Consider the following 111,306-nt stretch of genomic DNA (forward strand, 5'->3'; position numbering starts at 1 on the left):
CCGGGGCTAAAATCCAAGATGTAACTGAACGACTGCAAGGAATCATAAAACCCACTGACAAATACCCCTTCCTCTTGGTTCATGTGGGAACCAATGACACTGCAAGCAATAGCCTCCAGAAGATCAAAAGAGACTACGAGGCTCTGGGCAGGAAATTGAAGCAATTAAATGCACAAATTGTGATCTCATCTGTCCTCCCAGTTGAACAACGTGGCCCAGGGAGAGAGGGGAAAATAGTGGAAGTGAACAGCTGGCTTCGCAAATGGTGTAAACAGGAACGGTTTGGATTCTTAGATCACGGAATGCAGTTTCTTGAAGATGGACTTCTGGCAAGCGATGGGCTGCACCTCACAACGGTTGGGAGAAATGTTTTTGCCCAAAATCTCAGAAACCTCATCAGGAGGGCTTTAAACTGACTAATGTGGGGGAGGGAGACAGTGCTCCTGAAGGTAGGAGTCTATCAATTGATGAAGATGATCATCCAAATGTCATAGACCAAATGGAGCAAACAGCACACAGACCTAGTGGTCGGAGGAAAAAATCCTTAAATAAGAGTCATGGGGGAATGATTAATTGACTTCAATGTCTGTACACTAATGCGCAGAGCATGGGAAATAAACAAGATGAGCTTGAGCTCTTGGTACAGCAAACTAAATATGACATAATAGGCATCACTGAAACCTGGTGGGATAAGTCCCACGATTGGAATGTAATAATGGGGGGATACAATCTATTTCAGAGAAACAGACCAGACAAGAAAGGAGGAGGAGTGGCGTTATATGTCAGGGATGTGTATACCTGTGAAGAGATCCAAGATTTAGAACCTCAAAGCCAAAGTGAGAGCATTTGGGTCAAAATTAAGGGAGAGAAGAATAACAGTGACCTCATTGTGGGAGTTTACTATAGATCCCCAAGCCAAACGGAGGACATAGATGATGCCTTCCTGGAACAGATGGCCAAGCATGCAAAATGAAGGGAGATAGTAGTAATGGGGGACTTCAATTACCCGGATATTTGTTGGATGTCAAACTCAGCCAAGAGCATAAGGTCAAACAGATTCCTCACTGGCCTTGCAGACAACTTCATTGTCCAGAAAGTGGGAGAAGCAACAAGAGGAACAGCCATTTTAGATCTGGTCCTAACCAATGTTGATGACCTGATTAGTGGGGTAGAAGTGGAAGGATCATTAGGCGCGAGTGATCATGCTCTTCTGAAGTTTACTATACAGCGGAAAGGAGCAGCCAAGCATACTAGGACTCAATTTCTTGACTTTAAGAAAGCCGACTTCATAAAACTTAGGGAAGTGCTGGGTGAGATCCCATGGACAGTAATACTAAAAGAAAAGGGAGTTCATGATGGCTGGGAGTTTGTTAAGAGGGAGATAGTAAAAGCACAACTTCAGGCAATACCAATGAGATGGAAACATGGAAGGTGCCTAAAGAAGCCAGGGTGGCTATCTAAAGAACTTTTAACTGAGTTAAGATTAAAAAGGGATGTGTACAAAAAATGGAAAAGGGGGGAAACCACCAAAGAGGAATTCAAACAAATAGCCAGCACGTGTAGACACAAAGTCAGAAAAGCTAAAGCACAGAATGAACTCAGGCTTGCTAGAGAGGTTAAAAGCAACAAAAAAGGCTTTTATGGGTATGTCCGTAGCAAAAGGAAGAACAAAGAAACAGTGGGGTCACTCAGAGGAGAAGATGGTGAAATGCAAACAGGGGACACAGAAAGAGCTGAACTCCTCAATGCCTTCTTTGCCTCAGTCTTCTCCGATAAAGAAAACAATGCCCGACCTGAAGAATTTGGAGCAAATGATTCAGCAAAGGAAACACAGCCCAGAATAACTAAGGAGATAGTACAAGAATACTTGGCTAGTTTAGATGTATTCAAGTCTCCAGGGCCAGATGAACTGCGTCCAAGAGTATTAAAAGAACTGGCAGATGTGATCTCAGAACCACTGGCAGTCATCTTTGAGAATTCCTGGAGAACAGGCGAAGTCCCGGCAGACTGGAGGAGGGCAAATGTTGTCCCTATTTTCAAAAAGGGGAAAAGAGAGGACCCAAATAATTACCGCCCAGTCAGTCTGACATCAATACCAGGGAAGATTCTGGAGCAGATCATTAAGCAAACAGTCTGTGAGCACCTAGAAAGGAATGCTGTGATCACCAATAGTCAGCATGGATTTCTGAAAAATAAGTCATGTCAGACTAACCTGATCTCGTTTTTTGACAGAATTACAAGCCTGGTAGATGAAGGGAACGCAGTGGATGTAGCCTACCTTGATTTCAGCAAGGCATTTGACAAGGTGCCTCATGATATTCTTGTAAAGAAGCTGGTAAAATGTGGTCTTGACTATGCTACCACTCAGTGGATTTGTAACTGGCTGACTGACCGAACCCAAAGGGTGCTCATCAATGGTTCCTCTTCATCCTGGAGAAGAGTGACTAGTTGGGTGCCACAGGGTTCTGTCTTGGGCCCGGTCTTATTCAACATCTTTATCAACGACTTGGATGATGGACTCAAGGGCATCCTGATCAAATTTGCAGATGACACCAAATTGGGAGGGGTGGCTAACACCCCAGAGGACAGGATCACACTTCAAAACGACCTTGACAGATTAGAGAACTGGGCCAAAACAAACTAGATGAACTTTAACAGGGAGAAATGTAAAGTATTGCACTTGGGCAAAAAAAATGAGAGGCACAAATACAAGATGGGTGACACCTGGCTTGAGAGCAGTACATGTGAAAAGGATCTAGGAGTCTTGGTTGACCACAAACTTGACATGAGCCAACAGTGTGACGCGGCAGCTAAAAAAGCCAATGCAATTCTGGGCTGCATCAATAGGAGTATAGCATCTAGATCAAGGGAAGTAATAGTGCCACTGTATTCTGCTCTGGTCAGACCTCACCTGGAGTACTGTGTCCAGTTCTGGGCACCACAGTTCAGGAAGGACACTGACAAACTGGAACGTGTCCAGAGGAGGGCAACCAAAATGGTCAAAGGCCTGGAAACAATGCCTTATGAGGAACGGCTAAGGGAGCTGGGCATGTTTAGCCTGGAGAAGAGGAGGTTAAGGGGTGATATGATAGCCATGTTCAAATATATAAAAGGATGTCACATAGAGGAGGGAGAAAGGTTGTTTTCTGCTGCTCCAGAGAAGCGGACACGGAGCAATGGATCCAAACTACAAGAAAGAAGATTCCACCTCAACATTAGGAAGAACTTCCTGACAGTAAGAGCTGTTCGACAGTGGAATTTGCTGCCAAGGAGTGTGGCGGAGTCTCCTTCTTTGGAGGTCTTTAAGCAGAGGCTTGACAACCATATGTCAGGAGTGCTCTGATGGTGTTTCCTGCTTGGCAGGGGGTTGGACTCGATGGCCCTTGTGGTCTCTTCCAACTCTGATTCTATGATTCTATGATTCTATGATTCTATGATTCTATGATTCTATGGTCACGCTCTGAAAAATCCAGCCCTCATCCGACTAATGTGGGTCACAAGTGTCATACCTATGGCAACTGCAAAGGAGGAGCATGAAGTGCAGTTGGTGGTGCCCATTGCTCAGCCATAGCAGGCCAGGTTCAAGGTTCTTGTATTAATTTACAAGGCCCTTTACAACTTGGGTCCAGGATAAGTCAGGGGCCACTTTATGCCCTATATCTCTGTCCAATCACTGAGGTTTTTAGGGGGCTGACTATTAGCGGTTTTCCATGGCTTGGATACACAGCTCGTATCCAACAGCCAACATACATTTAGTACTGTAGGCCCAGTCTTGTGGATCATGGTGCCCACTGAAGATTTTTTTGCTCCAGCAATCATTTTAATTGACACCTGCTTTTATTTTTTTAAGTGCCTGTAGCACTTCCCGTCACCTTTGCTAGCTGCAAGTATTCTATCATTAATGTTGGCCAGTCTGCTATATTAGGTGTTTTTGCATTTTTTCAATTTCTTGCCACTAAAATTCTGGCCACCATTACCCCATACATGAACAATGGTCTTTTCAATTTTCCTATTTCAGTTGGCAATATACTTAAAAGAAATATTTCTGGTCTTTTTTCAAATGTTATTTTAAATGGTTTTTTTTAATTCTTCATATACATTACTCCAAAATTCTTGAATTTCCACACAGTTCCACCACATGTGTAAATAAGACCCATTTTCCTTATTGCATCTCCAACATATAGATGACCTGTTTTTATACATTTTGGCAAGTTGTACTGGTGTTTGATGCCACCTGTGGTATCTTCAGTTTATTTTCTGTTAACAGATGTTAGTATGTGGCCCAATTTTCTTTCTCTCTCTCTCTCTCTCTCTCTCTCTCTCTCTCTCACACACACACACACACACATATATATATATATATATGGAAATTGAGTGGGTTTCTAAAACCTCTGACTGCCTCCTATTATTTATTAATCTTTGGTTTCTTGAGATCCTGAGTGTTTTATCCTGAACTTCCAGATCCTGGATATTTTTCAAAAGTTTTCTTTTAACGGGTGCCCCCCCCCAATATTCTGTATTGCATTTATTGTACACCACTTAGAGATGATTGCAGTTAGGTGGCATATAAATCAGTCAAGTAAAAATAAATAAAAACATGAATAGCATACAGATTACTTGGTCTAGAGAACGGCGATGGAAAATCCAGATATGTACAGAGTTTCAAAGGAGGGCTGTGTTTTAGTTTGTGCATCATTTCAGAAAGTGTGGGTTTCATAGCTATGCCTTTAAATGCAACCTGAATTCAATTGCTCCCTCTAGGGGCAGACAGAGAAGCAGGGCTTGATGCCATCCATCAGCAAAGCCAGGCATCAAGAAATGGCCATGTGAAGAAAAACAGGCCTAGCACAACAAACACACACACCTGGAGTTGCTGCAGTTCCAGTTTGCTAGCTGGTGAGTGGCTGGAGCTGATGCAGCTCAGAACTGCCAACAAACCTCTACCTTGCTGAAAATGAGAGAGCCAGAATCAGCTTCTGCCAAGTGCAGCTGTGGAGATGGCTTTGCTCAACAAGCTCTGGCTGCCCAGATCAAGTTTCTCTGCCCAGCGACAAGCGATTACCCAGTTCCACACTGGATTGAAATTTGGACTCTGGCCTATGAGGCCATAATTAACAAGAGAACTGTGTCTTCAGAGATACTTGCACCACTCCAAAGACTGGAACACAGAGTTGCAGATGGTGTGTAATCAGGTTATCAACCAGGTGGCTGCCTAGGACAGGGCAAGATAGTCAGCAGCCAGAAGGACATGGACAGGACAGATCAGAGTGGTGTATGCTCTCCTGAGGTGTGGGGGGCGTTAGGAGAGGGATGGTACCTCTGGTGAGGGACATGGTGTACTCCTTCTGAGGTAGCTTGTCCACCTTTGGTCCCCACTCAGCTCTTACCTGCAGCTCCTAGAAGCCGTCAGCATTTGACAGTAGTCACAATCCTGGGAACAGCTTTGACTGGCCAGCTGAACCAGGTGAGTGTAGCCGATGGGTCTCAAACCCTCAATGAGTTAGAGACTTCTAAAAGACAGGCTGTGTCAGATTGAGCAGACGAGACTAAGGGTGGGCCCCACAGTCAGGAAGGTGGTTTCTGCATGTGCTGTAGAGGAAAATGAGGGGCCGATGGGCCTGGTCAACCTGGGAAGGCACCCCATCTAGGAGAAGGAAGACTCTGACCGTAAACCTCTGCTGCCTTGCATGATATATTCAGGAGAAGAGAAGACTAAGGAGTGAATCCTACACAAATCCAGAGTGGAGTCCCTAAGATGGTTGGGTGGCGCCTTGTATGCCTCCTTCTGGCAACTCCTGCAGCCAAGCTGGTGCCAAACAAATTGTTCTGCTTTCCTTTGGGCCACATCAGTGAGAGCGAGTCTTGACATCTGGACAGCCCAGGACCTCCAGACCCAGTGCCCAGCTAGTGCCCAAGGGAGATCAGTTTGGTGCTGCTAAAGCAACAAGTCTGGCTTCATCTTCAGAGGCACTCTTGAAACAGACAGATGCCGACAACAGCATCCTGGATTTCTTATAATTTGTAACTGGTTTAAACATTAAAAGGGGCAGGCAGGGGGAGAATCAGAATTTGAAATGAAGGCGTTTTTTAAAATAGCTTGCAGAATTAAGAGCTCACCTCTGCTCTCTTTTTAGGATTAATGATGTGGCAACAACAGAGCAGCAGACGGTTCAGTGGCTGAGCATCTGCTCTGCTCAAAGCAGGGCCCAGGTTCAATCCTCAGCAGCACCAGGTAGGGCTGGAGATGTCCCCTCCCTGAAACCCTGGTGAGCCACTGCCAGTCAGTGCGGACAATACTGGGCTTGATGGATCTCTGTATAAGGCAGGGGTCAGCAACCTTTTTCAGCCATGAGCTGGCCCACTGTCCCTCAGACCATGTGAGGGGCCAGACTATATCTGGGGGGGGGGGGGGGATGAATGAATTCCTAGGCCCCACAAATAACCCAGAGATGCATTATAAATAAAAGGACACATTCTACTCGTGTAAAAACACACTGATTCCCGGACCGTCCGTGGGCCGGACTGAGAAGGTGATTGGGCCACATCCGGCCCGTGGGCCTTAGGTTGCCTAGCCCTGGTATAAGGCAACTTCCTCTGGCCCAGACCTCTCCAATGAGCAACAAACAGCTCTTCAGAAGCAGGGATGCCCACTTTGCACAGCACTGCTGTAGCCATCCTGAAGATAAAAAGATATCTATGTTAGGCCTGTATGAAATTCCAAAACTTACAAACTTCCTTTGTAAGCCAGAACGCTCTCAAAAGCTGTGCTGCTTCCTCTTTGAAGTGAGCAGTGATCTCTACCTGTTCTGCAGCCAGGTAGGAATCCCTGACCAAGTTTAAAATCAGACTTGAACTTTCTGTATTCCTGCTTAATGTGCTTTTGACTTCAGAACATTGAACGAATGATAGAGGGATTGCTTCTTCTGTTCCATTTGGAATCTGATCTGACACCATGCGGCAGAAAACCTTTGCAGTTAAAAAGAGCAGGATATGAGACACTGAAGAGCAGTGCAAATTACAGAACCATAGAATTGTAAGGTTGGAAGGGGACCATGGAGGTCACACATTCCAATCCCCTGCAGTGCAGCCAAACATCAAGAAGAATTTCCTGACAGCAAGAGCTTTTAAGACAGTGGAACCGACTCTCTCGGGAGGTTCTGGACTCTTCTTCCTCGGAGGTTTTTAAGCAGAGGTTGGATTCCCTTCTGTCATGGATGCTTTAGCTGAGATCAGCGGCATAGGAAGGGGGCGGGGCGTGACAAAGGGGGGGTGACAAAATGGTGGCTGGCTGAGGGCTACACTCATTGTAGGGCGGCCGAGGGCACACGCGCACCATCGTTATAGGCGCCACTCGCGCACCATCCGTATGGGCACCACTCAAGTGCTGTCCGTATCGGCACCGCACATGCCCCGCCCCTCAACTCCCAGCACCAGGAGAGCCTTCCTTCGCCATTGGCTGAGATTCCTGCATTGCAGGGAGTTGGACTAGATGATTCTTGGGGTCCCTTCTATGATTCTATGCTCTACCGACTGAGCTATCCCTTCATCTAAGTTATTCTAGATAAGGAACCACAGCCCAGAGGCCAAATGTGCTGCCCCAAGCCTCTCTATTTACCTTTGGAGCACACCACAGACTGCACCTCTCCCTGGTCTTCCACAAACTGCAGAGCTGTGCCAGAAAGAGAGTTCCTGGGCTGGCTTATGCAAACCAGCCTGGCCAAGCAAGCGTTAAGAGAACAACAGAAGGCCATTGAGGCAATGCAAGAGAACGTTCCCCTGCCCTGAGGTGTGAAGAGAGAAAGGGGTTTGAAGGGTTGCCAAGGAGGTGGGGTGTGTTTTTCAAGCAAGGGGTTTCTGGGAGATAAAAGGAGAAGGAAGGGCAGTAATCCATCTTAGAGAGGGAGACGAAAGGTTCCCTGCAATGCTTTGGGTCATGCTGTGGGATCTGGACTCCTTCCATGCAGACTGAAGGTGTAAATAGGTGAATAAACCCTATGTCTTAAAGCACGACAGTCTCTGCCGTGTCTTCTGTTCTCCAAAGGGACACAGGCCCGTTGTGTGTTCCTGGGACCCCAGGGGCTATTGCCACCACTTGGCAGAGAGAGGGGCAGGCACCCAGTTTTTGTAAAAAGTCTTGTGCATTGCTTTCATTAGTTCAGAGTGTGATAAGCCAGTCCTGCCACATTCAGATCCTTCCTGCAGAGTGGAGTCCTGGACACGGCCCTGAGTCCTGCCCTGGCAGAACCACTGAGAGAGGGGCTGGAGTGGGGGCAGGCTCTGTTGAGTGTGGGAGCTGAATCACCATCTCAACACATGTGCAGGCTGGTGAGGAGACAAGGGCTGGAGTGTGGTGCTAACTTCACCCTTCTGTTTTCATCATGCCAGAAACAGCAACTGGCTTCTGGTCAACAGTTGGTCGACAGGGAGGTGCTGGTGCTTCTTCTTCTTTTGAGGTACCGTAAATCAGAGCAGCCTATGCACAAGCAGTGATTACCCACGTTGCCTTAGCTGCTGCCACAACTAGGGTCTCCCTGTTAAAACCTGTCATTTGTTGCAAACTGTTTTTAATGCCACATTCGTAAATTTTCGATGGCTGCAAACAGCCCCAGGACATGGTGGTGAGCAGATGGTTTTTAAAAAAAGGAAAAAATCAAAGCACTAGCAGCAAAGTTGTGTCTCTTGGCCAATTTGGAAGGCAAACACTAGCCAGCAGAAGGGAGGAAGACACAGTGTATAGACTCCCACAGGAAGTTGTGGTGGCCACCAACTTGGATTGCTTGAAGACAAGCTTGGGCAAGGGCATGGAAGATAAAGCTCTCAATGGCTATTAGCCACCAGGCAAATGCTTCCAAACAGCAGTTGCTGGAGCCATGGAAGGAGAATGTTGCTCTGGTGCTCAGATCCTGTTTGCAGGTCTCCCACAGGCTTCTGGCTGACCCATGTGAGAACACAATGCTGGACTAGGTGGGTCACTGGCTTGATCTAGCAGCACTCTTCTTAGGTTCTCAATACATCCCCCTCTCAGACACCAGAACATTTACTTGAGGTCGGGTATCCTCTGCTGTTAGGATCTGCCTTGGCACCAAGGCTTAATGTGCTTAATGTGCTTGCTGCATTAACCTGCAGCTTCCTGGTACAACCAGGCAGTTCTTTAGCTGGGGAATACAATACTGTGGTGTTTCTTTCTCCTTGGCAGCAAGCGGTTGCTTCCTTTTTGTGGGAGGAAGGCTGTTCCCAAGGGGAGAGGGAGGGAGGGAGAAAAGTGGAAATTCAGCTTTGCCTTGCTCGGTGGAATAAAGCGCTTCCTGTTTCTTTGGGGACATGGCAAGCTGGGAGTGGGAAATCAGCAGCGGCTGCAGCATACCAGGGGTGGGTACAAATCAATGTAGCAGCCAGCCATGCTTTGCCTCCACAGTCAAAGGTAGCAATGCTTCTCAGTGCCAGTTGCTGGGAACCACAGGAGGAGAGGCTGCAAGTATTGCGCTTGAATCCTGCTTCCAGGTTTCTCACAAACATCTGGTAGGCCACTCTGAGAACGGGATGCTAGACTTAGATGGGCCAGTGGCCTCTTCTTCTGCTCTTTCCTTTGGTCCTCCAAAAGTTGTTTGACTCCAGATTCCATCAGTCCCAGGCTGCAGGCCCAAAGCTCAGTGCTGATGGGAGGAGGAGCCCAGCAACATCTAAAGCCACATCTTCCCCACCCCTGAAGAATACCTCTCAAATATGGTGCCACTTACAAGCCACAATAGGGCTGCATCCACAGCATGTATTTAAAGCACATCCCCCCCCCAAAAAAAGAATCTGGGGAACTGCAGTTTAAGGGTGGAGGGAAATGCAGCTCTGGATTCTTTTTTGGGAGGTGGAGAGAGATGCTTTAAATATTCTTTAAATGTATGCAGTCTAGAATCCCAGCTAAGGGCAAAGGTTGAGGGCTCCATCCAGCGAAATAAGCAGGAAGCCCCTGTCCCAGGCTATCCCGTTGTGCGCCACAAGTTGAGGTCATTTAGAGGAAGTCGGCACATGCCTACAGGGCCAGATCTATGGAGGTGTGCAGCATTTTAAAATTTGGCAGTCAAATTGCACACCGAGGGAAGTTAAATTGGTGACCCTGCCTAAATTATGCTTGCTACCATCTCATACTGGGAAGCGGGTGGCGCTGTGGGTAAAACCTCAGCACCTAGGACTTGCCGATCGCATGGTCGGCGGTTCGAATCCCCGCGGCGGGGTGAGCTCCCGTCGTTCAGTCCCAGCTCCTGCCCAACTAGCAGTTCGAAAGCACCCTTAAGTGCAAGTAGATAAATAGTTACCGCTTTCTAGCGGGAAGGTAAACGGCGTTTCCGTGTGCTGTGCTGGTGCAGGCTCGCCAGAGCAGCTTCGTCACGCTGGCCACGTGACCCAGAAGTGTCTTCGGATAGCGCTGGCCCCCGGCCTCTTAAGCGAGATGGGCGCGCAACCCCAGAGTCGGTCACGACTGGCCCTGACGGGCAGGGGTACCTTTACCTTTAACTTACCATCTCATAAACCAGAGGGGGGGCTGAGCAAGACTGAAGGCCATGGGCATTTGCATCCCCTCCCCCACACCTAGCAAAACCAGAATGAATTGTGCAAATCTTAGGAATCTTGAAGGAAATCCACTCCGCTTACATAGTCCAAACGGTTTCAAGAATCCCTTTTTGTTGTTTTAAAAGGTGGAAGCTGAAATTCTCAGGAAGCTGGATCCTGTGCTATTGCTACTTAGACAGAAGCATTCACACAAACATCAGAAGCCTGGGCTGACCACCAGAAGTTGCTGGATCCCAGCTCCCTTCATCCCTGACCCAGGGCCAGAACAGCCTGTCACAAACAGCCCTCGTTTGGATGTTCACCATGCTTTTAGTTTCTGTTGCAAGCTGCCTTGAATTACCCGTTAAAAAAACGAATGGCATTTGTCAGAACTTGGAGCAAACACTCCCCAGTTGTGCCAAAAGCACCAAAATGGAAGTATGGCCTAGTAGCTCAATATACCCAAAATTCATTTATTTGCATCACCTGCTCAGAATTCTAAAATATTTTCTTGCTCAGAAAAGTAGAAAGGGGCTTGGAAAGCACTAAAGATCAAGCGGCGTCATCATCACAGAACAGTGCTTCTTGGATGACAGCCCAGATAATAAAACTGGAAGATGAGCTGTGCACCCACCCACAGAGGCTTCCAGTATGTTTCAAGAGACTATTCTCGTCAAAAGCATGCATCAGTAGAGAAGCCATCAGCTGGGGTTGTTATGGATACGGACATCAAGGCCAATCTGAACAATAGGCCAAATGTTGTTTATTTATTGCAGCATTAAATCAGATTTCACTTGTCAAAGACTTTTCCAAGAAAGAAACAATCGCTAACGGGGGGGGGGGGGGATATTCCACACATGCTTTTGAGGAATAGGTGGGGAACCTGATATTGCGACTCCAGAGGATGCTATGCATCTTTCTCCTAATAGGCTCATTTGATCTTTCAGCATGTGAAAGGGAAGCGTGCACCTCGTGGTACCATCTGACATAGAAACACTGCTTTATACCAAGTCAGCTCATTGGTGCACCTGGCTCAGCGCTGACCTTCTGCTGCCTGGGAGTTGCTCTCTGGGGTTTCATGGAAGGTTGTCTCCTGGCCCCAACCAGAGATGGCAAGGATTGAACATGGGACCTTCTGGGTGCAAAGCAGGGCCTCTGCCACTGCAAATCAGGATTCATAAACAGGATAAAAATGTTTTCAAAAAAATAAAATTGAAGAACAAACTCTTTGTTCTGCACCAAGGCAAACCAATACTTAGTCAAAATAATGATTTCATTTGCAAATTAATTAGTTAACTACCTCTGCTTATGCTTCTACGAATAAGTGGGAAGAGAAAGAGTTGCAGAGCAATCGCCCCTGGATCTGCATTCCGGTGGTGCTCCTTAGCATTCCCAAGGGTTCTAGAGCCAGGTGAATAAAGGTGTAGCCAAGGATACAAGTGACATGGGTGATGTTATGGCTCATAGGAGGCTATGCATTCTCCATCTTGGCTGATCTACTCAGCTTGGAGAAGTACTAGCAAACTTTTCAGCCTGTTTGAGGGCCCACCACACCAAATGTTTTGCCGCCGCTTGTCTACGGGGGGGGGGGGCAGAACCTGTAGCCCTGCATGGTAATTTTATTCTTTTTTATTTAGCTCCATACATGACACAGCATTGTTTCTTATTTCCCTATAATAGTGAAATCCAGATTAGACTACTGAAATGTGCTTTAAAGACAGTTTGCAAAATGCAGCCACTTGGCTCCTGGCTGGAATAAGGATAGCTGAGCATATTACACCAATATTCTATATTGTATGAGTTCCAGTGGTTGCCCGTCTACTTCCAGACCCAATTTCAAGTGGTTACCCTTTAAACCCAAAATGGTTTTTAAAAACCACCTACAACTGTGTAAGCCAATCTCTGTCTGTTGAGATGCCCATCAGGCACACATGCCGGGACTTTTTCAGTCATGGCCTGATTGTGGAATATGATCACTCACATACACACACACACACACACACACACACACGGTCTGATATATGTCGTGCCTTTGCATTTCTCAAAACATTTTTTTAAAAACCTAAGCTTCATTCTTCCCACTATCTGTCTCATTTATGAATTGCTTCTCGTGAAACATCCCAAAGTGATTTGCAGAACTGTATCATTTATTTTAAAAAACAGTTGCACATTTTATATATGTTATTATTCTGCAAATCGCTTTGGGGGAATTTCACAGGAAACAATTTATAAATGATAGAAAACAGGGGAGGAATAAAGCCTAGTTTTTCACAAGTGGGATACAGCTTCAGAGCCACACACCCCACAAGCTGAATCAGAGTCTCCAGAGTGGGCTGCTTTCTCCAGGCATCAACTTGGGATCTGAACTGAATCTTGTGGTTATTGTCCCCAATGGAGTAGCTGTGGCACTCCAGTTGCTGTAGACCAGGCTTCCTCAACCTCGGTCCTCCAGATGTTTTGAGACTACAATTCCCATCATCCCTGACCACTGGTCCTGCTAGCTTGGGATCATGGGAGTTGTAGGCCGAAAACATCTGGAGGGCCGAGGTTGAGGAAGCCTGCTATAGACCCACTGCTCCCGCTATCTTGACCACTGACTGCACAGCTGGTGGGAGTTGGGATCTAGGGACCCCTGGAAAGCCACTGCTTCCTCGCCCCTAATGTGTGGGGTGGTGCATGCCACAATACAAGGAGAGAATTTGGGTAGCCACTATGAGGACAGATGATGGACTAGAAGCACCACTGGTTTGATCTATCAGGCTCTTCTGATGTCCTTAGCTACAATCCCATGAAGGATTGGGAACAGGGAGCTGAGAAAGGGGGCACCATTGCACACAGCAGGGCAAGAGCAACCTAATGGCTGCTGCCAAGAATGAGATCTGCAAACCTAAACAGAAAGTAGGCGGGCATACCAGAGGAAGAGCAAATTCTAATTCGGACAATTGGCATTAATCAAGAGGCACTCCTAGACCAACATATGCTAATGAGCTGCAATCAGTCAGATGCCGAAAGGACTGGACTTGGCTCTTTGAAGGTATCTGAATGTTTTCTTTGAAGCTTGAGAATCCTTACAACTGGGAAAGGAAGAGGGAGGGCAACGTGCTTTGTGGTTTATGGTTTATGTGCTTTATGGTTTTCAGATGGTATCCTTTCCCCCTGTCTTCCCCTGCATAATGAAAAAGACGTGTGTAGCTGCTGCTATGTTATTTTGTTTGTTACTTCGGAAAAAAGGCGGGAAGCTTTTAAGTTATGCTCAGCAAGGAATTTAACAAGGTTTTACTATGCCCTCCCCCCGACTGAGGCTGAATGGACTTTATTTAAAATTATTCCTGGACTGCCATTGGAGGAATGCAGTGGGGGGGGGGAGAATGAACTGCTGCCAGGCACATGTGGTGAAGAGGCTGAATTAGAGAAAAGATATTGCTTTTAACTGTGTGCTGTGGAAGAAATCCACAGTAGAATATAAATGGCGGAGTTTGGATATGCACTCTGAGCTATTTATGGCTGCAGCTCATACGCTAGTCTGTAAACAGAAGGAGGAATGGAATGTGACCTTACACCATCCAGATAAACACTGCAAAAGTGTTAACTCTCTCAGCACACCAGGTCCGCAATAATGTAGTACAGTCATACCTTGGGTTAAAGTCGCTTCAGGTTGAGCGTTTTCAGATTACGCTCTGCGGTGACCGGGAAGTAATGGAACGCATTACTTCCGGGTTTCACCACTCACGCATGTGCAGACGCTCAAAATGATGTCACACGCATGCGCAGAAGTGGCAAATCATGACCCACACAGACATGGGTCGCGTTCTGCTCTGGATGCAAATAGGGCTCCAGAACAGATCCCGTTCGCATCTAGAGGTACCACTGTATATGAAGGGCTATACCCGTGAAATAGATTATTTATAAGATGTAACGGAGGTGCTGTTTGCAAGGTGAAAAAAGAGGCCAGATGGAAGAATGGTTTAACGGCAAGTGAAGGATGTCAACTGGACTCTAAATAAAGAAATGATGCGACTATGCAAGGAAATGATGATCATATGTTTGGAGCAGGAGCGGGAAACCTGATTTTAAGAAATTATATTAAATTAAATTAATTTGGTTTGATTTGATTTGTAATAATTTGGAAAATTCTCTTTCCCTCTACTTCATCCTTCATCAGCTCCAGAAGATCCGGTGTCAACAGCTGCTCAAGCTGCTTCCTGCAGCTGTACTCAGCACCACGCATGAAACAGCTGCAACTTTAAACATTGCGTGTACAGGGTCAGAGAAGCCTCCTCCCCAGTAGAGCACGCTTCCAGAACAGCTGGGTATGCAAGAAATGATTGTGTGAGTTGGCAGGGGAGAGAGAGGGGACAGCATTCAAGTTTAAATTGGAACAACAGAGCAGAGCAACGGCTGAAGTCCTGAAGCCTGTGATAACCTTGCCAAGTGCAGGAGAAAGATGTTCTAGCCTATCTTTTGTGAGCACATAGCTTAAAGGGGTTAGGGTCAAGACAGGGAGCAGTCCACTGGTGGACAATGCATGTGTCCAGTGGGCCACCTCCTGTTCACTAAGGTTCTTAGAAAGGCTGCTAGACTAGAATAATCTTGCCCTGATCCTGCAGGGCACTTGCACCCTCGAGTGAAAAGTGAAGAAGCCACTCCTGGCAAAACAAAACCGCTCAGTTACACCCTTGAAGATGGGGTAGGGGAGCTGCAGCCTCCCAGGTGTTGCTGGGCTGCAGCTGGTCCACCATCTCTGACACCTGGCTGGAGATGAGGGAAGATAACAGCCTAACAACATCACCAAATGGATGCCAGCTCTGCTGTCTGAGATCCCAATTATGCATACTCTTGCTTTTAAATTTAGCATACATATACAATGGAAATTTCTAAGGAAGCCAGAAACCCACCACACAGCTCCCTTACAAAGGAATAAAAAATGCACAACCAATAAATGATCACTGAAGTCTTGCATTTGCCAATGAGATAACAAGGCAGCCTTTGACACTGGTCTCCACTACAAAAGGTTCTCCTGGAATCCAGTTTGACATTTCTTCAGCCAGTTTCTCCCTACAGTTTCTCCCTACAGTTTCTCCCTACAGTTTCTCCAGGCTTTTTAGATCTAATTTTGGTTCTGTTACTGTCATGTCAAGAAGCCTTATAAACCACACATATATACAAAAATACCAGTAAATCCATAAAGCATATATTGCTACTGAATCCTCACCGCAAATAATTCAGATCTAATTTCTGCGACTGATCGTTAACTGATTTTCAAGATCACGTTGCTTTTAATTCTCATGATTATTATGACAATTTGAATTGCACTCTCTGCAATTGCTTTCCATCTGTAAGCCACCTTAGGAAATTTTGGGGAACAGCAGGATTAAAATATCTGTAGAAAACAATAAAATGGGGGGAAATGCAATATACAAAGCAGCACTGGCCTGCCTTCAAACCTTCAGAATTCTGCCAGTTGAACCACACTTAAAAAAAAAAAAGAACGTAGAAGCACAGAGACAAACTTTTAGAGTAGGGGGCTGTAAACACAGAGGATGGCTATGCTTTGTCCTGTCATTGTTCTTGGTCTGCCTCCTCACTGATAAACCTAGAGCAGTTACACAAGCAGACACAGACTTTGGATTCACATACTTTATTTAATGCTTATATGCCAGCAGTGGTATTCGTGTTTCCTGGGACCACCATTGAGAATTACAGCTCCAGCAAATCCATTTTGGCATTGCCCTTATAAAATGCAGGAAGATGCACCTACCTCAATGGGCGAGGGAGGGAGTATTTGCAGTGCAAAGTGCCTTCAGGCAACTTGTCCTGAATGGACAGCAGGGAACGGGTCTCCACTATCCCAGATGTCAAAAGCAGGAGTGCCAAGGGGCTTAGAGAACAGAAGAGCCTGCGGGACCAGGCCACTGGGTCCATCTGGCCCAGAATCCTGTTCCCATAGTGGCCCACCAGATGGAAAACCCACAAGCAGGATCTGAGTGAAGCAACACTCTCCTCTCTAACAACTGGCATTCAGAAGCATGCTGCCTCTAACGGTGGAGGCAGAACATGTCTATCAGGGTTAGTGGCCAATTTTATCCCCCATGCTTTTGTCTGGTCATTTTAAAGCCAGCAAAGTCTGTGGCTACCGCTGCCTCTTGTGGGAGTGATTTCCATAGTTTTAACTCACCACCTCTTGATGAAGCATGGCTCTTTCCTTTTTGAGAAGAGCCATTCAGGATGACATTGAATGTTCTGGGAACACTGCAACCCTAGCAAAAAGAGTTTTGGCTGCCCCTGCAGATACGCTTGTGCTGGGCTCTCCCAGAGAACTGCTTACGAAGTAGATCTATTTGTTTTCTGCAGACTTTTTGGCCTTCTGTGCAGAATCCTGCCAATGCCTCGCTTCTGAGAAATCCACTCTGCCTCTGAACCTTGAGAGCAATCCAAACCCACTGTTCAGAAATGCTGCATTCCTGCAACCTGCAAACATTATGCAGTGAGAAAATGGGCATTGCTGATGCTTAATCTGGTAGACATAGATTTCCAATCTTTGAAAAAACTTAAATCACCCCTCTCGTCCCTCAGAAAAGAGCAGGCTTTCAAACACATATTTGCACCCATACGAACCACTTTATTTAATGAAAAAAGGTTCTCAGAAAGCTCAGTTATGTAACCAATGCTTTTTCAATAGCAGTGCTTTTTCTCTGCTGCTGCAGAAGTCTATTAATTTGTTGATTTTAATTTTATTACTTCTTGTCTCACCTTTCCTCCAAGACCAGGATCCCCTCAAACCTTTTATCCTCACAACCCTGTGAGGTAGGCTGGGGTTAGGCAGGTAATACCCCCTCAGGTATTATTGGACTACTATACCCATCAATCATGACAATTAACTCTGCTGGCTGGGGCTGATTGGTGTTGGTAGCCCAACAACAGCCTCTGGAGAGCATCCCACTGGCTGCCTCTGGATGAGCCTAGAGATTGGCCCAAGGTCCCCTAGAGAGCTACGTGCTGCATCAGATCTAAACCCGTCTGCCTTGTCCAACTCTGCAAACCACATTCCTTCACTACACTGCCCATAGGAACTCAGGAAGCTGCCATGTACCAGTCAAATATCTCAAGGGCTGTCCCATGGAGGATGGAGCAAGCTTCTTTTCTCCTGCTCCAGAGGGTAGGACATGAACCAGTGGCTTCAAGTTACAAGGAGGGAGATTCCAACTAAACATCAGAAAGAACTTTAAGAGCTGTTCGACTGTGGGATGGAAAGGTGGAGGACTCTTCTTCTTTGGAGGTTTTAAAGCAGAGGTTGGATGGCCACCTGTCATGGATGTTTTAGGCGTTATACCTGTATTGTAGAGGGTTGGGAGAGATGACCCTTGGGGTCCCTTCCAACAGGATCCATCTAGCTGTTTTGACTGCACTGGCTGGCAGTGGCTCTCCAGTGTTGCAGACGGGGCTCCCTCCTAGCCCACAACCTGGAGGTGCCCCCCGCCACTGAACTCTAGCCTTTCCACTTGAGAGCCCTGTGTGTGTCTCAAAGCCACAGCTGACAAACCTCTTCCAAGCATGCCCCAGAAATTCTGCTCCACCTTGTGGGGTGGTTTATTAAGCTCAGCCAAACCGGCTTTCTGCGAATAACTTTTCAGCCCCAGTGCCCACCCCACCCCCTTGCAGACACAGAATTCACAATGGGTTCAGCCTGGGCTTCCCAGGGGAGCTGCTGGAAAAGTAGGTCAAGCATTGCTCTCCCCCCCAAAATTTGGAAGCTCTTACAAAACTGGCTTCCCAGCAGGTTGTGCTACCCACACACAAAGATACATACAGACGTTTCCTGGCAACAGGGAAGTGGGAGAAGGGAGAGAAGGTTAATGAGCCCTTTAAAACAATTAAAAATTAAAAAACCACCCAACTAATTGCCGTTAAAGATTTTATTGAACAAAAGAAACAGGGTAGTCTGAATTCTCTGAGCAAAAGCAGCTCTCTGTAAAAGCTGCATTTTGTGCTAAACAACCGTATATTAACTGAGATTTTATACAGAGGTGTAAGAAGCAAGTTCTCTTAACCAACAAAAAGGTATTTGGATGGGGGTTGTGGAGGGAGGAGGGAGGAGGAGGGGAAAGTGGGGAACCATTTGCTCAAAATTTTAGTGGCTTCAAATTAAGAGATTCTAGCCCTTGTTTACCCCAAAATCTAGTACAGGCACCCCACTGGGTTGCGCAATTGAACCAAACCCCCTCCCTCCAATGTATGAATTGCTCAGGCTCCCATGATGAATCAGAGCTTTTATTTCGGGGCAGAGGAAAGGAAAGGAGGAAGAGAACAGAAAGTAAAAACACAATTACAAATCTCCAGCACATTTCACTTTGCATGTGGAGGTTCAGAAACGAAAAGAAAAAGAAAACCCCTTAATATGTTATTTAGAAAAACAACAACCCTGGTTTATAGATTCAGGGTCTGCTTATTGTATATCTATTAATGGTCTCAAAAAGGCTGTGTTTCTCTTGTCTGCCATATCCTCTGAAAAGCACCTCCAGTGTCAGGTCAGTAAACAGGTCTGAAATACTCCATTAGAAGAGGGAGGTAGCTGAGGCCAGATAGCTGCTAAAAGTTGTGTGCATCAGGGGCTCCCCCTCTCTCCAGAGGTGCAGCGAGGAAAGATGGTCCTCCAGCAACAGGGCTTAGCAAACAAGGTTCCCCATTCATTGCACACACCCCGCCCCCCACTGGCTCAACTTACACGGCTTCTTGATCTATGTGACCCGTGCACCCAGTACAGAACATCTATGCGCCTGATGCAAAGGTTTTTCTTTTCCTAAGACAATACCTCATTTTTTAAGCGTTTGGCTCAAAAAACAAAATGAAACAATAAAACCTCACTTTGCTTGGCACTTGGCTGTCCACTCGATAAAACTTTCTAGACCAAACCCCACAAGTGACGCCCATCTTCTTGTTACATCCCACCCCCAACTGTGTTACTGTGCCAGCTGCTTCAGGGTAAGCCTTGTAAGATACTATTGAAGACAAACAGGCGAATCCCTGATGCAGTGCAGTGGTATTGGAGCGACAACATGGTAAGTCCAGCGATGCCACGTCTCAAGGGGCCGAAAGGGGCGATTCTCTGGACGGTGAGCCTGTGTTCTCCTCGGGAGGGAAGACTGTCAGAGTGCAAGCACGGATGCCCCCAAGGGATTCTGGGAGGTCAAAGACTTTGTGCCACTCATCCTTTTCTGGGTCATACTTCTGGACTATTTCCACCATACAACGGTTATTCCACGAATATCCTCCCACAACGTATATTTTATTTTCGAACACAGCCACCCCGACATCACTCTGACCGCGCAGCATAGCAGCGATTGGTGTCCACTGGTCTAGGCTTGGCGAGTAATATTCACAGCTTAGAACATCATCGTAATCACTGGTTCCTCTAAAATGGTTTCCACCAATGACGTAAAGCTTGTCACCGACAGTACACATGCAGTGAAGGCCCCTAACTGTGGTCATCGGAGCCTTCTGAATCCATTTGTCTGTGTCAGGGTCAAAGCACATTAGTTCCTTCTGGAAAGTGTCATGGGTGATGCCTCCTAGGACAGGGGAGAAAAAGCAAACACCTCATGTAAGAGGAATGCTAGTGAGATCAACAGTTAGAAGAACAGAAAGCTGCCTTACAGAGTCAGACAACTGGTCCATCTTGCTCAGTATTGTCCACACTGACTGGTAGCAGCTATTCCCAGTCTTTCAGGGGAAAATAAATAAATAAATAAATAAATAATACCCCGCCCATCTGGCTGGGTTTCCCCAGCCACTCTGGGCGGCTTCCAACCAAATATTAAAAACACAATACAGCATTAAACATTAAAAACTTCCCTAAACAGGGCTGCCTTCAGATGTCTTCTAAAAGTCAGATAGTTGTTTTTCTCTTTGACATCTGGTAGGGGGGCGTTCCACAGGGCAGGCACCAATACCGAGAAGGCCCTCTGCCTGGTTCCCTGTAACCTCACTTCTCGCAGGGAGGGAACCACCAGAAGGCCCTCAGTGCTCAATCTCAGTGTCTGGGCAGAAGGATGGGGGTGGAGACGCTCCTTCAGGTCTACTGGGCCAGGGCCGTTTAGGGCTTTAAAGGTCAACACCAACACTTTGAATTGTGCTTGGAAACGTACTAGGAGCCAATGCAGATCTTTCAGAACCGGTGTTATATGGTCTCGACGGCCACTCCCAGTCACTAGTCTAGCTGCCGCATTCTGGATTAGTTGTAGTTTCTGAGAAACCTTCAAAAGTACCCCCACATAGAGCGCACTGCAGTAGTCCAAGCGAGAGATAACTAGAGCATGCACCACTCTGGCAAGACAGTCTGCGAGCAGGTAGGGTCTCATCCTGCATACCAGATGGAGCTGGTAGACAGCTGCCCTGGACACAGAATTGACATGCGCCTCCATGGGCAGCTGTGAGTCCAGAATGACTCCCAGGCTGCGCATCTGGTCCTTCAGGGGCACAGTTACCCCATTCAGGACCATGGAGGGGCATGTTTGAATAGGTGAGATCAGACATATGGACACTAAAGGCAGTGATTTGGAATGTCCTCCTCATGGAGATCTGCTGGGCCCCTTCTACTTTAATCTTCAGGAATTTGCCAGAGTTTTACTTACAGGCAATGACCGATAAATGCACGACTGAATGATGTGTGATCGCGCATATGCGCACATCACTGAACCCGGAAGTGACCAAAATGTCATTAAACACATCACTAAAACAGCAGAACAGGGCAGGGATGCGTTTATGTATGCTTTGCTGATGCAAAGAGGGGCCAGGAACAGAACCCCCCATGAAATGGATGCCAACTGTATTTATTTCTGCGTGCTTTAAAAATGTTTACCATTTCATCCTTGAATAGGTTCTTTCCTTTTAAAAAAATTGTTTGCTGGGTTCTGCTCCTAACACTTTGGTGATTAGTTTGTTTTGTACACAAAAAAGTATTTGATGATCTATTATACATCAACATTGTAAGCAGCTTTAAACACACTGCAATTTTTCCAGCATTAAGGCAAAACTATTTTCATTCACCCAGTCATTTTGAGCTTTCAGTATATCTTAAGTTTTGTTTGTCTACTTTTATTACTGCTTATTTGTACTGTGATATAAACTGGTTGTACACCACTCTAAAATACAAACAGGATGAAGGGCTACATATAAAAGTTTCTAATAAATACGCAAATAGCAATAAATGCATTAAATAACTACCTATCAAAACACACACAAAAAATAATGCAGACACACTTGAAGATGGCACAAGTGCTAAAAACATGCCTCTGTCAACCTGTTGTCAACTCCCTACAATGAAGTGCAAGACTAAAAACATAAGATGATACTGGATGATGCCAGTGGCCTGTCTAGCCCATCATCTTGTTCTAACGGTGGTCACCCAGATTCCTGTGGGAAACCAAGAAGCAGGATTTGAGTACAACAGCACTTCCTCCTCCTGTGGTTTCCAGAAACTGGTATTCAGAAGCAATGCTGTCTCCAACCACGTAGGCAGCGCATGGCCATCCTGGCTAGCAGCCACTGACAACTTCACCCTTCATGAATTTGGTACAATCCTCTTTTAAAGCCATCCAAGTTGGATGCCCATGAGTTCTAGGTGTCAAGTGAGAGGGAGAAAAACTTTTCTCTGTCCATACTGTGCATTATTTTACAAACTTATTATGTTACGTCTTACTCACTTTTCCTCCTTCCCCAAAATGCAGCAACCTTTCCTCATATGGGTGTTACTTCATTCCCTTTATCATGCTGTTGCCCTTTTCCAACTCCACAATATCCTTTTTGAGGTGAGGCCACCAGAACCATACACAGTATTCCAAATGTGGTCGCACAATCGATTTGTATTATATCATTACGATATTGGTAGTTTTCTCTTCAGTTCTTTTCCCTAACATGGAATCTGCCTTTTTAACAGCTGCCACACACCTGGTTGACATCTCCATCACGCTATCCACTATGACCCCAAGCTCTCATTTATGGTCAGACACTGCCAGTTCTGACCCTAGGAGCATATATGTGAAATTAATATTTTATGCCAGATGAAAAGGGCTTTGCATAGACCTTGAGTGCTGTGAGCACCATTCGCCACCATAGTTATAAAGGGTTCTGTGGCACATTTTATGCTGTTATGGCATTCTCTGTAGAAGATGCTGCTAAAAACAAAAGAGTAGGATTCCTAATTCTGTCCAAAAACACCCACAGCCAGAGTAGGTTGCTAGAACCAGAGGTAGATACAAACTCATTTGAAACAACACAGACTTCTATAGGATCAGCCCAGAGTTGATTGGCAGCTGCCCTCCAGGGTCTAAGGCTGGGAAGGGGGGTCTCGCTGCACCTGCCACCCATGTCTTTTAGCTTTGAGATGCCAAGGACTGAAGCAAGGGCTTTCTGAATGCAAAGTACGTGTGCCATCAACTCGACCCCGCTTGGAAGCAGTACAGTACTCATGATTGCAGCCTGCTATGGGAGGGAGACATTTCTTTCATGGAAAAACTGATCCAAGAACAAGGCAGCTGAAAGGATTTGGGGCCCCCACCCTAGGCATTCCACTCTGACACAGGTGCATGTGGCAGACGGGAGGCATATGCTCCTCTGGCTTCCAGCCCTCTCTGGGGGAGACAATTGTTCAGAGAATTGATAACACTGAGAGAATAAGCTAACTGCTGCACTGCTGCCAACTAAAATAGGTTTTTAAAATCACAGCGTTTTGATGTGAATCAGGCAAAACAGACTCTGTAGGTTGCTCTCTCCCTCTGATGACGTGTTTGAAGAATGCAATGATTTACATACGCTGGCTAGACTTCAAAGTTCTTGATGTTTATCCCAAAGATGCAGTATTTATCTTAACATGCATTGGATTTGCTAGGCCTCCCTGAGGTACAACTTATCCCAGTCAAAATGAGTCAGTTCTTACAATAGAGACACCTGTAGGATTAGAGACAGCATGGTGGCTGAGTTTGTGATTTCCTAATAAACCCTTTTTTGAAGGTTTAAGAAGAAGAAACACAAATAAGTTATTAAGGAGGTTGTTTCAGAAAATAATCACCTGCCAGCTGAGATAACTGTATCTAAAATGAAATCTGAAGATGTCATAGCATGTCCTGTTTGGAACAGTTTTGAAGGAAATTAGGATTTGTGTGGGGCATTAGAAACCACTGCTTGGAAAGAGCAAACGATCTTGATACAGGTTACTGGAATTACATTTTTTAAAAACTATGGGAGTAGTGGGGAGCAATCTCACTCAGAAGTAATAAGTTTTATAATAAAATGTTTTTAAACGGTTTTTAACTTGTGGGTTTCTTAATTTGGGTTTTTTGTTGAGGCATAGGATGTGCTTGCAAAGAGAAGAGTTGGGAAGAGCAGGGGAGGCTCTCCTTGCCATGATTCAGGGCAGGGGGAGGGAAGGTGTGGGAGGCGGGGCAGGCCAGGTAAGGGGCACAGGGCACAGGCTGTTGGTGACTGTGCCATGTGCTAGCCCCTCCTCCAACCTGGGGAATTATGGTTGCCAGACCATGGGTCTGTGGATGCTGTTGCCGAATGCTAGGTTGGCTTGGAGTAAGATCTGCTTCATCCACCAGTATATTAACTCTGCTGTTGTAGCAGATGAATCTCAAGAGATGTCCAGAGTACTCCAGAGTTTTGGAGTACAGTGGTACCTCGGGTTACGTACTTAATTCGTTCTGGAGGTCCGTTCTTAACCTGAAACTGTTCTTAACCTGAAGCACCACTTTAGCTAATGGGGCCTCCCGCTGCTGCCAGAGCACGATTTCTGTTCTCATCCTGAATCAAAGTTCTTAACCTGAAGCACGATTTCTGGGTTAGCGGAGTCTGTAACCTGAAGTGTATGTAACCTGAAGCGTATGTAACCCGAGGTACCACTGTACATTGTCAGCAATATGCTGATGACACAAAACTCTATTTCTCCTTTACATCTGCAGGTGAGGCAGTGGGTGTGCTGGACCGTTGTCTCGTCTTAGTAATGGACTGGAAGAGTGCCAACAAATTGAAGTTCAATTTAGATAAGACTGAGGCACTGTTAGTGGGAGGTAGCCTGCTCCTGATGGGGTTACACTCCCTCTGAAGGAGCAGGCACATAGCTCAGGGGCACTCCTGGATCCATTACTGTTGCTTCAGGTTCAGCTGGCCTCAGCAGAGTGCCTTCCATCAGTTTCAGCTGGTGTCCCAGCTACGCCCCTATCAGGACAGGGATAGCCTAACAACTGTTGTCTATGCTCCGGTAAGCTCTAGGTTAGATTACTGCAACATGTTATACGTAGGGCTGCCTCTGAAGAGTTTGGAAACCTCTGCTGGTGCAGAATTCAGCAGTCTTGTTGCTCACTGGGTCAAGGCCATTTGAGCATATTACACTGACCCTGGCTTGACTGGACTGGCTGCCAATTAGGTTCTGGGTCCAATTCATAGTGCTGGTTTTAACCTATAAAGCCTTAAATGGCTCAGGACCACAATATCCCAAAGACCGCCTCCCCCCAATTTATTGCTGGGATCATCGTTGGAGGCCCTTCTTTGTGTGCTTTCTCCATGAGAGGTCCAGAGGGTACCAGCACAATAACAGGCCATTTGTGGAGTGTTCTCCCCATGGAATCTTGCCTGGCACTTTCATTATGCACCATTACATGACAGGCAAAAACACTGCTTTTCAACAAAGCCTTTGGCTGATTTACATCCTGTATGCTTTAAAATGTTTTGTGGGAGGGAGGGATTATTGGTTTCTTTTGTTCTTGTTTTTATTATGTGTTTTACCTTGTATTTTTATGCTGTGAACCACTCTGAGATCGTTGGATGATGGGCAGTATACAAATTTAGAAGAAGAAGAAGAAGAAGAAGAAGAAGAAGAAGAAGAAGAAGAAGAAGGAGAAGAAGGAGAAGAAGAAATAGGAAGGCTTACCTGAAATATACATCAGCCCCCCATACACTGTTCCGGCATGGCCATAGTGAGGCTCGTTCATTTTTGCTACGTAGCTCCATTCGTTCATCCTTGGGTTGTAGCACTCCACTGTGGCTATGTAGAAGCAACAACAAATGAGCAGAGTGAGACATTTTAAAAGCAAAACAAAACCCATTGGGTTATGATTTCTCCCTTTCTTTCCCCCCAGATTACCCTCCACTCTACTTAGATCTAGCATGAAGGCAGTCTAAACTCTAATCATACCTGGAAGGGGAGTGCTGTTCAAATCCTGAAATTATTATCATTGGAACAAATGTTTCACAGACCTATGCATCAGACCAACCCAGGTGGGAGGTGGAACCAGAGCAGGGGGGAGGTATTGGGGGAGGGGGAATAATGCTGGTTGTCAACAGTACGGATCACAAGTGGATGACTAAAAGGAAGGTCACTGGGGGCTTAGGCAAGAACCATTGCAGTTGGACTGTACCATAACAATGTTTGGAAACACAAGGTTCCTGCTATGTATAAGCATCTAATTATCTTTTGTAAGGCATCTTGCTAGGGCTTTGCCTTGAAAGATAGCATGTAAGCACTTTAAATAAAATATTACATGTGACGCATTTTTAAGAGGTGTTCCCCTAACACCTACTTCAGTGTCTTTTTAGCTCCAGAAGCAGACCTTTCTATTATTCCAGGCCTTCTGATATTAAACATTAATATCTGTCAACTCTTTTCATGTGCTAAATTATCTATTGCTGGCAGCCAGTATCAGCCTTCCTTTTAGGCTGGGTTTGGGTCTTGGTACTGAAATTGATTGTATTCTTGAGTTTTTAATCTAGATAATGCATTTTATTATTGTTGTTGTTGTCGTTATTTATTAAATTTCTATATCACCTTTCATCAGAGGATAACGGAGGTACATTACATTACATACTGAGGATCTGGGAAGAGGAGGCGGAAAGCACAAATAGGCACCACAATTTTGCAAAAATATGCTCAAAAAATAATTCCAATTAGCAGCTGACAAAAAAAATTACCAGTAGCTTTACCAGAAGCACAATCTCGTCCAGGTTTTTAGTGGGGGGAGGAGAAAACGAAGAGATCTAATATGAGGCTTTAACAGAGTAGGGTGTTTTTTGTTGTTGTTTGTTTTCTTTTAGCAATAAGGAACATCCTGTACAGAACAAGGCAGATGGTTACGCAGGTGCTAGATAGCTATGAAGCAGTTCTTCAGCACCAGCCATTTTGTCTTGCTCAGGGAAGAACGACTCAGCCCTCCGCACAACAAGGCGCATTAAGTGACCCTGTGATTTGGTGTTTCTACTTCAAACTGCTGAATGGTATTTCAATATGGGAAATGCAATCACTCACGGCCTTTCAGAACCACCATTATTTTATACTTCTAATTCTTTCTGCTACTGACATGAATGCAGACATACAGAAACCTTCCTTTTATGTTTGCTTCTGACTAATGAACACACGCCTAGTGTGTGACCTCCTTAGCTTCAACACAGTTGTACCCGCTTAACAGAGGGCAAAAATCAAAACTTCAAAAGCAAGTCACGTGCAATCACATTGGCCTTTGCATACACCACTGTGAGGGCTAGGGCATTCAAATATAAATATGTCTCATGGGATATCATAGCAGAAAGCATCAGAATTCTATGGTGTCAGATGCTACCCACTGGTAAAACAAAAAAATAAATAAATCCTGCACTCAGAAAAAGTGCAGACAAGGTTCTAGACAAGCCTTTTTCCTTATATGCTACTATTCTAAATGCTGAGAATTTCTTTAAAAAGAAAAAAAAGGTCGTGGCCTTTCAACCACATACCTGTAATTTAAAACGATACAATCCAAACCATATTCTACAGCTAATTTGAAGCATCATCCACAGTCATTCACTGTGACTCCTCCCCTCACAAATTTCTATGGAGGGAGACATAGAGGAATATAGACTCACACATGCACTTCACCAAACCTGCAAGAGGAGCAAAGAAGGGAATGTGCACTGTCATCCGAAGGACAACAACTTCACGTTATGTGGCTTGCATCATAGAATGCTCCACAGAACACATGTTTGCTCCACGTCTGTGAGAAACATATTTTTAGTGCTTAATTATTAATATTACGGAGGCACTTTTCTTCCACAGTTTTAAGTGCCTGCTAAAAGCTTTGTTTCAGCTAGGCTATCTGGAAAAATAAGACAAAATATGATATTTTGCTAGGAGCCATGTGTAAAGGCAGATAATATATTCAAACAGAAATTCCCACTTTTCCTTTTAAGCAAAGACCTATTCTCAGACTCTAGCTTGGACATAAAAACTTTATTTTTCATATCCCCCTCCCTGCTGGATCACATTTTTAGCACCCTTGGCCAGAGATCATTTCTATTTCACAACTGTGAATGCCAAATAGATTTTGATGTTCAAAAACCAAACCCAGCAAGCCTCCTCTGGCTTCCCTCTGTTAATAGGTAGCAGTGGAGCAATTAGTGGTCCTGGTTTGGTTTTCATTTTTTAAGGATTTCAAGATGGCTCATTTTGTGCCTCCTTTGGTTCTCTCTCCTTTTGTAGAATACACAAGCATTATAATCTTTGTGTGTCGACTCTCTATATTATAGCAATTTGATATCTACACTTAATGAACAATTTGGAGGAGGGCAACCTGCACTGACAGTGCCCTGGAAAAATACCAGGGAGCTAAGATTACATTTATCCGAAATATCTCATTCTCTCTATCGGTCCCACTTCGTTTTCAAAAGGTAAAATAGTTGCTAGTCACTTGGAATACGTCTCCACATCTGGTGCTCACAGGTCTACCAGACCACAATAATTTCAACTCCATTCCAACCCAAACCCTAGATCAGTTCACACAGCTGATGCATTTTCTGCAAGGACACAGATGGTGTAGCTCTGCAAGGACTGTTTTAAACACACACACCCCTTGCGCAGGAAACCCACTTACCACCCATCCCCATTTTCTGTGACTTCACACAACCCACCATGTGCAGCCAATGCTTACAATACAAATCTGCTCTAAGCCCTCAGATAGGAATACACAGCCAAAGGATTTATCACAGGAACTCTTGGCGCTAAGCCACCTTCCAAAAAGAAAAAGAGCAGACTGACAATACCATACCGATACCGAGGGATGGCTCCAACTATGATAGCTGCTCAGAAGAAATGCAATCAGAACACCTAGTGCAGAGACCATGGGGTCTCTGCAGAGGTTAGTGATCTACAGCCTAAAGAACACAGTCTCTTCATACAGGCTTTGGGAAAACCTTACCCTCCAACTTGAAACATCTATCTATCTATTTATTTATTTATTTATTTATTTATTTATTTAAGGGATTATGTATCACTTTTCAGCTAGCACAAGAAAGCAGTGTGAATTATAATAGAACAAGAAAAAATGTAAAAGCACAAAATCATATAGGAAAGTAAGTGAGCTAGTGATCAACAGCTAGTGAAAATTTGATCACTTTCTTGACTGGGAGACTCCTAAAATATAGAAGTAACACACAGAACCTAGTGTATGTGCATTCATCAGGTCACCATGCTTCTGCAAAACACCTTTAGTGGACAGACAAAATGCAAAATTGAAGTTGACAACACATTTGCAGAGGGGTAGCTGAGAAAATTATGGCATAAACTTTCGTGGACTATACTTACAGCATCATGTTATCCTTTAAGGCTGCATAAGACTGCCGTTTTCACAACATGACGACACTTAGTTCTTCATTTGAATAAGAACTAAGGGTGGTTTATCCATTAAAACTAATAACAATTGCACTAGTGGTAAGGTGCCTTTTGACAGCGATGAGCAAGTCAATTTTACACAATTCCCGTTTGCTAAGACACATTCTTTAACTTTTAAGGTCACTTTGTAACATTCCCACAGTAACATTCTGAACATGTGTATACTGCATGTATCACTAAGCTGCTTTACATATAAGCATGTGCACAAAAACCTATTCTGCAGTTAGTTAGTCTTTTAGGGAGTCAGTAGATTTAACTGCCCCAATTCACACCCTTACCAAGCTGGCAATTCCTTTTTAATATGAGGGAGCTGGCACTATCCTCCCACCCACTATGTACAAATCTCAGCATGTAATAAAGGGACTCTGCACGCAAATCCCATGCATGTATCAACCCAGTTCACATAATCTTCCCACTATCATCGTGTGTGTGTGTGTGTGTGTGTGTGTAAATAACTGCAGATATTGGGCCACAATGCAGAACCATCATCTGTGCATGGTCTAAGACAAAAACCTAGGTCTGTTCTTCCATGTCATAAAGGTGGCAAGTGTATGAACCAGTTCTTTGATCACCCTGTTGAAGAGAGAAACACCATGCACTCACTATCAGAGGCTGGTTGTTTCTACAAGCTTTGCCACACTCTTCAACCTTAAAGGTAAAGGGACCCCTGACCATTAGGTACAGTCGTGACCAACTCTGGGGTTGCGGCGCTCATCTCACTTTATTGGCCGAGGGAGCTGGCGTACAGCTTCCGGGTCATGTGGCCAGCATGACTAAGCCGCTTCTGGCGAACCAGAGCAGCGCACGGAAACGCCGTTTACCTTCCCGCCGGAGCGGTACCTATTTATCTACTTGCGCTTTGACGTGCTTTCGAACTGCTAGGTTGGCAGGAGCAGGGACCAAGCAACGGGAGCTCACCCCGTCGCAGGGATTCGAACCACCGACCTTCTGATCAGCAAGTCCTAGGCTCTGTGGTTTAACCCACAGCGCCACCTGCATCCCAGTTCTTCAGCCTTAGGGGCCTTCAAAAATGTTTTCAGGCTGTTTGGGTCCAGGTATAAAAGTTTATGAGGGGAGCTACTAGGCACTAAGGCTACCAGCTTTGGGATGCAAGAGGACTGGATATTGTTAACTAACCTATTTATGCTCACTGAGATTTGCTATATTTAAAATGATTTGTTAAGGGTTGAATTGTGTGTTACAGAGCTAAAAATATTGGATGTGCGTCGAATATTACAGCAGACAATGCAGTTAGCTTGTTGTAATCATATTTTGAGAGGTTTTCCACTTTCCACGGCGTTATTCTATGTATGACTAGTGATGGCCTTTGGCTACGCAATAAAGAGCTGCAATTCACTATAGTGAGATTATACCTTTTATTTATTATGACTTTTTTTATCTAGACTGATTATTTTCTGCAAACCATTCTGAGCACAAAGGTATCTCTGGAAAACATGATATATAAATAAACTAGTTCCAGCTATGTTGCAACCGACCAGCACAGACGAATGTTCTGCAGTGTTCCTGGGACTCCAGATACACACACCTGCTGCCCTTAACACATCTTGCCTGAAACCCCCCGGCTTAGTTTAGCTGGACAAGGCATGCCCATAGTCAGGGGACTCACTCCTCAAGTGACAACATAGCCCTCAAATCATCTAACCATCCTAGATTATACTCGTGGCTGAACCCAAATATATTTATTTTCCAAGAATGTGTTCAAAACCAGCTTTCTACAGCTTGGTGCCCTCCAGATGTTATGGACTACAACTCTCAACAGCACCAGTCAGCATGGCCAGGGCAGATGGCAATAACTGGCTATTAGTCATGGTGGCTCGGCTCGGCCTCTGTATATGGAGGTATTAATACTTCTGAATACCAGCTTATGGAAACCATAAGAAAAGAAAGTTTTCTTCTGCTTGAATCCTATTTGCTGGTTCCCCATGAGCATCTGGTTGGCCACTGTGAGAACAGGATGCTAGACTAGATGGACCACAGGCCTGATCCAGCAGGGCTCTTCTTATATTCTTATGCTAATTGTAGTCCAAAATATCTGGAGGGTATCCAACTGGGGAAGGCTTCTCCCATCCAAAGTGGGGTCCATCTGAACAGCTTCTGTTGGAAAGAGGACTCAAGACTTCGAAGCTGTGAAAACCCCAAAGGTCAGCACTGACAATGAGCATATTATCTTTCACTAATGAAAAGTGATAAAATAGGATTAGTTCAAAGTTGCACTCTTGTAGGTCGAGGTCAGTCCCACATGTGTTTGCTTGCTATGCTTTTGCACCAAAAAAGTGAACTCCAAATCCATTGTTCTCCTGCCATGTAATGTAATGAAAATGTACCCCTGTCCCTTCTGCTTATTTCTTTTATGACAGCAAGAGAAAGATCATGCCAATTCTCCACCCTTTTGCAGCAAATATATATGAAAGCAGCAATAAAAGTGAAAAATAACTTGTGATGCAATTAAATGAGAAGGGGGAGCATTTCAGCCACAAAATCAAAAGCGCAGTCAGCCAAACACTGATTTTCATACAAATGGATCTGGCTCCTTACAGAAAATCGGTGCGGTTACTTGGCAATCCATAGAACATCCAAGGTAACTGTTTACGACAAGAACTCCGTGTCAGGACATATCAAGTAAGAATAAATTAAATGAGGAACATCATCAAGTGATATAGAATACGTGGGTGGTTTCACCTGCACAATTTCATTATATACATAGCTGTCTGCATTCTGCACTTATCAAGGAGATGCCAAGTGAGCAGAAACAGGAATCTTGGGCTACAATCTTTTACTCATACATCTGGGAGTAAGGGCCACTGAACTCACTAGGACTCACTTCTGGGTAGACAGCCACAGGATTGTGCAATTTGCACAATTACTTCCACTGTCTCACAGAAACCAACACAATTCCACAAGCAGAATTTCACAATGTCACCTCATTGTCCTTACAAATCAGATGGCGAATGTAGAGGTGAACACATGGGTTATATTTTGGCATGGTGGATTTGGTAATTCAATAATAATCTCCTGATACACACTTCTTAACACATTACAACCAAAAACATTAAAAAATAAAAACAAGGTGCCAGTGTGGTATACTGGTAGAGGGCCAGACTTGGACCAGGGAGACTGGAGTTCAAATCTCCCACTGAGCCATGAAACTCATTGGGCGATCTTGTACCAGTCACTGCTTCTCAACCTAACCTAGCTCACAGGGTTATTGTTGGGGGGGGGGCAAAATAAGGAATGGGACAACCATGTTTGCCATCTTAAGCTGCTTGGAGAAAAAGAGTGGGATACAAATACAGAAAGTAAGTAAGTAAGTAAATAAATAAATAAATAAATAACGAATTAGTTCTTATTTGCATACAACAGTAAATAATTATTGCTGTACAAGTCAGGAAAGGGGGATTTTTTGGACCAAGGTGAAGACTTACCTAACTCACCAGCTGCGTTTCGACCACCAACAGCATACAGATGTCCTTTGAGGGCACTTAGGTGGAAGAAGGTTCTCTTTTCGTTCAAAGAAGCCACCTGCATCCACTTATTATACCGAGGGTCAAACCTAAACACTGTGTCAACCGCTGTCTTTCCTTTCGTGTCATAATTGCTCTGTCCGCCAACAACATAGAGAAAGTTCCCAATAACAGCGATGCCATGCTGGTAGCGGGGAGCGTCCATAGGTGCCAGAGACCTCCACTCGTGTGCTTTTTCATCGTACATCCGCAGCTCCTTGCTGACAACCAGCTGCTGCCGGAGCACTCCGCCTAGCGTGACCAGGTGAGTGCTGTCCGAACGGATGGCCGTCCTTTCCGACTGCATCACTGGCTGCATGTAGGGCATCATTTGGTAATTGCTGGCTTCCAAGAGCAAATTGACGCAAGTGTTGTCAGTCCTCATGAAATCCACAGTTTGGACGTAGTTGATAAGATCCTGCGGAGTCATCAGAGGGAACCGGATGTTTTTCATGAGTTTTGCTGCGCATTCCATCCGTGGCTCCTCGTACCGCAGCCAGCGGCAGGCAGCCTTGAAAAGCTCCAGCTCCGTGCAATGCTTAAGGCTATTACTTGAAAGGACAAAGGCAAGGCGCTCAAAGGGGAGTTTCACAAACTCACCAGTACTTAACAGTGCTGGGAAGTTCTTGAGGATGAAGTTGTTCACATATTTATCCACTTCTGTGAGGTTGTACGTGTTGGCAATCCGCCCCACTTCGACACAGTTCTCTAAGGAAACCTATGATAGGAAGAGAAAAGTCACTTCCTCCATTTTAATCTCTGGCTTTATGTTCACCTGCACATTACAGTAACACAAGGGTTGCTAATGTAGACATACCACCACACTCAGTGTGTTTTACACAAACTGTACATTTCTTTGGATTGGTGTGTGCAAGTGTGGACCTAGCTAGACTGTGGAGAGATGTGCAAAGAGACTGTCCACATAAAGTATAAATAGACATTATTGTGGGAAGATGGGAGGTTGCCTTATGCCAAGCCACACCATTAGCCCATCCAATTCACTGCTGTCTACACTAACAGCAGCTCTCCGGGGTTTCAGAAACAAGTCTTTTCTTGCTGTACCTGGAGATGCCAGGGGTTGAACCAAAGATCTTCCTCTGTCAGGAGCACCTTGTGGCACAATGGGTCAGCATGTCTGGCTGAATGAGAAGGTTAGTGGTTCAAGCCCAGCCAGGGACAGATGTGGGCAGGATTTCTGTATTGAACGGGGTAGAAATAGATGACCCTCAGGGTCCCTTCCAACTCTACAGTTCTGTGATTCCTCTTCTGCCCTCCCAGGACAAAGTCCTGCATTTGGTTCCTGGGGCTGCAGCCATGACAGTCTTAAGAGCCTTCAAGATGAGCCAGTCATTTCTTATTGCTTTGTAAAAAATTTTTAATGCATTTAAGTTCTTTTGTACTTTTGCTATACACTGCCTTGATGTTTTATATGAGAGGGTGAGCTATAAACAGTTTTATAAATAAAGCAAGTCATTAAAGGCCACACATCCTCCACAGCTCACACCTCACACTTACTCCTTCCTGCTGCAGGAAGCCACCCTACCTGGCAGCTCTTCAGCTGTTGGGATCAGGGGTCCTTCTGGTTCTGGGACTGATGGCTCAGCTACCCCTCTAAAACCTATAACTGGCACTTTTTACTTGCGCTGAAGAACTGGCTCTCCTCCAATTTTTTCTCCCTCCAGCCCCCGCTTTTATGAGTTGCAACTCTCTTGAGTGCAAGAGATTTAATTTTGTTGTTTTCTTAAAATCCAATATGCTTTAGGAACCACTTCTCTGAGCCCAAGGAAGTATGTTATGGTGGATTTTATTCAACTATACAGTGGTACCTCGGGTTAAGTACTTAATTCGTTCTGGAGGTCCGTACCTAACCTGAAACTGTTCTTAACCTGAATCACCACTTTAGCTAATGGGGCCTCCTGCTGCCACCGTGCTGCCGGAGCACAATTTCTGTTCTCATCCTGAAGCAAAGTTCTTAACCTGAAGCACTATTTCTGGGTTAGTGGAGTCTGTAACCTGAAGCGTATGTAACCTGAGGCGTATGTAAGCCGAGCTACCACTGTATTCCTGCATTACAGCATGCTATTAGCTTTCTCATTCCCAACTGACAGATTCCCAGTAAATTACCAAATTACTATTGGCCATTGCTCACAAGGCCCACAGAACAGAAGAGTATAACTGATTGGGTTCTCCTTAATTATTTGAATTATCTTATTAGATTAGCTTGCTACATGGCCTCATGTTTCTTCTAGGAAGCTCTTGAGACTGAGCAAAAATCTGAAACATGCATGCTTAAGAAGTCTTCAATTTCCATACAACTTTATTACAAGTAATTACTTATGCAGCTGTAATAGTCTAACTATGCACTGGACGGAAGGCGAAACAGCAATAATATAGTGCAGCTTGAGAAATACCATCAAATTATCAGAGTACACTTTAAAGTTTTAACAAGAACGCCAAGCAAGGCATTAGAATGCTGGACATGAATATAACCAACATCTCAGAATCCAGTTCATGTCCAGCACTTCGGGCAAAATTATATTTGCAGAATTCAACAACACACACTAGGTGGCTGCATGTGGGGCTGGGGGAAGGCACTCAACCTCAGCAGCCTGCTTTTAAAACTAAGAAGAGGATGAGCAACCTTTCATGATTGGCTGTTTGGAGGACAATTGTTTTTAAAGGGATTTTAACATCCCAAGAGCTGGTGAAATGATGTTTCACACCACTGCTTTATACAGAAAAACATGAGCTGAACGGATAAGTAATTATTCCATGAGAGGATGATGGAGCAGTTCAGCACTGCTAGAACCAATCACAACACCCCAAACAAAAACCCAGCAAAGGACAGGAGGGCACCACCCAAATCACTGAAAGCCATTCTGAGTCACTCAGGTGGGCACTAAGCCACTAAGTGTGGCATGTTAACTCCTCCTGTTTAACTTATTCTCCATTAACTTTCCCCTCTCTCTGCACCCCACTGAACACTATGCACAGCTGTGCCTCCATCTTTGTTAGCTCTCCTTCTGAGCATCTCTTCTCTTCAAACACAGAGCTCTCTTTTCTGCACCCCAGGCTACTTCTACCCATAGGCATCTCTGCACTCTTTGCTCTGCTACAGGTTGCTGCATCCTACGTCCTCCACCCATGTCTCTGCACCCCTTACTCTTCTTCCCAAAGCTTTACTACTACTACTACTACTACTGCTACTACTACTGTCAAGTCTGCCAGCCAGAGGACACAAAGCATTTGCTCTCCTGGAGATTTCTACAGATGCAGGCAGGCTAGCCAGCAAAGGTGAAAAATGGGTGAAAACTCCAGCATGTGCTTTGAGTCCAAGGAGAGAAGCAACGTCCTCCCATCCCTATTGCCAAGAAACCTAGAAGGCCAGAGAGAGGGTGATCACAGAACTCCCCCACCCATGGGTCCAAATACTGTTTGTGGGGGGCTGCAACCTTTTGCAACTTTAGGGCCTTCATTCTGTTATTACTGAAGAACTAGCAAAGAGGGGGAAAGGAAAATTGAATATAGTTTTTCCTGTAACGTGGCAGAATCCTCTCTGCTGCAGAGCTTAGATGCACAGGGAAGGGTGGCAAAGAGCGTCAGATACAACAACTGCAGCTAAAATGAAAAGCTAGAGAGATAGGATAACTAATGACAGCAGTCCCATATAAACAGAGCTGCAGTTGGGAAATTTTGAGAAAGAAATTGAAAAAGGAAGAGATGCCAGCAGTTAATGGGCTTGCAAGCGTAACCAACGCACAGATAATCCTGTATCCTCACTGCTAAACCCAGGGATAAAATGTGTGGTTTGTTCTTTACCTCTTGGCTGTCCTCTGGACCCCACTGTCCAGGCGACCAGAATTTATATTTCGTTTTCTTCATCTGAGATTTCAGACTGCCTTCAGAATTGGAATCCTAAGTGACTGACCTCTAATGGGAAATTTGAGGACTTAAACACATTAAGTTCCACTCAGTTAGTATAGGTAACCTAAGTTAGTTGTGTCCATTAGATTGAGTAAGTCTACTCTGAGTAGAACTAGCACTGGATACAATGCAGGATCTAGGATTACATAACTCTTAACAGAAGACCATATAACCCTCAGCACGAAAAGTGCTTCACAATCCTTTTTCTCCTTATACAGCTTTGGGGCCATTTGAAACAGCCTGCTTTCTCTCACATTGATTCTAAGACGCATGTCTTAAAAATCCATGAGTGCCATTTTTTAATAGTTGTACATTAAGTCAATGTCATTCCACACACACACCATCTCCCAGCACTTTGCAAGCAATATGCAAAATGGCACAGAAGTCACTGGCTTTTTAAGCACAACTCATTTAATAGTAATGAGGACTCTAGGCCCATGTGCAACTAAATCAGAGATAACGGACCTTACGTAAGTGCAAAATGCTCTCACCCAAACAACAGGAGACACAAAACCTGCATAGCACCTCTCAGTGTGACAAACCCCAGCTGTTCCAGACATAGAAAATGCCTGTCTTGGCACAAGAGGACATTTCACAACCTGGACTTTCAGATCTCTCTCAGCTGAAATCCTGACAAATGCCTTAAACATTCAGCCAGCCCAACAATACAGCAAAGCCCCAAGGGTTGGAATCCTGAATGATAAAAACATGAGGCAAATTACTGGGCATCAATACGTTTCACACGATACTCATGGAAAACCTGCTCTCATCCATCTCTCTATGAAAGGCAAATCATTACCTGATGGAATTGTGCTTTAATTTAAGGGGCAGGTTATAAGTTTTTGTTCCTCAAGAGCTTGAAAGGTGGTGAACTCTCATTTGCTATAAGTTTTTAAATCAAGGTCACATATCAGGGGTGCTACAGAACTACTGAATTTCCTGCGTTGGTCCCAACTGTATCAATCTTTCAGGCTGACAAACTTACTGTGATTTTAACAGAGAAAATAAAAAAGAGGCAAACCGAGCAATAACCTAAGATATCTTACCCCAGATATAAGAAAAACTTTACAGAAGTCCAACACAGGCAATATCTGTAAAAAGCTGGCAGCTTCTAGAGTATCCTGAAGATTGTCCATGTTGAGAGAAAGTTTTGCAGTATAAATAAAATCAATGATCTTCTTTAAACCTATTTTGTTCACGCCATGGAGCTTAATGCACATTAAGTCTTGTTCTTTCATCCCACCTGAGAACAAAATTTAGATAAGATATAGTTAAAGCTTGAAAGAACTTCCCCTATAAAATTTCTTGTTCCAGAGACAAAGCCACTTCACACATAACCATTAGCTGGACAGGATAAACACACACCACAAGAATAATTCATGCCAAACACACTCTTACGGGGCAGAACTTTTTTTTAAATGCAGAATGCACCTTATCACTGCTATCCACTGTACCTGTGAACATGGCCTTGAAGTAATCACTAGCAGATGCCATCATTGCCCTATGAACAGGAAACACTTCGTCACCATCGCCTGGCACAAGTGTCACATCACAAAGCAAACCTTCTATTCGCAGCTGGTCAAAACCCTACAAGAGAAAATATGGCATCAACAGCTCCACCCAGCTGCAAGAACGAGCTCTCTGGGCTGCAAAATAGAAAAACCACTCCACAATGGTTCAAATAAGTCCCACACTATTTTCTTTTTTACTTTAATCTATTTTATTTTTTTTAATCTAAATATTTATAAAATCAACAAAAAAGAGAAAGAAAAATACAAAGTCCTCTATTGGGGTAGATCCTTACCCCTGTCTCACATGAAAAGGGGATGAACCCTCCCCAGTTCTCACCTAGACGGTTTCCTTTCTTCTCCCAGCCTCCCACCCTGGGAGACCTTCCCTTCCCTGACTCTCACACAGGGTCTTTCACCTTCTATCCATTACCTTCCTGTGCAATACCCAGAGTAGAGGACCTCAAAAAGGAAAGCCAAGCATAAGCAAATGTAAGGTGGATAGGAGAAAAAGAAAGCACAAGAAATAAAGCTCATGAGAGAGAGAGAGAGAGAGAGAGAGAGAGAGAGAGAGAGAGAGAGGGAACAGATAAAGAAATAAATAGAACTTCCAGTTCTCAGTCTGTCAAATGTGTGTGTCTGCGCGTGCGCACACATAGGATGATATCCAGCTGTATTCCAGGATAATATCCAGCTGTTCCTCAATCTGCTAGGTGGCCTTTTCCCAATCTTCAACCCCAGGCATCTCAAGTCCATTCATTTTCCTTTCCACACAAAAAGTCCAAAAGGAGCTCTTCAATTGTTACTATCGCTAAATGTCAAGAACAGCCTTCCACCAGCCCCATATAACAGTTATATCTCCAATAAATTCTATTATCCATTATTAGAATAATAATCCATAGTTATTTACTTGTTGTATATTCATTAAATAGTACCCAGTTCCATATCTTCCAATCCCATTTCCTGCTGGCCATGATTTCCCACCCTAATTTGGAAATAAAGTTCCTTCCATTTCTGCTTCTTCCACTCTTCTTCCATAAGGATCGCCGGATGCCATTTTCCTCTGAATTCACTCCAACTTGCACACAGGATCCTTTCTCTCTCAGCTCTATCTCTGCCATATCAGGATGTTTCTTAATGTTTCTGTCCATGGTTTCATTCTGCGCCCCAGCATCACAACTCTGTCTTTTGCCTGTTTCACTCCTCCAGGCAACTGTGTGGAGGTCTTCTCCATTCCATCATCTACTACCATTCCATTCTCATGTCCCAGCAGATCTTAATCAGTATTTTTTCCGAAGTTGCAGTGTTTTTTTTGGTCTGATCTTTCTCTGATCCATTTCCATTCACCATTTTATGCATCTCAGCTCTGAGCTCTTTCATTTTTTTTTTTTATAAATATTTATTAGGGTTTAAAATACAAATAGATATAATAAACAATGTAGCATATGTCTTGACATAATTTCACATCTTCTTTGGACTCCCTCACATCTCCCGCTCCCACTTTCATCGTTATAAATTTTTACCAGCAATTTATCATCTTGTTTGCATTCTTATGTCCCATCTATTTATTTATAATCTTGTAATTCTCGAAAAAGTTTGTGTTTTCTCAATCTCACTTATCATCCTGAATCATCTAATTTAGTGGTGCTCAATTATTTATGATCTAGCATCCTGCTTAACATTCACTCAAATTACAATATTTTTGTAGATAAATCTTGAATTTCTTCCAGTCCTCCTCCATCCTCTCCTCTCCCAGGTCAGCTCTGAGCTCTTTCAGTTGCTCATTCAATAATTGCCAAATCACACCAACAATCTTTGCCGTATTGGGTTCTGTTAGTTTCCACCTTAACAGTCTGGGCCTTGAAAAGCTTCTCTCTTTAAGAGAAAAGTGCTTTCCCATGCTCAGGAATGTAGTTTGTCGTCTGCCACCAGCACCCCACAGAAATGACAGAGAGTTAAAAGTAATATAAAGTAACGATTCTTAACCAGCAGAGCAACCTTATCCGTTTGTTAACTTTCTTAATCTCAAATAGATATACTTTTTGTATTATTTTTTCAGTCTGTTTGTTAATGTTAATTAATGTCTCTTCTAATGCCAACATTCAATTCATGTTCCAGGTGAAAATTAACTGGCAGACAGATTACAATTTGGGTAATTCATCCCAATCTCAGAAGTAGTTGAAAGTGAGGTTTCGCTGACCTGATGCCCTGAGGGCTAGCCTTGAGGGCTATTATGTGGTGTCTGGCAGTTCCTCACTCTAAGACAGGAGCCAGCAAACTTTTTCAGCAGGGGGCCGGTCCACTGTCCCTCAGACCTTGTGGGGGGCCGGACTATATTTTGGGGGGGAAATGAACGAATTCCTATGCCCCACAAATAACCCAGAGATGCATTTTAAATAAAAGGACACATTCTACTCATGTAAAAACATGCTAATTCCTGGACCGTCCACGGGCCAGATTTAGAAGGCGATTGGGACGGATTCGGCCCCCGGACCTTAGTTTGTCTACCCATGCTCTAAGACATTCCCCACATCCAAAAACCTCTTGTCTCCACTGTGACGAACAGCTTTCTTCAGTAAATGTGAACTTAATCCCTTGTTTTCCTCTCTCGAAAGAGAAGGCATGACAACCAAGATTTATGTCTTGGCTATCACCAATCACCACATAATTATTTCTGCCAATCAATCACTAGTTAGCTATATTTCCTCCAGAAGTCTCTCTTGCCTCACACTATTTGATAATCACTGCAACCCAAAGGAATGTCCCTGGTACTCAGTCCCTTAGAATTAGCTTTTACTCAGTATAACCAAAATAATCACTCAAAAGCTGTTGATTTGAAGGAGACTAGGGTGGGGGAATGGTTTCGCTAGTTGCAAAGTAAAATTGAAGATGCTGCAGAATTGTTTGTCCGCTAAGAAAAGGATTCAGGTTGGAACAAGTTGCCAGAATGCAGACATTCTTACACAGGGCACAAACTCAATTTCTTCATATAATTAGGAAGACTTATTTTGGTCCCTAGCAGAATGTGAGCCCAACAGCACTTTCCAAGTCCACTCTACAGGTCCACAACTTATGATAATCCAAGGTTGGACAAGAGAGACATCTTCTAGCTCTGGTGGTATGTGTGTTACAAATCCAAGCTATGAACAGAAAACCCCTGGTCTAAAACCCACTTTCACCATGAACTCACTAGAAAAGACTTAAGCAGGCCATTCTCTCTTAGCCTCATCTTACCTATCTTCAATATGAGGGAAATAATAATGCAAACCCACCCACTAGGCTGCCATTAACAATTACTGAGAGATGCACGTGAAGTATTTTGAGCGCTCTAAAGTGCTCAAAACTGCGGGAGGCAGTGGAAGACAGGAGTGCCTGGCGTGTTCTGGTCCATGGGGTCACGAAGAGTCTGATACGACTAAATGACTAAACAACAACAAAAGTGCTATATAAATGATAGATGCTGGCACTGCTATTCCATTCTCTTTCTCTCCCCCATACCTGCCAATTTCTCCTACACACAAGGAGCTCCTTCTGCAACTTACTTCCTTGAACTGCCCCAAACCATCACCATTTCCTCTAGGGCCTCTATGTGAGGAGTGGAGAAAGGTAGGAGGAAGAGTCTTATTCAGCCCCAATCTAGTATGCATGCACATTAAGGGATTCTTGTGGTAGGAGGGCTTGTTGTTTTGTTTTTTGTTTTATTATGTATTCTGCATTCTCATTTGTATTTTTACAAATACAAGCAAATACAATCTTCGGATGAACAGCGGTATACCAATTCAATAAAATAAATAAATTATTTTCATTCTGTTTTAGGCTGTCTGAGAACCACACATGCCTCACAAAAGCTTTTGGCTATACCTGCAACATTCCATTTCTAATACAAAAATCAGCAGAGCACAATGCGAACATTCAGCTGGAGCAAGTTCCCAGAAGACAGGCTTATTTCTATCCCAATACTAACTCTCTTCCTCCATTAATCAATGAGAGAGCAATGCGACCTATCCAAGGTGTGGGATTTAGCCTCATTTCACAGTTATTTGAAATGCAAGTCAAAGACCACACAGTAACAGCAGCAGATGGTTACTAGAACCATGGTCACAGGATGTGTCTGGACTCCAGCACAGTGCACTGATGGATAATGAAATTGAACTGCCCGTCGAAACATGCTCTGAGCCAAGGGAACAAAAAGGTAGTAGGAGCGAAATATTAACACTGAGAGACCGCTTCCCCTGGCAGATTCCCTGGAAGGCATCCATGTGTGATTCTTGGGCAAATGGCTCTCTCTGCTCGCACAATGTCAAACACACACTGTTGTCTCCTTTAATTCTAGCAAAAGGTCAGGTTTCCTGTTGCTGCTGCTAATCTGATCAGAATGTTTAATTGGCAGAAGAGGGAGAGAAGAAATTTCAGAAGCTAGCAAGTAACAGGTACCCATGTGCCCTAAGGAAGGCAGAAGAGGAGAAGCTACTGTAGAGACCACCACTAGTCTGAGAGAACCGTTGGGGCAGGAGTTGGCACCTCCCTGCTTCCATGCGGCTACTTAAGATTTGTATGCCCTGTAGGAAGGCAGAAGAGGAGAAGCCCTGGTTAGGAGCACATACCTTCAAGCTCCCAAGCAGACCATGGGTTGGTGAGGAACTCACTTCTTTCGTATTTAATACCATTTGTTTGTTTTTACTACTTTTAAGTATCACCTTGGGTATAATAATAATAATAATTTTTATTAGGGTTACATAAATGCAACAAACACACAACTATGTACAGTGGTACTTCTGGATACGAACGGGATCCGTTCCAGAGCCCCGTTCGCATCCTGAAGCGAACGCAACCCGCGTCTGCACGTGCATGGGTCGCGATTGGCCGCTTCCGCGCATGCGCGTGACATCGTTTTGACTGTCTGTGCGTGTGTGAGCGGTGAAACCCTGAAGTAATGTGTTCCGTTATTTCCGGGTCACCGCAGAGCACAACCCAAAAGCGCTCAACCTGAAGCAATTTCAACCCAAGGTATGACTGTACTTAATTACAAATGGCTGCAATGGCACTGGCAAAGCACACCAACAGAGAGATAAGGCATTCAACCTCAATGAGAACTTGTCAGAGAAGCACCCGTGAAATAAAAAGAACTCTCAAAAGGATGATATGGCTGTTCAGATCATGGTGTCAACTTACCTGGAGTACTACAGAACTATGAGTGTTGCTGGTGAAAAATCTTGTGGTTCCTGCCTTTGATGATTGTAGATGGGCAGACACACCCATATCGCTGCTCCCAATGGATACTTTCATGTGAGGGTCTTCCTCTTCAACCAGAGATCTAAAATGCAGAGCAGAAGAAAGCAACCTTAATCCAAAGCCTGCTTTTCATTCTGCCACATGAATGGCATGTCAAGCCAGAGACTTGTGGGAGGATCTAAAATGAGAACTGGATCAGATTCCTGCTAGACAAATGTTAAGTGTTCAAATGTGTCATGACTCTTTTTTTTTAAATTTCACACTAGGTTTTGCTGCCGGCTGTGGTGGTGCTGGCAGAGTAGGATTCGTGGGGTACAAGTCCAGGACCATGCTCAGCAGAATGAGCAGGAGAGCCCTCAAACACAGCACAGTTGGCTTACCAATCCTGAAGTAAGAGATTACATACTGCCATCTAAAATGCTGGGGAAGAACCTCGTAAAACCATTAAGTCCAGAGTCTAAAATTACTGAATCACTGCCAAGACATTAAAAGCTGTAACTGCATCAAGCTCTGGCAACCTTTCTTTAACAAAAATACACCCTTTGTGTACTTGTAAAGGTAAAGGGACCCCTGACCATTAGGTCCAGTCATGTCCAACTCTGGGGTTGCGGCGCTCATCTCACTTTATTGGCCGAGGGAGCCGGCGTACAGCTTCCGGGTCATGTGGCCAGCATGACTAAGCCGCTTCTGGCGAACCAGAGCGGCGCACGGAAACGCCATTTACCTTCCCGCCGGAGTGGTACCTATTTATCTACTTGCACTTTGACGTGCTTTTGAACTGCTAGGTTGGCAGGAGCAGGGACTGAGCAACGGGAGCTCACCCCGTCACAGGGATTCGAACCGCCGACCTTCTGATCGGCAAGTCCTAGGCTCTGTGGTTTAACCCACAGCGCCACCCGCGTCCCCTTTGTGTACTTAGGAGGTGTCTAAAGAAATTTTATTTACTGTTGGAAGGTAGACCATGGGGCTTTAGGAGGAAGAAAGCTCTCCATAACCTGTGTAACCATTAATGCCCAAGCGGAAAACCATGCAAGTTGGCACCCCCTTATATAGGGCAGTTTCATAACATGTCTGAAGCACAACTGCCATTCTTACTGAGAAGTTATCTGAAGACTTGTCAATATGCAGATAAAAACATTGGCCTCCAAATAAGTTTCAGAAATTACTTTAACTGCCCAAAGATGCAAGAGAATTTTAAACTAATCCTTTTTGTACCTGCACTGAATAATTCCAATTCATATATCAATTTGTATATTAACATCTTTACGGAATTCTTGTGAACATTCATTTCTTGCTTTGAGTCAGGGAGACCACATCTATTTAAAGCCATTTCTGAAACGTGAGAATTTTTCAGGGGTTAGTCAAAACCATGGATAGTTCAGAGAGGGATCAACCTTAAGAAATACTAAACAAGTAGCTTGGACCAAACAGTGAACACAGGTTCAAAACATGCGTGTGAAATACATAGAACACACACTACAGAAATACAGACCGTATTTAGCAAGCCCATCATTTATCTGTACATGGGGACAGGTGGAAAGTGGTGCTTCTTTTAGCACACAATTCTGTTAATTGCAATTAACAATTCAGAAGCAGCCTGGGTGGAAAATCTCTAGTCACATTTTGATTAATTGCATAAAACATTTACACAACCCTAATCTAAGGATTTGCCTCCTTCCCTGTATTCCATGCCAGGAAATAAGTGTGACAAGTATAAGAAAGCAGGCATTAACATACTGGCGGAGAACAATTCCTATTAAAAATATCTTCAAAGTCCATAACCTCCCTGTACATTATTAAGCTACTCCAGTTTTGCCTTTCATAAAAGCAGCAAGTAGACAATATCAGACAGAAAAAGTTATATCCATATTAAAAACTGTTTGCACAAGAACTTAAGACTGGAGGTGGGGGAAGAATGGGAGCAACTAGCTTAACTTGCTAAATTTAACACGGTCTCAACAAAATAACTTCATAGGTTATTCATAGACAGAAACATGTCTTTGATAGAAGACCCCAGCAGTGACTCAATTAGGTGCTGAACACCCAACCAGCAGTCACATGTGATGCATCTTTGGTTGAACTGCAGCCTTTCAGCAGTGTTGTTCAATTTCTAGAACACTGATTCTAGAAATCCTGCAAGAAAATTCCTCAGCAAATTAAAAGTAATATGCACTGGATTTTTTTCCAGTTTGCTCTGGAAATATTTCTGATGCCCTCAAGAGCAATTTGTCTATTTTACATGTATTTGGTAATCAAAAATAAAAACTTTGAAACCTGTGCCATGTTTGCCTAATGTTGTTGCAATTGCCATCTATTCACGTTACTAATTAAATGGGGACTCCCCCTCCCCCCGCCTGAAGGAAAATAAAAACACTGGGGGAAAGTTTCCACCCCACACAACTGCAAGACTAGCATGGTCTGGAAAAAGGAAGCTGTAGTACTAACCTTCTCCTCATGATCCTAACTTCCTGTGTGCAGGGCATCCCTGATGTGTGGGAGCACCTTCAAAATAAAGTTTTTCTGACACTGAATTGCCAGTTCTGCCAGGAGGAACCTAAAACACGGAAGCCCTCAGAACCTGAACTAGCCTAGAAGAATTGTGGATAGTTGGCAGGCCCACTAATCCAAAATTATACCTCGGACTTAAAAGGCAGCTTTAGAGTAAAGCAACCCCCCATGCCCCATTGCAGTCATTCCAACAACACAATTTCGAACAGTGGAAAAGAAAGAGGGATTTTAATGGCATGGATAAAGATGCCAGGAATTCTACTTGCCAAGAGGAGCCAGCCCTCACACTCTGAGTCTACCCATGTGTGGAACTTCTCTCTCTGCAGCGGTGAAGAGGCTTCAATGTGCCAAGTCAAGCTTAGGCATATCAGAACCACCTCCAATTTATCAAGCTGTGGATGAAGCATGCTTGGTACACGGCACAGAAAAGGAGGTAGGAGGAGAGCAACATCAGAAGAGGCACCTCAACAGAAGTGCATGGAGCAGAGGAAGAAATCTCTCTTGCAGGGCACTGGAAGCATCCTTACATAAGGCTGTGAACCTTATGTGATGGAAATAACCTCATTGCCTGTCTCTGTGTGTAAAAATATTGGCTGTTAGGATATAGACATATGCTTTCTTCCCTTGGAGCAGTGCCTCCAAAATCTTAGACCAAAGCCAGTGGTAGAGAATTTTCTCTCTTCACAAGAATTTAACATCATCAGTAAAATACGGTTCCAACTGCGAGCTAGGCATTCAGATTTTATTTTTTACATTCCAAAACTGAAACACATCCTCCACTTTATCATCAGCTGCAAGTTATCAGGACAAATAAAACTAACCAGCAGGTTATTAATTACCAGCAACTCATACCTCAATGGCCACAAATCAAAGAATTAGAATTCTTTTTTAAAAAAAGTCATTTCCCTCCACCTAGGCCAGGGGTCTGCAACCTTTAAGACAAAAAGAGCCACTTGGACCCGTTTCCGAGGGGAAAAAAACTGGGAGCCGCAAAACCGGGAAGGTGACGTCGGGACAGTGCGTGACTAACGCACGCACCGCCCCCATGCGACGTCACAGCCAGTACAGCGCCCGCGACAGTGGGGAGTGTCGGGGCGCACAATGCGCCTCCTCCCCTCGCTAGTATCCGCCCTGGAGCCGCGGCAAAGGTGTAAAAGAGCCACATGCGGCTCCGGAGCCGAGGGTTGCAGACCCCTGACCTAGGCTATCCAATTATGTCAACTTTGCATGCACTTTCTGTGGGTTTATTAGCATGTTTTCTGAGGTGCAAATTAGGTACTGTTAACAAATGCATTTTATTTCTGCTCATTAATGCTGACATGACAAATATTACAATTCATTAGGTAAATGAAGAATGTAAAAATATTTATCAGCGTTTCCTAGTGTGCATATTATATCAGAACTAGGAATTCCAAAAAAGAGGGGGCACTCATTCACTTTCTAATTAATTCTACTGCTCTGATCAATAGATGCCATTACATTAAAATGGGGGGGGGGGGAGCAGCCAGTTGGATTTTTAATCAACATAAAAGTCTGCAAAATGTAAAGGTAATATAAAGATGTGTAGCTAGGACAATTCACAACAGCTGCAGATGAACAATATGTAATGAGGTGGGAAGAAGTCTGCTAGGCCCCAACAGTCTAGTTGGACAGGGAATGCATGCACCTCGGTCTGTATTTTTTAAAAAACAAAATAACCCCCCCCCAACACACATTCATACCCTGAACACGCCATATCACCAACTACTTTTGATACACCCCTCATTTCATCACATGCATGGAAGACTGTTGGCAAGAAGGCAAGGTTTAAGGCCCCCCTTGGTCATATGGAAGTGTAGGCACACCTTTTTCTCTCTATCTCATTGGGCAATCATAGCTTTTAACATTTGATAATCTCTTATCCTGTTAGGGTTTAAAGTAGAGGTGGTTCCCTATTGGACACCATTCCTATACAGCCCTGGCTTTTCCGTATCTCATGAAGATGAAAAGCTCGAACAATAAGCAGAGAAGACTGGAGTTCAGTTTGTGGTAACACAGAGTGACAAAAGGAAAGAAAATACTTTTAATAGAATTATTCAAGTTATATACCTCTTTAAAAGTCGTCCCCCCGGTCCCCCTCACAATCTTTGATAGTAAAACCATGAGCCCTGAACAGAGAGCTAAGTAGGACTTGGGTGGCTCAGTCTAAAATGCAAATCAGGCAAACGGGTTCGGTGCCTAAATTTGAGGATGCATGCCTCAGCTATGTAAAAAGCACGAAAAAGAAACATGCCACCTACACTTTTGGACAAGGAGTACAGAGGCAGCATGGCAGAATAATCTGTGCATTTTAAAGAGAAAAATCCTCCTCAAATAAATATTTTAATACACATTTAAAAGATGTATTCTCTTTCAGAGGTAGTACTTAATGCATGCTTGGTATATTTAAACGGCTGAGAATTATGCTGCAGCACTGAAAGTAGCGCAGAGCTGTCTTCTGGTCCCTAGATCAGCCTGATTCAGATCAGGTATGTTTTGTGTAAGAGTTCACAAAGACTGGATTCCTGCAAAATTCCTAGTTGATGCACACCTCACCCTCCAAGACACTCAAGCTCAGTACCTTCTGAAGGGTTGATGGTTGACTTAGTTGTGAGGTGAAATAAAAAAGCGACAGAATTTAAATGTCCAGAGGAGGAACACTGTAAGTCTTTTGAAGCAAAGCAAAATTACTGGGCACCTTAAAGTCTATTAAATTTATTATGGTACATACGATCATGGACTACAGCCCCCACTATCACATGCCATGAAGACTTGTGCTAATGGTTTGGGGGAGAGAAGTGTCAAATCGTCATTTAAAATTAAAAACCAATGGTGCTTGTACTGCTGCTTGATGAAGTAGGAGAGGAGAGGAGCTATTTTAATTCAACAAGGCAATACAGTGGTACCACTACTTACGAACACAATCCATTTCAGGGTACCGTTCGCACCGCGAAAAGTCGGTAAGTAGAGCGCTGCTACTGTGTGTGCGCGAAGCATGCAGATCGTTTCTGCGTGTGCAGTGAACCCAGAAGCAAACACTTCCAGGTTTGCCGCGTTCGTAACCTGAAAAGCCGCAATGTGAAGCATACGTAACGCAAGGTATGAATGTAAAAAACAAAACAAAAACGAACATCAACCTTGTCTGGCCCAAATAATTTCATATCAAAATAATTTTTAAAATCTGTGATTTGTACCTTCTAGTTTGAATCACCACTCATCTTAGAGGTTTGTTTGTTTGTTTGTTTGTTTGTTTGTTCTGTTCTATCATCATCATACTTTATTCTTCCATTTCTTACCCACTTTCACAATGAGGATCCTGGGTGGGTTACAAGAATACAATCCCAAAAACAATTAAAACAGATTGCAATTAAGAGAATAGGTTAGGTCCTAAAATACAGATCTCTGACACCATAGGTAAGCATAAAGAGGCATCTCTTCAGCTTACAATGAAAGCTGTGTAAAGAAGGGGCCAGACACACCTTTGTGCAGAGAGAATTCCACAAAATTAGGGGTTGCCATAGTGAATGTCCTCTCCCAGGCTATCACACACATACACAAACTTCTGAGGGTTGTAGAATTTCCAAGAGGGTTCCCTCTGTTTATTTCATCACATAAGAGGGTCTGTAGAGGAGGAGGTGGTATTTCAGATATCTGGAGCCCAAGTAATTTAGTGCTTTAAACACGAATGTGGGTACCTTGAACTGGGCCCAGAAACAAATAATAAACAATTTCTAGCTGCAAAGCCACCAAGATGTTCTAGCTCACATGTTCCTATGCCATGGATTCTCTTGTTATGCCTGGGCAAACTTCACTAATACTTTCTGTTTTGTAATGAATTCTGAAAACATGCACAAATTAAGCATTTGGACATTTATTTGCTTTGTTGTACAAAACTTGTTCTGGAGTCAGTGATGCATAACAAGATTATCTGCCCACAAATGCCTCTTCTACAGCAGATCCAGAAGCTGTGGGGGCAGAGAGACTAGCATACCGAACAGCTCCCTCATTTTTGTAAAACCAACTAGGAAGCAGGTTGAAGAATCAAATTTCAAGTATTATTAGAACAACTTTTATGATCACAAGCTACTGCAATGTAGTCAAGTCTTACAGAAATTACGGGTGCAGCACACTAAACACATTCATCTTATCACAAGTCTATAGCTATCTATGTAGAACAGCATCAGCCCTAGACTAGCACAGCTGTTCTAGCTGGGGCTGATTTTTGTAGTCCAAAGCTTCTAGAGCAGAACTTTCCTAACTTTTCATGTTGGTGACACCCTTTTTAGACATGAATCGTTTCGTGACACAGTAATTCAGTTCTACTAGCAAACCAGAGGCTAAACTAACCCCTTTCCAGCCCCGGGAAAAGCGATGGCAACATTCGCACAACACGCCAACACACTAACGTGTCGCAACACAGAGTTTGAAAACCTCTGATCTAGAGGGTAGTAGGCTGGCAAAGGCCAAGTAGAAAGAGAAAAGGGTAAACTGTGGGCACACAAGTGCACCAGGAGGCATTGTGCAAGAATCGCTACTGTGAACTTACAGACCCCCTTCCTCACCTCAGGAAAATAAAAGTAGTCTCATTTAAGCAATTTCATTGACAGTGCTCCTTATACATGGGCAGCAAAAAATCCCACTTGATCTGTAAAGACCAATGAATTTCAGTCAATTGTTTTATAAGGAAATCCATCAACAACAGCTATTTAGTAAAAGCACACAATCAGCAATTTTAGCTGCAAAATTCAAAACCAACCTAGAATCAAGAAATTCATATACTGTAGATGCAAAAGGGAAAGTACATTTCTGAATGAGGCAGAGGAGGTAGAATGATGGCATGTTAACCCTTTTCAAAAGTGTGGGCAATTGACAGACAGAACTTTATGTCTGTTTTGCTTGTGACATGCTGTTGTCTGGATTGGATCAGTTGCTGGAGGAATGACAGGTGCATCTATCACACATCTGGGATAGTAGATGGACACTGAGCTCTTCCACATTGCCAGGTATGCTATGGCATAATACCCTACTTGCGTTAGTAGTCATGTGACCACGCCCTCTACTGCCTGGGGTTGATGGAATCTGGAGAGTGCCGCATTGGCTACTGTTTTTGTTTGTTTTTGTTTTGTTTTGTTTGCAAACTGCTACTAGAGAGGTTACATGTGGCATGTTTGAATTATCTCAAGGTAGCAGAGTAGAGAATCTTTACAAAATGAGATGTTGAATCCTCCCCATTTTAGGGCATAAATGACTAGATGCATTGGCAGATTGGGCAGTAACTCAGTTGGATTTTTTTGAAAGGCGGCTTCTTCAGTCTATGAACTGTGCTTTCAAATAGCTCTGCCTCCCTCAAGCCTACAAGAACATCTGTCTACAACTCAAACACTGAATCTAAAATACAGCATTTGGTGCACCGTAAACATTTGTTTGCTGGTGTAAGCTGGAGGGTCAGGCTGCAAGTAACTTAATTAAGACAAAAAGGCTGATGTAATTTTTAGCTTCACACTGTGTGACCAAAGTAGGCAGAAACCCTATAAGGAACAAGCAGACACAGACAGATACACACACACACACACACACACACACACACACAAAAGCTACAGTTAATCCTTCCCAAAACCGAATAATAATAATGGTTTACTATAGAAAAATAACACTGAACAGGAGAGAATGCAGTTCTACTAGTGATTGATTATTGCATTTCAACTATGACAAATTAAAATAAAGGCTCTTTTTAAAATAACTGACAAAAGTCAATGCTTCTTTCAAGTGCCTTGATAAGATAGGAGAGAGACCAATAAGACTACACTGGGGAAAAGTTCATATCAGCATTTCCTAAGCCACTTTCTTAATTGGGCATTTGCTGCACTTCTCTCCCTGAAAAATGAGGATGACTCACAGTCCCAGCCAGGAAATAGTGCTTGCGCTAAACCCAAGAACAATTACAGCACAGCACCTGCCTGCAGAGCTAACCGATCAGAGCTCTGTTCTTTTAACCTTGTCACAGGCAGACTGGGGACAGCTATTTGGCTGGCCAGCACACCTCCTCCTTATTGCCTCTTGGGTCACAATCTCTCTGCCTCCAGAATGCTCATGTTCAAGTGCTAAAATCGAAGAGACCAGCACAGTCCAGCAGCAACAACAGTTTCCAGTGGGAGGAACGAAAGAGAAACAGGTCAACCTAAAAAGATGGAGAACAAACACCACGCAAGCTGTAAACCGAGTCGGTACATATGCAGGTAAGTTCAGGGCTTTTATGGCACAGCAGCCATAAGCAAGTTTTTGCTGTGAGCAACCAACTTCCTTCAGCTTATGCATAAACTTTACTTCCAACATATCCCATTCATTCCTAAGGATTCAAAGGAAGGCAAACATGAATCTAGGCTCCCAAAATGCAATTTAGATCAGGTGACTGCAGGCACAGAAAAATTCAACACGCAGATGAAAAATGTGGACACATAACTCAAGATGGAATGCTACAGAAAGAGAAGGTGTAGAATTTAAGTGTGCTCTGCTCTGATACAGTTGCCATGTCTCAAAAAGTAAAAACCAGGACACCCTGAAAGTTAATGAACTTTTTTAAGACAAACCCCAAAGTTGTTGAGCCAAATGAACAAAAACGCCAATTGAACACAATGTTTTGGTTTACTTGCTGAAGATCCAAGATAAACTGCCACCTTCCAGAAATTCCCCCCAGACATCACTTCTGCCCTTGAAATCCTGGTAATGTCCAGGAAATCCTAGACTTATGGCAACCCTAGCTCTGCCTAGCATACTGCAGTCCTCATGCGACTTCAGCTCAACCCACATGCAGGGAATGCCCACCTGTTGCCCTTTACTCTCCTACCATTTTTCTTTGTCTCAGTAAGACATGGATACTGAGGTAGAAGAGATACGCAAAGCAATGGGATGGGGAAGGCAGAGCAAAAATGCTTTTCCTTCAGAATTGGAAACTGCCTTATATTATGGCAACCTAGCTCAGTAGTGGATACTCCAACTAGCAGCACATCTACACATCTCCTCGGAAAGGAATGTGTGAGGTAGGACTGTGTCTGGTGCTCTACACGTTTTGTATCAGGATTATGTACAAGTTTTCCCTTTGGTTGTTATGTGAAGTCCAAAAACCCAGATCCACACGTCAACTACTGTATTGGCCAGAATATACCGTATGTTTCTGTGTATAAGACACCCCTGTGTATAAGATGCCCCCTATTTTGGGGGACTCAAAATTAATACAATGGGGGGGGGAGATTGCCCCTCTGTATAAGACTACCCCCCTTTTTAACATTATCTTTTAGTAAAAAAAAACAAAAACCTAGTCTTATACATGGAAAAGTATGGTAAGCCTCACTTTTTTTTCCAAATTCTGACTGTGAAAAGTTAAAGTGTAGCTTAAAGTCACAATGTTACAAAAATTGGCTTTTACGATATCGCTGCTGAAACAAACATCCAGTAAAATGGAATAGGTGTGAGTGCTTGCTGAATTTTAAGGGGCAGCTTATATTCAGGTATTGTCTTTTTTTCTTTCCCCCCTTTTAATTTTAAAGGTGTGGCTTATATTCGGGTGCGGCTTATATTTGGGCCAATACAGTATATATCCACCACCTCTGCTATGAACCTGCTGAAGCAGCACTGAGTAATTTTCAATCTTTCCATTTAAAAAGCACTCAACCATCTCAAGAAAATAACTGGATTGGAATCTAGTACTCTCAAAAATTATAGATGAGGTGCAGGTCTGATAAGAACAGGTATAAAATCCAGCCAAAAACTTGCTGAAAAGGGAAGATCTAAACTAGGAGATGGAGACCCACCAGAGATGAGGCAAGAGTAAAGTTTTCCTGGGTAGGAAGTGCCATAACCCAGATGCAGTCACAGAAAAGGCTCACTACATTCCTGTCAATCACACCTCAAGCACTGATGGGACATGAAGAGTAGCCTTCAAAAAGGTTCACAACAGAGTAGTCCTTTAGTCATCTTGCACCCACTCTTCCTTTGATCACCCTAACATACTTTGCTGTTCTATTCAACAGGGGCATCTAAGACACTTAATTTTTATTCAAGTCACAGAATCTGCCTTATTTCTCATCAGCACCTCTTAAATAGGGGAAGCAAGAAAGTTTATGGCACTATCCCATGCACATCTCAAACCACAGCAATAAAGTCAGTACTGAAGCAGCTCATCCTCTTCTAACTCCAAAGATTTGCCATGGTGCAACGTATTTGCTGAAACTTAGGTGAGGGAAGTGACTGCATATAGATGAGATTGTGCTGGGGTCATAAACAAGCTGACTAGCAGTCTTTGTCTTTGGGGACGGGACTGAACAAATGTCTAAAACCAGAAATAAAAATAAACTCAGTGTACATCACTCAATGCCAAAACACGTATTTACTGAAAAACAATTTTTATCTTAGCTTGAATGACAGCATTAGATTTTCAACTGACATAGTGCAAAGCAGTTTGCAAGGTAACACTGGGAAGATAGGGACAATATTGCCCACAAGGGACTACACAAGATGCGAACTATGTGCTAGTGTGAGGGGGGGTGTGGGAGAAAGACACTTCATTAGAGAGCCTGATAGAGCCCAAGAACAACAGGGCTGGCCTAAAGTACTCCCAGCTCCATCTTCTGGTCTGCTGCCTTGGTAGTACAGGGACTATGACACTGGAATCCAGCTGCCAAGGTTTCCAGGCATGCGACCTTTAATCATCTATAATCCCCCTGACTTTGTGCAGCAACAGTGGCAGAGAACTCCACCATCAATAGCTTGAGGCCAGGACTCATGTTCATAGCCTCCAGGACTATGATTGATCTGCAGTCTCTTACTCATAGCCACAACTAGAAGACAAAAAAGCTCCTGGACCATTTTTGAGAAGCTGTGTCTGGATTTCTGTGTGATGTGGAGACTTCCCAACAGGAAAGCTCCCCTGTTGTAAGGCGGCAGTCAACCTTGTTCACTCAGTTGCTTTCTGGATTCCCTTTACATCTGTGGCAGGGAATGGATGACTGCAAGGGGACCTGAAGGGAAGTGCTGGCATCTTCAAAAGGACATTTCACCAGTCCTCTGTTTTGGCTGTCATAGTTAAGCAGGAGGATTTCACCTCTGAGTTTTACTACAGTGATTCCACTAGCATTCCACAGAAGTATCCTTTCCCATATTGGACACAGATAAGGCATGATCTGGAGGGATAGCCCGTTTTAAAAGATTTCTACCAGACCCATTTCTGGACCTCACTGAATCCACACTAGCACCAGTTGGATAAGAGACAGGGAAAGTTTTCTTGGTAATCATGGTATTTAGCTTTTCTAACTCTGATAATTGGGTAGCTTTTAACTGATCTACATTGCACAGAGAGGACATAGCAAAAAAAACAACAACCCCACAGGATATCTACTAGGCAGATATCTCAAAAGGTTTCTCCAAGTGCAAAATCCATTCTCATCCACCGTATTCTTCCATGGGGGGGGGGGGGAGAGACAGTCATTTCTGGCTGCAGCAGCTATGTAGAAACAAAAACACTGCATTCTATTGGGGCAGGGAAGAGGCTAAGGAGAAGACTTCATAGCTTTAGTGAGGTTTAGATTAACAAGCACTGCAGATCCTGTTCGTTCGCCCCCAGTCTGTGACCACCTGAGTTGGCAGCACTTACAACCACCCACAATTCATATTTTGTCTTAACTTACTTGCTTTCCACTGTTTGCTGTTGCCACTTTCCACTCTCAAGTCCTCTGGCACACAAAGAAGAGATGTGGTCAAATTGAGACACAGGAGTTTCACAAACAAGAATTAGAGAGCTGTGTGTTCTGCTCACCTTTGGTGAACAGACTCATGGAGAATTGACACTCACACAATCCACTGAACAAACCTACATCACAATGATCAGGTATAAGGAGAGGCTGCCCATTTTTTTATTCTTTCTGCCCTACGAAAAAGGAGTGCTTTCCTATCAATAGGATTTCCAAGCAGAAAACATTCACCCCACAGTCATAAAGAGTAACTGCACACAAGCTGTATTCCTTCTGCGAGTGCATCCCTCATACCCAGTGCTATTTTTCCAAAAAAAAAAAAAAAAGAGAGGTGCCAGAACTCACCATGAACACTTCCCCGGTGCTCTTAGAATGGCAACGGCTCCCACCTGAAAGCTGAATTGGCGAGTTCCAGCTAAAAACAGCCTGTTAAGGGGAACAACCTCAGCCTTGGTAACCTTCTGTCTGCCAAAATGAAGTGAGTCTTTTTGGAAAGAAGCTGACCTGGTTGCAAAGCAGGTTGCATGCAGCATACAGAGTTTTTGTCAGTCTTAATCAAGGGCGGCCCTTTCCCATCTTACAAGAAGCAAGATAAATTAGGCATATGGTTCTTGATTTGGAAGGCAAATTCTATGCATTAACACAATATTGCTGCTAGAAGAGTGGCAAAAACAGGGCTTCTTCCTCACTTCTAAAATTGCAACATTAAAGACCAATGGATATGACAGGGAATGGCATTTAATCAAAGCACATGTTTTAAGAAAACCAAGACAATCAGAGCTTTGGCACTGAATCATAACGCACTACTGTTTAAAACTGATAATGAGCAAAGTGATTCTACCAATTCCTAATGGCAAACTGCACCATATTTGTAATCATTACTCTGGTCACCCTTAGATTTCAAAGGGTTTTTAGCTTGGGGCATTCTGAAATCCTATTGTAGAACATATTCTACCAAACAAAAACTTGAAAAACATTTCAGGTCTGCAGTAGCCCTCATACACTGTATTCTGACATTAAGTGGTTGGTCCTTTTAGTCCTGATTTAATACGTTTTGAATTATAGCCCACCAGACACCAAGTGCTAAGGGCAGGTAGCAGTGGTTTGGCATGAGCGTGGGTATGCCAATAAACATATGCATGGCATAATAGAAGTTTTTAGTCACCAGTATACCAATGCCAACCCCCTCCCTAAATAGAATGCAGAATGGAAGACAAAGTTACTTATAACTAAAGTATAAACACCTATCGCAGGAATATTTACAACAGAGCAGTTCGTAAGGACCTCTAGAGAATTTTTATATTATTTTAAAACAATACTTAAGCAACCTTCTACAAGCTGAAGCTTACACACCTATGAATGAAACCCAGTTTTCACAGAGACAATTGTGGCTTCTCACCTACAGTTGAAGCTGCCTCCTGAACATTTATGCCTCATGTATTGCTGTATAAGAGCTGGACAATGCACCAACCATGCACAGTTCTGTTCAACACTGTATTTTTTATATGCTGCCTCTACAGAAAACAATGGCCGCAAACTCCCTTTGTGTAAATGGTAGGCACACCAGAAATTAGCCTAGAGCAGAGTTTCCCCTTCTTTCCAATATTTTTTAAATCCACAACAGTGCTGATCACTAGGCAATGCCGGTTCTCTCTGAAATATGAAAATGCCTGAAAACCCTTAGCACAAAGCCATTTCCCCCTTCCGATGCGTCACACTCAACAATTTGCTTTCAAGCTTCAGAATTATGATACTATAATTTTTAGGTGCTCCAAGTTAGTAAAAAGCTTTTTTAAAAAAAGGTATTTCAGTGAAATGATGCTGCTAATCATATTTGCCCAACAAAACTGATGAGCAATTTGCTCCTTTGTGATGTCGGTAAGTATACAAGCTGAAAGCATCAAGTTACCACATTTCATTCATGCAACCCTCAAGAAGAACTGCCTCAATGCTGGCTGAGCATATATTTTGTGTTTTATAAGTATGAACCATGGAAGCTGTTCCCACTGTGGCTCATTTATTAATGAGCACTACCAGAACCAAGTTAACTTCTCCTTACTGCATTCATTTTTTGCAGGCCATGTGTGGTGCTCAATGTCAGCCAGAAAAACACAGTCTATTAAAATGCCACAGTGCCCTTTAAAAATATAAATCCTAAGCCCAATCAAGGCATATCTGGCAGTGGCAACATTTAATTTTTGACTTCTGCTTTGACTTCTAAGGAACAGCTAAAGAACGGGTAAAAAACTGCAGTCAAAGGAAGCAATTCCAATATTTCACAGTGCCACACACACACACACAATACAGAAATGACATAATGGTAGGCATTATATACATATTCATTTTTAAAATTAGCTATAAAAAGGAAGATCTGGGTACTGATGATTCTGACTTGCTCACGTAAGATCTTTAAGGACAAATGACCACACAAACTTTGACAATAGGCACCAAAAAGGAATTGTGAATGTGGCCAAATCTGCACCATTTCTCTGCTTTTTCAACAAAGGAACGACTCAACACAACATCCATCGTTTGGGGAGGGGAGAAAAAATGGGAAACTGACAACAAAAGGAGTGTTAAATTTTAGAGGTTCTAATGAAAGAAATGCAAGGTTAGAAATAAAAATTCTGAGACCAATGTCACATCAGGGCACCACGTAAGAAAAAGGGGGGAAAGGAGGGGGGTTATGTCTCACAAAACAAAAGCCCGGGGGGGGGGATGTAATCTCACAAAAGAAACCCCACCTTAAAATAGCCTCAGTTCTCTCACTTACATGTATGCTGGAGAAAGTGGCGACGACCTGGATGTTTTAAGCACAGGAACTGGGAATTTCCACATAGCAGGAGAACTCGTTTTCCATTTCAATGGCATGTTGGTCACCACGATACTACAATAACAGCAAACAGCGTTTCCATAACAGACTACCAACTTGGACTTCCATTCCAGACACACGCTACTGGCACAACGGTGGCTGCTGAAGCTCGGAACAAGCCAAGCGAGCTTGCCAGTGAGCTTAAACCAAAGCTTCCAGTCTGAAAAAAGGGGTTGAGAGGCATCTCATTTTAAACCCTGCTGTCCCCTAAAGCAATAAGGCGATTCTATCACTCCAACTCGAATAGTGCCACCTCGTTAGAGAAGTGTTGACTGCAGTATATGTTCAACAGAAAGAAAGAGAGGGGGGGAGAGAGAGAGAGAGAGAGAGAGAGAGAGAGAGGAGCTGCACTTTACAAGTCACCACAATGCAGCTTTTTTCTATAAAAAGAATGCCTCTCCACCCCCCCACCCCAAGAACAAGCCTGTAGTGCTATTGTTCTACCTTCACAGTCACACTGCAGCACCATACTACATTCTGTACCTATTAACCTGATTTCTGACCAATAGTAGCAGGGTGGGAAAGGGGAAGGGAAAAAAAAGATGGGATCCATAATGAAAACGAAGCAACATACCGACTCAGTACACACTTGTCATCCTCTGAACATTCTTCATTTGAGCTGCAACAATACAAGTGGGAGAGAAATCTCAGCATAGCCCTGGGCCAAACGACAGAGAGATCAGTGACCAAACAAAGCAGCCTGTTTTGCTTCCGTGCAAGGCAAAGAATGCAAGGATGCCATTGTGGCAAAAGCCTATTGCATAATAACAATAGTATATTTTTGCTTTTCTTTAAGAAGAAAAGGAAAATAAATGGGAAGGAGAAGAGAAAAAAACCAGTCTTTCCTAATCCATAGTCAGGGCGACCGAACGACCGAACAAGGATACATATCTGCAGATTCCTGCATGTTCTTCCACACAGCTTCGGATTCAAGGCACTCTCATTTTCCCTATTCTCTGCTTCCAGGTGAGATGAGTAAAAACCCCATGCATTTTTACAATATGCTCAGGTGACATGAATATTGCTCTCCGTCTTCTGTCTGCAGCAAATGGAGAGCAATGTGCCGCTAATAACTGTCCTTGCAGGAACGCGATCAACAATCAAATAGAGCAGCCCCCCCCCCAAGAGCTCACAAATTGCCTGAAGTCCTGACGAAGCAGCCGGACACGCAGGTGTCCATCACACATACCCAAACACAGCCCCTGTGGTCTGGTGGTGACCTCCAGGGGCAAGCAGTTACCATGTGTGAGAGCGCGTGCGCATTTTTTAAAAGCGCACTTAAAGCACACACATAAATTTATCTGCTTTATGAAGGCATCTTTGACAGAGAGCTTGTTAGGGGAAGGGTAGGAGAGAACAGAAAGGAATTTCACCCCAAACCAAGCAGTGGCTTGACTGACCCGTTAGGTGTGTCTACAGCAGCTCCCATGAACAAGTGCTAACCATTTGCATACTATTGTTGAAGGGTCACAAGTGGACTCCAATATTGATTTTTATGGACTTGATGTGTCTCTTTCTCTCTCATCTCTCTGTGGTGAGGTGCCACTAGACCAGATTTATGTTCAGTAGCATGCATGACCTGAATGTTTCCTCAGCGAAAAGTCTAAATACTGTATAATGGAAAAGGCTATGAAAGCAAGAATGCTTTTTATTTAATAAAGCTATTTCTGTTCAGCTTCATTTGCATTGCAGGAAGGAGGCACTAGCAGAAAGGGCTCTAAGATTTTTGTGTTCAAGTCCCAAGCTGCAAGGAGAACTGTAGTTATGGGCAGGTATCCAAGGTACAGAGGCATATGACATACCAACACAGAGAGCTGAACTGAATGTTGCTGGGCCTACAGCCCTAACCCAAGGAGAACAATCTTTTAAGCAGCCTTCTTAAAGCAATGGAGGAGGAGGACATGTTAATATCACAAAAGCTACTGAAAATTAGCAAGATAGGGAGTTCAAAGATGTGGGGGTAGAAGGCAGATGCACATGCCACATGTGACACTGTGAGCATATTCAGCTCTGGATTTTCATTCTAAGGAAGAAAACTTGACACTCCAGAGATCTGGTTTTGCTGATAAGACCAGCCAGATTTATTGCCAATAAAAGCAGATTTACTGAAGCATGCAGCCAACGCCAAAGGCTGCATTCACAGAACTGGATAAAGTCACACATTTACATGCTGACTGATGCCTACTTTTCAAAGCGTGTACTACCAACAGTGTATGAACTGGTCTCATTTGCATAGATCGCTCCACACTGGACCCTGCCGTCACTCATGAATCCTTTGCATCATGCAGCCAAGCACCATTGGCTAAACTTAACACTGTACACATTACATACCGTATTTTTCGTCCTATAGGGCGCACCGTCCCATAGGACGCACCTCGTTTTTTGGGGGGGGGGGAAATGAATAAAAAAAAATTATTCCCCACCCCACCCCGCGGCTGCCGCCCCAAGCCTTGCGCACCATTGCCCGAAGCACAGGGCACCCTCCAGAGGGCTCCCCGTGCTTCGGGCGACAGGCTGCCGCCCCAAGCCTCGCGCGCTCGGCGGGACCTCCTGCCGGGCACGCAAGGCTTGCAGACACTCGCCCGAAGCACGGGGAGCCCTCCGGAGGGTGCCCTGTGCTTCGGGCGACAGGCTGCCGCCCCAAGCCTCGCGCGCTCGGCGGGACCTCCTGCCGGGCGCGCAAGGCTTGCAGACACTCGCCCGAAGCACGGGGAGCCCTCCAGAGGGTGCCCCGTGCTTCGGGCAACAGGCTGCCGCCCCAAGCCTCGCGCGCTCGGCGGGACCTCCTGCCGGGCGCGCAAGGCTTGCAGACACTCGCCGGGGCTGCAGGCTGCTGCCTGCAAGCCTTGTGAGCCCGCGGGAACTCCCGCCGGGCTTGCAAGGCTTGCAGATAGCTTCCTGAAGCCTGGAGAGCGAGAGGGGTTGGTGCGCACCGATGCCTCTCGCTCTCCAGGCTTCAGCGAAAGCCTGCATTCGCCCCACAGGTCGCACACACATTTCCCCTTCATTTTTGGAGGGGAAAAAGTGCGTCCTATGGGGCGAAAAATACGGTAATCATTGCTTCTCTGCCAGATCACTGGTGTGTTTCACACATTTATTTTTTAAAAAGCAAGATTAATGATCAAGTTTAGTACTAAAAGAGTGCCTTTCATCTACTGACACCTACAAAAGACAAGAGCAGCAAGGTCACTGCTGGTCAACCTCAAGCGTTGCCTAGTTGTGGCAAGCAAGACAGAAGACCCGCTGCTTCTGGAGTAACAGAATATGGTAATTCTGCTATGTGCCAGTGCACTAAGGGGTGGTGGTGGTGGTGGTGGTAAATTGATGCTTTCCAATCTTCCTCAGTGCCGGAGTCTGGTCAAGTCTGGTCAAGAAGGTGCCATAAGAGCTATGCAGTTACAAGGGCACTATTGCCAACCAGGGGCCAAGATCCTCACTGCTCATCAGCACTGACCCCTTGGAGGCACTGCAGGGCAGAAAGCCACCGTGCAATTTGATCAGGGAAATGGCTTGTCTACCTTGTTTTCCCTTAGAGGCTCCCAGTCCTCCTCCATTACTGTAAATCAAACAATTGCTATTTCACAGAGCTCACCAATACGGTGGTACCTCGGGTTACATACGCTTCAGGTTACATATGCTTCAGGTTACAGACTCCACTAACCCAGAAATAGTGCTTCTGGTTAAGAACTTTGCTTCAGGATGAGAACAAAAATCGTGCTCCGGCGGCGCAGCGGCAGCAGAAGGCCCCATTAGCTAAAGTGGTGCTTCAGGTTAAGAACAGTTTCAGGTTAAGAATGGACCTCCGGAACGAATTAAGTACTTAACCTGAGGTGCCACTGTATTAGTATTAACAGTTCCAGCAACTCATCAATTCTGCTCCTCTCCAAACAGACCTTTGCCTTCAGCCCATACTACCAATGTGTAAGAACAATAAAGCTGTACAGCCAACTGAAGCAAAGGCTAAAATGCAAGCCATTTCAGAACCTACCCCTAACCCCCCTCCCAAAAAAAGAGCTGATCTCTGAAAAGAGGCAACACACCTTCCTCAAGGCAACACATTGGTTTGGAATCTTCTGGAACAATTACCAGTACTTCTTCCAGTGGGAACAGAGTTAATCAAGCCAAATAATCACCAACACTGCAGAAATTAAGAAAATGCTCCACTGGGGAGACTAAGTGATTGGGTTGTGTTTCAACTGTTCTATATATTGGGAAGGGGCGGCAATGTTTCCCCCAGATGAGACCATTAGTAACACTCTTCATCTTGGCATGGGATTTAGCTCACATATCTCAGCTGCTCGGTTTTCTAGATAAGCCTTTTTCAACCTGGGGCCCTCCAGGCTGTGTGGACTACAACTCTCATCAGCCCCAGCCAGGATGGCCAATGGTCAGGGAAGACAGCAGCTGTAGTTGAAAACATCAGGAAGACACCAGGTTGGAGAAGCTTGCTCCAAACAACCAGGAACATCTATTATTCTAAGGAGAGCTGTAGGTGCTGGAGCCACCTAGAGATGGGCATCATACTTTCATCATACTTCAGGAAGACCCACTGAAATCATTGGACTTGTTACTTAAGCCCACTGACTTCAATGGGTCTACTCTGAACATGTTTTAGCTGGATATCACTCAATATTTCTTGATAAAAACATGTATTGCACAACTCAGTTAACATATCTGATCAGATGTATCATATCATCAAAACAGTTACAACTTAGTAACCCCATCTGAAATCCTCACTCTATAAAGAGTTATTTCAAAATAGGGCTCTGTCTTCTGTCAGGAGAACAGACTAGATACACTTTTCAGTCCCCTTCAACACAACAATGCTAAATCACAATGAAAACCTTGGATATATTAGCTGAGACAGCTGCTGGCTCATCTTTCTTCCGGAAAGCAATCTGAGCAGATGGTGGGCTGCATTTTTTTACATGGTGTACATTCTTCTACCACATGCACAATAAACTGGGGGTGCAAATAGCAGTGCCAAACTCTGGCCAAGACATGCTTCAGCTGCAAATGAAACAAAATGTTCATAGCAGATTGCAAGTCACTAGGATGCCAAGCACCGGTTTTTTTCAGTGGCCAGTAGCTGAAATCTTAAAGGTGAAAGGCCAAAGGCTATGGAAGGAGGGTAAGTTTAGCAGCGCTCATGATAGAAGGGGGCAAAGAGAGACCCCAACCAAGAAAACAGCATCAAGGGTCAGTGCACTGGGTATCCATGCTCTGTTCACAGTCTTCCTTGCTTGATCACATGGCATAGCCTCCAAGAAGTGGTCAAGGGAGGAGTTAAAAGAACTCCCAGCAATGCTGCGCCTTCTGTAAGCACTTGGTGTTTTATTCTTACTGTACTTAACAAAACTTATATGACAGTTGATTGTAATAAAGCTTGTAAGTAATTTACAATAAATATTAGAATGATGAATAAAAAACAGTTAAGCACATTTAAAAATAATTGAAATCAACAGTAAAAGAGATGACGTCACGTCAACAGCTGCATACCTGCATAGGCTTGCCTAAGCAAAAATATTTTAAGCAAGTGCTGAAAAGAGTACTGTGAAGGCGCCTGCCTGATTTCAACAAGCAGGAAGTTGAAAACTGTGGGTGCCACCACAATGAAAGATCCATTTCTTAGAACTATCAAATGAGTGTTACACGGCACCTGTAAAAGTGCTAGCTGCAGAGAATGAAGCGGTCAAGTTGAGATTCCTACATTGCAGGGGGTTGAGCTAATGACCCTTAGGGTCCCTTCCAACTATGACATACAGGGAAAGGCAGTCGCACAAGAAAACTGGTCCCAAGCTGCTAATGGCCTTATATACACCCATAGTAACACACTGAACATGAACCAGTGTATACGTCTCATCAGAGCTCTCACTCCTGTCAGCAACCTGCTGCAGCATTCTGCACTATCTGCAATTTCTAGGTCAAACACAAGTACTATACTAAAATGTAGACTTTGTTTTCCATTTGGAACTCAACAACATGCGGAAATTTTGCATCAAAGAAAGTTCTCATATAAGGGGGCTTAAGGATGGAGGTGCTATATTTTAAGCTACTGCTACTAGCAGCCAAAGAGCTAGATCCATCATCTTTCCAGAACTTGCAAGATCCATGTGGCAATAAATGCAACTATGCATAGGCACTGCAAGCTCTTTCAAAAACACCTTCATCTCTAGGACAATATAAAGCGTGCCAGAAAAGGAAAAACACACAATTACCAATTAAGCAATAACTAAATATGGAATCTACTCAATAAAACATTAATTAATTAATAGAACTGTTGAATTAACGCATCCTTATACACCAGGGATCACATTTATCTGCTTCTCAGATGACATGTCACTGCTATTCAGGGTTGGGATTATAGGTTAAGCTGGCCTCAAATTGTGACCTTTTAATCATGTAAGATCTAGACAGCTTGAGGTCTTAAAAGGTTTTTCCACAGTACATTTGTCCTTTCCAAACACCATTAAATATAACACAAACACACAATTCTGTTCTATTCAGCTATGTAATGAAAGCAAGAATTAGAGGAAAACTTCAACTTCACACTGTATCCTCCTTCCTGTTCCCCCCACCCCACCGCCCAAAAATCATAGGAAAAATACCCTCATACTAATTTCCTCCTAGTCAAGTTGCCTGCAGGTGTGAGACTCAGGATCATTAAGAAGTTCATTACAGTTTGGGGACAGAGCAATGCAAGTGCGCGCACACACAAGACACAGAGCACCTGCTGAGAGTCTGAGGGTCCTGCTCCTGCCTCTCTCCACCAGGCTTAGGACAGGGCCTGATAGACTGTAAAAGGACTGCTGCTACCCAGCAGAGAATACTGTTTACATTCTTTAAAACTGCTTTTTAATTTTGTTTTTAAATTGCTTTCTGGAGGTTGGGGGGGGGGGTATTCGGCTGACATGCTGGTAACAAACAATCCAAAGCCATGTTTCTGTTAGATCCACCTCTGGAAGATAAGACATTTCTAGCAAAAGCAGACTTTACAGAAAACGTGATAGTCCACAGGCATTTCTCAAGAGAGGAACTTACCCAAAAGTATAGTGTCATTTTCAGTTTCTGAATAATAAAGCCTTAAGAGGTCAAAAACAGGGCACTATCAGTAGACCAGGGTTTCTCTGCTCCTCCGCTCCAGAAGGATGTGCCCCCATCATAGTGTTTATAGCACCAAAATGAAGCTAAAGGAATTCGGAATGTGCAACAGGGTTTTCTGGAAGGGATACTGCACCCAGTGGAAGGTTTAGGAGTACTTAATGCTTCTATACCACTGGTACTAAGAGGACAGGGGACTTGGCCAGAAATCTGGATGAACACTAGTGGGGCCTTATCTAAGAGGAGAATACAAACACAGTGAATTAGAACAAATGATTAACATCTTGTCCTTTATGTACTTCAGGCCAGCATTGATGTACCTGCTTATTAAAAGTGTTATTCTGAACAAAATGGCAGCATCAGTTTCCCATTCATATAATTCAGCACTTGCAGGGTCACAGAAAATTCAAATTAAAGACCTGTTCAAACTTAGTTACAATGTGTGTGACAACTCAGGTTGACTTTGTGTAATCTATGTGTTTAAACAAAAGATGCAAGTCTTATCGGGGGGGGGGAGCTTACTTCCAAGTAAACATATGTATTATCAGACTGTCAATGATGCTGTATCATTTTGGTGCTACAGTGGTACCTCAGGTTAAGTACTTAATTCATTCTGGAGGCCCGTTCTTAACCTGAAACTGTTCTTAACCTGTTACAGATAGGTAGCCGTGTTGGTCTGCCATAGTCAAAATAAAAAAAATTCTTCTAGTAGCACCTTTAAGACCAACTAAGTTAGTTCTTGGTATGAGCTTTCATGTGCAAGCATTTCGTGTGTATCTGAAGAAGTGTGCTTGCACACGAAAGCTCATACCAAGAACTAACTTAGTTGGTCTTAAAGGTGCTACTGGAAGAATTTTTTTTATTTTGTTCTTAACCTGAAACACCACTTTAGCTAATGGGGCCTCCCACCGCTGCAGCGCCGCTGCTGCACGATTTCTGTTCTCATCCTGAAGCAAAGTTCTTAACCTGAAGCACTATTTCTGGGTTAGCGGAGTCTGCAACCTGAAGCGTATGTAACCCGAAGCGTATGTAACCCGAGGTACCACTGTATATATTCCTGCTTTCCAAAGAATTATGATTTGGTCCAATCCCTAGGTAAGCCTGCTATAAACTTCACATTTGGGGGAGGGGGGAGTGAAGCTTTGTCAATATGACAGGAGTGAATTAGACGGCAGCTTAGGATAAAAACAGATCAATATGGCAGCTCCCTCTACATTGAAGAATCTTAGCTGCACAAATTTCTGTCACACTCTGCAGCACCCAGGGGCAAAGTTATTACACAATGAAGTTTAAGACCCAGAAAGTGAGGTGATGTTTATTCAAAATCAGTAATGCCACCTTCTGGTGATTATGTGAACAGATTAAGAGCATGCATTTAAACCAGGCATAGGCAAACTCTGGCCCTCCAGATGTTTGGGACTACAATTCCCATCATCCCTGACAACTGGTCCTGTTAGCTAGAGATGATGGGAATTGTAGTCCCAAATATCTGGAGGGCCAGAGTTTGCCTATGCCTGATTTAAACTGATGTTCATGACTTTGTAGCTGAGCTACAAAGCACAGCAGCTGAGTGACAACTGAGCTGTGCAAAGGAAAGGTGGAAGCAGGATTCAAGTTATTTTCCTTCAATCATCTGACCTGCTGTACACAAGTTCACTTACCTAAGGAAAAAAATGTACAGATGAACAGAGCATGGACTGCCTCAAACTGTCCTAAGGACAGCGGGAGAAGAAACCATCAATTCTTCAGCCAGTCGGGGGGATGGCCACGATGGAAATAAGATGGCCAGTTAAACTCAGAGCTTTCCAAACTTTTCATTTTTAGACATGCATCATTTCACAACATGGTAATTCACTTTTACTGTACTAGCAACCCAGAGGTTAAACTAACCCCCTTCCAGCCCCGGGAGGAGCATGGGGAGCATTCATGCAACACACCTACACACTGCAGCCGACACGCTAACATGTCACGACACACAGTTTGGAAAGCTCTGCTCTAAGCTCTCCTCCAAAGCCCAGAAAAACAGCTTGGAACAAAAGCCCCTGCTGCCTAAAAAAACCCAAACTTTGAAGAAAAGAGAGGGGAATGCAAAAGCATTCAGAAAAGCTGAAAGTAAAAGATGATGTCTCTTAATTCTTCCTGCCTGAGAGAGGGCAGTGATGAAGACAATAATGGAGACAGCAGCCAAGATGGCACCACCCTCAAAAGAGGCCTTTGCAGAACTATGATGCTATAAAGGAGCTTATTAAAAACACTTGAAAAGAACTAATGCTTCCAATGGAATCAAAACTGACAGAACTTAACACAAGGCTTGACTCTTTAACAGAAAACAACAAAAGAATTAAACCAAATCCATTACAAAAATATCAAATAATTAGGAAAAGATATACGCGACATGCCTGAAGATGCAGAAAATTTAAATAGGAGAATAATTTTACATTTTCGTTCTTTTGAAGAGGGCATGGAAGGAAATGATCTTGCACATTTCATTGTCACATGGCTTAAATCAATGCTTCCAGACCTCATAATCTCTGCGGCTGGTTTTGAACAGGCACACGAAAGCATCAGACCCAAACTGAGGGTACTTCCTCCATGATATAATTGTCTGCTCTGCCCGTTACAGGAAGAAAGAGGAAATGTGGAACAAACTGTGGAACCTAATATCCTTATAAAAACAGTCCAGTTATGGTAATGAAGGTCTGGCTTCTGAAACACGGGGTTGGGGGGCAGGAGGCTTTATGTGCTTACAGAATTAAACTGCAAAAAGCTGGAATTAAATATTGATGGGGCTTCCCCTTCGATCTTATCACAAGAGGATCAACACAGATCACGGATCAACACAGATCACAACAACAAAGAGACTAGAACCAACAGAACTCCCCAACACTCTTGGAACTGATCTACCTCTGGAATGGCAGCAAGGAGAGGCAATGGAAGAACACACCAAACTTTCTGATGGAAGCTTGGAGAATAGATCTGGCAAACACCTCACACATAACAACAGAGGAGATCACTACAACACATTAAGCAGATTCCTTCACCCTAGAGCCTCCCTACGTCTCAGGCCAGGTAGTCAAAGCCTTTGACATCCTCAGGGTCTCTGATTGCCTGGAGTGGCAGCAGCTTGGTGTGAGCACAGCACTGATTTGGCTCTACCACTACACCTACACAGAGCTCCCCCTGTCTTGGCCTTCCACCCGATCCTTGTTAAGTAGTAGCAACATGTGGCACTGGGAAGACAGGAGAACAACGCAGGCCTGGTGGCTGATGTTGTTTATAGCACCAAAGCCTTCCTAATGTGGAAGGTTTCTGCCATGCAGCAGAAGTGCCATTAAAGAAAGGGCAGGGCAGCCTTTCTGCAGGAAGGAGCTTCCACTTAGAAAAAAGCTCTCACCCTAATCCCAATCAAACGTGCTTCAAATGTTAGTGAAAAGCAGAGGGCCTCTACTGATAAACTTAGTAAAGATGCTTGACGGGGAGGAACAGTCCCATTGTACCAAACTGCACTGGACTTGAAAGATAATCACTAACCCTTTGAACCAAGCTCACAAACACATGGGCAACTAATTCCGGTGAAATTTTAAGGGGGAAGGAACAATTTCAATAACTGAATATTTGTTGAAAGCGACACAGAAATCTTTTCCACTGAAGCCTTTAAGGGCAGGGCTGGACCTGCAAATAATAAATAATAATAATAAATTTTATTTATATCCCGCCCTCCCCAGCCGAAGCCGGGCTCAGGGCGGCTAACAACAATAAAACAGTACAATAGTACAGCACAAACAACACTCTAAAATCATTCATTATAAAATTAATTAATTCAAGCCACTGGCAACCATTGGGCCAGAGCTCCGCGAAGATTGCCGAGGGAGGGAGTCAGGCTGTGCCCTGGCCAAAGGCCTGGTGGAACAGCTCTGTCTTGCAGGCCCTGCGGAAAGATGTCAAGTCCCGCAGGGCCCTGGTCTCTTGTGACAGAGTGTTCCACCAGATCGGAGCCACGGCCGAAAAAGCCCTGGCTCTAGTTGAGGCCAGCCTAACTTCTCTGTGGCCTGGGACCTTCAAGATGTTTTTATTTGAAGACCGTAAGTTTCTCTGTGGGGCATAACAGGAGAGGCGGTCCCGTAGGTACAAGGGTCCTAGGCCGTATAGGGCTTTAAAGGTTAAAACCAGCACCTTAAACCTGATCCTGTACTCCACCGGGAGCCATTGCAGCTGGTATAGCACCAGGTGAATGTGATCTCGCAGCGAAGACCTCGTAAGGAGTCTCGCTGCAGCATTCTGCACCCGCTGGAGTTTCTGGATCAGTCTCAAGGGCAGCCCCACGTAGAGCGAGTTACAATAATCCAGTCTGGAGGTGACCGCCGCGTGGATCACAGTGGCTAGGTCAGGGCGAGAGAGGTAAGGAGCCAACTGCTTAGCTTGGCGGAGATGGAAAAATGCCGCCTTTGTTATAGCTGCAATCTGCGCCTCCATGGAAAGGGAGGTGTCGAAGATTACACCCAAACTCTTAACGGACGGTGCTGGCACTAATTGCGCCCCCGCAAGAGATGGGAGTTGCCCCCCCAATCCCATATCGTCCCGTCCCAGCCACAGGACCTCTGTCTTCGAAGGATTTAGCTTCAACCGGCTCCCACGTAACCATACAGCCACAGCTTCCAAACATCTGGTCAGTGTGTCTGGGGCCGAGTCAGGATGGCCATCCATCAACAGATAGAGTTGGGTGTCATCAGCATACTGATGGCAACCCAGCCCAAAACTCCGGACAAGCTGGGCGAGGGGGCGCATAAAGATGTTGAAAAGAATCGGGGAGAGTATCGCACCCTGAGGCACTCCACACACCAAGGAGTGGCGCGATGACAATTCCCCCCCAAGTGCCACCCTCTGTCCTCGACCAGAGAGAAAGGGCCGTGCCCTGGATCCCCACGTCGGCAAGGCGGTGGTCCAGGAGTTTGTGATCGACCATGTCGAAAGCTGCTGACAGATCTAGAAGAATCAGCAGCCCCGACCCACCTCGATCCAGCTGTCTACGAAGATCATCTGTTAGGGCAACCAGAGCCATCTCGGTCCCATGACCAGTGCGGAAGCCGGACTGGAATGGATCCAGAGCCGATGTTTCATCCAGAAACCCACCAATCTGTTCAGCAACCGCTCTCTCAATCACTACAGCCAGTGTGGTGTAGTGGTTAAGAGCGGTAGTCTCGTAATCTGGGGAACCGGGTTCGCGTCTCCGCTCCTCCACATGCAGCTGCTGGGTGACCTTGGGCCAGTCATACTTCTTTGAAGTCTCTCAGCCCCACTTACTTCACAGAGTGTTTGTTGTGGGGGAGGAAGGGAAAAGGAGATTGTTAGCCGCTTTGAGACTCCTTAAAGGGAGTGAAAGGCGGGATATCAAATCCAAACTCTTCTTCTTCTTCTTCTTCTTACCCAGGAACGGAAGATTCGAAACCGGGCGGTAATTGGATAGATCTAAAGGATCTAATGATGTTTTCTTTAAGAGCGGGCGCACCACTGCCTCCTTCAGTTCCCCTGGGAATGTCCCCGTACCAAGGGACAAATTGATGATATCCCCCAGGTGGGCCCGCACCTCGTCTGGACACGCTCTAATCAGCCAAGACGGGCACGGGTCGAGAGGACAGGTGGTGGGCTTTCCAGCTCGGAGGAGTCTGTCCACATCAGCTGGGGATATCCGGTTGAAGTGGTCCAATACTGGACCCGAGGACAGTTGAGGGGCCTCCAGTTCCTTTATTGTATCCAAATTGGCAGGGAGGTCATGGCGGAGCAACAGGACCTTCTCCGCAAAAAAGCTCGCAAATGCCTCACAGCTGTGTGTCAAATTGTTATTTAAATTTGGCTGTCCCTCAAGGGACGTTAAAGACCTGATTATACTAAATAATTGCACCGGGTGAGAGCTAGCGGATGCAATGGAGGCCGAGAAGTAAGACTTCTTAGCAGCCTTCACCGCCATCTCGTAGGTTTACATAAAAGCCCTATAAGATGTTCTTGAGGCTCCGTCACGGGCACCCCGCCATACTCGCTCTAGCCGTCTGAGGTCCCGCTTCATTTTCCGGAGCTCCTCGGTAAACCAGGGAGCCCGGTTTCTGCGGGGTCGCAGAGGGTGCTTAGGTGCGATCTCATCAATGTCTGCCAGGAGCTGGATATTCCAGCCCTCAACAAGCTCAGTCAATGAGTCGCCAGGGGAAGCAAGGTCCCGCAAGGCTTGGCGGAATCTATCAGGGTCCATCAGCCTCTGCGGGCGAGCCCAAATCGGCTCGCCACCTAAGCAGGGTGGGGGTGGAAAGTCAATCCTGGCTTTCAGAGCGTAGTGATCAGACCATGGCACCTTCATCGAAGGAGACATGATCACATCTATACCTACGCCAACGATCAAATCCAGCGTGTGGCCTGCTTGATGTGTGGGACCCGAAACAAACTGGGAGAGCCCTAGTGTCACCATGGAAGACACCAGGTCCAGAGCCTGTGAGGAGGGAGTGGCATCAGCATGGATGTTGAAGTCCCCCAATACCAATAGGTTAGGGAACTCCAAGGCCCAGCCGGCCACCGCCTCCAGCAGGCCTGACAGGGTGGCTGCTGGTGCGCTAGGTGGCCGGTACACCAGCCAGACAGCCAAGCTCTCCTCGGAGCCCCACACTAGGCCAACACATTCAATGCCGGGGATCAATGGCGATGGTAGAGCCCTGAAAGGACAATCTTCCCGGATTAATAATGCCACCCCTCCCCCCCGGCCCACTGTCCACGACTGGTGGAGGACGGAGAAACCCGGGGGCGCCATCTCTCGTAAGGTAACTGTTGCCCCTTCGCGCACCCAGGTCTCCGTCACACAAGCCAGGTCGACCCCCTGCGAGATAAAGAAATCTGGCAGGGTGGCGGTTTTGTTGCCTATAGACCTGGCATTGCACAGCACCAGTGACAGAGGTGAGTAATCCTTGCTCACCCTACCCTCGTCCCTCGGGATGAGGCGCAGATTGGAAGGGGTACGAGCATATCCATATCTCGATCCCCTTCGCCTATAACATCTGCCCCCACCGCCATACCTCCCTCGCCCCTCCACGGTAGCAATCCCAGGCCTCATAGTAGCCTCCAGTGATGGCAATTAATGTTATTCTTTCGCAGCCTAAAACAATAAAAACAAAAAACAAAAACAACCCAGAAAACAATAAAACAATACAAATAAAAACTGCAAAAATTACAAATTCATCAAAATCTAACAAATTCCCAAGCCCACCCAAACATCCATCCCACCCCCATATATAAAAAATCTAAAGGGAAAGGGAGATTTTAAAACATGTTAAAACTCTGCACCCCTCCGGGTCCTCCTGGGCAGTAGCAGCATCAGTGGCAACAACCGTCCTTGTGAGGCCCCACCCTGGGCCAGATAGTAGGTGGCAGGAGCAGTCCTTGTGAGGCCTGTCAGGCCCCGCCCTGGGCCAGGTGGTAAGTGGCAGGAAGTAGCAGGGCCCTCAGGCACTCACACAGGGGAGTCTCCTGGGCAGCAGGCAGCAAGCAGCAAGCAGCAAGCAGTCCTTGTGGGGCTTCAGGCCCTGCCCCAGGCCAGGTGGTAAGTGGCAGGAAGGAGCAGGGCCCTCAGGCACTCACAGAGCGGAGTCTCCTGGGCAGCAGGCAGCAAGCAGCAAGCAGTCCTTGTGGGGCTTCAGGCCCTGCCCCAGGCCAGGTGGTAAGTGGCAGGAAGGAGCAGGGCCCTCAGGCACTCACACAGGGGAGTCCTCTTGGGCAGCAGAGCAGTCCTTGCGAGGCTTCAGGCCCCGCCCCAGGCCAGATGGTAAGTGGCAAGAGCAGGGCCCTCAGGCACTCACACAGGGGAGTCCTAAGGGTCTTTCCCAACAGTGAGAATCTATTTTAACTGCTCTGAATGCAGCTTGGGCCTTCTGTTCTGGACTGTGTTACTAAAGAGAAACAAAAGAGTTCTACACAGATCATATTTTGACCCCACTCTTTCTTCAAGGGGCTCAATGTCCTAGACAAATTTAACTTGGGGAGGGGGGTGCCCTTCAGAAATATGCAAGCATGACAGGCTGAAAGCTAAAATTAAAAGTTATTAAAAACTGAAATGCATCTAACAGCCAACCACCGCTCCTTCCTCATTTCTCTTTCCCCAAAAACAATTAATTTGCCATGAACAAGCAACTAAACAGCAGCTACTCCCACAGAAAACGCTTTAGGTTACATGATCTTATCCAGCTGACAGAGAAGCAACATCCTTCAAGAGCTGAATATCAATTTGACAAGAAAATTAAGGAGTAGGTGGCTAATTAAACAGCATTCATAACTATTCAAGTCTATGCAGAGTGTTAACTAGAGCTCCACAGTGGGGTCATTTGGGGGGGCTAGTTTTGGAAGTTTGTTTCTTCAAGCCAGGACTGCAGAAAGCTGTACGTCTGATGAAATGGCTAATGAAAGTGCACCAAAGGTTTCTAGTACAGGATTTTAAGACTCCGTTTCACAAACTATCGCAACCTGGTGTTCTCCAGTTGCACTCTCTCAGCTGTTGGGAGCTGCTGTCAAACATATGGAGAGAACCTGTTTGAGGAAGGCTGCATAGATTATACCTTTCTCTCCCCCCCGCTTCTCACAGCCCACCATTTCTGTGAAACCTTTAGCACTGCCATCCTTGCTAAGCCAAGTGAATCCCCAGTACAGTCAACTTCATCTGACTGACCAAATCCAAAGACTGCCCACTAATGTTTCCTCGTCATCCTGGGGAGAAGGGACAAGAGGGCAGCTGCAGGGTTCTGTCCTGGGCCCCTTGTTGTTCAACACCTTTATAAACGAGTTGAATGAAAGAATGGAGGGGATGCTTGTCAAATTTGCAGAGGACACCAAACTGAAAGGGGTACCTGATGCCACAGAATACAGAATCAGAATTCAAGATAACCTTAACAGATAGGAGAACATGGCAGCTAACTAACAAAATGAATTTCAATAGGGAAAATTTCAGAATCTACACTTAGGCACAAAGACCAAACTGCACAAATGTAAGATGGGGAAACCTGGCTTGCCAGTAATACATGTGAAAAAAATGTAGGGGTCTTTGTAGACCACAAGCTTAATTTACACGAGCCAACAGTGTTATGCTGTAGCAAAAAAAGGTATTGCTGTTCTAGACTACATCAACAAAAGTAGAACATCCAGATCAAGGGAAGTCATAGTATTGCTCTATTCTGCCTTGATCACCTTGGAGTCCTTTATCCAGTTCTGAACACCACAATTTAAGAAAGAAGGATACTGACAACTGGAAGGTCTGACAGAGGACAGATGGCTACTTTTTGGTAGTGCTCTCCCAAATCATCATGTGCTGACTAAAATCTAAAGAAGCCATGACAAGATAATGTTAGGATCATATAGTTTAGGCAAAGAGTTACAAACTGTGGTCCAAGGATCACCAGTGGTCCACCAGCTTCATTCAAGTGGTCTGCAGTGGGTTCACATTAAATATTTATATTATTTTTAATTGTATTTTTATTGCTTCTTTTACTTCTTATATTGTCTTTCATTATATTACAATTTGAATTCTAGGAACTGTAAGAAATAAAAACGGCAATAAAAAGACAATTTAAAATCATATGGTACCTAGCCCAGCACATTACAATTGGTACAACAGGCTGAAAAATGATGTAGTGGTACGCCAAGACCCCTAGCAGTTTTCAAGAGGACCACAGGGGGGAAAGTTGGGGAACCACTAATTTAAACAAGTATATCTATCTCTGATAACCTTCTCATATTGGGACAATTTATTTTAAGATCAGAGAGCTGTTTGTCTGTTTAATACCAAAGCTACATAGGACATCAGAATATCCTGCACAATCTTACCGCTCTTTGTCATATCACTTGAAAAAATTTACTATCAAAGATAGAATCAACTGATTTCCAATGTTAAGAAAAGTTTACATGCTAACAAATAACTTTTCAGACAGATAAATATATATACATTTTTGATATGATGTGAACTTCAGCTTCTGTTCTCCAAGATGTTCATCTGTAATCAATTTCACTGGGAAACAAAAATGTTGTTGCACTGACACCTGCAGTTGTTCTAACCTAATTTTGACATGCTGATTTCATATCTGAAGTTGGTTTTGTTCTGTAAGCTCTAGGGGTTTTTTTTTGTTTGTTTGTTTTTTTGCAATTCATGTTTTTCACTTTTCACCATAATCTTTGTTTTTCACAATGCAAGAATTCAATATTTTATTAAACACATAGACAAAGTAGCACAATATGAATATAAATGTAAGTGACTTATATAGCATTGAATGCGACATGTATAGCATTGAAAATGACATGTATATCTATGTAGTTGGAGGTATGCAAAAAAAATGTATTCCCTTGGGATATACAGTATACTGAGGGGGGGGGATTTCATTTTCTGTTGCATGAGATTTTTCAACTGTTCTTATGTTCTTTAAATGCTGATTTCAAATCTGAAATCGATTTTCGTGTATGTGCTATAGTTATCTTTCAATTTCCGACTTTTGCCGATATGTCATATTTACACTGGGGATAAGTGGACCCTGACACATTGATCTACCCTAACCACATGGTAATTATCGTTTTGCAAACTTAATTTTTCTTTACTTTTATAGTTTTGTAACCTAAATATTTGTATTTTTCAGATCGGACCATGGCTTCTTCAAGTAGACAGAAATGTATAAACAAGCCTGATGCCTTTTGTTATGTATGTGGCTACTGTACACTTCCTCGTCAAAGACGCAATATAACAGCGATTGTGAGGCATGCCTATAAAAGCTATTTTGAAATTCCTCTGGGCGACCAAGGTAAGAAATGGGCTCCGCATATTGTTTGTCAGAATTGTGAGGAAATGCTTAGAGACTGGACAAAAGGAAAACAGAAGAGTATGCCTTTTGGGGTTCCCGTGGTTTGGCAAGAACCCAAGGATCACACAAATGACTACTATTTTTGTTCCCCAGTGGTATCTATAAGCTGTTGTTATTCAGGTACTTGGTAAAGCCTTTCTGTTGTCCAAGCAAGAAGTTGACCATTTTGAGATCCACACAGATGATCCAGTTGTGCTCTTCACCATGTTCACTTCCTTCATCTTCAGAAGAGACAAACCCCTTAAAAACTGGAATTGGGAGTTCCTCAGAGTGCAGGATAGGTCTAATTGCTGAAGGAATACTGGGATAGGGTGACAGAATGTCAGTTTTTCTTGCCGATACTCTTCGTATTGACCAAACAAAAATAGCATAAGAAAAGGCATCAGGCTTGTTTACACATTTTTGTCTACATGAAGAAGCCATGGTCCAATCTGAAAAATACAAATATTTAGGTTACAAAACTATAAAAATAAAGAAAAATTAAGTTTGCAAAACAATATTTACCATGTGGTATGGGTAGATCAATGTGTCAGTGTCCACTTATCCCCAGTGTAAATATGACATATCAGCAAAAGTCAGAAATTGAAAGATAACTATAGCACGTACACGAAAATCGATTTCAGATTTGAAATCAGCATTTAAAGAACATAAGAACAGTTGAAAAATCTCATGCAACAGAAAATGAAGAAAAAAAATTGTTCCTGTGTTTTCAATGTGTGCATTTTAAATTTATGAAGGAATATTCATAACCAACCTTTCTGTTAAAAATTGCCCAGTGTGTTTAAACAAAATGTAATAACCACCATCACAAAAGCAGTTTTTTAAAGTAGGTGATGTCTCAAAAAAGGTGCAACCAACAAATGAAGCTCTCCTGCCACCTCAAAATTGCACCTGTGGCCAAGGAACAATACCACACGGGTACAAACCAGGATCCTGCACCTGCTGTTTATGCAAATAATGCACGGAATGCATTTTCATAGAGCAAGAATATTCAAAGGAGCTCCTCAGCTAGTTGTCTCATTCCTGTGTCATGTTTTCAGAAGAAACAGTTTCCTTCCCCGTTAGGAAAATGGTAGTAATAACTCCCCATATACCTCAAAAGCCTCTGAATTCCAAATGCACATGGATATTCTTTGTGAGGCAGAAACAGCTTCATAGCAAGCTGATTTCAAGCAGAAAATACAAAACAATGAGAATTAAGTGTTGGCTGAGTAAAGAGCAAGAAGAAAGGGGAAGGGCTATGTGCCAGCGAAGGGTACGATTAAAAGAAACAAGGCTATTGGGAGGGTTTTAACCATTTTATAAACAGCAGACAGCTGCAATCTCACTGACATTCTGACTAGAAGTAATTGGCAAATAAGAGCTGCCTCTCTAACAAAAGACAATCAAAACGCAATTGAGGGGAAAGGTGGAATCCTTCCCAACGATACTGCCAAAATTACTGATATTAAAAACTATGGCAACACTTGGATAAGACAACAGAAATATGCTAAAAAGTGATGGGAGTGTAACATTCAGCCCCTTCTGATCCATAAATTACAAGCATGTGCCTCAATTCTTTTGCCAAACTCATGATTCTCTCATCAGCTCATCAAGTTTCACATCCTGTTTTAAGACCGAACAGGCTTTAACAAACATTGTACATAATGTAATTGATTTGGCAGAATCCTCACAATAGGCTACATGCTAAACAAGTTTGTCAGTGCATGAGTGATGAGCTTCTGTACAACTATAGCACCACCCACCAGAGGTTGATAAACAAAAGGCAGAACATCCAAAACTCCGGGGAAAAAACCTTATTTGTCTTGAGAGAACAAACAAGCACTGAGCAGTGTTAATGTATTAAACATGATTCATTTTGCACCAAAACGCATACCTCTCATGATGCACCTCCCTTCGGAGCACAGAATGATCCATACCGTCAGTATTAGTAGCTCCCCTGTTGACAAAACAAGATAAAGACTTTAAATGCTCTGGTTTTTAAAAGGAAGCATAGTACCCTAATGCGCCATGTCATCTTAATAAATCATGTGAGCATAGCTCACTGGAGTGGGGATTAATTGCCAGTGAAGTCAGTCACAATGCCAAGACCATCCATTGTTTAGTTGTGAAAATGAAGCATTTGTTTCTCAACAATAGGTTTGCTATTCACCAGTGGTGTCCTGGCAAACTTTGAAGTACAGGAGCTCTCCATTACAGCCTCCACAGCCCTGCCCCCAAGCAACATCCAAAACATACAGGCAGTTTGCGTCCACCCATTTTATACATATAATAAACTAATAGCAGTACATAGCATAACGCCCAGTGTATTAGGACCTGCTTACTGTCCTCCAGAGATGAGTAGGGATCTAGTGAAGGGTGGTGGGTGGCTAGCATGTTGGAACTTAGCTGGTGGGGTTCACATCTCTGATAAGCTTTGGGGCAGAAACATAGTTACCTCGGGAATAGCCCTATTAAACTCAGTGTTCCAACTTCTTAGGTCCAACACTGAGCTTTAGCAAAAGGTCTTCAGCCAGCTGAAATACAACCTTTAAAATTCAATTAGAAATGTAAGCAAACTTGCACAGAAATATTACAATGGCTACCATGAAGTAGGAACCCCATCAAAGGAAATAAGGGCTGTATCCAACCAACTTCTACTCAGAGTAGACACAATGAAATTTATGGGCTTAAGTTAGTCATGCATATTAATGACAGTGGGTCTAACTCCAAGTAGAACAAGCACTAGATACAACGCTCCGTATCCAGGCTCTGCTTGAGTATTTTCCTCCATCTCCAGTTTCCTCTATGCGCTAACCTGTCAAATGGTAATACAACTTAAAAGATTTGTTATCATCTTATTCACTTGTCACAGCTAACAGTCTGTCAAATACCCCGGTGCACTCTCAGATGGCATCATCAATCCTGGTCTGAAAATAAGCCAGTGTGGAAGAGAAGGGTTCGAATCCCCATTCAGCCATTAAGCTCCTTGGGTAACCTTGGCCAATCACCATCTCTTAGCCTACCCTACATCACAGGGTTGTGGTGAGAAGAAGAGAACCATGTACACCAACTTGAGCTCCTTGGAAGAAAAAGCTGGTATGTAAATGTAATAAATAAAAGTTCGGGAGCTGTGCTCCAACTGTTCTTGCTGTACCACATTCATTGCAGTACATTGTAAAGCCCCTTTCTGTTCTTCAAACACATACTTGTAAGAGCCTTTTCCTCTCAAGCGGGACCAGAACTGAAGATCTGGCAAAATAGCAAACATCCCATCTGCTTTAAGAGACACATTAAGATTATTCAAGTAACAAAAATCCCCTTGTGGAATAAAAGGGGGGGCATTTAGCAGAATAACTGCCAGGCAGAGTCAACAGTCAGGATCAGAGAATGTCATCCTTCAAGAGTGAGACAGCTCTCTGGGCTGCACTTTCCTCTTCTGAAAATCCATGTGTTAAAGCAGCTTAAAGGAGCTTTGATCGGGTTTCCTTTCTACTGCCAATGCAGACCTATAACGACCCTCACAATATCACCTACGTCCTTATTAAGAGCTTCCTTCCCATAAGCAATGCATCCCTTCTCCATTTTGCCGCGAATGGAATTTTACATAGAATCCAGAAAAACCAAAACCAGTTATATTTCAAAGCAAGCCTGAATAAGTTGGTGCTCATCTGAAACTGTTTTTCATGTCCGCTGCTAATATTCTGGAAATAAAAATCTCTAGTGATGGAACTGAAGTTCAAAGCAGAGGTAACATAGGAGATTGCTGTCTCCGCCTTTCCCCCTCCCTGCTCATCTGCTTGAAAAAGCAGTTACAACAAGGAGACAGTCATACAAAAACTCTTCCACCCCAATCTATATGATTTGCAAAAACTATTGTAAGAAACTAGTATTTCTCGTCAGGATACGATCTCTGCTAACAAGAGTCATATCAAAGGACATAGATCTTAGCAAGCAGGAAGCTTTTGTTTCCCTACCATCAATAAGTTAGAACTCACCCTGGATGTGAGACAAAACTGCTTTGCTACTTCTGTGGTGATCTATGCAAGCAAGAAAGGCTGTCTCAATAATCAGCTGCCTTTCACTGGCACACTACCAAGGATCAATGAGTTGATTCATATGTGCAAGGGAGAAGACTTCGATCTCCATGCAAAGGGGAAAAACAAGCAAGTAAACACATGCTTATGATTATAAAGCGCAGCTCATTTTATATTGTGCAATTTGCATGAGCTGGGAAGCTAGTGAAGGGCAGAGGAGAGACAGCAGCAGGGTCAGGCAAAACCATCTCCTATCACATTATGAAATCTCATTACTGTACCTGTGTTCCAAACACAAGATGTTTCATCCCTCTTATGCATGGAATAGAATTATGCTGCATATCTGTCAGGATTTTAATCTCTCTCCTCACCCTCAAGATTTTTTCATGGAGCTCAGGACAGTGCACCTGGTGTCCCCTATTTTCTCCTCAATACCACTCTGGTATTAATTGACAGGTTGGGTCAAGTAATGCTATCTCTGCCCAAGATGATCCAATGAAAGCCACAGAGTAGGGGTTTTAAAATATTCTAGGTCTCTTGATACCTTGTCAAATATTCTATTCCCCTACACCAGATCCATTTCAACAGACTAGTACCCGTCCAATGTTTCGGAGGGCATCAGGTTGGCTATCTGCATTTGCTGTGTGACTGAGATGTAGAGATGTGCAGACTTCCAGGTCAGCGCCATCGTTAATGGCGGATTCCCTCTGAGTCTCGGAGGGACCAGCTCCGCGGGATTGGGTCTTACCGCTGCGGCAAAGCGGGGGCCCTTTAAAAATCACAGGCGGGGGAAGCCTGTGAACGTGGGGACTTGGCGGGCACCTTTTGCGCCCCCCCCAAGTTGCGAAGGGACCCTTTTAAGGGCTCCGGAGCGGGACGGGGTGAGCAGCGCGGTGCTGAGAGTCGACTGCTTCTTCCGCGGAGTGAAGCCGCACAGCCGTTATCGGAGAGCGCTGACTTTTTCCTGGGACAATTGGACTTTGAAAGCAACTACCCGTGAGTAGGATTAAATTGGATTTAAAAGGAGAAAAAACAAGTTAATTCGACACCGAAGCGGGAAGGTATAAACAGGAAGTCTGCCTTCCTTTCTTGTAAATAGATCAAAGCAAAGAGACTGTAAAGCGGAAACTCGGAAAGACATTTGGAAAAAGACCTAAATCTTAACATCTGGAAAGCGGTCTCCCCTCCGGATTGCAGGAGAGGAGGGGGGAAGGTTTGAACTGTTTTTATCTGCAAAAAAAAGGGGAAAAGGAAGCTAAAATCCGCTGCCTAAAACCTGGGAACAGACTGCCCCTAGATAAAGAACGTCGTTCAGTGGAAAGCCTATCGGTAAGCAGTGACTTTTGACAGCTAACTCTGCAAAAGAGATACAGTGTTTCTGGACCTCTCCTGGTTCTAAAGTAACTGTTTAAGTGCAACTGAAACTGTTGTTTTTAGATGAATTGGGGGACTTATAAGGACTATTTTCATTTTTTAAAGTTGCAAGCTTTGGCGGTTACTGTGTCCCCCTAGAGGAGGTTTGACATTGCTACAATAACAACTGGGTCAGAGGAAAATTCCATTCCAAAACAACCTTTCAACTGTGGGATCGACCTTGAATTTTCATGAGAGTGTTATGGCAGATGGGAGAGGAAAGTTAGAGCTGGCGCAGGAAAAAACAACTAGGTCTGGCAGACCCTATCGGACAGATACTGAGCAGCAGCGAAGGGCTTCAACATCTGGAGCATCTGGAACATCAGGGGCTGCTCCTCCACAGGTCAAACCAAAAGTTATGTCGTCCGAAGACGTTTTGGCACATGCACTTGGAAAAATTAATGAATCTTTGGAAAATTTAGCTAAGCAGGTAGCCGAGACAAATAAACAAGTAGCTGAAGCATCAGTTAAAATTGACCTGAATACTACAAGCATTAATAATTTGGGACAGAAGGTGAATACCAATACAGAGTCTATTGAAAAATTATTACAGGAATCTGCTTCGACCCGAAAGATAGCCGAAGAAGCAAAAGATATAGCAACCGCTACTCAAGAGAAGATACCACCAGTATATAAGCAATTGGAGGACCACGGTTTGACATTGTCTATGATTGAATTGAAAGAGAAACAAAGAAATCTAAGAATCAGAGCTGTACCAGAACGTGAGAAAGACAATTTGGCTGAATTCCTTACACAGGAATGTACAGATTTTTGGCAACAGGACTTGGGGAAGGAAGAATTTAAGATAGTGAATGCATTTAGACTTGGAAGAGGACAAAGGAGGAACAAGGCTAGGGACTGCTTGATTACTCTTCAAACAAAAGAGGAGAGAGACAAAATTTTGAATCTGCACTGTCAAAAGACTTTGGAAATTTACGACTCAAGTGTGGAGATATTTAAGGACATTCCAAAACATCTTTTGGACTTAAGGTTTAACTACGGAGACCTAGTAGCCCTGTTGAGAAGAAATAGAATTCTTTTTAGGTGGGAATTTCCTCAAGGCCTATCTTTTAAATACAAAGGAAGAAAGATAAAAATAAGATCAGTTAACGATAAAGATAGGTTTCTGAAAGATCACGAAGAAGACCTACAGAAAGAAGCGGAATCCGGAGAAGAGCCAAAAGCACTGGAAAAAGGAATACTGGACATAGCAAACTTATCTTTTGGATTGTACGGCCCAGAGAAAGAGACATCATCGACAGAACAAGAACAGACACTTGGCGCAGTTGGAGGTAAAGCGAAGTAACCCCATCATGGCTCTGCAACTGTTAAGTTGGAATTGTAATGGTTTGAACTCTCCTCGAAAGAGAAAAAGTGTTTTTTCATTTACTAAAAAAGGAACAATTGGACTTGATTTGCTTACAAGAAACACATGTAACAAGGCTACATAGGAAACTACTGATCAATAAAAGATTGGGACAGGAGTTTATCTCATCTGACAAAGTTAAAAAAAGAGGAGTTGTGATATATGCAAAGGAGAGACTATCACCGAAATTAATTTTTAAAGATGAACAAGGCAGATTTTTGGCAATTGAAATTCAAGTTCAAGGAGAGAAATTTTTGATCGTAGGAATTTATGCACCGAATGAGGGGAAATCTGAATTCTTTAAAAAGTTGCATGAGACTTTATTGGACTATTTGGATTACAATCTGATTCTGATGGGGGATATGAGTGGAGTAGTATCTACAAACATGGACAAGGCACAAAGACAGGTAGTTACCAAGGATGGTAGACTACCGAAAACATTTTTTGAGATGACAGACAATATGGACTTAGTGGACATTTGGAGAGTAAAGAACCCCCTGGGAAGAGAGGGAACTTTCTTTTCTGAAGCCAAGATGACATGGACTAGAATTGACCAAATATGGATAACTAGAGGAATGGCACCAAAGATAAAGAAAGTGGAAATCTGCCCAAAAACCTGCTCCGACCATAACGCTGTAAGGATGGAGATGAAACAAATATCAACTGGCTCCTACAGATGGAGGATGAATGACACCTTATTTAGAGATGAAGAAGTCTATAAAAAGGCCCAAAAAACTTTGAGAGATTATTTTGAAATAAATATGAACACCAATGTAGAAAAAAGAGTAATCTGGGACGCAAGTAAAGCTGTTATGAGAGGGTTTCTGATACAACAGAATGCAATAAAGAAGAGAAGTCAAAATGAGAAGAAAGATAAAATTTTGGAGAAAATAAAAGAAAGTGAGAAGAAACTGAGAGCAAAACCAAAGTCGCAGGAGATTTTGAGAGAAATAAAATTATATCAAGTACAATATATGGAAATGATGAATCAGGAAATAGAATGGAAAATTAAACAAATGAGACAAAAAACATTTGAATCAGCTAATAAATGTGGGAAATTGCTGGCCTGGCAAATGAAAAAAAGACAAAAATTAAATACTATCACAAACTTAGAAGTGGAAGGAAAGAATATACATAACCCAATTGAGATTAGAAACTGCTTCCAGAGGTATTTTAAACAATTATACACACAAGGGCCACAGAAAGAAATGGACATAGACAAATTTTTGAAGACAAATGGACTACAAAAAATCTCCCAAGAAAGCAAATTAATGTTGAACTATAAAATATCTGAACAGGAAGTAGAAGGTGCCATTCAAAATATGCAATTGGGCAAATCTCCAGGACCGGATGGGCTGACTTCTAGATATTATAGATCTTTGAAAGAGTGGCTACTACAACCTTTGAAGGAAGTATGTAATGAAATATTGGAAGGGAAAAGGGCACCAGAGTCGTGGAAAGAGGCGTACATTACACTTATACCGAAAACAGAGACTGAAAAGACTCAGCTTAAGAACTACCGCCCTATATCGTTACTTAATGTGGATTACAAAATTTTTGCAGACATTTTGGCCAAGAGATTGAAAAAAGTATTGATGGAAGAGATCCATAAAGACCAAGCGGGCTTTCTCCCAGGAAGACACTTGTCTGATAATTTGAGAAATATAATTGATATTTTGGAAAAACTAGAAGTGAATATAAATACTAAAGCAGTTCTGATATTTGTGGACGCGGAGAAAGCCTTTGACAACATCTCTTGGAGCTTCATGAAGAAGAACCTACAGGGGATGGGGGTAGGCCAAGGTTTTGAAAATGGTATAGGTGCAATATACTCTGAACAAAAGGCTAAATTAATTGTAAATAATGTGGTGACGGAAGAATTTAAGATAGAAAAAGGGACATGACAGGGGTGTCCAATCTCCCCACTGCTTTTTATATCAGTCCTGGAGCTTCTGCTGAATATGATTAGAAGGGACCGGTTGGTCAAAGGTATACAGGTCGGAGCCAAACAGTACAAACTGAGAGCATTTGCAGATGACTTAGTATTGACGTTACAGGAGCCAGAATCTAGTACTAAAAGGGTTTTAGAACTAATTCAAGAATTTGGTCAACTGGCAGGATTTAAACTGAACAAGTTAAAAACTAAGGTTTTAGAGAAAAATTTAACACCGATTGAAAGAGAGAGGTTTCAGAATGAGACAGGCCTGACTGTGGTTAAGAAAGTGAAATACCTGGGGATTAATATGACAGCCAAAAATGGGAACTTATTTAAAGATAATTATGAAAAATGTTGGACGGAAGTGAAAAAAGATTTAGAAATCTGGTCAAATTTGAAGCTTTCACTGTTGGGTCGTATTGCTGTGATAAAAATGAATGTATTGCCTAGAATGCTGTTTTTGTTTCAAACATTGCAAATTGTGGACAAGATGGACTGTTTCAAGAAGTGGCAGAGAGATATTTCTAGATTTGTCTGGCAGGGCAAGAAGCCCAGAATAAAATTTAAGATATTAACTGATGCAAAGGAAAGGGGTGGATTTGCCCTGCCAGACTTTAAACTTTACTATGAATCAGCAGCTTTTTGCTGGTTGAAATAATGGCTACTTCTTGAAAACACAGACATTTTGGACTTAGAAGGTTTTAACAATGTATTTGGATGGCATGCATATCTGTGGTATGACAAGGTCAAAGCGCATAAAGCATTTAAAAACCATATTGTCAGGAAAGCACTATTTAATGTTTGGATAAGAAACAAGGATTTATTGGAAAACAAAACCCCAAGATGGCTGTCACCGATGGAAGCGAAAGCTCTGAAAAGGCTCAATATGGAGGCCAATTGGCCGAAATATGGTAAATTTTGGAACAAGATGGAGATAGACTGAAACTGCAGAGTTTTGAGAAACTAAAAAATAAAGTGCGAGACTGGCTTCATTATTATCAGATAATGGAGGCAGATAATTTGGACAAGAAAATTGGCTTCCAGGTGGAAAAATCAAAATTAGAAACAGAACTGTTAGAACCCAAAACTAAGAATTTGTCAAGAATGTATAACTTGCTGTTGAAATGGAATACTCAGGATGAAACGGTGAAATCTGCTATGATTAAATGGGCACAAGATGTTGGACATAATATTATGTTTGCTGACTGGGAACAGTTATGGACCACAGGTATGAAGTTTACGGCATGTAATGTCCTAAGAGAGAATATTATGAAAATGATATACAGGTGGTACATGACCCCAGTCAAGCTTGCAAAAATCTATCATTTGCCCGACAATAAATGTTGGAAATGTAAAGAAACTGAAGGTACATTCTTTCACCTTTGGTGGACGTGCCCAAGGATTAAGGCCTTCTGGGAAATGATATATAATGAACTGAAAAAGGTATTTAAACATACCTTCTTGAAGAAACCAGAGGCCTTTCTCCTAGGCATAGTCGGCCAATTGGTGCCAAAGAAGGACAGAACTTTTTTTATGTATGCCACAACAGCAGCAAGAATACTCATTGCAAAGTATTGGAAGACACAAGATTTACCCACTGTGGAAGAATGGCAGATGAAGCTGATGGACTATATGGAACTGGCAGAAATGACTGGCAGAATCCGAGACCAGGGAGAAGAGTCGGTGGAAGAAGATTGGAAGAAATTCAAAGATTATCTACAGAAATATTGTAAAATTAATGAATGTTAGAATGATGTTGGATAGTAATTAAGTGGTTTCCAGCTGTAATGCTTTAAGGGAATATGAAAAAAGGGTTATAAATAGGTAAAAACTTAATATTATTACTTTTAAAGGATTTGCTGAACCAACAGATTGAAGTGGAATACAAAAAAGGGAGGTATGAGGAGGTCCGGGAAATAAGTCAAAGGAAAATAAGTAATGGAAAATCTGTGTGTTTTTAACTATTTTTATTTTGTATTTTTGTCATTTTTTTTTTCATTTTTATTGTAATATTTAAAAAAATCTTAATAAATATCTTATAAAAAAAAAAGAGATGTAGAGATGTGCAAACTCTCAAGGGATTTCATCTTTAAAAGTTCACTAGTAGGATACTGAAATGCAAGCTTCAAAGTAAGTTCTCTTCACACCACCACCCTGCATGTGTATAAACCCAAGCCTGACATATCTGTTATGCAATGTTAGAATGGCTGACTGCTCAGCATTCAAAACTGCACGTGCCAAACCTCTGCACTGTTTCACCATGAACCATCTGGCCCACAACTCATAAAATACCCTTAACAAGTGACCAGAACCCCACACATTATAATGTTATTTGCCTAGACATATTAAAAAAAAATGAAGCCACACATATAATACATATGCTGGGTAGAAGTTAAAACTTTTGCAATGTAATAAGTGATCTGACTCCACACATGCAATACTCTCCAAAAATAGATATAAAGTTGATGCAAAATGAATTCCAACACCTGCTTTAGTCTAGGAGGAAAGAGAGAAATCTCTGCACAACCTTTTTAAACTTTAAAATAAATAACATGAGACAAAAAATATGAGAGACTTGAGACAGTCAATAACCCCTGCCATTAAAAGCAACGAAGGTACTTAGTATTATAACCAAGATAGAAAATTGAAATTAGACATTAAAGCTCTTCAGCCCTCTAGGTCCCTCAGTTTCTACTATACTGCTGAGTTCCTGAAAAATAATGTGTTTTATATTCTATAATCCAAAATATACATTTCATGGCAACTCCAACAGCCATAGTGTAAACCAAACTTACGCTTCCGGCAAAAGCAAATATTCAGAAGCTTTTAACAAGCACAAAGAGGGGAAAGGGGGACACTTTTTTCTCTGTACTTGGAACCCTCTAAGCTCAAAATTGCTCTTGACAAACCCAGCAGCTGCACAGCAATTTGCATTTGCTCTGGCGTGACACTCTTCTCCAGTGCCAAGCTAAAATTGGATTATTTCATTGTCTAAGTACACAGGCATCTGTACCCTAAAGGATCCAGGCTTTTAAGCATGTCTCCGTCACAAACCTTACAATGTGAAATCATCATGGAAAAACCCAACTAAATATTTTGGTTGCCTTTATAATCAAACGCTAAAGCAGGATTATGAAGACACACTCACCTGATAATAAGTAAAAAGGACAGGGCAAAATTCTTAACCTAGATTGAAATTCCACATTCTGGGTGATAATTCACTTACACACTTAAGCTTGAGATGTTAGAAATTTAAAAGGTCTTTTATTTTCCCCACAGTGTGTGTTGGTTTTTATCCTGTGGACTGCAAGGTAAGATACAACTATAAAAGCCAGCTTTTTAAGACCATCAACCTGTGATTGTTCTGTTCTACTGCCTTTTCCCCCCCTAGCCTTTAAGCACAATGAAAATTATGGGAGGGCCTGCCAAATTCATATACAAGAGCTCATGCTAATGTTCAGAGATGAAATGCTCTCTATAGAGAAAATTGACACATTTTAATCTTACAACTGAAATATTTTAGAACTCAAATGCTGAATTAATGTGCTGCTTTTTAGTAAAATTGTACTGTTATCTTTGTATACTATGAGCTGCTTTGGGCAATTTGCTGGGGTAAGAAAGAAGCTCCAGAAATTACAGTGGAACCACAATTTATACTTATGTGTTCATAGCTTTAGGCATAACATCAAAAAATAAATATAAATAAATAGAGAGGGGGCAGGAGACCCTTGCTTACTAGGTTCTGGAGGCCCTCACATGGATCCAATTGCAGGCATCCAGTGTATCTTCAGACCTCCCCAAGAGATCTTTCGTGAGCCTCCAGAGCCTGGTAAGCAAGGCAGAGGGCTTAAAAGTGTTTCCCATGTGAGATTTTCCTGCTCTGGGAGGCTCCCGTGAGATTTTGGACAGCCCTGATCTCACAACATGTTTGATAGTGGGGGCAGTTGGGGGGGAGAACTCTGAGTTTGTGCAATTTTGCCCTTGCACACAATCCCCAGATTCTATGCCATCTCAGTCTTAAAATGGGCTACTTTGATATTGGTCCAGCCACACCTGATATTCACAATTTCTGTAACCAAATCAAAGTTTGCTGTGCAGTTAGCTTTCACACGATTATGAAGGACATGGGGGGGGGGATAGGTCTGGGTGGCCCAGCTTTTCATACTAAGTGGGCGGCAGGAGTACTTTGACATAGAACCTGCAGGCTGCGCGTTGGACCAACAGTTACCAGTTTACATAACACACAAATATTTAGATACTCACAAAACTTCTCTCCACATCCTCTCCAACATATGCCCTTCTTCCCTCCTTGCGAACCTGCAAGTTGAACAAAAACAGATGGAAACTCTCAGACATGGGGAAGAAGGCACCCTTGCACAGCAAGCTCTACATCAAGAGTCCGATACCAGAACCAGCCTACATTCCTTCCAGACTACTAGTGCAGATGTTCTTCATCACTCTCTCAAGGGAAAGGAGGTAGACTAAAGGATTTTGGAGCAACATCTGCACTGTGGTTCTCAAACGGTGTGGCACATTGCACTGGTGCAGCAGAAGAGGATGGCAACTGTGGCAGGAAGATTCAAGGACAATCAGTACTATAAGTTGTGAATGATTTATGTTCATACGTAGCTGCATTGTTTTATACTTTATGGATATCCTATGTGTTTTATGTCATATACTAAGCATTATTAGCAGTTGTTGCTTTTCATTTTGCAATGTACTACTTATTAATAATAATTTTAAAAAATGATGTGGAGTGAGCAATTTTTTGTTCTGAAAGTGTGGCCCAGAGAAAAACATTTGAGAACCACTTATCTACACAGTATGTCACACAACACCCCAGAATATGTTCCAAGCAGTTATCCACATTTCCATTCAAGGCACACATAAGGATTCTCTTTGATCAGTTACCAGCTCATTAATTCTTATGGTCTTAAGAAGGCCCATCAGCTGTTAAAGAAAAACAAAAAACCAGCAAGTTTGCAAATTAAAATATTTGCCCAGAAACAAAGCTAGACCCATTATGGCACAGGGGAGATACCTGGGTTTGAAAAAAATGTTTGAGAATCAGTTAAAGAACATGCACACTAAAGCAACAGGTGTTAGAATAGAAAGGAAAACACTGGAAAACACGCCCCCTTCAGCAAGCACGACAGATATAGCCCCATCTCCAGTTCTTAGCAAAGCCTCAACAACTTCTTGCCTGCCTGCTATTCTTGAGGGATGTAAATGATCATAACTGAAGTACTGGGTTGAGCAAAAAAGCTTTCTGCTGCTTTCGGCTTTCCAAACTGTGCTATCAAGTTTAGGCTTGAGAAAGGGGCTGGCATGGCAGAAATCATAAAAGCCTTTGCTTTATGGGGAAAGAGAGTAAGTAAAGAGCATAAGCCTACCTTCATTTTCCAGCCATCCCTAGCCTATTCCCCAACTGGGTCAGCAGTCATTCCCTCCCAACCCTACAGTTACGGGGGGAGGGGACCTTTCACAAAGCTACCCCCCAGTTTGATCTCTTGTGGGCATATGCAGCGGCAACCTTGGCCAACTTCATTGCAAGGCTGGGTGAAGCGGCAGACGTGTGGCAAGGACGCCAGTCTCACAACCATCTCAGACTTGAGGAGGCTGAAGCAAACAGTTCCGCTCACAACATGTTGCTACAGCAAACAGCGGAGGCGAAGAGAAACGGGTTGGAACAGTTTTATTTTACTAACTTAAATTCCAGCCAACTGCTTTAATTACTTCACAAACACTTCTTCCTGAAAGAAGTTAGCTGCAGGCAATTTTGATAAATGGAGGGAACCATGGAAGAATTGGCAACATGCATCACTTCCTGTCAGTGGTGGCCTCTTGGTGATTTCCACTCACCCCAGGTGCCCCCCCCCCAGTCTCAGCCCTTGTACTCAGTCTTTAATTTATCTTACTACTATAAGGGAAACATACAGTACAGGAGTACAGAAATTAGATTTCATGAAGTTTGAATGTGGCTGTATGTCAGAGGTAGCCAGGTTGTGGACCTCACAAAATGAGGTCTGCTTGACCAGCAGTGCATAAAGCATTCCCTGGATCTACCTGTTAATTTGAGCCCATTAATTCAGCCTCTTTAATATTCTGGGAACACTTTCCACTTACTGACCCTTGCTGAGAGTCCCTTGCACATCTGCCATACGAACACAGAATTTTGCAGCGAGTTCTTAGACATGCCCTAAGGCAGTGGTATTCAACCTGTGTCGTGGCACCCTGGGGTGCCTTGAATGATGGTGAGGGGTGTCACAGGCAACCCTGGCCTTGGTCCCTCTTTCCTTCCCTCCCTCCTCTGATGCCATCTCGTGTCTGATTCCCAAAGACTTGCTGTTTCTTGAAGCCCTGGTTACAAGCTCCCCAGGCAAATGGTGTCTCTGGGGCTGGCCAGGGGGTGCCGGTTGCCAGGAGCTGAGGGGCCTCAGAGTAAGCAAGCAAGTGGGTGAGGGAGCCCAGACAACCAGTCCACCAGCCCCTGCTTTTGGGACTATTCCCAAACAAGTGACAAGTGAGAGGTCTGGCAGGTAAGCGACACACTGGCCTTTCTTCTACTTGCTGTGTGCAAGGCCTGCCTGGGAGCTGAGTGCCTGGAGCCAAAGGAGAGACTTGCAGCCTGCAGCTGCCACTGCTGCCTCCCAAGGTGAGTAAAGTGCTGGCGTCACATTCACCTTTGGCCAGTGTTCGTCAGGCTGCTAAGGCTGGGGGCATCCTCTTCCCAGCCCCCCCTGGGGGGTGAGGAGGCACCTCTCTTTGTGGGGGGGGGTGGAAGCAGCTGCCCAGAGGACTCCCAAGGGGAGGGGAGAGGAGGCTGAGGGAGCACTCCACCAGGGATGGTGTTTGAAAAAGGGTGAGAGGCTTCCAGCTCTGCAGGCAAGGGGGGGGGGAGACATAACTGATCTCCTGAGCCCCACAGGGGAGCCACAGAAAGAATGTAGTTGGTCAAGGGAGCAGTGGACCCAAAAAGGTTGAAAACCTCTGCCCTAAGGTGCGCACTTTGCTCAAACAGAGCACTAGCCAGGCCTGTTGTCACACTTGAACCAAGAGAGTCACCCCTAAAACATGCCCAACACCCTCCTGAAACTGTGCAGTGTCGGGGGAGATTGGTAACAGTGAGCAAAGCATCTTTTCAAGGGAGCTATTTGACCATCACTGCTCTTTCTGTTGAAAGCCTCTCAAACAGGCTTCTTCTGAGGCACCACTAGAGCCCCAGAACATTGTAGGAAAACCACAGCCATAAAGGAATAAATATTTAACAATCTAACCAGGAGGCAAGTGCTTTCCTACCATGAGGCTTTGGGTCACTCTCAATTCCCATGCACTCAAAAACATTTTTCAGACTGATTGCTACCATATACAGGCACTACTAAAAAGCGAACCATAGGAGAAAGCAGGCATAATAATCGCTCACAAGCAAAGAACCAAGTAATCCACATTTGCATGCAACACTGTCTGAGTGTTTAGACCCACAGCTTCTCAGCTATTGTCATGACAGCAGAGGATTATTATAGGCTTGCTGTAGCAGACAATACTTTACCATTCCCAGAAGCTCAGCTTATTGCCAATACACTGAACACAACTTGGGGAAGGGAAGAAAGAATATATATTGGCAAAGAGGCCTTTGTGCTGCCATTTAAGAAACTCCAGGGCACAATATTGTCAGTGGAGTTGAATACTGACCCTTGCCATTATACAAGCTACAAATCCACTTGCAATAGAGGAAAACTTAGTCCTGGCCAGGAGCAATTAAGGAATTATTGCAGATCTCCCCTATCTTATCTCATTCATATTGCCCCACACATTAAATGCTACGTAAAACCATATGACTGGTTTTGCAAAAAGGGTGCACATTAGCAGTGAAAAACGTATATATTTCTGCACCATAAGTTTTTAAAAGCAAGAGGAACAAGTTCTAAAAACTGGGAAGTACTCTGCAAGTACTGGCAAGTACAGGACAAGACCCCCCCCCCCCAAAAAAAATTATTCACTGCACTAGGACAACTTCCTGACTATGGTTGAATGGCATGTCTGTCTGTCCATGTTTCCTGTGGTTTGTGCTCAAACATTGTACAGTGGTACCTTGGTTTATGAACTTAATCTGCTCCTGAAGTCCATTCTTAAACCAAAGCGTTTTTCAATTTACACTCAACAGGAAGCAGAACATGCTTCCAAGGCAAAGTTCACAAACTAAAACACCTACTTCCGGGTTTGCAGCATTCTTAATACAAGTTGTGCATAAACTAAGCTGTTCTTGAACCAAGGTACCACAGTACTGTATAGGCTTTCCCAGAGCACCAGCTAAAACTGATATACCAAGGAAGATACAACCACTTAAAACCAATGGCTTTGCATATTACTAACTATTATTCTTCCCCACTTACTTCTACCAAAAAACCCTCTCCTTCCTTTCTGCAAACAGCAACAAAAAGAACCAGGACATTTAATGCAAAACTGAGAACAACGGTCAGCCCAACAATTGCATACAAAAATTGGCCAGTTCTGAGAAAGCTTGCAGGTCTTGTTAGTTCTTTTAAGGCTGCATGAAGTGCTACCTATTTTTCTTGTGAAGCCCAAAGCATAAGCAGAGCAAAGCATCTTCATACTCCTATCCTAATTCTGTTGCTGTATTTGAACAAGCAGCAAACACCCTGTGAGTTGGCACAGGTGATGTCTGGCTGCTGGCTCGCAGACCAGTTCCATTATGATTGTTAGAGAAAGCAGCTGAAACAATTGCCTATTTGGTCATCCTTCCAATGCAGCTCTGTCCACTCCCCCCTCCAGCCCAAAAAACCTGTCTCAGGCATGCCAACGCCACACCCTATTACCCTGTAATGCAAAGGTCAGGCAATATAAGAGAACAGAAATCTCTCAGGTAAGAGCACACAAGGACTGCAGCATTTGCAAGCAAACTTTGGGCAACCAGGGATTGATGCAGATCACCACCTAGGGCACGCTGGTGGGAGCTAGATGGAGATTAAGACTTTGGCTATGACACACACTTAAGGCAAGTTATGTTTCTTTCTGGAGGTGCTACTGTGTATTAGAGATTTATGAATTAAAGATATCCCCTTACAGAAGGTTTCACTATCAAAAGAATGCCCTTAACACAGGCAGCAAAGGCAAGTACAAAACAGTGACGCAAACAGGACAGAAAATTAGCCAAGTCCTTTCCTCTGGCAAGAAACTGCCTGGAGCAACCATAAGGAAGCAGTGAACTCTTTTTCACCCTGTTTGAAGCAGACTCTGCAGGTGGCCAGTCTGTGTGAGGAAATGTCAGCACTCCCCTCCACCACCTTTATGAAAGGCTGTCTGTGCAGAACAGTTAACACAATGCCAGGCCTTGTCAGATGTATCGTGCAAGGGAGCGAGATGTCACATAAAGATGCAGGGCCTCTCTCAAACTTCTTCCTCCCCACCACTCCAGCCTTCAGCATTCATTCTTGTTCCTCCAACACAATACTCCTCCATCTCCAGCCTCAACTCAAAGGATGGGGAACCTGTGGCCCTTCAGTTGTTGCTGGGATAGCTCAGTTGGTAGAGCATGAGAATCTCAGGATTTGAGCCCCACTAGATGACCCTCCTTTTCAACGCTACAATTCCATGATTCTATGATCTCCCCCTTTCATCAGCCCCAGCCAACCTGCCCCATGGTCAGAGATTATGTGAGTTGTAGTGCAGCAACAAGGCCTCAGGTTCCTCATTCCTGCTCTACTTCATGCTACATTCATACTGTCACAAGACATGCCACAGCTGATCACGCAGCTCAGATTTTGGGCGGAAATGAAGCCACCCTGTGAAATGCTGCAACCTCAGACACCTTTGGAGGTAAGCTCTTCACATTCTGCACGAAAATAAGAAGTATCTGTGACCCCTGGAGCCAACTGCTAATTCTAGGAACAAGTAATAATTCTTAAACTGAAGCTTCACATGCAAACATCACTAAGAAGCACCCAGTTTTCATTGGTACAGCAGCCACCGATCAAATGCACCTCTTAACAGCACAATCTCCTCAGAACACATAGAGAGGTGTTCTTCTCTGTAGAGGGCTTAGCACATCATGGGTGATAATTCAATGTTAAGTTACAGCTATTACTTCTCAGGAGCTGCTGCTATACAACCAATCACTGTCTTCTTCAGAAGGTCTGTAAGAATAGGAGCATGTGGAATTTAAAGATGCTACCCAACACACTTCTATGTAGGCTGGCAATTGGAATTTGGGAGTTACCGTATTTTTCGCTCTATAGGACGCACTTTTTTCCCTTCAAAAATGAAGGGAAAATGTGTGTGCGTCCTATGGAGCGAAGACGCCATAGCCCCGCGACCCTCTCCCGGCTGGAGAGGTGACGCGCGGCTATTGAGGCTCTTGCCATAGCCGCCCGTCCCCTCTCCAGCCGGGAGAGCGCGCGCGGGGCTAAAGCAGCCCCCCGTGACCCTCTCCCGGCTGGAGAGGTGACGGGCGGCTATGGCAGGAGCTTCTATAGCCACGCGTCACCTCTCCAGCCGGGAGAGCGCGTGCGGGGCTAAAGAAGCACCCCACGACCCTCTCCCGGCTGGAGAGGTGACGCGCGGCTATTGAGGCTCTTGCCATAGCCGCCCGTCCCCTCTCCAGCCGGGAGAGCGCGCGCGGGGCTAAAGCAGCCCCCCGTGACCCTCTCCCGGCCGGAGAGGGGACGGGCGGCTATGGCAGGAGCTTCTATAGCCGCGCGTCACCTCTCCAGCCGGGAAAGCGCGCGCGGGGCTAAAGAAGCACCCCGCGACCCTCTCCCGGCTGGAGAGGTGACGCGCGGCTATTGAGGCTCTTGCCATAGCCGCCCGTCACCTCTCCAGCCGGGAGAGCGCACGCGGGGCTAAAGCAGCCCCCCGCGACCCTCTCCCGGCTGGAGAGGTGACGGGTGGCTATTGAGGCTCCTGCCATAGCCGTGCGTCACCTCTCCAGCCGGGAGAGCGCGCGCGGGGCTAAAGAAGCCATAGCCCAGCGACCCTCTTCCGGCTGGAGAGGTGACGCACGGCTATGGCAGGAGCCTCTCCGCTGCGCCTTTCCGCTGCTCCCTGAACTGCTCTTTGGGGCTGGTGGTGGGCTTCCCCCTGCCAGCCCCAAAGAGCAGGTCGAAAGGAACCTGAAGCCTGGAGAGCGAGAGGGGTAGCCGCCTGAACGCACCTTAAACGGCACCTTGTTTTAGAGCGGGAAAACAAGAGGGGGAAAGTTCTCCCCCTCTCTGCACAGCGCCTCCTGCCACTTCGCTGAAGGGGCGCTGGGCAGAGAGGGGGAGAATTTTTTTTTTCTTGTTCTCCCCCCTCTAAAACAAAGTGCGTCCTATTGTCCGGTGCGTCCTATGGTGTGAAAAATACGGTAATCTATTTGGGAGCTTCTGATTGAGTATCTATGGCCATCTGTACTGTATGCATTTTTATATATTCTTCACCCTTTTTATATTAGAAAAGTTGCACAACCTGAGCTTCCAAGAACAAGTGGGGATATGGATGTCAGTAAATGGCCCACCCAGAGAAGGGTGTGTACAGGATTCCTATACTGACGTTCAGGGTCCCCTTCTAACTCTATGATTCTATTATTCCTGAAGCAAAGGAGTGTATGTAACACAGCTAAGTTCACTGGCATTTACAAGGACACCAACATTTAAAAAATAGCTACATTTAAAGATTATTCTTACACACCACAGTATAGAAAGCCTTACTAACAACACATTTGTTCCTCTGCAAACTCTGGTGGAAAATGGGAATACCTGAAGCAGGCTTCTGTTATGAGACACTACGAAAGTCCAGAACTATACAGACTACAGCAATTCAGACACTACTTACAGGGCCAAGCACACAGAGCAGGCATATTCTAAATGAGCCCCTTGAGAATCCATCATAAAACCGATGAATGCAACCTCAAACCCAGCTTCAAAAGCATATGCTAAGCAGCTGCAAGTAAAATGAAGCCTTATCTTTCCTACAGTGCAAGTAAATACATCTTGGGTAGCAAAGAAACATTCACACTAGAATCCCAGAACACATGGCATTCTCATTTTCAATATTCTGGAATCTATTTTGCCACAGGAGCGACTTTCTCTGCAGATGGGTGAACAGGGATACCAAGAGTGCTGGAATGGAACCATGTTCATGACATGTGTTTTCATTCCCCAGTATACACTGGACGGGATAGAGGAAGACTTCTCTGTCCTATTCATCATCACTGCACCCCTGCCCACTTTTCTTTTAAAAAAATGCTGCTGTGTGAAGTTAGAAAACATTTTTAAAGGGTCTGGAGTCTAGTCATTACTTAAGACTAATTGCTTTAATGGAAATACAGCATAATATTGATTCATATAACTTTGTTTTACTCACAACTTCTGGTGAGAATTGAAAATGGAGTGGGGGAGAAAATATTATCATCCCCAGTCCACTTCCTGTCCTCCCCACCTGTCCTCCCCCCTCCTCCTGCCCCCAGCACAGCAGAGATCAACCTGAAGAGAATATGAGGTGGGATCTTTATACTCAGCTAAGAGTTTTTTACAGACCTTTCTCTCTCAGCCATATCCTCGCCCAATGTGGAACAGGGACCACACATATAATACACTGTAACATAGCCTAATGCATCTATACTTTTCTCCCCGCTTGCTTAAACCACACACATGTTATACCGCTTTGTTCATACTGCAATAGCTTTAAACTTTAAAATCAAAATGGTCAGGACAAAAAAAACAACCAATCGAGCTTTCCCTCATTACCCATGACTCTTCATTCCCTCCTATTCCCTGAACTGCAAGCTTCAACTGCAAGCTCCCTGAGCTTGTCTTCTGTGTCCATTAACTGCATGAAACACCACATAATTACTGACACAACTGTACTGTTAACCTCCCATAATTCGCCACAGCAAGATTTGCAGAAACTCTACAAAAATATCACCGACAATTTTGCAAAAAACGACATCCTCCACACTTCAGCCATGGAGCCAAACACCCTTTGTGAAGAAAGGAAGGGAAAGGGCCAGATTCCCATTATTCAGCCCTAATAAAGACAAGAGGGGTCACGGCAGGTGGGACAGGGGGAGAGGCTGCTCTTAAAGGGGGAAGATAGGTATGTGGGATGTTGCAGAAAGAATAGCAAGGCTGGTTGATGTTTTTAAAGGGACAGCAGCACTTTAAACAGCTGTGCAGCAGAAACTGAAGGAGGGGAGATATGTTTTAGTTTCCATGGAAAGGTAAATGAAGGTGAGGAGCAACATCTGTGCATGACCATCAGAGTAGGATAGCTGCCTCAGGCAGCTGATTTTGGGTGACATAGAAAGGGCAGCGAGCTGTTAATGGTTTTGATGTATTTTTTATGGACAAAGAGCAAGAAAGTACCATAGCTTGTTGGATTTTCTGCTTCATGTGCTAGAAGAAAGTGGCAAGCCTTGGCTACCATGCACATTGATTTGGGGTGTAGGATGAGGCTCATTCGCCACCCCTCCTAGGGCAGCAAAGTGTTTTAGTCTAGCTCTGGATAATTGTGTGAGACTATATTGTCTGCATGTCTATGTGCAGTAGACCTTAACGGCTCTGGTTCAGGATTTCCCACAATTTGGTTTGCAGCACTAAAGGAAAAGTCAGAAAGAGAAGAGACTGTGAGGTGGATATGGGCTAAAGAAGCCACAAATCCAATTCCTGCCAATTCTCATAAGTTGGGAAAAGAAGCATGATTTCATAAAGTGGACATTTATCAAGTTTGTGCTTGTTAGTCTGATGCTGTCCCTACCCTCCACTTTTGCAAAGAAAACAGTATACACTTAAATTCTAAGAATTAACCAAACTATAATGTTTAAGTGCCTTGTCTAGGTTCAGAAGGTTCTCTGCTTCACAATTATTATTGGTTTTCGTATGAATACTGAACAATTAATTAGATTCCATTTAGTTTTTTACTATTCTAAAGGTAAAGGTAACGGTACCCCTGACTGTTAGGTCCAGCCGCGAATGACTCTAGGGTTGCACGCTCATCTCGCTCTATAGGCTGAGGGAGCTGGTGTTTGTCCGCAGTCAGCTTCCAGGTCATGTGGCCAGCATGACTAAGCCGCTTCTGGCGAACCAGAGCAGCGCACAGAAACGCCGTTTACCTTCCTGCCAGAGCGGTACCTATTTATCTACTTGCACTTGACATGCTTTTGAACTGCTGGGTGGGCAGGATCAGGGGCCGAGGAACGGGAGCTCACCCCGTCACGGGGATTCGAACCGCAGATCGGCAAGCCCTAGACTCTGTGGTTTAGACCACAGCACCACCCGCGTCCTTGTTACTATTCTAGACCAGATTAAATCAGCAAACCTAAAAGTATATACTAGCATGTCCAATTGAATTCACATTGGGGTTACTTATGGGGTTACTTATATTATAAACCTGCAGCACAATCCTAGCCATACTAACAGTGTAATCCTAACCAAATCTATTCTAAAGTAAATCTCACTGAGTTCAGTGGGACTTACTCCCAAGTAAGTGGAGTTAGGCTTGCAGCCTAACCTGGGAATAAATCCCATTAAATTTAATGAGACTTACCTCTCAGTAGATATGCTATGGATTTTGCTGTAGTAAGGAAGTAAGTTACAATGAACTTACTGGGATCTACTTATTGAACTCTGGTCTCCCAGGTTTTACCAGCTCTCTACACTCAAGTGGCTCTCTTTGTGACCAAACACGCAACAGCTCAATAACTAGATACTGGTTGACAAGAAAAAACATGAATTACCACCTCACTGCATCCTCCAACTTCCTGTGGCCTTTAACTGGCTGCTGGCAGCCTTCATGGGATATCAGAAAAACTCAGGCTGTCCTATGCAAGTACAGTATTCCTTAGGCCTTTAGATTCTGTTGTTGTTTTCAATTATTGCACACCAATTATTTTTTTTAATACGTATTTTAGCCAAGGGGAGAGAGACTGTCCTGAGCAATGGTGTGCTTGGGAAATGAATGCAGAGCAATCCTATTCGTGTATACTCAGATGTAAGCTGCTGTTAACTCCAATGGGACTATAGGAGGGCATCCATCTGTATTGAGAGACAATGGAGAGTGCCTCCTCTGTGGAGCACAAGACTGAGCAGGGTGTATGGAGGTCCTGGGTTACTGAAAGCTAATTTCAACCAGGGTCCCACAGTTTGACTTTTAAAAAGGAGAGTAACCCACACCTAGCGCATGCAAAGTGACACCTCCTCCCTCCTGCATAGCTCCTATTTCGCTGTGATTAAGGGCAGATGACAATAATGGAGAGAAGAAGTGCTCAGACTCCCTGGAAAAGACCCTGATGTTGGGAAAGATTGAGGGCACAAGTAGAAGGGGATGACAAGATGGTTGGACAGTGTTCTCGAAGCTACGAACTTGAGTTTGACCAAACTGCAGGAGGAAGGAAGACAGGAGTGCCTGACGTGCTCTGGTCCATGGGGTCACGAAGAGGCGGACATGACTAAACAACAACAACAACAAAACCCAGAAGGGCAGCTGGTCTCTCCAAAACAGCCATCCTAAACACCTGATGTCCTTTGAAAATAATTACAAATTTCTGCCAAAGCTCCAGTGCCTTTCTGCATCTGACGATCCTGCCCCCGTACCTTAAAACAGCACTCGCCAACCTAATGCCCTCCAGATGTTTTGGACTACAATTCACTCTGGATGCACTTAAGAGTACTTGGGTAACATTTTCTTTTTATGGCCGGGGGTTGGAGATACAGCTTCTTGCAAAGAGTGCACTTGATCTTAGGTACGCCTCTGATGAAGATCGAAGGGGAAGGATCCAAATCCAAGCTATTCCTCCTCCCTCCCAAAAAACCCAACCCCCCATTCAGCCTTTGCAAATGGAGTGAGCATTCTAAGATTCAGCCCCTCGCTATATTATTTTTATTATTTGGATTTGAGGGGAAGTGGACTCCCCCCCCCCCATGAGCCAGTGTGTGGGGTAGGGGCCAGCACTCCTCCCTTCGCCCCTCCCCTCCGGACGGAGAGAGGGAGGTGGACCGACCGCCCAGCCAATTGTATCGCCCTCCTTCCCTCCCCGCTCCCCGGAGCGCGCGCAGCCAATCAGCGTCGCCGTCCTTTCCACGCTGCCTCCCTGCTCCAGCCAATGGTGCAGAGGGACACAAAGCCGCCGCCGCCGCCGCCGCCGCCGCCGCGGCCCTACCCTCCGCGTCCCTCACAGAGAGCGGCCTCCCGCTCGCCCCCCCGCGCCGTCGCCTCACCCGCGGCTGCCGCCACCTGCTGCCGCCAAGTCAATAAAGGGCCCGGGGTCCCGAGGGGGACCGGCGGGGGAGAGCGACCGGGGCCCGATCCGCCGCACCTGATCCGCCTCCTCCTTCCCCCTCGGCGGCTGCGGGAGCTTTTCGAAAGTCCTCCCGAGTCCGGAATCGGGAGCCACGCCCCCTCCGTGCCTGAAGCCACGCCCTCCTGCGTCACCAAGATGGCGGCGCTGCGCTTGCGCGACGCTGGAAGGGAGGGAAGCGTGAGGGGGAATTTAGAGGGAGAGCAGCGGACTGCGAGTTCGAATCTCGACGCCGCCGTTAAGACGTCGATGCTCGACTATTTATTGTAAAAGTAATGTATCAGGTCCGGTTTGAGACAGACAAACTCAACTCCACACCAACACAAATAAGCTTTTCTTTTTTTCTGGTCTTTCCTATTAACATCTACATGAAACCGCTACATGAAATGGGGTTATCTGGAGGTTCGGAGTGCGTTGTCAGCGCTATGCTGATGACACTCAGGTCTATTTCTCCTTTACATCTGCAGGTGAGGCAGTGGAAGTGCTGGACCAATGTGTCTGGATGAGAGCCAACAGACTGAAGCTAATTATTATTATTATTATTATTATTATTATTATTAATACTCTGCCCATCTGGCTGGGTTTCCCCAGCCACTCTGGGCAGCTCCTAACAGGTTATTAAAAACATGATAAAACATCAAACATTAAAAACTTGCCCAAACAGGGCTGCCTTCAGATGTCTTCTAAAAGTCAGATAGTTGTTTATTTCTTTGACATCTGATGGGAGGGCGTTCCACAGGGAGGGCGCCACCACCGAGAAGGCCCTCTGCCTGGTTCCCTGTAACCTCCCTTATCACAGGGAGGGAACTGCTAGAAGGCCCTTGGAGATGGACCTCAGTGTCCGGGATGGAGGTGAAGACGCTCCTTCAGGTATACTGGGCTGAGGCAGTTGAGGGCTTTGAATGTCAGCACCAACACTTCAAATTGTACTCAGAAACATACTGGGATAAGACTGAGGCACTGTGGGTGGTTCCCTGGACCAGATGGCTGGGAGGTCGCCTGCTCTTGATGGGGTTACACTTCTCTGGAGGAGCAGGTTCGTAGCTTGGGGGTCCTCCTGGATCCTTTGCTGTTGCTTGAGGCTCAGGTGGCCTCAGTGGCCCAGAGTGCCTTCCATCAGCTTCAGCTGGTGGTCCAGCTACACCCCTATCTGGACAGGGATAGACTAACTACTGTTGTCTATGCCCTGGTAACCTCAAGGTTAGATTACTGCAATGTGTTATACGTAGGGCTGCCTCTGAAGAAGGGTCAGAAACTTCAGCTGATGCAGAATTCAGCAGCCAGGTTGCTCACCGGGGCAAGACAGTTTGAGCATTATTGCACCAATCCTGGTCCAACTGCACTGGCTACCAATTAGTTTCCAGGCCCAATTCAAAGTGCTGGTTTTGACCTATAAAGCCTTAAATAGCTCAGGACCGCAATACCTCAAGGACCACCTCTTTCCATGTGAACCTACCCAGACCCTGAGATCATCTTCCGAGGCCCTTCTTTTTGTGCCTCCTCAAGAGGTCCGGAGGGTGGCAACACGAGAACGGGGCCTTCTCTGCAGTGGCTCCCTGTCTGTGGAATGCTGTCCCCAGGGAAGTTTGCCGGGCGCCTTCATTATACACCTTTAAACAATGATTCTTCAACATCAACTTCTTTGGACTGGTCATGTTGTGCGGATGCCTGATTATTGTCTTCCAAAGCAACTACTCTATTCTGAACTTAAAAATGGAAAGCATAATGCTGGTGGTCAAAAAATATGTTGAAAGACTCTCTCAAGCCAAATCTTTAAAAACGTAGTATAAACACCCACAACTGGAAAACACTGGTCTGCAAGTGATCCAATTGGAGAACAGCCTTTAACAAAGGTGTCATGGGCTTTGAAGACACTCGAACTCAATACGAAAAGGTGAAACATGCTAAGAGGAAGACACGCTTTGCAAACCTTCACCATGATCAACTCCCACCCCGAAACCAATGTCCCCACTGTGGAAGGACTTGTTGTTCCAGAATTGGCTTTCACAGTCACTTATGGACTCACTGTTATGACCATGTTTATGGAAGACAATCTGACACGGCTACAAGGGATCACCACAGAACAGGAAGAAGAAGACACTTTTAGGTACCAGGCAAAAACATTCCTTTTTAAGCAGGCCTTTGGCTGATTTTTGACATCCTATGCCCTTTTAAAATGTGGGTTTTGAGGGAGTATTGGGTTGTTGTTTTTATTTTGATTTGATTATCTATTTTGTGGTTTTATATTTTGAGTTTGTTCTGTGAACTGCCCTGAGACCTCCAGGTATAGGGCAGTATATAAATTAAATTAAAATAAATAAATATTTGTGAGAGTTGTTCACAATAATAAGTCATGGAGAATGACAAAGCTCTTGAAGAGATACATGGACACTGTTTCTAGTTGTATATTAAAAAAATCTTATTATTTTGAATGTATACTGAATGTATACTGAAATGTTTACATACAGTAAGAGCTGTTCGACAGTGTAATTTGCTGCCAAGGAGTGTGGTGGAGTCTCATTCAATGGAGGTCTTTAAGCAGAGGCTTGACAACCATATGTCAGGAGTGCTCTGATAGTGTTTCCTGCTTGGCAGGGGGTTGGACTCGATGGCCCTTGTGGTCTCTTCCAACTCTATGATTCTATGATTCTTGAATTGCCCTTGTATCCTCCTCCTGCCACGCCCTCTGAGACCCACTGGTGGAGAAGGTACAAAGGCAAAATTTATACCTACTGCTCTGCCCACTTGCCTCAGGTTCTGCCCATCGCTTACCTATGGGCCCCCTGGCACCTTTAAAGACAGCTTCTGTGCGCTCCTTTTCAAGTGGGTGAAAGGGTCCCCTGTTGCACGTCCACATGCTTGAGCAACAGTGATTCCCTAGGGACCAGAACTGGCAAACCTAGAAACCGCTTCTGGCACAACAGGACACCATGATGGAAACCAAAGCACACAGAAACGCCATTTACCTTCCCGCCGCAGTGGTACCTATTTATCTACCTGTACTGGTGTGCTTTCGAACTGCTATGTTGGCAGGAGCTGCAATCCAAAGAGTTTGTATAATTAAACGCTCCTCATTATTCCTCACCTCAACCTCTTTGAGGGACAATTCATCCAGGAGTTGAGGGTAGGTAGAATTACCTGTCCAAGGTTTACCAACACCACCACCTTCCAAGGCGCCCCTAGCGGGCCCCCCTGATCCTCTTTCATTTTCAATGAGTCTACCTTCAACATTCTTAAATGAACATGCAACAGAACCAATAAAGTTGTTTCAGAAATAAGGGTTATACAAATAAATAGATGAAACAGAGGAAGGATGGTCAGGGTGGGGGTAGTTTGACCTCTCTGTTTTTGTTTTTTATATATATAAATTTTATTAATAATTTTCCAATACATATTTTTACATTCTAGTCAATACAACCAAACAATAATCAATGACTTCCCTTCCCTGCTGCCAATACTAAGGCATATTTTTTTAATTCAGATCCCCCACCTTCTCATTATTTCTTCATATAAACTGCTGTATTTACTCCTGTTAACAGTTTAGTTAATTTACCATGATTCTTCAAATATTTTACAAACATTTTCCACTCTTCCTTAATATCTCCTTCTTCTTGTTCTATTATTATATTAGTTAAATTTGCTAACTCTACCTATTCCATCAATTTCATCTGCCATTCCTCCTTTGTTAGTATTGTTCTCTCTTTCCATTTCTCGGCATATAACATCTGGGCTTCTGTAATTGCATAAAGGAATAAAATCCTTTGATCAGTGGGGACAGCTAGTCCTAAAATACCTAAGAGAAAGCTTTCTGGTCTTTTAATAAAAATCTTTCTAAACTTTTTTTCCCCATTTCATTTTATGTCATCTCCTGGCCACTCTTTGACCAGTCTCTGTCTCGCATCTTCTCACTTCCTGATCTCTGAATATCACATGCAAATTACAGTGGAGAAAAGAACAATGGTAATCGTTATAAACCCACCATCATGATGGTAGACAATACCAGTGAACAAAACTCAGACTCCGGTCTTGCTCAACATGTGAAATAGATATGCTAATCATGGTCTTACCAGAATTACTACATGCATTAAGAGGGTGATTGTGTTTTCAAAAAACTATTGGGTTTGATTGGGAAGGAGATTCTTGAAGCTTGTTGAAAAGGAGTTGTGTTGACTATATCCTGTACTCTGACACCCAAATGCCTTGCTAAGGATGGTGGTGATCACTGCTGCCTGTAATCGTCCCTCCACTTACCTGGGAGTAAGGTGTATTGAGCTACTCCCTGAACTGAACAGGGAAACAAGCCACAAAGTGTCTGACTTGGCTGAGAAAACCTTTTTTTGTTTGCTGTTTTCAGACCCCATTCCTGCAGACTCAGGATTTTCATTCCTCCTTTTGAAAAATAAAGAGACCTCGTAACTTGGAAGCAGTGGTCTTCACAAGCTCAGCAGGGTGCTCTGGACTCTGGTCTCTCTTTGCAGCCGAGTCCTTGCTGGGTCATGGAGCAATCCAAAGTGGAGTATCCTGATCTGGCTGTGGTTACAATGGGACCATTCCTTCTCCAGCCCTTTGAGGAGTTTCTGTGCTCCTGCTGGCGAAGGCAGTGCTCTTCCTCTTCCTCTGCTATATTGAGTCAGCATTTCAGGAAAGACCACAGCTCAGTTGCAGAGCATCTGCTTGGGATTCAGATGGCCCCAGGTTCAGTCTTCAAGGGTATCTCCAGCTGGGGCTGGAAGGAGAGACCTGCTGCTTGAAACCAAAGCCATTGCTGCCAGTCAGTGTAGACAATACAGTACTGAGCTGCATGGACCAAAGTCCAGACCCAGTATAAGGCAGCTTCTTATGAGCAATCTACAGCAACCCTTCCTGGTCAGTCATTGCCACATATGCCATAAATGCATGAGTGAAATTAATATTTTTTTTTACCCAACCTGCATAACATCACAATTGTTTACAATGAAGTGCACTTGTCATTTTACTGCCCACCCACTCAATTAGGAGGGGTCCCTTGGGAGCACTTTGCACCCCTTCTTTGTTTCAGCAACCCTGTAATATTGTTTCATGCACACCCCATTCTTCAAGCAGTGTGAGATTCCAGGGGTCCAAGCACCTACCCAGGCCCTTGTTTCACTTTGTAAATGAGGCACAGCAGAGACTGTGGTCTTATATATATATGGATTATTTACACATATATACAACCTGAGCTTATGATGAAAGGGCTCACATCACTGACACCCCGAAAGGGTCTTGCTTCTTCCATAGCCACAGCCTTGGATTCCAACAGAGACCCACTACTGAGACTTGCGGGTATGGAGCAGTGTTTAAATTCAATAAAACAAATAAATAAAGGCCTGAAGCAAGGAAGACAAAGCTTCTCTGCTCAACAGTTTCTCCTCAAATTGTTTTACAAACGTGCATATTAGGTACTAGGAGGAATGCCGACTAAATTATTGATGAATTTTCACAAGAACTTTTTTTAAATGCAAACTGTTTCAACATGGATAAGTAAGCAGATAGTACCCCCAAGTGGGACATTTAGCAAATGTCAAGACAAAGTGGTTGCAAAGTTCCCTTTCCACCATAATCAAGAGCAAGTGGGAAAGGGAGAAAATACCGTATTTTTCGCCCTATAGGGCACACTGGCCCATAGGGTGCACCTAGTTTGGGGGGGAATAAAGAAAAAAATATATCCCCCCCCCCCAGGCGCAGGGCTGGGGCAGTGGAAGCCCCCAGAACAGGCTGCTATCCGCAAGCCTTGGGAGCCCGGCGGGAAGTCGCGTCAGGCTCCCAAGGCTTGCGGAGAGATGCCCAAAGCCCGGGGTGTGCTCCACTGCGCTCCCCAGGTTTCAGGCTGCAGGCTGCTGTCCGCAAGCCTTGGGAATCAGACAGGAACTCCCGCGGAGCTCCCAAGGCTTGCAGATAGCTTCCTGAAGCCTGGAGAGTGAGAGGGGTCGGTGCACACCAATGCCTCTCGCTCTCCAGGCTTCAGCGAAAGCCTGCATTCGCCCCATAGGATGCACACACATTTCCCCTTCATTTTTGGAGGGGAAAAAGTGCGTACTATAGGGCAAAAAATACGGTAGACATCCCAGAGTAATCAGCCTGAAATGAAACTGTTCTTTCCAAGCATCTTCTCTCTCCCCAGCCTTCCTTTCTTTTCTTTTTTTAATAATATTTATTAAAAGTTTCAGAGTTACAAAAATAAAGAAAAAATAGGTAACAACACTACAATACATAAAAAAGAAGAAAAGAAAAAAAAACAAAGCATAAAAACCAATACAACAATACAGCAAAAAGATTTTTAAAAAAGACACAAATCCCATGTTACATATCTTTAACTTCCATTTGCTTGTTTCATTGACCTCCTCACACCTCCCTTTTTTGTATTCTAGTTTAATTAGTTATTTCAGCAAATTCTTTCCATCTTTCTCAATTTTTATTGAATAATTTATCTTAACAATTTAACCTATTAATTAACTCAACAAATCCTTTCCATCTTTCCCCATATTCTGTTATTCAAATTGCCTTAATTTATTTAACCTTATCTTACCGTAAAATACCTTAGAGCTTGAAACTTAATATTCAATTATACATAACTCCTTATATCATTTCTACTAAAGCCATATAGTTTCATTCCAACATTTTCCCTATTATTTGTTAATTTTAGGCTAATTCCCTAAATAAAAATTTTTCTTTATAAATTTTCTTCCAATCTTCATCCAGCGTCTCTTCTTCCTGGTCTCGGGTCATGTCAGTCCTTACTGTCCATTCCATCTAGTCCATCAACCCGGTAATCTTATGTCCGAGGCTCTTAAGTCTCTTCCATGTCCCTTCTGCAGATCTTCTTCTTGTTGTTTATACCTGCACTTTTCCTTGTCTTTTGTTGGTCTCTTTCTTAATTTCTTTCCTTTCTCATTGAGGAGTAGGTCTCTGGGAGGTTCCAGTCCAAGATTATCTCCATCTCCCTTCATCAAGCCAGCCCATTCCCCACAGTCCCACTCCCCACAGTCATCAATGTAATCCAAAAAATATTTAAGAGCATATTTCAAAGTCCCTCCGAAGTTAAGAACCTCCTCAGCTCCAGACTCCCCCTGGCCCACTCCAACTTCAATCTTCAAAAACAGCGGCTTATGCTCCTGCAGGGCCTCGGATCTCTCCATTTGTATTATTTGAGGGGCAACCGCAACCTCCTCCATTATCTTCTGCACTTGCCCAATCAATACAGGTTCCTGAGTTGGTCCCTGAATGGTTTCTGTATCAATATTCCCTGTTTGCCCACAGTTATTGACCACAACAGTCATCAAATCCGTTTTCTCATTCATCAAATCCATCTTCTCATGCATCTGTTCCAGCAAGGCACTTGTCTTGCATAAAGCAAGCACCAAAACTTCCTCCCAGCTCATTTTTATTCGAGGTCAAAAGGACTGGTCCCACGATCTTAATCTCACAGCTGTAGAGTCCTCAAGTAGACTGCAGCAACAATTTAACAAGCTCCCTCTAGAGGAGACAATTTCTATTTGTATCCATCTTTTTAAGGCAAGTCCAACAAAGGAAAATTACTTTCATTTTTCAGATATTTTGTTTCTTTAGAATGCAAAAGGCAACATTGGAATCAGTTTATTTCTCTTCTTTAGCTATCTGTCAAAATATTCCATTCACAGTCAGTGAACCTCTCCAACAATTTCTGTCTCTGACCGCCCGTTCCCAGGTTTGAGACGGTGGAAACGTATCTTTCTTCACTCCCTCTCCTGCAGGCTTAAACAAAGATTCCCCCCCCCCCTTTTCTCCTGCTTCCAAGGGGGTTTTAGTGGTTATAAATGAAGGAAATTTAGACTTTTTTAACGACTTTCCAGACTTTAGCTTACAAGGTTTTTGCTTCAGTCTATGTACAAAAAGCGGAAGGCGGACTTCCTGTTTGAACCTTCCCGCTTCGGTGCCAAATTAGGGTATTTCTTGATCCAATTTTCCGTTTCTACTCACGGGTACTTGTTTTAAATCCAATTGTCCACAGGAAAAAGTCAGCGCTCTCCGGCAATGGCTGTGCGGCTTCACTCCGTGAAAGTAGCAATCAGTTCGCAGCACTGCGCCGCTCACTCCACTTCACTCCGGAACCCCGAAATGGGGTTCCCCGTGAGTAGGGGAGGCGCTCCTGGTGCCCTGCTGAACCCCACGTTCCCAGGCTTCCTCCGCCTGGGATTTCTAGCGGGTCCCCACCTTGGCTGCGGCGGGAAGACCCAGTTTCCACGGAGCCAGTTCCTCCCGTCGGAGGAACTCCGCCATTTGCCAGTGGCCCAGAAGTCCCCAGCCTTCCTTTCTGCTCTAAGAATGGAAGTCCCCAGCCTTCCTTTCTGCTCTAAGAATGGAATCTCTGTGGCTGCTCCAGGCAGAGAGCAAGGAGAAGCGTCCAGCTTGTTTCTGAAAGTGGAATTTTCCGTGGCACCATTAGAAATTGTGATACCTAAGAGAAATAGGCACATCCCACAATTTCTGGACCCTTGGAAGTTATGTTACATCAGCAGTCCTGCCTCCGTCCTACAGCCCGCCTTGCCATGCAAAGGTAGACAAAATCAACAATCCAGAGAAATAAGAATTTTTCCCCAGATGAATCTATCCTCTCCCTCCCCCTCCCCCACCCCAAAGATCTTGTGCAAAGGTCAAAAAATGCCAAACTTTGCAAAAGGTTTCTGCTAATGCACACTACTGCTGTTGCATGTGGAAAGGAGTTTTATTAAGTTGTGGGCAGACATAGCAGTCGAGACAGAGATTTCTCCAAATGGTTCTTTATAGTAAGCTGGAACTGAACTGAACTGAACTGAATGTGGAATTGTTGATTTTGCGTGACCCCGCTAATTGATTTACGGTCCCCAATTAGCTCTTTATGGCCGGTCCGGCACACTTCCCTGCGAAGACTCTGCTCCGTCTCCGGTAGCTCCAGTCACGCCTCAGCAGAGTTGAACACAGCGGTGAAAACTGTCACGTAGCTTCACTTAGCTTCAGACAAACACACACAGAGACCAGGTTTGTCCATCTCAGTTCTTTATTCCGACATTCCCCAGGGATCTCCTGGGCTCACCGCAGCCATGACAAACCTGCGACCTTCTCTCTCAGAGACCAGAGGGGAACAGAAACGAAACTCCTCCCAGCTCCTCCCAGCTTCGAAAGCTGACGTCAGAATGTTGAGGCATCATGGGAACAACTTAACCAGTTAAGTTCCAAACCCAACACCCCCTCTTGCCGAACCATTCTGACAAGACCTTTTTTGAGTTCAACACCTTTCCCTTTGCCTTATGCCACTTCCCGGCATCTTTCCCAGGCGCCTGTTGAACCCCTTCAACACTCCCAGAATCACACTGTGCGACACTTTTCCACGCACTTGTGACCTGAAACCCTACTGACCCATTTGGGCCAGCAGTTGTGTCTTCTCCGTCAGATCCTTCCCCCTCTGACTTGACACCCTGTTTGTGAGCTTTCTCCATTACGCTAACCGGAGATGAAGCCTCACACCTGGACACTCCTTTCACAACCTTTGGAGATGCCCAGACCTGCCCTGAACCCTGATCTTGGACCTGGTCCCCATCACCGGGTTCTGAACCCTGATCTTGGACCTGGTCCCCATCACCGGGATCAGCCTCTGCCTCCCTTTCCTCCTCAGAATCAGACAGACATTCTGAGAGAAAATCAGGACCATCCCTGAGTCTTGAACACCCATCCTGTTCACAGAACTCAGCCTGCTTACTGACCAGCAGCTTGGTTTGATCACCCTCT

At 44.2% G+C, this 111,306-nt stretch overlaps 1 protein-coding gene across 8 annotated transcripts; it reads right to left on the reverse strand.

Moving 5' to 3' along the window:
• Positions 1-18,440: 18,440 nt before the first annotated feature.
• On the reverse strand, positions 18,441-101,659 carry LOC308468272 (kelch-like protein 13). 8 transcript variants are annotated; one of them, XM_080990350.1, is made up of 9 exons: positions 101,465-101,659; positions 89,517-89,570; positions 78,399-78,461; positions 43,353-43,494; positions 38,127-38,259; positions 37,719-37,915; positions 32,671-33,466; positions 25,466-25,579; positions 18,441-20,108 (listed from the first exon to the last, which is right to left on the reverse strand). In XM_080990350.1, exons 2-9 carry the CDS (start codon positions 89,543-89,545, stop codon positions 19,621-19,623), a joined length of 1,962 nt encoding a protein of 653 aa, XP_080846476.1. In that variant the 5' UTR covers positions 89,546-89,570; positions 101,465-101,659; the 3' UTR covers positions 18,441-19,620. The 8 variants fall into 8 exon arrangements, with proteins under 8 accessions (XP_080846476.1, XP_080846471.1, XP_080846475.1 ...); XM_080990345.1 differs by having other exon boundaries at positions 101,563-101,653; XM_080990349.1 differs by lacking the exons at positions 37,719-37,915; positions 38,127-38,259 and adding exons at positions 58,455-58,568; positions 59,128-59,172 and having other exon boundaries at positions 101,465-101,597.
• Positions 101,660-111,306: the final 9,647 nt, after the last annotated feature.

This window comes from Podarcis pityusensis (genome assembly GCF_964106645.2).
Source record: "Podarcis pityusensis genome assembly, chromosome: Z".
NCBI classification, from domain to species: domain Eukaryota; kingdom Metazoa; phylum Chordata; class Lepidosauria; order Squamata; family Lacertidae; genus Podarcis; species Podarcis pityusensis.

What these genes read in the sequence shown, in the direction of transcription:
- LOC308468272 (XM_080990343.1), bottom strand. Translation starts at nt 58,552, where the DNA reads ATGCCATTGAAATGGAAAACGAGTTCTCCTGCTATGTGGAAATTCCCA. An exon ending in ATAGTTCTGTAGTACTCCAG is followed by an intron (nt 38,260 to 43,352) that starts GTAAGTTGACAC and finishes TTTCTCTTGTAG; the next exon opens with GGTTTTGACCAGCTGCGAAT. An exon ending in AAGTTTTTCTTATATCTGGG is followed by an intron (nt 33,467 to 37,718) that starts GTAAGATATCTT and finishes TTCCTATCATAG; the next exon opens with GTTTCCTTAGAGAACTGTGT.